This window comes from Mytilus galloprovincialis, chromosome 8 (assembly GCF_965363235.1).
Source record: "Mytilus galloprovincialis chromosome 8, xbMytGall1.hap1.1, whole genome shotgun sequence".
Taxonomy (NCBI): Eukaryota; Metazoa; Mollusca; class Bivalvia; order Mytilida; family Mytilidae; genus Mytilus; species Mytilus galloprovincialis.
In genome coordinates, this window is record NC_134845.1 from 17,354,796 (window position 1) to 17,498,974 (window position 144,179).

Below are 144,179 nucleotides of genomic sequence, written 5' to 3' on the forward strand. Positions count from 1 at the left end.
AAAAAAACACTTAAAGAAGTTAACAACAGAGGGCTTTGCTGCTTTTCAATATACAATTATCGAAATAATTTTGGGAGCTGATACACTATCTTATAAATGAATATAAGCACCAATAATAAATGTCAATTCTGAAAAGAAGAATCAGAAACCAAATAGCAGTTGTTTTGAAGTTTCTATGGTCTCCAATCTCTGACAGTACTAATCAATTTGATTCTTGAAATGACAAATATTGAACTGCCTAATATTGATCATCAACATTATTTTATTTGGTTACTTCGAAAATATGAAAATGAGTTGTTTTAATATATTAAACAATGCAATATATTTGGCTCAGAAAATAATAGTTATCAAAGGTACATTTGCCATACAAAAATGAGTTGTTTTGATATATTAAATAATGAAATATATTTGGCTCAGAAAATACTAGTTATCAAAGGTACATTTACCATACAAAACAATCAGATGTGTTTCCATATTTGACAACTTTATAGACCTTTAAAAGTATTTGGAAGGTCATCAAATTTACCCCAATTGAGGAACTAGGAACAGAGCATCTCATTGAAATTTCTTTTTGAAGATTTGTATACCAAATACAGGATTCACTTGTTGCTTTTCAGTTCTTTTTATTTTTATTTCTTTTCTTAAAGTTTTAGAATTTACCTAATGTTATATAATACTATATTCTGTTGTTGTCTTGATTTAAAATTGCATAAGTCTGAATATATCCCTCCGTATACCTTTCTTCATACATTGTGTCACATTATGTTTTCTATATGCCATTTCACCACGAAAATAATGTTGAGAAAGCAAGAGCTATTAGAGGTACATAACGATTTTTTTTATAATTATTATTAACATGATTAAAAAGAATATCCATTTGTATCAAAAGGTGTTTCAATATGTCTTTGAGTTAAATGTTGTCATCAGTTACCGTATAGGGAAAAAATCGCCACTAGAACACTCCAATCAATGATGGTCTATTTTTTTTCTTCTAACGGTCCTGTTATCATCAGGCTAAAAATCAATGATGTTAAATATTTTTGAGCATGTTTAATAGTTTTTAAAGTTTATTTCTAACCAAATTTTTTTTTACATATGTTGGTTCCTGAACACTGAAACATCCGCAAGAACATGTTGATTATGATCCACGCTGTCATTGGTTTGGATGTCTTCTGAATAATCTGAGTGTTCAGCGTATGTATCCGACACCATATCATTTATTGAATTATCGAGGGACGTTGTCATACGAGAGGACGAGCGTTGATAAATCCTTCTTGTTTCACTTTGGTACTTGAATCTAAAACAGATATCTTAAACTTAATAAATCACAAAAATCATCTACATCTGTGCAAAACATCACATTCACATTTACATATGGTACTTTTCACACATGCATTAGTATTACGATTTATTATGGATTATCACATGTATACAAAAACGTTTTTGAAGTATTTCGTTTTAAATCAGGAATAACATTATATATTTTTTTTTCGGAATAACGTTCAAATAACATGTTCTCTATAAACTCATACAAAATACAAGGATTAACATTTGGTATTCCAGACGCGCGTTTCGTCTTCAAATGACTCAACACTGACGCTCAGATCAAAAAGTTAAAATAAATGTTTTTCTCTAATGTGTTTGAAAATTGTTGTTTGTCGTTTTGGTCTTTAAAGCTTTTTTTACCATGGTGTTGTTACTTTATTTCCGCCTCTTTTGAACAGCATTGGTTATTCGAAATAACGTAATAATTTGCCAAATACATTTATGATTATATATTCTTGAGATAGAATAAATTTAGTATATGTATTTGTGTATTTGTGTTGTAAAATTGTTTGTTTTTAGATTTAAAGTATGCTACTTGCAATGCCATACACATATACTAAAATCTGCTGAATTAGTTTAACTCAGATGTTTGAAGTCTTAACGATGATATATTCTTGATATATTTGTTTGAATATTTTACACATATATTTTTTTTAACCGAAATTATATAATAATGCAGATTTGTATTTAAACCAATGTTGATTTACTTCAATTTTTAATGTTTGAAAAAAAATTACTACAAAAATAGTCAACAAAAATAAAATAAGTAATAGTACAATAATTTATATCGTTATAAATGTAATTTTAATACAAGTTTTATTTAGTATTTCCCCGTTATAAGTTTTTTCACTTAATTTTAGATATGCCGAGATCGTTTTTCCAATTTGCACGTTATACCGAGTACCATGAAGACATCGGTTGTATGTTTAGTACAGACAAAACAATTGTCCCATCTTCACAATTCATTCCTGCAACTGAATGTTGATATATCTTAATCGAAATTGGGAGCTATGAATTTAATAGACTGAGGTGTTAACTAATTTCGAGGAAACTGCTTTTACTTGGTTTACACAATGACCAAATTAGAATAGCAGAAGATACCAAAGATATTATTAGTCGAAAACAAACCGACACCGGTATAGCAAAAAAAAAACGATAAAAGATCAAAATACAAACAACAGTTTACAAAATACATCAAGACTGAGCACCACCAACCCTATCAAAAACTGGGGTATATCAGGTACTACGACGGGTAAACAGATTTTGATCAACATACAACATCGTAAATTTATAGAATTCAAAATCAGTAAATGTTGTCTTATCCTAACTTACCCATGTGTTTTAAATCCAAAGATTTCCTTCGTTTTTTCCCAGAATGCTTTGTTGCATGTAGCATACCATACAAAATTGAGCGAATAGTATGAATACTGGAATACATACAAGACTGACCAAATAACATCCATTTTAGTCTTATTCAATTTATCTTCATATTTAACATAAGAATCGTAGATAAAGTATACACTAATGGGAACGGTAGTTAGTAAAAAATAAGAGCTATTTAGCAATAACATTCGAGTGAGTTTCTGACTGAAATGTCGTCTGTTTGGTGTTTTTCTGCTATTTCTGGACTCAACTACGGACGATTTTGTAAATTTTAGATGCTTTTTTAGAGCTCTATAGACGAAAATATTAAGAATCAACATTATTGTAAACGGTAAAAGAGATAGAATAACTAAATCTATGTATGTAAATACATATTCTCCGAAATACTCGTATGCTGGTGTAAGATTACCGCATGATCCGTTTTTGCCTTTTATTCCGTTTGTCCAGAAGAAATGCATGTTTATTCCTGCAAGAATTATAAATGCAGCTAAAGCAATGACGGATGTTTTCCTAATAGTTGCTACACGCATGTACAAAAATGGAAAATTTGTTTTGATAAATCTATCAATGATCAGACACACTAATATCCATGACGAGTATTGCATAGCAAAATACAGGACGAATAAATTTATTTTGCAACTTGCATCTGACAATGTTCGGATATCTAGTTTAAAGGTATATTCAATCCAATAACGTAAAAGACCGTCTAACAAAACTGTTATATCCGTTATGGCTAAAATAAATAACAAAAACAACGGCGTTCGTCGCCAAAATCGCAACTTTTTCAAAACAGCCAAATTCAAGCAATTTCCTAAAATTCCAACAACAATTAAAACGGGCGATACATATGTCCATACGTAACTTTCTGCACGTTTTAATGCGTGAACTTCATCGTCATTTGATGTTTGATCTAGGGTTGTTGAGCTGTATGTGTTTGTGTTTAGAAAATGCAGTGACACATTTTCTGATGATGGCTGTGTTATGGTATTGAATAAGATATTATTCGACATATTCCTGGCATTCAAATTCGTACAATCACTGTTACATTATGTGAATTTAATACAATCCCCAAACATCACTATGATGTAGTAAAATCATACTGTATATCACAAAAGTGCATCCATTTGATTTTTTCTTTTCGTGTTTATATCCATAATATTTTTTTGTCGAATGAATCCTTTAAAAATCTATAACTTTATCATACGTGTGTTGGTTAACATTTATACATGCAAACTATGCAACTACTTAAATAACGAAAGCTTATCCAAATTAAGATAAATGTTGAATAAATGAAAGCATTTATTTTATGTTGATAACAATACTTGTATCTAATCGTTGACAATCGTTTAATCAAGTTTGAAATAAACCAATCAGGAAGTGTTATTAGGCAAACACTGCTTCTAAATTTGATTTGTTGTTTCAAGATTATATTTTTTCCCTCTTTAAAAAAATCGGTATAGGCCTGTTATAGATTAATAACTTGTACTTGTATGTACAAACATGTCACATGTTGTTGATTTCAATTACTTGTAATCATCGCACAAGACAAATTAGATAAAATAAAGAACCTAACACAGCTTAAGTATCAAGAACTGTAATCACACCTAAACTTGAAACTACTACATTCAGTTTCCTTTTGTAGTATATTTTTATTAGCATGACTTTATAAGATGACAATACGAATACTAAATGTCTAGACCTAAACTAAAGTATAGTTTCTAAGTTTTAAGCCGACATAAAAAACGGCGAATAAAAAAATTCAACTTTTTATGTAACTAATATAGAAACATGGTGATCAAAATAACACCAGTACGGTTTCTTTATTGGTCAAGAAATTGATAATACCGAAAGCACAAGGTCGGCGGATTCCAACAAAAATATTTTGACAGCATAGAAAACAGTGCATCTTTTAACCAGCACGAATTTATTTAATGACATTACCTATACTAATAATCCAGGCTAAAAAAATAAGGCTAAAAAATAAGGCTTTCGACCTGATTAGACACTTTAGTTCAGTCATGGACCCTAGATGTCGCAGATGAGTTCTTGTATATTTCAAATTTAATTCAGACAATGAATATGAGTCTCGTTATTGTAAAAAAAATGCTTTTTGCTAACTTTCTTAAAATCCTTTGAAGATTCGACAATGATATTGATGTCGAAACACTAACTTTATCTTAAGGTAATTTGACTACGATAAGTCCATGTCGTAAAATTTTGGGTCTTAAAGTTTGTCGATTAAAGCGCCAGTCATGCATCTTTTGCAGACGAGTCGCGCATCTGGTGTACACAATTTAAATAAAGATATAATAAAAACGAAAACTTGATGCAAAATATATTTACAAAATTTGAATTAGAATTTTGTATTTTCATTATTAAAAACTTCCGTCCTTGTTTCATAATTTCCAGGACAGTTTCAAAAGGTTATTGATGTCTAAATACATTAACCACAAACTAAATCTAAATTTTGGCGATTAAGGAATGGGGGATCGCAATGACTCGCTTATTTTTTGCGAATGCTCTATAAAATGAGAACAGGTGTTTAGTCAAACAACTTGACTAATCGACTATATAGTGTCCTTTTCCCAGAAAAAAAATAAGGACCGTTATGATGTAAGTTTTGGATAAAGAACGCATAGAGCCTTTTGTCATATGTTTATTATTATGATTTGGTATCCGTCATCCAACTTTATGTTTAGGTCATTACAATATATATGTATAAATAAACAACAGTATTGTTCAGACATAGACAGGATTATTATTTTGAGCTATTCAAAAGTAAAATTAAATTGTAAACTTCAGATTAAGTTTCATTTATAGTAGTTCTAAAGTTTAAAAGATTGAACGGCATGATAAGTCATAATGGTTAACCAAGCCATAATTTTATATGAACACGGCTGTTTCTAAGAATCATTTACATTTTAAAATTCCCTTTGGAAAATTATCTGCACGTAATCAGTCAGCCCGTTGACGTGTCCTTTCTTAAAATAAATTATGTGAGTTTTCAGTTCATAAATATTGACACATAAGTAAGATTTACTACTTCATTAATCTGGGCTACAATACCCAAAACATTGTTAACATGTTGATGTTATTATCCTGTTTCTCATTCAAAGCTAATTTTTTTCTAAATTTTTGTGATCATTTTATATGTGAGCTATTCCATGTAGTAACCGTTATGTTTTTGTAGATAATCATTGTTCAAAATTGAGTTATGACATTAAATACCCTTACCTTAATGTTGTAAATGCAGTTCCGACGCCACAAAAATCTAACTTTGTTCAATTGTGGGTGTCAGAATTAACAAATTGTGTACATTAATAAGGAGTGAAAAAATCTGCCTAATTTGAATTCTCAAGTTGTTCAAAGACATCTGTTAATTGTACGGGTATTATTGTTTGCCTATTACAAATGTTCAATCATATGTTGTAATAGTACATTGCATATACATGTATATATATATATAATCAATAAGGGAAAAAGAAATGAATACGATTTTAAATCTGAAAGAAGAAATGTAAATAGCTTTTTTTCCAACTTTAGCATTCGTTCGTCGGTCTAGTTTTAAATCAAAGAAATATTTTGAAATTTTTAATGATTTATCAAGCATGAAAAAAAAACATAACAAAGATTGCTGTCCAGCGGCTAAAATAATTAAATAGAGGTTTACTGTCCAAACTACTATCGTGTTTATTCTTTATGCAATTTAAAAATGCTGGTTCTCAATTATAAATTAGTACTTCAAATAACACGTTACATCTTTAAGATAATGATTAATCACATTAAAATGTGACTCATTAAAATGTGACTTTGATTGGCAATTTGTATGTCTCGACACTTTAAAAAAAACCCGTTACATCTTTAAGATAATGATTAATCACATTAAAATGTGACTTTGATTGGCAATTTGTATGTCTCGACATAACAATAAAAATAAAAGTCAACGCGACGAAATATATTGAGTACATATAACTTGGGAATAGTTTCGTACCAATTGTGATAATATATTTATTATTATAGCTTGCTTGTAATTACTTTATTGCATGCAATAATGTTAGTCCTTTTTATATAAATGTGATGTGAACAAGTACTTGACGGTACATACAGGGAATAGTTAGTCAATAAAACTAAAGTGTCACTCTCTTTAATTTGAAAAAAAGCGTTGCAACTAGATTTTATAAGTAAGACATGCAAAGTAAATACAGCGTGAGGACTGTGAAACGCAGTTGAAAATCCAATTGCTAATATATGTTATCTGTTCAAACTTTGATCAAGACTTTCTTTTAACAATCATTGTGACTAGATTATCATATGACCAATTTTTAGTAAGCAGTCCCAATTTCAGTCCGACGTGGCTGCATATGTATGCCTGTCGCACTGTCATCGGACGCTCAACTTAACAAGGTTTTCTCATTGGAACCATGTTTCTATAACCCAGTCTATAAACTATGACATAATCATAATAGGAATTATACGATTATTGTCTATAAATGTGATTAAGTAAACCACAAAATGACGAATAAATAGAACAAATAATTGCATATCTAATAAGTGACATAAATGAATACAAATGTAGATGAATCGATGAAAATGTAAAGGAATCATGGACTACTGAAGGAATGACATAAGCACTAATGAAAACATACATTTGACCTATGTATATAATGTATTTAAACAAAATGTCATTCGTGAATTGTAAATAAGCACAGAACGACAACTGTTTCTAAAAGGAATTTTTAATTGCTTTTTTGACCTAAAAAAGTATTCAGGTAAAATATTTCACTATTGTATTGTATTGTTTATTTTTCTGTCCTGAATTGTTTTTTTTTTTTTGTCCTGTCATGTAATGTTGTCATTTCAGTGTTATATTTAACATTGCCATAAAGGCGCGATGTTCAGCTAGTCACAAAACCAGGTTCAAACCAGTATGTTTTCTTAAAATGTCTTGTACCATGTCAGGAAAACGGCAGTTGTTATATTATAGTTCGTTTCTTTGAGTGTTGTTTTGACGTTTGGTTTTCTGTTGCACTTCATTGTTTCTGTTGTTTTGTTGTTTTCCTCTCATATTTCATGTGTTTCCCTCAGTTTTAGTTTGTAACCCGGATTGGTTTTCTATCAATCGATTTATGACTGTCGAACAGCGGTATACTTCGGTTGCCTTTATTCATTAATTCATTAAAACCTTTTTCATTATTTTTTTCACTGTAACTGCTATAAATTAAAACATATATTTCTATTTTATAATTGCGTTTAATTAAATGTGGTAAATAGTATTCAAATAATTTTATTTTTACTTTCATTGGTAATTATGTGTAATTTCTATTAATCGTCCTTCATTTTTATTTTACAAACAAAATTTTAATACTCGAGTGTTCTTTTAAAGTTTATTTGACATTTAAATCGTTTGAAACAGTTACGTATTGCCATCTTTCAAAGCGATTGCTTAATTAGACACTCAGACACATTATTGATGAAATACCAGTAAACGTCAGGAATACATAGTTATTTTCAAATATTATTTCCGATACATACAGCATCTAAGTGCTCGTGTGCGACTTAAACGGTATATTTTTAGACATTTGAGTAAACAAGCACATAATGGTTAAACAGAAATAGATGGGAAAATATAAACATTTAGTAACCGACCAGAAAGCGGTAACATTAAGGAAATAAAGGTGTAAAATATCGAAAAATAATCATAAATTGGTGTGTTGAGTACTAAAATTTATCTGTTTGGTCTTTTCTAGCCGTGAGATTTTCAGAACTTATGAGTTAGAATCTCCCACTGGTATCTTTCGGATCTTTTGTAGAACTTTTTCATCGTAACGAAAACTTCAAATTGCATAAGTATTATTTGCTGCCTGATTCAGAATTGTTCTGCAATCTAGCGGGTTTTTTGCTGTTTTTTTTTTTTTTTTTTTTGTTTTATTTTGTTATCCGATAACTAGTGAACTAAGCCTAAATATTTAAGAGATACGGCGAGGTTTTTATATTTTGCTTTATTGTTCTGATAGTGTTCATGTTTGTACTCTTAACCAAAGCTTAACGAAATCTAATCAAAAACTCTGTGCTGAACGGAAAATACTTCTTGTGTCGAACCTTTTCAATAAATTGATTAAACTTATTAAAATATCTTTGTTGTTTTCTTTCGCTATTAGAGTCATTGTCAAAGGGCCCGAGTGCTACATTCAAATGTTTTCAAATGTTGACCATGACAATGCTACTTTACATCAAACTTACTATAATTTCGTGTAGAATTTATGTTCTTGAAGTTATAGAGGGAAAACTGGAGTGGAAAGTATGCGGAAATCGTTCAAATATTGTGTGATTGATGGCTAGAAATCACAACTAATCATGTATTTCAAGTTCCATACGGAAACTTTGTCAATCGAATAAAACTTTGAAGTCGAAGTGTTTATTCAAGATAACCCCATGCAACTTGAATGCATATAATCAAAATTGGAACATATATGCAAAACATAAGAAGATAATGTTTAACCACATCTATGATTACTCATTTACTACAAGTACACTGTCCAAGGACGTTTATTCAGTTATATTGGTATTGCAACAAAAATGTCCAAGATATGGAGAGTTTGAGCTATCACAAATATGTCCAAACCCACCTTTCCCAACTTGAGAACATGTGGTTCAGTGTTTGTTGTTGATTAATGTTTAACCACATCTATGATTACTCATTTACTACAAGTACACTGTCCAAGGATGTTTATTCAGTTATATTGGTATTGCAACAAAAATGTCCAAGATATGGAGAGTTTGAGCTATCACAAATATGTCCAAACCCACCTTTCCCAACTTGAGAACATGTGGTTCAGTGTTTGTTGTTGATTCTTGTCGGTCGTATTTATTTTTCCCTCAAAGATTTTGTTATAAATAAGACTGACAGTTTCTCAAATGAATTGTTCCATATTTATTATGACGGGCCCTTTTATAGCCGACTATACGGTATAGGTTTTTCTCACTGTTGAAGGTCGCATGGTTGCCTGCAGTTATTGCTTGTATCCACTTAATTTGAACTTTGGTGGTAGTTGTCTCATTGATAATTATACATATCCTTATTGTTATATTAAATGATTTTTATAAAATATAACTGCCGTTTTGTTGAAGTGACGTTTGACACCTGCTATCGGAATTTGTGAATAGTTTTTACTCAGATCGCTATTCACACATTGAATCCTTACATGAGTGCAAACGTACACATATGTTTTCAGTATAAACAATTAAACATACATCTTGTTAATCCTATTTTCGATCATTTCTTATCAGAAATGCACAAGCCTAGGAACTTAATGAACTGTTAAGATTAACCGATATCTTAGGACGTTCCTTTGACCAACCTTACCTAGGGTAGGTATTTTTAAATAGATTGTGAAATTAACATTATGATAAGTTGTTAGTTATTTTTGAAAGAGATGTCGTAGAATGGTTGTAAAAAACATCTTAATAAATCATGTAATATTTGTACCTTATAAAAAGGTCGTATTCAAGTTCTTTATCTTTGTTCGAAATTCGAGCATGACATATTATTATTTAGGATTTCCTGTAAGTGTCGGTGGGTACTAAGTGCATGGTAAAAATAGAACTCATCTAACCACGTCCATTACATGATATGCATGTACAACAATAGTGTATGCAAGTCAACTGTTGCAACCACATTTATGTCATGGAGGATTTAATGGTGTATAGAAATAAGTAAAAAAATTTCTATCATACTTGGCATCTCTTCTAAACAATAAATCGTTCGAATATTTGTCTTGTTCATCGTTTGCTATTCGTCTTATAATCCATGACATTTACAATTTTGAACAGAGTCAAAATCATATACAACAAGCCAATTACAAAGAATAAAAGAATAAATTGACACTCACAAAAAGACGTAAAGTAAGCAAGTCCATCAAACGCTACACAGAAAACTTAAGATAAACAAAACACGGGACCTTTTCATAACCGGGAATGAATCCATCTATTATGGAAGTTTAACTACTTGCCTAGTGACACCATCGTAATTTGTTTTTAAATTCATCAATATTAAGGTAACTTATTATATCAGAATGGTAGGTGTACCTTTACAAAGTTGCACTCTATGATATCTTTTTCAACACTAAACCTCTCACTTATACATAACTTATGTCTACTGAATTTTGACATTTGTAATGAAAATATGTACATTTTTTTGTATTTGAAACACCCCCGATACCGCAAGACTAAAAAATATTAGAAACAACATATACAGCAAAAAGACAGCAAAAGGACGACAAAATAATTGCTAAAATATTGATATATATATATAAGAGAACATTTCCATGCTGGTCAATCAAAATCATGAAGGCGTCAATACACATGTCAAAGGGATGACTTTCCCTGATGATTTCGTATCTTTTTTTAAGGACGCCGTCGTTGGTAGCAACCGTTTATAAGAAAAGTATTATAAAGTACGCATGCTCTAGAATACCTTTTCAATTGATAGCTACGTATTAACCTCATTGTAAGTTTGAATTATTGCGAAGGAAAATTGTAAATTTATCTTCAAATCAATTTCCGATATAGTGTGGACACTACCAAGGTCACTTGTGACATGGTTACCATGACCTTTGAAACATTTGTAAATTAGTAAATACAAATGTAAGATTGATTGTTGGTTTCTTTAAGTTTATTAAGAATAAATAAGAAGTGGACAGGTTATTCAGGTCAGTTTTATCCGTTAATGCATTTGAATTAATGTGCTCATGTCTTTTTAGCTAAATTGATTATTATGGTCAGAAATGTTAAACAATGATCAAACCAAACAGTCATTTCGTATTTTGTTGTTAAACACTTGATTATTTATTGTCAGTGTTTTATATGCCAACCAGTTTGTAGTGTCCTGTAGTTTCTGTTGAAGATGCTCTTCCGAAGGTAGGGGTTGTATCTAAAATAAAATAAAACTATAGTGTAAGAAATACATTATTCAAACAATCAATAATCAAAACAGGAAAACAAACCCGGAGTAAGCATTTCATATATTATTCGATAGTTTGATATGATGAAAATAATATGCCTACCATGTTAAAAGACTAGATAATTAAATGAAAAAAACATTTTTGAGTTTAAAGCATATATAAACCGTTTTAAAAATGTAAATGTACATTACCATTGTTTAATTTTTTTATTTTGTTTTTCTATTTTTAGTTTTGTTTAAAACACAATTCTGATTGTTAATTCTACTTTCACATTGACATTAACTTATTAATAAGAGCGCCCAATTCCAATGCTATATTTGAGGGCATCAGAGTTATCTGCAAGGTTTATAGTGAAGTTACACAAAATGAAGTGTTTCATTTGTTCTCTGATAATTTTAATCACACATGTATTGTTTGACAAACATATACGGTAATCTGATTTCTAACTCAGGACGCATATTTTGACAATTAAGATGTTTCCGTAGTCAGCACTTCGGTGTTGACACGAATATCAATTATATGGTCATTTTATAAATTTTCTGTTTACAAAATTTGAATTTTTCGAAAAACTAAGGATTTTCTTACCCCAGGAGTGGATTACCTTAGCTGTATTTGGCACAACGATTTTGGAATTTTGAGTCCTCAATGCTCTTCAACTTTGTATTTGTTTGGCTTTTTAACTATTTTGATCTGAGCGTCACTGATGAGTCTTATGTAGACAAAACGCGCGTCTGGCGTATAAAATTATAATCCTGGTACTTTTGATAACTATTTACCCCACTGGGTCAATGCCACTGCTGGTGGACGTTTCGTCCCCAAAGGTATCACCAGCCCAGTAGTCAGCACTTCGGTGTTGACATGAATATCAATTATATGGTCATTTTATAAATTTTCTGTTTACAAAACTTTGAATTTTTCGAAAAACTAAGGATTTTCTTACCCCAGGAGAAGATTACCTTAGCTGTATTTGGCACAACTTTTTGGAATTTTGGGTCCTCAATGCTCTTCAACTTTGTATTTGTTTGGGTTTTTTTTAACTTCAAATGTATTTTGATCTGAGCGTCACTGATGAGTCATATGTAGACGAAACGCGCGTCTGGCGTATAAAATTATAATCCTGGTACTTTTGATAACTATTTCGAAAGTGGTGCTCAGTGCCAAACTATTTGATCACACCGAACCTAATATAAGATGCTTTATTGACTCGATAATCTCTTCAAGTAAACATCTACTAATTAACTCATTTGTTCTGTTGTTTTGGCAAGAGGGACCTTGGCTATGAGTAACACTTTTAAATATGTTACCAATAAAACAGTTTATCGTCGTACCAGAATTAATCACGGTTTTTTGGAGAGGTTCATATTTCTTTAATCTCAGTTGTGTGAGTAGTATAATTTGGCATTCTTTTTAACTAATGGTTTTGATCGTCGCGTTGCTATTTATATTTAACTGTCTTGTGTGTCAATATATAACACCTTGTAAAATTATATGTAGATAGTTATCAGTAAGATTAAAACAATGTACTGTTTGTATGTAAGGATCAAAACCCACCAACAAATTCATAGTTTTAACTAAATACATGCATACTGACAGCGTAGATGTATATTATGTTGAAATAAACACGTTTTAAAAAAAAATATTTAGAAACTATTATCTGATAAATGAATCATTTATATTTTGATATATGAAAAGTATCTACGGAAGTAATGCGTTAGACAGTTACAACACATATTCGATCAAACCATGGCAAAGGAACAGAAACTCGTATATATAAATATATCAAGTTGTCGTTCTTTCTACATATGTCATTGAAAAAGTAAGTAATTTTAAATATATATATTTTAGAAGTATCATTTGACTTACGTTGTTTCGAAGTTTCTTCACTTCATCGTCAGTGAGATGCTGCATTAAAAATTTCTTGTTAATAAGTATACACTCTGCTCCATCAGATACCAATGTTGTGCTTGTGGTTTTTGCAAACTTTCCAAAAGCTATATGTTCTAAACCCCAAGATAAAATCAAGTTTGTTATTAATTGTTTCAAAAAATTCAAATACCACTGTTCTATCATTTTGGGTCCTCCTTTGCATAGTATAACCAATTCGGCTAGATTTAATCGTACAAGCGTCAAAAATCAAGTCAATACTGAATTTCTGTTTCAAGTGATATATGTTAAATTCGTGAAATGATAACATGTACACATATAAATAAGATGTTATATTTGATTTTCGAAACAAGGTTTATACGTGTTTTTTTTTAAATTTCATTTTAGAAAGTATGATAAGAAAAATTGAACCTGCAAAATAATTTAATTCATTGATCTGTTAAAGTTCATTCAGCCAAAAAGTAAGAATACATAACATGGAGGTTTCATACAATTCCGTATTCATTTTTTTTATCCGAGTAAAACGCGCCATTTATTAAATCAATGCTCTTGATTTTCGTGAAAACGTTAAAAAAAAGGTCAGAAAATATAAAAGCTTCTTTATTTGGCTTCTAATTCTATGGTTGTTTAGGTTTCATAATAAATGTGCTTTGGTCAAGGAATTTCCAATCAAGTTTCAAATAAATCTGTTTCACTTGAATGGTTTATATCTAAAAACTACCCATAGTGACATGAACATGAGAAGCTTTGAGATACTTTCCTGAGAGTACTTACATATACATCCCTTGGTCCTAAAGTCTGTATATGAACATAAACACTTGTGTATCGAGCAGAAGCAGAACTGCAAGCGCTCTCATTTTTGTGATGATTCAGATTCTGAAATAATTATCGATTAATATATTGTATTAGCCAGGAACGTTTTCCTAATTATTACAAAGCATCATATTTACATAAAAATTAGTAAAATTGAAAGAATGAATCAATTCTTATCCATGAAAACCAACAGCAGATAAGATAGGATTGTTTATGTATTAAAGAGGGCTCACAGATGCCAAAGGCAAATTCAGACAAAAAACTGACAACGCCATAGCTGAAAAGATAAAGACAAACACAATACAAAACCATAGAAAATTGAAGTCTGAGCAACATGGGTCCCACCAAAATATTGGGGTGATCTCAAGTAAGAGGTTAAATTTGGTAGGTCACAATCGCAGACGGGATTGGTATGAAGACAATTAGAACATTTTGGTCGGCATGTGAGAACCAAATATTCCATAACCGTCAACTAACTCATGATGGCGACTGTAAATTTTTCAAAGATGATTTTTACTTCATCACATGAAATTCTTAGTTTGATTGCTTCCTCGTGAGACAAAAGGTAAGCGTGAAAGGTAATAAGCCGGAGAAAATCATATCGACTGGGAGATACATAATTCGAAAGCAGTCGTTGATGGAATGTTGCTACATAGAATTTGAAAACCACCGAAATTATCTTTTTTGTGAATGAACTTTGTTTACAACCAACTTTTATTGCAAATGTAGAGATGTAAGCCAAGAGATGAAGCAGACTTAACTGTATCTGTTTTATCATTTATCTCAAGTTTGATGCGATAGATGAGTGTAACAAAGTCACCAATTTGTTGAGGTCAATATAGCGAAAAGTAGAGTTACAGGATACCGCTATTTCGTTTCATACTTCCTATGAAATCCATGTAATGAGTCAACCTCATGTGAATAAAGAAACTAGTCCTAGTCGACAAGATCAGAGTGGGCACAATTGGTTCACATGTTCAATAACATGTTTAATCATAGACATAATTTGAACTTCGATCACTGAATTATATAACTTATACAAGTTGTATTTTGTGGATAAATTTATAAAAAGAAACACCAAAGTTCGCATAATTTTAACGATTTGAGTTCGCGTAAATGTTCTTATCTCGAAATTAAGTTGGTTTACAGTATGTTCATGTTAGATTTTTCGATGAAAGTTGTGCATATCATAGCTATGCTTACAAATAAAGGCAACAGTAGTATACCGCTCTTCGAAACTCATAAATCGATTGAGAAAAAAACAAATCCGGGTTACAAACTTAAACTGAGGGAATTGCATCACACATAAGAGGAGAACAACGACACAACAGAAACACAACAAAATGTAACACACACAGAAACGAACTATAAAATAACAATGGCCATTTTCCTGACTTGGTACAGGACATTTTAAGGAAAAATGGTGGATTGAACCTGGTTTTGTGGCATGCCAAACCGCCAGTTTTTATGGCAATGTTAAATATAACATTAAAATGACAACATTACTTGACAGGACTACAATACAAATAAATTGGAGAACATATAAGACAGAGAAACACACGAATAATAGCTAACAAAAGGTACCAGGTTTAAAATTTGATACGCCAGATCTGCGTTTCGTCAACACAAGACTAACCAGTTACGCTCAGATGAAAACAGTTCGAAAGCCAAAACAAGTACAAAATTGAAGAGCACTGAGGACCAAAAGTTCTCAAAAGTTGTGCCCAATACGGCTAGATTTGTCTGCCTGGGTTAAGAACATCCTTATCATTTAGAATAATTATACTTTTGCAAACAGTAAATTTTATAAAATGACTATATAATAGATATACATAATGAAATCGAAGTGGTGACTTATAACTACAGAATAAAAACGGATACATTACATAAAACAACTTCATCCAGCGAATAAAAATACACAGCCGAGTTAGCAAAAGCCTCAACGCACAAAGTGACGTCACATTTGAAATTCTAAAAAAACACACGAAGTGACGTTGCATTTGAATTTTCCAAACATATTTCCCAAAATTAAGATAGAATTGGGATTGATTTAAGATTAGATTTGTAATACTGATATTACATTTATTAATAACAATAAAAATTACAATACTTATTAATATCAAATTGTGGTAGTAATTAGATAATTAATTGTATTATCTAGCTATGTCGGTGTTTCTTCTTAATCAAACTGTAAACCAAATTTATCGTATATATTACAATGAACCAAACTAAAATCTAAAATCTAATAAATGAAGGGGGGGATTAATTATCTTTACCATAACACATGAATATAACAGAAAACACGTTTAGACATTTGACAAAATCCGATGAGAATAACAAATATAACTTCAACCTAAATACATGAATTTGGGATAGAAAAGTACAGTGAAACGTCTTATAGCAATGCGAATTCACACTTAGCAAAACAGTCACAATCGGGAATAAGTCACGTTCTGTAATTAAAAGTTCAGACGACATAATGACAAACCACAATCTAACACGTGGTAAAAATGTCCTTAGTTAGTTTGGTCTAAGACACATCGTATGGATCAACCAATACGTGATTGTGTCCGTAAAATTAACGGAGTGTCATTTCTAATCTGTCCTCCTCATAACTTTGTTGTAGCAGTTTCTGCGTAAAGAGCACATACCTGTATATGAAGTTCGTATGGTGTGAACAAACATGAGAATAACATATCAACTGAGATATGTAAACACCGTACGAAGGGGTAGTTACTGCTGAGAAATAGGAAATTGATAATTGTGAAGTTGAAATCGTCCCGTTTATCATAGATTTTCGTGTGAAGTCGTCCATCTGTGTCAATATTGAGGAAAAGATCAAGGTATGAAGCAGTCCTTCTAGTATCAGTGGTATCCTTAATTTCAAGTTCACTGGGATATATGAGATGTAAGTATTGGCTGAAATATGGGTTATTCAATGATAGAACATCATCAATATATCGGAAATTAAAATTGAAGAATTTCGTAAGGTCTTTTTTATTTTTGTCTTTAAGAAGGTTCTGAATAAATTCTACTTCATACGAGTACAAAAACAAATCGACCAGAAGGGGTGCATAATTACTACCAAATTAAATACCGACTTTCTGTTAAATATAAATCCTCCAAACTCAACAAATACAATGTATATTGTCGATCAAAAAGTCAAGCATTTTGATAATATCATCTTCAGTATATTTTCCGATAGATTCAGTGTAGTTCTTCACAAAATATGAATTATTGTGACCCAAAACAAGAAATATGTATCTACGATTCCCATTTTTATAGCAAAAAACTCTGCTTAATGAGATGATGAAGTCGATCTTTCATTTAGGCATGGGGAATAGAGTGTAGAGCGTAGAAAAATAAAGTATTTATGTTGCTGCAAAATTGCAAAGATTGTAACCGAAGATTAAGCAGTAGATCTTTCGAATTTTTGAGAATCCACATCTGGATAACACCACTGGTAAAATATATCTCATCACAATATTTTTAAAGCCCATCTTTAACTGAAGAAAGAATAGTAGTCAGAACGTTAGAAAGCTGTTTAGTCAAACATTTTGATGGCCCAGTTACATGTATGTATCGTTCTTTATATTGAGGTTTGTTTAGCTTTTGTATCCAGTATAATGATGGTAAATTTTCTTCGTTTTCTTTGATGTTGATAAAAAAAAGAGGGACAGATTTGTGATTTTGTAAAATTTCTTCCTTGGTAAATGATGTTAAAGAATATGTAGGGTTACCAGTAGTTCTATTCATTCTAAGCTCTGTTGTGAGACATTGCAAATAATGATTTTTACATATGAAGACAAAATTATTGGAGGTTTTCATCTGCTGGAACAACGACATATTTGTTATGTAAAGAGGATAAAGCATCCACAACATCCGGATTTTTTTTTAAATGTTAGTAACTCTTGTGCTCATATTGCATCGTAGTTTTTGAATGGGCTTCTGAATGCATGATTTAATAGCTTTGATCCATTCAGACAAAGTGTCCAGTTCTGGTTCGTCTGGTTCACGCTTTACCTATTTTCTTGCATAGTCCTCAACTGCATCCATGTGTAACTTGAAGATCTGTTGCCAGTTGATGGGATTAGTAATTCTATATTTTTTTCCCTTGGCTAACAACTCTCTTAGTTGTTCATTGGTAGCGATGATAAGGTCACCAGTAATAACATGACCAGCTGGACTATAATTGATTTGTGACGATGCACATGAGCAACCAGGAGACTTAGATTTCACATCTTTGGCCACTTAAACTCTCTTGTTGTTGAAAATCTTTGATGCAATAGACTTGGTGTAAGTATCAGACAAAACAGGTGTAGCTTTTTGTACAGATTTTTTTATGGAAAATATTGCTAATATTTACAGCATCTTAACCTATATTGGCGAATTCTACCTTAGAATAAATACGTTTTTCATCATTTTTGGATGTAGTTGATACGGGTTTGAATAGTCTATGATTAGCAATGTCCATGATAATTGCAACTAATCTATACAAAACAGAACGGGAATCAGTAACGGAAGTATTTTGGATATTTTTACAAAATCGTTATTGCTAATATTAAGAATTTCATAAACAGTACCAATGTGACTACTATATATATATATAATCAATTCTACATGTATAATTTCCTTTCAGTGATGCTCTAGGCCAAAATAAAATCATTAACATAAACAAAACAGTTGCTGAACTGATCAAATTAATAATGAATAAGCTATCCTTGGCTACAACTTTATTTGGTTTTGATGTTATATTTGTTATTCTCGTGGTGTTTTGTGTGTTGCTTTTCGGTGTTGTGTCGTTGTTCTCCTCTTATATTTAATGCGTTTCCCTCGGTTTTAGTTTGTTACCCCGATTTTGTTTTTTGTCCATGGATTTATGAGTTTTGAACAGCGGTATACTACTGTTGCCTTTATTCTATAAATATAAAAGGCAAAATACAGAAATATGTACTCCAAAGTTTAGTTTTTCTTAAAAACTGAAAATAAAATAAAGTTTGCTGAATTGAACTTTAAAACTTTCGAAAAAATAATAACGTTTACACCATTATGAGCGGGATACATTTAGGTTCTTTTTCACATGGGATGGTCTCGATTAGTTAAATGTTTTCTTATATATATTCTTTATTCTTTGAATGCGATTTTATCCTAAAAATAAATAACAGATTCCATTACTGAAAAATGAAAAAAATAATATATAAAAATAAGGTATTGTATAATAAAAGTTTAACCGGTTTAGCGCCTTGAAGACATACAGTTTCCTAACTAATCAGTCTCTTTCTAGCATGCAGACAAAGAAGCATCATTAATGAGTTTCCAGTTTTCACATTTCTGAAAAGTCTGATTATTTTTTAAATGCCAAAAGCGTTTTCTTTCCTTTAAAGAAGGCTTTCAACTGATAGGTTTTATTTGTAAAAGTGATTAATATACAAGTTCCTCTATATAAATTTTTTAGGAAAAACAAGAAAAATAACAAAAAAATTATCCAGAAATCAGTTCAAGGAAATCTTTCGAGAAAGGCGTAATTGGAGCAATTTTTTTGTTTCATTTTAAATAGCTGATATTTGTACAAATCACGGGTTCTTATCTACTCAAACTAAGGCTTGTCTACCTCAGGCATAGATTAACTTAGCTGGATTTGGCAAAACGTTTAGGAATTGTGGTCCTCAATGCTCTCCAACTTCGTACTTTATTGGCCTTTTTAACTTTTTTGGATTCGAGCGTCACTGATGAGTCTTTTGTAGACGAAACGCGTGTCTGGCGTATATACAAAATTTAGTCCTGGTATCTATGATGAATTTATTTATATTCAATTGATTTTGATATCAAATACAGCAATACATGTTTTATGATCATGATCGCATACATTTTGTAGCGTTGTTTACGAAATATATTTCCGTTAAGTATTGTAAAAAGTACATGTTTCGGAAGCATTGTTTTCCCTTTTTGATTTAGAGAATTAATTTATGAGCAGATGTGAATTTAAGTTTTTAAATTTAAAAGCGCCTTTTTATACAGAAGTTGTATCTGTTTGAAAACGTTTCAAATGTAGTTTCATCCCTTTAAATGCATTTCATGTTATAAAAGAATTTATTTTATTCAATCCGTTTTTCAAAATTGATAGAAGGAGTAGGTACATATCTTGGTACATGAAAGGCATAAGGTTCATCAATTATATTGTAGGTGATAAATGAGAATTTTTGTCTCATGACGATATTTACAAAAAATATAACCTGAATGTTACTTTTGTAGACATTCTATTAATTAAGCTTGCTATACCACGTGACTGGAAAGATTTGTTATTACAACAACACATATCACCTTACAGCAACTCATTTGGATTCGTTTTTCAGCATGAGAATAAAAAAAAATGCCTATCAGTACATAGTTTGCTAAAGATGTATATTCACTTTTTATCGATCGGGGAAGTGTTTCTCCTATTTCACAACAAAGATGGAAAGAAATTTTTAGTACAGAAATTAGTGACGAAAAATAAAAAATATTTATTCTCTAGCTTGTATCATAGAAAGCAAACTGCATTTAGCTTTCCAATATAAAATGTTGCACAGAGAAGTCTCACATAATTATCTTCTTGAAAAATATAAACTTTCCTTAACTAATGAATGGGCAAGTTGTAAAGAAGTAGAAACTATAGAGCATAAAATGTTTGAATGTACAGAAATAAAACAATTTGGAGATAATTTTCTAAATTGTGGTATTTAGTTTTTGGAGTAAAAATATTTTTGAATAAAGACAGTGTGAATTTTGGTGTATTGAATTCTGATAACTTAGTAAGTTGTATTCTACAGGCAACGTATTACATTAATTATGTAAAGAATACACAATTAGACAGACTGTTAATATATGTGCAAGCTTGTCTTAAATTTTTGAAAAGACGTATGGAGATATTAGAATATTTACATCTTTCTACAGACAAACACGACTCATTTGTCAACAGATGGGAGGATTTATGGAAGCTATTTAATTAATTTTATTTTTAATATGAATATGTTATAATGTATTCCAAAGTCTTCTTAAGGCGTATCATATACTGAGTATTCACATCACTAACTTGTAAATTTTTACTATGTCTTATTTGCATAATATCAATAGTATAACAATGGCTTGTAAAAATGTATGTATGCACTGTAGTTTGAACACCAAAAAGATCTATAAAAAAAAGTACATGCAAACATTTGTAAATTATGAAGTTCCACTCACCTTTCTATGTCTACTTCCATTATTTAGCTTATGTTTATGCAGTTCATAAATCGCATCAAGATATCTTTTGTGTTCATCTATATTTGCCTTATCTTCAATTCATAAACAATATAAATGTTACATTTAACCATTGATGAAATGTTCTTAAATTGCTATGAATGTGTTAAAACATCACTTAAGCTTATGACAACATCACCGAAAAAAAAAATTGCAAAGAGATTTGTTATTTTTTTTCTATTATCATGATAAAACAATTTACATAATACAAATACCAAACACAATTTGTTATGTACGGATCTCTTGTGAATGTTAAGAGATTTCCAAAATCATAATATCTTCGATAAGAAAACGTTAGTGAATACAAGTACATTTGGTAAATGTCGTCTTCTTTAAATTTGCATGTTTTTGAATACTATCTTAATCTCATGTAAAATGCATATTCAATACAAAGCAGTCTATAGATATAGGAAGATATGGTATGAGTGTCAATGAGACAACTCTCCATGCTAGTCATAATTTGTAAAAGTTAACCATTATAGGTCAGAGTACGGTCTGCAACACGGAGCCTTGGCTCACATCAAACAGCAAGCTATAAAGGGCCCCAAAAATTACTAGGTTAAAACCATTCAAGCCTCAGAAAAATTGTAAACTTATTATTGCATATGAAAAATTAAAATTACACTTGTTAAATGTTATGCATCCGAAGCGTTTTTCTAGATTTACCTACATCAGAAACGCTCAAAATCAAATATTTGAAAAAGAACATGTTTTACGTGAAGCGTAAATGATTTGAAGGGAATTTTGTATAATAAAGGGTGGTCAATTTGATAACTATACGCTTATCAGTCTTATTTAGTTAGCGACAAAATGACATCTCAATGTCTTGTTCAAATGGTAAAAGCAGAGAGGTATGTCGGATTTGGCACATTTCATGTTTAATTTAATTGAAATATCATACAACTGTAAACAAAAATAATAGTCTCCACGACCGCAATGTTTATCTTTATTATGCGGTTATATGTCAGATGACATTTGCTGTTGTCTGTTTGGCAATATAAGTCATATTTTCTGATACGTGAACATAAATGCCAAAACAATTATAGATAACGAAGATTCAAATTACAAATTGCATTTTATTAATAGTTACTCTTCTCTTTAACAGACGTAAAATAACCCGTCTCTGTCTAATTTTGTAGTTTGTATGACACCCTAGAGAGACTTATTCGCTTGATAAATACCAGTTTGTTGTGCAATGCATATTACAAATGAATATTTATTTTACAACAGAAACAAGGAAGTAAGTTAATTTGATAGAGTAAAGACATTTTTAACATGCAAAGTGTTGACTAAACACTATGCGCATGGTAAGTTCGAAAATATATAAGCCTATAATTTAATTTTAGATAAAGTACATACCCACGCATAAAGGCCCTCGTAATATCTTGACTATATTCTCCGATGAGCATCTGTTTGACTTCTTTTTGTAATATATTGGTTTGACTTGTTTTGAAAGAGTTTTTACACTATCTAAACGTGGAACTAAAATGTAAAAAAATTATAACTCATGAAAAAATCATTATTTTGCACCAGAATATTAAAAGAAAAAAGTTAATTTAATTTCTAAATAAAGGTTAATTGTATTCACAAATGCAAATGATGACTATCAGAATATCACTTTTGAGATGTCAATATAAAAAAACAGGTGGAAGGATTGCTAATGAGACAACTCTCCACAAAGAGAAAAAATGACATAGAAATTAGCAACTATAGGTCACCGTACAGCCTTCAACAATGAGCAAAACCATAGTCAGCGCTATAAAAGGCCCCGAAATGACAAGTGTGAAACAATTCAAACGAGAAAGCTAACGGCTTAATTCCTATACCAAAAATGAACGAAAAACATATATGTAACACATCAATAAACAAGTCTTCTGACTTTGGACAGGCACATATTTCACCATATATTTCCTATTAAAAAGATGATCAATGAATAAGTTAAAGGGTTTACGGATCGATATATTGGTCGCTAATTGACGTTTCAAAATATTAAACGCATATAGAAACCGCTATTCAAAGACTGTTCATTAGAAACAAATAATGGCAATGCATTAAAGACAAATATACCTAATTTATACGATGTTGAGTAATAAATAAACGCATTATGATATTTAAATGTTTTTCAATTAGGATTTAGTTACATAGTCATTACTTATGATATCTTTACATCAATGCATTATGGAATGGTTTGATAGACATTTTAGTTATATTAATCTAAAGTACGTTATCGTAGCGAAAATTTTTTTTTTTTAGAACACATGTTTTGAAGGGAGAAAACTGGTTGCATGCAACCAACAGTATAAGAGACCAAGAGGCGACAGAAGCTGAAGGTATATTCAAATTCGACAAAAAGTAAAACAACAGTGACAAAAATATATAAAAAAAAACAATCACAATCACACAAAAAAAATAGTATACAAAACATAAAGTTATAAATCGAAGACTGAGCATCACAATTTATCAAGAACTGATGTTGGTCGCAGATGCTCCAGATATGTGATTATTTTATTATTTTTAGAAATTTTGGTTCCAATCATATGATTAAATATGTGAATGTTAAGTTTGGTGAATTGGTATACATGAAGGTACATTACAATCAAACCATGATACAAGATGAAATCGAGCACCAATTGTAAATTTTATTTTCCCGCCAATACTCTAAACATGATCTGTCCATAGTCTTGGGATGTTGTATTCCTTATGCGTAACGGTGGTCATCCAGTGGTATTATAACACATTACTTTATTCTCATGAAATGAGTGGATTGTGCACACGTATAATAGATAAAACAACAATTTGGACAGGCGAGTTTAAACTATTTTTTTAGATCCGAAATTTACAAAACGTACGTACCTTGCGTTTATTTTGAGTCATTATTTAAGACTTGTTTCATATGTTATGAGAAAGGTTTTACTTTTACTTCACTTGTATATTTTACATATATTTATTAAGATTCGGATATCGCTGACCTGCTGTGTCTAATTCATACATGTACAATATGATGAAAACATTTTGATAGGATATAAATAGAAATTTAAGAACGATACACTAGTTTGACATATATTACGTATATCAGTTAAGAACGGTCACTTGTGTGCTAGAATTCAATGTGTGCCTGTTGTTGAATGTACTACGTAGAAAATTCGTACATTTCATCTAGAAACAGTTACGTACTAAATCCAAGGCAGCAATATTGCTTCGTGGGATAACCAGTCGTAGAATTATATAACAGTTACCTTTGACCTTTTCCAAGTGTAGCTTAGGTAATGGCTTTGTATCATGTAGCTCTGTAAGGACTCGACAACTCCCTGACTTGATAATGTAAATCCATTCTGATGTGTTACTGTTCCGACAAAGTAATACGCCTCGTCTGGAATTAGATAGACATGATGACTTAAAGCAAACATGATTTTGAATGAGAATTTTAAAACCATGTAAAACTCTTTTTTTTTTTTTAAACAAAAAAAAAAACAACAATAATACTAAAATTCTTTTCGGTCTAGTGTCATAATCTTAACCACTAATTTATAAAAACAATTTCAAAAATGAAAAACAAAATAAAGCTACAGCCATCGAACGTCTCAACTTTGACTTTTGCATAAATATAAAAATGAAAATGCTCGCTTATCTTTATCCCCGCTCTTGCTTTTGATTGCTATGAAATAAAAATACCTAACAAAGCAAAAATGAGTAGACAATAACACAGTTAAGCTTACCAATAGAGAATATAACGAAACAATCTTCATCTTGAAGGTTAATCCACAATAACATATATTTGTGATATATGACAACATTGAGAATATGATCACCAACCTTACCGTACCAATGTGAACATGCCAAATTATGTTATGTAGAAACTAATTTTTGAATTGTCAGAACTGCTTTGCTTTCAATATTTAACTTCAAAACGACCTAAATACTTAGTCGCAACTCACAAATCAAGTAGGTAGGAGTGTTTTCATCTAGTGTTACTTTGTAAGATATGTTAAGTCTTGTATTGTTAAGTTTCGTACTGAAATACAACTAGCACTGACTGTTATAGAAATCCGCGACGTTGAAGTGACCGTGTCTTAGTTTTCTCCTTTAAAAAAGGGATATGACAGTTGTTATCCATTCTTTTGCTGGTCAACCGAAATCATGAAAGCGTCAATACAAATGTCAAGGGATGACTTCCCCACGATGATTTCGTTTTCTTGTTTTAATGACGCCGTCGTTGGCAGCAACCGTTTATAAGAAAAGTATTATAAAGTACGCAGGCTCTTGAATACATTTTCAATTGATAGCTACGTGTATTAACATCAAGTTTGAATTATTGCGAAAGAAAATTGTAAATTTATCTTCAAATTAATTTCCGATATAGAGTGGACACTACCAAGGTCACTTGTGACATGGTGACCATGAACTTTGAAACATTTGTAAATTTGTAAAAACAAATGTAAGATTGATTGTTGGTTGCTTTAAGTTTATTAAGAATACATAAGAAGTGGACAGGTTATTCATGTAAGTTTTTTTTCATTAACGCATTTGAATCAATGTGCTCATGTCTTTTAAGCTAAATTAAGTATTATGGTCAGAAATGTTAAACAATGATCAAACCAAACAGTAATTTCGTATTTTGTTGTTAAACACTTGATTATTTATTGTCAGTGTTTTATATGCCAACCAGTTTGTAGTGTCCTGTAGTTTCTGTTGAGGATGCTTTTCCGAAGGTAGGGGTTGTATCTAAAATAAAATAAAACTATAGTGTAAGAAATACATTATTCAAACAATAAATAATTAAAACAGAAAAACAAATCCGGAGTAAGCATTTCATATTTTTTCCGATAGTTTGATTTGATGAAAATAATATGCCTACCATGTTAATAGACTAGATAATTATATGAAAGAAACATTTTTGAGTTTAAAACATATATAAACCGTTTTAAACATGTTAATGTACATTACCATTGTTTTTTTGTTGTTTTTTCTTTTTTATCCCAGAGAGAAACTACAGCCAGCATTATCCGTTTCTATTTTTAGTTTCGTTTAAAACACAATTTTGATTGTCAATTCTACTTTCACATTGACATTAACTTATAAATAAGAGCGGCAAATTCCAATGCTATATTTGGGGGCATCAGAGTTATTTGCAAGGTTTATAGTGAAGTTACACAAAATGAAGTGTTTCATTTGGTCTCTGATAATTTTAATCACACATGTATTGTTTGACAAACATTAACGGTAATCTGATTTCCAACTCAGGACGCATATTTTGACAATTAAAATGTTTCGAAAGTGGTGCTCAATGCCAAGCTATTTGATCACACCGAACTTAATATAAGACGCTTTATTGACTCGATACTCTCTTCAAGTAAACATCTACTAATTAACTCATTTTTTCTGTTGTTTAGGCAAGAGGGACCTTGGCTATGAGTAACACTTTTAAATATGTCACCAATAAAACAGTTTATCGTCGTACCAGCATTAATCACGGTTTTTTGGAGAGGTATATATTTTGTTAATCTCAGTTGTGTGAGTAGTATAACTTGGCATTCTTTTTAACTAATGGTTTTGATCGTCGCCTTGTTATTTATATTTAACCGTCTTGTGTGTCAAGATATAACACCTTGTAAAATAATATGTACTTAGTTATCAGTAAAGATAAAAACAATGTACTGTTTGTAAGGATCAAAACCCACCAACATATTCATAGTTTTAACTAAATACATGCATACTGGCAGCGTAGATGTATATTATGTTGAAATAAACACGTTTTAAAAACAAATATATTTTAGAAACAATTATCTGATAAATGAATCATTTATAAAAAGTATCTACGGAAGTAATGCGTTACACAGTTACAACACATATTCGATCAAACGATGGCAAAGGAACAGAAACTCGTTGTATATATAAATATATCAAGTTGTCGTTCTTTCTACATATGTCATCGAAAAAGTAAGCAATTTTAAATATACATATTTCAGAAGTATCATTTGACTTACGTTGTTTCGAAGTCACTGGTATCGGTTTCCAACTAGGATAGATAACAATGTATTACAAATAAAACACTCAAATGAAAAAAAAACCAAATAGGTGATAACAGCAACATATACATTAACAAAAACTGAACAACATAATAATCAAGGCTTCCACAAACTTGCACGATCGACGGACAAGAAGATCTGAATTTTCTAGTCAAAAAATTTACAAAATAATCATATGTTTATATGCAATATTCCTATACAAGCATTATTTAATAATAATAATTATTGTGTCACTGTTAATTGTTTTTTCTTTGTTTCCTTGTAAAACGTAGTGTAGTACGTAATTTAGATCAATTTCAAACCCCTTTAAACAGGAATAACAGTTTGAAACAACACTGTTTACATCGCAAATTTTAAAATTGACAGCAACACACAACTGGTACATTAATTTTGTGCTGAAAAGGTAAATGACGAGCACGGTCTGAACGAACTTGCTTTCACAGGATGTTTGTTACGGTAGCAATAGCTGAAGGTTTGATACTGTCGCTCGGAGAAATAAATAAATGAAAAATGCTTCTGACTTTCATTTTCAGATTATCGGGAGAAAACACGATATGAACTGAATTTATCGTAGTATATCATTCATGTTTCCCTTACAAAAAGCAATTCCATGCGAATTTGAAAATGCTACTTTCAGTGCTAAGAATCTAACTGAGACATTACAATTAAAGGTAGGTTGCAAACAATGCAGGCTATGTTTCCAGTAAAAATAAAATATTCTGAACCGAAAACTATGATAAAAAGCTCACTTCTTGAATGTAATATCTTTATAAAAATCGCCGTAAAAACTTTTTGTAATGCAATTGATCATTGGATTGTTAACGCAAATACAATAGTATTTCGGAAAAACAAACCAACCGATTTTCTAATATATTTTAGTAAAACCTTTACCAAATTACAATATCTATACTTGCAAAACAGTTGCAAGTCCGAAGCGCTTTTCTTGATTTACATTCATCAAAAACTTAATTAAATGATTTTAGGTAAAAAAAAAACTGTTATATATGGCAGCCCTTTAAATCTGCGACGTCACTGTACATATTTCAGTTCATATTGTTCTTTCTCCCGATAATCTGACAATGAAAGTCAGGACAAACGAAACACTCAAACAAAACCCATAGAACACTGCCATTAGCCTAGCAGCGATTGGAAATTAAAGTTATTTCAATACATGTAACTATGAAAACACATAACACAAAGGTCAACAACACTTTGGTCATTTAAGGAGAAGGTTAATATGCTGTTAAGAAAATAATAGAAAACAATATAAATGTAATTGCTGAGAACTGAAAAAAAACACTTTAAGAGGTTAACAGCATAGGGCTTTGCTGCTTTTCAATACGCAATTATCGAAATCCTTTTGGGAGCTTATACGCTATCTTAAAAATAAATGAATATAAGCACCAATAATAAATTTCAATTCTGAAAAGAAGAATCAGAAACCAAATAGCAGTTGTCTTGAAGTTTCTATGGTCTCCAATCTCTGGCAGTACTAATCAATTAGATTCTTGAAATGACAAATATTGAACTGCCTAATATTGATCATTAACATTATTTTATCTGGTTACTTCGAAAATATAAAAATGAGTTGTTTTTAATATATTAAACAATGCAAAATATTTGGCTCAGAAAATAATAGTTATCAAAGGTACATTTGCCATACAAAAATGAGTTGTTTTAATATATTAAATAATGAAATATATTTGGCTCAGAAAATACTAGTTATCAAAGGTACATTTACCATACAAAACAATCAGATGTGTTTCCATATTTGACAACTTTATAGACCATTAAAAGTATTTGGAAGGTCATCTAATTTACCCCAATTCAGGAACTAGGAACAGAGCATCTCATTGAAATTTCTTTTTGAAGATTTGTATACCAAAAACAGGATTCACTTGTTGCTTTTCAGTTCTTTTTACTTTTATTTCTTTTCTTAAAGTTTGAGAATTTACCTAATGCTATATAATACTATATTCTGTTGTTGTCTTGATTTAAAATTGCATAAGTCTGAATATATCCCTCCGTATATCTTTCTTCATACATTGTGCCACATTATGTTTTCTATATGCCATTTCACCACGAAAATAATGTTGATAAAGCAAGAGCTATTAGAGGTACATAATGATTTTTTTATAATTATTATTAACATGATTAAAAAGAATTATCCATTTGTATCAAAAGGTGTTTCAATATGTCTTTGAGCCAGATGTTGTCATCAGTTACCGTATATAGAAAAATCGCCACTAGAACACTCCAATCAATGATGGTCTATTTTTTTCTTCTAACGGTCCTGTTATCTTCAGGCTAAAAATCAATGATGTTAAATATTTTTGAGCATGTTTAATAATTTTTAAAAGTTTATTTCTAAACAAAAAAATTACATATGTTGGTTCCTGAACACTGAAACATCCGCAAGAACATGTTGATTATGATCCACGCTGTCATTGGTTTGGATGTCTTCCGAATAATCTGAGTGTTCAGCGAATGTATCCGATACCATATCATTTATTGAATTATCGAGGGACGTTGTCATATGAGAGGACGAGCGTTGATGAATCCTTCTTGTTTCACTTTGGTACTTGAATCTAAAACAGATATCTTAAACTTAATAAATCACAAAAATCATCTACATCTGTGCAAAACATCACATTCACATTTACATATGGTACTTTTCACACATGCATTAGTATTACTATTTATTATGGATTATCACATGTATACAAAAACGTTTTTGAAGTATTTCGATTTAAATCAAGAATAACATTACATATTTTTTTTCTGAATAACGTTCAAATAACATGTTCTCTATAAACTCATACAACATACAAGGATTAAACTTTGGTATTCCAGACGCGCTTTTCGTCTTCAAATGACTCAACACGGACGCTCAGATCAAAAAGTTTTAATACAAAATAAAGTACGAAAACTGTTGTTTGTCGTTTTGGTCTTTAAAGCTTTTTTTACCATGGCGTTGTTACTTTATTTCCGCCTATTTTGAACAGCATTGAGTACTCGAAATATCGTAATAATTTGCCAAATACATTTAAGATTATATATTCTTGAGATAGCATATATTTAGTATATGTATTTGTGTATTTGTGTTGTAAAATGGTTTGTTTTTAGATTTAAAGTATGCTACTTGCAATGCCATACACATATACTAAAATCTGCTGAATTAGTTTAACTCAGATGTTTGAAGTCTTAACGATGATATATTCCTGAAATATTTGTTTTAATATTTTGCACATATATTTTTTTAAACCGAAATTATATAATAATGCATATTTGTATTGAAACCAATGTTGATTTACTTCAATTTTTAATGTTTGAAAAAAAATTACTACAAAAATAGCCAACAAAAATAAAATAAATAATAGTACAATAATTTATGTCGTTATAAATGTAATTTTAATACAAGTTTTATTTAGTATTTCCCCGTTATAAGTTTTTTCACTTAACTTTAGATATGCCGAGATCGTTTTGCCAATTTGCACGTTATACCGAGTAACATGAAGACATCGGTTGTATGTTTAGTACAGACAAAACAATTGTCCCATCTTCACAATTCATTCCTGCAACTGACTGTTGACATATCTTAATCAAAATTGGGAGCTATGAATTTAATAGACTGAGGTGTTAACTAATTTCGAGGAAACTACTTTTACTTGGTTTACACAATGACCAAATTAGAATAGCAGAAGATACCAAAGATAGTATTAGTCGAAAACAAACCGACACCGATATAGCAAAAAAACCATTAAACGACCAAAATACAAACAACAGTTTACAAAATACATCAAGACTGAGCACCACCAACGTTAACCCTATCAAAAACTGGGGGATATCAGGTGCTACGACGGGTAAACAAATTTTAGAGACATACAGCGTCGTAAGTTTATAGAATTAAAATTCAGTAAATGTTGTCTTATCCTAACTTACCCATGTGTTTTAAATCCGAAGATTTCCTTCGTTTTTTCCCAGAATGCTTTGTTGCATGTAGCATACCATACAAAATTGAGCGAATAGTATGAATACTGGAATACATACAAGACTGACCTAGCAACATCCATTTTAGTCTTATTTAATTCATCTTCATATTTAACATAAGAATCGTAGATAAAGTATACGCTAATGGGAACGGTAGTTAGTAAAAAATAAGAGCTATTTAGCAATAACATTCGAGTGAGTTTCTGACTGAAATGTCGTCTGTTTGGTGTTTTTCTGCTATTTCTGGACTCAACTACGGACGATTTTGTAAACTTTAGATGCTTTTTTAGAGCTTTATAGACGAAAATATTAAGAATCAACATTATTGTAAACGGTAAAAGAGATAGAATAACTAAATCTATGTATGTAAATACATATTCTCCGAAATACTCGTATGCTGGTGTAAGATTACCGCATGATCCGTTTTTGCCTTTTATTCCGTTTGTCCAGAAGAAATGCATGTTTATTCCTGCAAGAATTATAAATGCAGCTAAAGCAATGACGGATGTTTTCCTAATAGTTGCTACACGCATGTACAAAAATGGAAAATTTGTTTTGATAAATCTATCAATGATCAGACACACTAATATCCATGACGAGTATTGCATAGCAAAATACAATACGAATAAGTTGATTTTGCAGCTTGCATCTGATAATGTTCGGATATCTAGTTTAAAGGTATATTCAATCCAATAGCGTAAAAGACCATCTAACAAAACTGTTATATCCGTTATGGCTAAAATAAATAATAAAAACAACGGCGTTCGTCGCCAAAACCGCATTTTTTTCAAAACAGCCAAATTCAAGCAATTTCCTAAAATTCCAACAACAATTAAAACGGGCGATACATATGTCCATACGTAACTTTCTGCAAGTTTTAAGGCGTGAACTTCCTTGCAACTTTGTGTTTGATCTAGGGTTGTTAAGCTGTATGTAATTGTGTTTAGAAAATGCAGTGACACATTTTCTGATGATGGCTGTGTCATGGTTTTGAATAAGATAGTGTTCGACATATTCCTTGCATTTGAACTCGTATACATGTAATCACTGTTACATAATGTGAATCATATATAATCCTCAAACATTACAATAATGTTGTTATATTATACTGTATATCACCAAAGTTTATACATTTGATGCTTCGTTTTTTCTCATCCTTATATTCTCAATATATTCGTTTGTCGAATGAATTCTTTAAAATTCTATAACTTTATCATACGTGTGTTGGTTAACATTTATAAATGCACACTATGCAACTACTTAAAAAACGAAAGCTTATCCAAATTAAGATTAACATTGAATAAATGAAAGCATTTATTTGATGTTGATATAATGTTGATAACAATACTTGTATCTAATCGTTGACAATTATTTAATCAAGTTTGAAATAAACCAATCAGGAAGTGTTTGTTGGCAAACATTGCTTCTAAATTTGATTTGTTATTTCAAGATTATATAATTTCCCTCTTTAAAAAAATCGGTAAAGGCCTGTTATAGATTTTGAACTTGTACTTGTATGTACAAACATGTCACATGTTGTTGATTTCAATGACTTGTAATCGTCGCATGTGCCACTGGACGTTAAGCAACCAACAATCAATCAATCAATGTTAGCATCGCTCAAGACAAATTAGATAAATTAAAGAACCCAACACAGCTAAAGAAACAAGAACTGTAATCACACCTAAACTTGAAACTACTACATTCAGTTTCCTTTTGTAGTATTTTTATCAGCATGGCTTTATAAATATGACAATACGAATACTAAAATATCTAGGCCTAAACTAATGTATTGTTTCCAAGTTTTAAGCCGACATGACGTACATGTATAAAACGGCGAATAAACGAATTCAACTTTATATATAAGTGATATAGAAACATGGTGTTCAAAATTACACAAGTACAGGCTCTTTTGTTTGACAAGAAATAGATAATACCGACAGTACTAGGTCAACGGATTATTACAGAAAGATTTTGACAGCAGAGAAATCATTTAATCAAATTTGAAATGAACCAATCAGGAAGTGTTATTAGGCAAACATTGCTTCTAAATTTGATTTGTTATTTCGAGATTATATAATTTCCCTCTTTAAAAAAGTCGGTATAGGCCTTATATATTTAGATTTTTAACTTATACTGGTATGTACAAACATGTCACATGTTGTCGATCTCAATGACTTGTAATCGTCGCATGTGCCACTGGACGTTAAGCAACCAACAATCAATCAATCAATGTAATCATCGCTTAAGACGAATTAGATAAATTAAAGAACCCAACAGCTAAAGAAACAAGAACTGTAATCACACATAAACTAGAAACTACTACATTCAGTTTCCTTTTGTAGTATTTTTATCAGCATGGCTTTATAAATATGACAATACGAATACTTAATATCTAGGCCTAAACTAATGTATTGTTTCCAAGTTTTAAGCCGACATGACGTACATGTATAAAACGGCGAATAAAAGAATTCAACTTTATATATAAGATATATAGAAACATGGCGTTCAAAATTACACAAGTACAGGCTCTTTTGTTTGACAAGATATTGATAATACCGAAAGTACAAGGTCAACGGATTCCTACAGAAAGATTTCGACAGCAGAGAAAACCGTGCATCTTTTAACTAGCATTAATTTATTTGATGGCATATCCAATACTAAAAATCCAGGCTAAAACATTAAGGTTTATACCTGATTAGACACTTCCTTACAGTTCAGTCACGGATGAGTTCTTGTTTATTTCAAATTTAATTCAGACAATGAATATGAGTCTCGTTATTGTAAAAAAAAAGTGATGCATACTTTACAGACATATGGCGCATCTGGTGTACACAATTTATATAAAGATATGATGCAAAATATATTTTCAAAATTTAAATTAGAATTTTGTCTTTTCATCATTAAAAACTTCCATCCTTGTTTCATAATTTCCATAAAGGGTTTGAAAAAGTTATTGATGTCTAAAACCATTAATCACAACCAAAATCTGAAATTTAACGATGACGGAAAGAAGGATCGCAATAACTCGTTTACTTTTTGCGAATGCTCTATAAAATAAGAACAGGGGTTTAGTCAAACATCTAGACTAGTCGACTATACAGTGTTCTTTAACAGAGACAAATAAGGACCGTTATGATGTAAGTTGGGGATAAAGAACGCATAGACCCTTTCGTCATATGTCTTATCTAATCAACGTACACACAAGACATACAAGTGAAATGTATTGTCTATTGTGATTTGGTATCCGTCATTCAACTTTATTTTTAGGTCATAACAATATATAGGTATAAATTAACAATTGTATTTTTCAGACCTAGACAAGATTAATTTTTTTGGGGCTATTCAAAAGTAAAATAAAATTGTAAACTTCAGATAAAGTTTCATTTATAGTAGTTCTAAAGTTCAAAAGAATGAACGGCATGATAAGTCATAATGGTTAACCAAGTCATAAAGGTATATGAACACGGCTGTTTCTGAAAATCATTTCCATTTAAAAATTCCCTTTGGAAAATTATCTACACGTAATCAGTCAGCACGTTGACGTGTCTTTTCTTAAAATAAATTATCTGACTTTTCAGTTCAAACATATTAAAACATAAGTACAACAATAAGTCTTTTATAAAGATTTACTACTTCATTACCCTGGACAACAAAACCCAAATCATTGTGATCATGTTGATGTTATTATCCTGTTTCTCATTCAATACTTATTTCTTTCTAAATTTTTGTGATCATTTTATTTTTGAGCCATTTACATCTGGTAACCGTTATGTTGTTCTCATATATTCATTGTCCAACATCAAGTTATGAAATAAAATAATCTGACTTTCATTTGATGTTGTAACTGTAGTTCCGACGCATGAAAATCTATAGCTAACTTTGTTCTATAACGGGTCTTAGAATAAACAAATTGTGTACATTAATAAGGAATAGAAAGTTTTGCCTAACTTGCATGTTCAAGTAGTACAAAGACATTTGTTAGTTCATCGTTTCTTTTTTGCCTATTACAAATGTTCTACCCTATGTTGTAATAGTACAATGCATATCTAAATTATATAATCAATAAGGGACATCAAAAGAGAATAAGATTTTAAATCTGAAAGAAGAAAGTAAATAGCTTCTCTTTCATTCTCTTAATTATTCTTGCGGTTTTTTATTTTAATTTTAAAGATTTTTTTAGAAATTGTTAAAGATTCATCAAATAAAAAAAAATTACTTAAGAGTGATGGACAGCGGCTTAAATAATTCATCAGAAGTTCACTCTCCAAATTACCATCGAGTATTCTTTATGCAATTTTAAAATGCTGGTTTCAAGTATAAATAAGTACTTCAAATAACACCTACCACTTCGAAAATCGTTACATTTTTAAGATCATAATGATTTATTACATTAAATGTAACTTTGAATGGCAAGTCTCGACATAACAATAAGGAAAAGTCAACGCGACGAAATATATCAAGTTATATAACTTGGGAATAGTTTCGTACCAATTGTGAAAATAAATAGCTTATTTGTAATTACTTTATTGCATGCAATTATGTTAGTCTTTTTTATGCAAATGTGCTGTGAACAAGTACCTGTCTGAAATATACAGGGAAGAGTTAGTCAATAAAACGAAAGTGTCACTCACTTTGATTTGACAAAATACGTTGCATGCAGAGTTTATACGAACTAACGACATGCAAAATTAATATACAGTAAGGATTGTGAAACGCAGTTGAAAAACCAATTGCTTATATTTGTTATCTGTTCGAACTTTGATCAAGACTATCGTTTAAAAAAATAATATCAAATACCAATCATTGGTACTATATTATCATATGACCAATTATTTGGTAAACAGTCTCAATTTCAGCCTGATGTAGCTGCATATTTATGCATCGGACGGTCAACTTAACATGGTGTTTGTATCGGAACCATATTTCTATAACCCAGTCAGCCCTAATGATTGTTAAAGTCATACTAATCAATTTAACTATGAAATAACCATAAAATGAATTATACTGTTATAGTCTATAAATGCGAGTTATTTAAATTTAAATAATTGAATCAATCTATTAAGTGACATGGAAGAATACAAATGTAGATGAATCGATGAAAATGGAAAGTATGGACTATTGAAGTAATGACATAAGCACTATTGAAAACAGTCGTTATACAAAATGTCATTTGTAAATTGTATATAGCATAGAACAACAACGATTTCTAATTGGGATATTTTATCTGCTTTTTGACCTGAAAAGTTGTTTTGGTAGTCAGGTAAAATGTTTCACTGTACTATTGTATTGTTTATTTGTGTATTTCTCTGTCCTGAACGTTCTTTTGAATTTATTTATTCTGTAGTCCTGTCATGTAATGTTGTCATTTTAGTGTTATATTTAATATTGCCATGCATAAAATGTTTGGCTGGCCATAAAACCAGGTTCAACCCACCATTTTTTTTTCAAATGTCCTGTTTCAAGTCAGAAAAATGGCAGTTGTTATTTTAAAGTTCGTATCCGTGTGTGTTCATTGTCGTTTTTGTTTTTGTTGCGCATCAGTGTTTCTGTTGTTTCGTTAATTTACTTTCAAGGTTGATGTGTTTTCCTCAGTTTTAGTTTGTAACCCGGAATTGTTTTCTCTGAATCGATTTATGACTTTAGAACACCGGTATACTACTGTTGCCTCTATTCATTATTTCATTAAACATTATTCATTATTTTGTTGCCTGTATTGGCTTTTAATTTAAACCCATTTTTCTATCTATTATTTCCGTTTATTTGAATGTGAAAAATAGTATCTAAACCATTTAATTTTTTCTTTGAAGGACAATCAATGTGTTATTTCTATTGTTCTTCCTACATTTAGTTTTTGACACCCAAAATTTTAATACTCAAGTGTTCTGGTTAAGTTTCTGTGACCTTAAATTCGTTGGAAACCATTACATATTGCCATCTTTCAATGCGATGGCTTAATCATACACACAGACACATTATTGGATAACAACCAGTAACCGTCTGAAATACAAAGTTATTTTCAAATAGTATTATGTAGGAAAATGACGGGTACTGTATTTCCAATACATACAGCATCCAAGTGCTCATGTGCGAAATAAACATTTGAGTAAAAAGGGACATAATGGTTATATATAAATAGCTAGTGAAACTATTACCATTAGGTAACATACCAGAAAGCGGTAACATTCAGGAAATAAAGGTGTAGAATTCGAAAAAAAACAATTGTTGTGTTGAGTACTAAAGTTCATCTGTTTCTCATTTCTAGCCATGATATTTTCACAACGTATGAGTTTGAATCTTTCTCTGGTATCTTTCGGATCTTTTGTAAAACTTTTTCCTCGTAACGAAAACTTCAAATTGCATAAGTCTTATGTTCTGCCAGATCCAGAATTGTTCTGTAATCTAGCGGGGTTTTGTTTTTTGTTGATTTTTTTTTTTTTTTTTTTATACCTTTTCAATTGATAGCTACGTGTTTTTACTTCATTGCAAGTTTGAATTATTGCAAAAGAAAATTTATCTTCAAATCTATTTACGATATAGTGTCGACACTATCAAGGTCACTTGTGACATGATGACCATGAAATTTGAAAATTTTGTAAATGTAAATATAAATGTAAGATTGATTCCTCGTAACGAAAACTTCAAATTGCATAAGTTTTATATGCTGACAGATCCAGAATTGTTCTGTAATCTAGCATTTTTTGTTTTGTTTTGTTTTTTTGTTTTTGTTTGTTATACGATAACGACTGAAAAAAAGCCTAAATATTAAAGAGATATGGCGAGGTTCTTGTATTTCTTTTTATTGTGATACGTCCCGTATTTAATCTCAATTTTAAGAGACGAAGAAGTAAGAAGATGAAAAAAGAGAATTGTTGGTGCTTCTAATTTTCTGTTGCAAAATATAAATAAGAATGGAATGTTTTTACGTTTCTGTTTATTTGCAATTTGTACAATTTCACCCTTATTAAACACAGTGTAGTTTCATTTTTGTACTCTTAACCAAAGCTTAACTAAATCTAATCCAAATCTCTGTGCTGAACGATAAATACTTGTGTCAAACCTTTTCAATAAATTGATTCAACTTAACTTAAAATATCTTCGTTGTTTTTTGTCGCTATGAGAGTCATTGTCCAAGGGCCCGAGTGCTACATGGAAATGTTTTTAAATGTTGACCATGACAATGCTACTTTAAAATCAAACTGTCTATAACTTTGTATAGAATTTTTGTTCTTGAAGTTATAGAGGGAAAACTGAAGTGGAAAGTACGCGGAAATCGTTCAACTATTGTGTGATTTATGGCTAGAAATCACAACTAATCATGTATTTCAAGTTCAATACGGAAACTTTGTCAAACGAATAAAACTTTAAAGTCGAAGTGTTTATTCAAGATAACCCCATGCAACTTGAATGCATATAATCAAAATTTGAACATATAAAAAATTATGCAAAACATAATAAGATAATGTTTAACCACATCTACGATTACTCATTTACTACCAGTGCATTGTCCAAGGACGTTTATTCAGTTATATAGGTAGTGCAACAACACTGTCCCAGATATGGGGATTTTGAGCTATCACAAACATGTCCAAACCCGCCATGTTATGCATGTGCCTTTCCAATGTCGTTCAGTGTTTGTCGTTGATTGTTGTCTGTCGTACTTATTTTTACCTAAACTCTTTTGTTATAAATAAGACTGATAGTTTATCAATTGAATTGTTCCATATCTATTATGACGGGCCCTTGTATAGCCGACTGAACGTTGCCTGCAGTTATTACTTGTATCCACTTAATTCGAACTTTGATGGTAGTTGTTTCATTGATATATATATATCATGTGTTCTTATTTTTATAATAAATCATGACTTTTTATAAAATATAACCGTCGTTTTGTTGAAGTGACGTTTGTAACCTGCTATCGGAATTGTTAAATACTCAGATCGCTATTCACACATTGACTCTCTACATGAATACCAACGTACAAATATGTTTTCAGTATAAACAATTAAACATGTATCTTGTTAATCCTATTTTTTATCATTTCTTACCAGAATTGCACAAGACAAGGAACTTAATGAACTGTTAAGATTAACCGATATCTTAGGAATTCCCTTATACCAACCTTACTTAGAGTAGGTAGTTTCCAATAGATTGTAAAATTAATATATGATGCGTTGTTAGTTATTTTTGAAAGAGATTTCGTAGAATGGCTGTAAAAAAATCCTCATAAATAATGTAATATTGGTACCCAATAGAGTGGACGTAATCAAGTTCTTTATCTTTGTTTGAAATTCGAGAATGACATAAGTCAGACATAATTTATTATTTAGGATTTCCTGTAAATGTCGGTTGTTACGAAGTGCATGGTAAAAATAGTATTCATCTAACAAGCCCATTACGTGATATGCATGTACAACAATAGTGTATATGGCTAAGTCAACTGTTACAACCACATTTATGTCATGGAGGATTTAATGGTGTACAGAAATAAGTTAAAGTTTTTATCATACTTGGCATCTCTCCAAACATTAAATCGTTCGAATATGTGTCTTGTTCATTGTTTGCTATTCGTCTTATAATCCATGACATTTACAATTTTTAAGTCAGAAGTCATGTACAACTGACCAATTACAAAGAATAAAAGAATAAATTGACACTCACTAAAAGACGTAAAGATAAGCAAGTCCACCTAACGCTACACAGAAAACTTAAGATGAGCCAAACACAGGACCCATCAATAACTGGGAATTAATCCATCTATTATGGAAGGTTATCTTTTTTACTGGTGACACCCTCGTAATCTTTTTTTTTTATTCATGAGATGACTTATAATATCAGAATGGTAAGTGTATCTTTACAAAGTTACACTCTATGATATCTTCAAACCCTAAACCTCTCACTTATACAAAACTCATGTTTACTGAATTTTGACATTTTGAATGAAAAAAGTTATTTGAAACACCCCCGATACCTCAAGACTAAAAATATCAGACAATGCATATACAGCAAAAGGACGAAAAAATAATTGCTTGAATATTGATATATATATATAAGAGAACATTTCCCTGCCGGTCAACAAAAATTCATGATAGCGTTATTACAAATGACCAAGGGATGACTTCCCTTAAATTATTTCGTATTCTTGTTTTAATGGCTCCGTCGTTAGCAGCAACCTTTTATCAGAAAAGCATTATAAAGTACGCATGCTCTAGAATACCTTTTCAATTGGTAGCTACGTATATTTACTTCATTGCAAGTTTGAATTATTGCAAAAGAAAATTGTAAATATATCTTCAAATATATTTACAAGTGTGGACACTATCAATGTCACTTGTGACATGATGACCATGAATTTTGAAAATTTTGTAAATGTAAACGTAAAGTTTATTGAGAAAAAATAAGAAGTGGACAAGTTATTCATGTCAGTTTTATTCATTAACACATTTGAATCAATGTGCTCATGTCTTTTCAGCTAAATTGATTATTATGGTCAGATATGTTAAACAATGATCAAACCAAACAGTCATTTCGTATTTTGTTGTTAAAGACTTGATTATTTATTGTCAGTGTTTTATATGCCAACCAGTTTGTAGTGTCCTGTAGCTTCTGTTGAAGATGCTCTTCCGAAGGTAGGGGTTGTATCTGAAATAAAATGAAACTATAGTGTAAGAAATACATTATTTAGACAAAAAATAATTAAAACAGGAAAACAAACCAGGAGTAAGCATTTTATATTTTATATGATGAAAATAATATGTCTACCATGTTAATAGACTAGATTATTATATGAAAGAAACATTGTTGAGTTTACAGCATATATAAACCGTTGTAAATATGTAAATTTACATTACCATTGTGTTTTATCCCACACAGCAACTACACCAGCATTATCCGTTTCTATTTTGAGTTTGTTGTAAAACACATTTTACGTTACAATTTTGAGTTTTAATTCTACGATCACATTGACATTAACTAATTAAAAAGAGCGCCATATTCGAATGCTATATTTGAGGGCATCAGAGTTATCTGTAAGGTTTATAGTGAAGTTACACAAAATGAAGTGTTTCATTTGGTCTCTGATAATTTTAATCACACATGTATTGTTTGGTAAACATTTACGGTAATCTGATTTCCAGCTCAGGACGCATATTTTGACTATTAAGATGTTTCGTTAGTGGTGCTCAATGCCAAACTATTTGATCACACCGAGCCTTATATAAGATGCTTTATTGACTCGATACTCTCTTCAAGTAAACATCTACTAATTAGCTAATTTGTTTGGTTGTTTTGGCAAGAAAGACTTTGGCTATGAGTAACACTTTTAAATATGTCACCAATAAAATAGGATAAGTTTATCGTCGTGCAAGAATTAATCAAGTTTTTTTTTGGTGATGGTCATATTTCTTTATTCTCAGTTGTGTGTGTAGTCTAATTTGGCATCCTTTTTTACTAATGGGTGTGGTCGTCGCCTTGCTATTTATTTTTAACTGTCTTATGTTTTAATATATAACACCTTGTAAAGTTATATGTTCTTAGTTATCAGTAAAGATAAATACAGTAAACTGTTTGTAAGGATCACAACCCACCAACACATGAGTTTAACTAAATACATGCATACTTACATCATACAGTATATATAATTTTTTTTTTTTTTTTTATTTTAGAAATTGTTATCTGATAAATGAATCATTTATATTTTGATATATGAAAATTATATACGGAAGTTATGCATTACAACACATATTCGATCAAATCATGGCAAAGGAACAGAAACTCGTTGTATATATAAATATATCAAGTTGTCGTTCTTTCTTCATATATCATTGAAAAATAAAGCAATTTTAATCCTGGTAATTAAATATATATATATTTTTAAAGCACAAAATGTATCATTTGACATACGTTGTTTCGAAGTTTCTTCACTTCATCGTCAGTGAGATGTTGCATTAAAAACTTCTTGCTGATAAGTATACACTCTGCTCCATCAGATACCAATGTTGTGCTTGTGGTTTTTGCAAACTTTCCAAAAGCTATATGTTCTAAACCCTAAGATAAAATCAGGTTTGTTATTAATTGTTTCAAAAGATTCAAACAATAATGTTCTATCAATTAGGTTCCTCCTTTGCATAGTATTACCAATTCGGCTAGATTAAATCGTACATGCGTCAAGGATCAAGTCAATACTGAATATCTGTTTCAAGTGATATGTATTCAATTTGTGAAATGATAACATGTACACATATAAATAAGATTCTATCTTTTTGAATTTAGAAACACGGTTTATACGTGTTCTTTTTAAAATTTCATTTTAATAAAGTATGATAAGAAAAATTACTTTGAACCTGCAAAACAATTAAATTCATTGATCTGTTGAAATTCATTCAGCCAAAAAGTAAGGATACATAACATGGAGGTTTCATACGATTCCGTATTCATTTTATTTTTATCCGAGTAAAATGCAACATTTATTAATGCTCTTGATTTTCGTGAAAACTTTAAAACAAGTTAGAAAATATAAAAGCTACTTAATTTGACTTCTAATTCTACGGTTGTTTAGATTTCATAATAAATGTGCTTTGGTAAAAAAAATTCGTAATTAAGTTTCAAATAAATTTGTTTCACTTGAATGTCTTATATTTAAATACTACCCATACTGAAACTGAACATAAGACGAGCTTTGCGATACTTTTCGAGAGTACTTACATATACATCCCTTGATCCTAAAGTCTGTATATGAACAAAAACACTTGTGTATCGATCAGAAGCAGAACTGCAAGCGCTCTCATTTTTGTGATGATGCAGATTCTGAAATAATTATCGATTAATATATTGTATTAACCAGGAACGTTTTCATAATTATTACAAAGCATCATATTTACATAATAATTAGTAAAATTGACAGAATTAATCCATTCTGATCCATGAAAATCAACAACAGATATGTGTTAAAGAGAGGTCACAGATGCAAAAGGCACATTCAGACACAAAACTGGCAACGCTATAACTGAAAAGATAAAGATAAAGACAAACACAAAACAAAACCACAGAAATTTGAAGTCTGAGCAATATGTGTCCCACCAAAAATGGGGATTATCTCAAGTGAGAGGTTAAATTTGGTATGTCACAATCGCAGACGTAATTGTTATGAAGACAATTAGAACATTTTGGTCGGCATGTGAGAACCAAATATTCCACAACCGATAACTAACAAATGATGGCGTCTGTAAATTTTAAAAAGATGATTTTAACTTCATCACATGGAATTCTAAGTGTGATTGCTTCCTCGTGAGAAAAAAGGTAAGCGTGAAAGGTAATAAGCCGGGGACAATCATATCGACTAGGAGATACATACTCCAAATGCAGGCGTTGCTGGAATGTTGCTACATAGAATTTGAAAACCGAAATTATCTTTATCGTGGTTGAACTTTGTTTACAACCAAGTTCAACCACGATAAAGATAATTTCGGTTTTCAAATTCTATGTAGCAACATAAAATGTTTAATAATAGGCATAATTTGAACTTCGAGCAGTGAATTATATAACTTATACTAGATGTATTTTGTGGATTTTATACAAGGGAACACCAAAGTTCGCATATTTTTTACGATTTGAGTTCGCGTTAATGTTCTACTCTCGAAATTAATAAAATTGAGAATGGAAATGGGGAATGTGTCAAAGAGACAACAACCCGACCAAATAAAAAACAACAGCAGAGGGTCACCAACAGGTCTTCAATGTAGCGAGAAATTCCCGCACCCGGAGGCGTCCTTCAGCTGGCCCCTAAACAAATATATACTAGTCCAGTGATAATGAACGCCATACTAATTTCCAAATTGTACACAAGAAACTAAAATTAAAATAATACAAGACTAACAAAGGCCAGAGGCTCCTGACTTGGGACAGGCGCAAAAATGCGGCGGGGTTAAACATGTTTGTGAGATCTCAACCCTCCCCCTATACCTCTAACCAATGTAGTAAAGTAAACGCATAACAATACGCACATTAAAATTCAGTTCAAGAGAAATCCGAGTCTGATGTCAGAAGATGTAACCAAAGAAAATAAACAAAATGACAAAAATACATAAATAACAACAGACTACTAGCAGTTAACTGACATGCCAGCTCCAGACTTCAATTAAACTGACTGAAAGATTATGATTTCATCATATGAACATCAGGCACAATCCTTCCCGTTAGGGGTTTAGTATCATACCATCATAACATATATGAGAAGAACAATTAAGTTGGTTTACAGAATGTTCAAGTTAGAATTTTCGATGATAGTTGTTTATATCATAGGTATGCTTACAAATAGGGGCAACAGTAGTATATCGCTGTTCGAGTAAAAGCAAATCCGGGTTACAAACTAAAACTGAGGGAAACGCATCAAACAGAAACACAACAATAAAATGTAACACACACAGAAACGAACTATAATATAACAATGGCCATTTTCTTGACTTGGTACATTGACATTTTAAGAAAAAAATGGTGGGTAGAACCTGGTTTTGTGGCATGCCAAACCTCCCGTTTTTATGGCAATGTTATGACAACATTGCATGACAGGACTACAATATAGGACAGAGAAACACACGAATAATAGCTAACAAAACGTACCAGGTTTAAAATTTAATACGCCAGACGTGCGTTTCGTCCACACAAGACTTACTAGTTACGCTGAGATGAAAAAAGTTTGAAAGCCAAAACAAGTATAAAGTTGAAGAGCACTGAGGACCAAAAGATCCAAAAAGTTGTGCCCAATACGGCTCGATTTTCTGCCTGGGTTAAGAACATCCTTATTATATGGAATAATTTATACTTTTTAAAATAGTAAATTTTATAAGATGACTATATAATATATATACATGATAAAACCGAAGTGGCGACTAACTACATATACAACTTAATCCAGAACATAAAAATACACAGCCGAGTTAGTAAAAGCCTTAACGCACAAAGTGACTTTTGAAATTCTAAAAAAACACACGAGGTGATGTTACATTTGAATTTCTAAAAATATTTCCCAAAAATAAGATAGAATTAGGATTGATTTAAGATTATATTTGTAATACTGATATTACATTTATAAATATCAATGAAAATTACAATACTAATTGATATCGAATTGTGGTAGTAATTAGATAATTAATTGTATTATCTATCTATGTCGGCGTTTCTTCTGAATCAAACTGTAAACCAAATATATCGTATCATTTTCAATAAACCAAACTAAAATCTGATAAATGAAGGGGGTGATTAATTATCTTTACCATAACACACGGATATAACAGAAAACACGTTAAGATATTTGACAAAATCCGATGAAAATAACAAATATAAAATCAAAACTAAATACATGAATTTGGGATACAAAAATACTGTGACACGTCTTATAGCAATGCAAATTCACATTCAGCAAAACAGTCACAATCGGGAATAAGTCACGTTTGGTAATTAAAAGATCAGACGACGTAATGACAAACCCCAATCTAACACGTAGTACAAATGTCCTTAGTTAGTTTGGACAACGACACATCGTATGGATCAACCAATTCGTGATGGTGAACTTAAAATTTACAGAGTGTCATTTTTAATCCGTCCTCCTCATAACTTAGTTGGAGCAGTTTCTGCGTAAGGAGAACACTCCTGTATATGAAGTCCATATACTTTGAACAAGCACGAGAATAACGTATCAATTGAGATATTTAAACACCATACGAAGGGGCAGAGAGTATGTTACTGCTGAGAAGTGGGAAATTGATAATTGGGAAGTTGAAATCGTCCCGTTTATCATAGATTTTCGTGTGAAGTCGTCCATCTGTGTCAATATTGAGGAACAGATCAAGGTATGGAGCAGTCCTTCTAGTATCAGTAGTAGCCTCAAGTTCACTTGGATATATGAGATGTAAGTATTGGCTGAAATGTGGGTTATTCAATAATAGAACATCATCAATATATCGGAAAGTAAAATTAAAGAATTTCGCAAGGTACTTCTTCTTTTTGTTCTGCTTCATACTAGTACAAGTACAAAAACAAATCGGCCAGTAGGGGTGCACAATAAGTAACCATTGGAATACAAACTGTCTGTTGAAATATAAATCCTCCAAACTCAGCAAATATATTGTAGATCAAAAAGTCCAGCATTTAGATAACATTATCTTCAGTATATTTTCTGGTAGATTCAATGTGGTTCTTCACAAAATATGAATCATTGTAACCAAAAACAAGAAATTTGTATCTACGATTCCAATTTTTATAGAAAAAGCTCTGTTAAATGAGATGGTGTATCGTTCTTTATATGGAGTTTTGTGTAGTTTTGGTATCCAGTAGAATGATGGTAAACTTTCTTCGTTTTCTTTGATGTTGATACCAAAAGAAAGAAGGACAGATTTGTGATTTTGTAAAATTTCTTCCTTGGTGAATAATGTTAAAGAATATGTAGGGTTACCAGTAGGTCTATTCATTCCAAGCTCTGTTGTGAGACATTGCAAATAATGGTTTTTACATATGAAAACAAACTTTTGAGTATTTTATTTGCTGGAACAACGACATATTTGTCATGCAAAGAGGATTAAGCATCCACAAAATCCGGATTTTTAAAAGGATTAGTAACTCTTGTGCTCATATAGAACGTAGTTTTTGAATGCGCTTATGAATGCATGCTTGAATAGCTTTTACTTTTCTACATTGACTAGAGGTATAGGGGAGGGTTGAGATCTCATAAAAATGTTTAACCCCGCCGCATTTTTGCGCCTGTCCCAAGTCAGGCGCCTCTTGCCTTTGTTTGTCTTGTATTATTTTTCATTTTAGTTTCTTGTGTACAATTTGGAGTTAAGTATGGTGTTCATTATCACTGAAATACTAGTATATATATTTTTCGGGGTCAGCTGAAGGACGCCTCCGGGTGCGGGAATTTCTCGCTACATTGAAGACCTTTTGGTGACCTTCTGTAGTTGTCTGTTCTATGGTCGGGTTGTTGTCTCTTTGACACATTCCCAATTTCCATTCTCAATTTTATTGATCCATTTAGACAGAGTGTCCAGTTCTGGTTCGTCTGGTTCGCGCTTTACATTTCTCGCATAGTTCTCAACTGCATCCATCATTAACTTGAAGTTCTTTTTCCAGTTGATGGGATGGGGAATTCTATATTTTGGTCCCCTGGCTAACAACTCTCTTAGTTGTTCATTGGTAACGATGCCAAGTTCACCAGCTAGACTATAATTGTATTGTGACGATGCACATGAGCAATCCGGAGGCTTATATATCACATCTTTGATGTTTAAGGCATCTAAACCTCTCTTGTGGTTGAAAATCTTGGATGCAATAGACTTGTTGTACGTATAAGAAATAACAGGTGTAGCTTTATTTTTGAAGTACATTTGTAATCAGGTATAGTTTTTTGTACAGATTACTTGATGGAAAAAATTGCTAATATTTACAGCATCTAAACCTTTATTGGCGAATTCTACCTTAAAAAGTACGTTTTTCTTCATTTTTGGATGTAGTTAATACGGGTTTCAATAGTCTATGGGTTAGCAATGTCCATGATAATTGCAACTAGTCTATACAAAAGAGAACGAGAATCAGTGACGGAAGTATTTTTGATATTTTTACAAAATCGTTATTGCTTATATTAAGAATTTTATAAACAGTACCAATGTGACTACTATATATATAATCAATTCCACATGTATAATTTCCCTTCAGTGATGCTCGAGGCCAAAATAAAATCATTAACATAAAAAAAAAGTTGCTGAGCTGATCAGACCAATAAGGAATAAACTATCCTTTGCTACAACTAACTATAAATATAAAAGACAAAATACAGAAATATGTACTCCAAAGTTTAGTTTCTTAAAAACTGAAAATAAAAAAAAGTTTGCTGAATTGAACTTTAAAACTTTCGAAAAAAAATAACGTTTACACCATTATAAGCGTGATACATTTAGGTTCTTTTCACGTGGGATGGTCTCGACTAGTTAAATGTTTTCCTATATATTCTTTATTCTTTGAATGCGATTTTATCCTAAAAATAAATAACAGATTCCATTACTGAAAAATTAAAACTAAAATATAAAAATAAAGTATTGTATTATAAAAGTTTAACCGGTTTAGTGCCTTGAAGACATACAGTTTCTTCACTAATCAGTCTCTTTCAAGCATGCAGACAAAGAAGCATCATTAATGAGTTTCCAGTTTTACTTGTCTGAAAAGTCTGATTATTTTTTAAATGCCAAAAGCGTTTTCTTTACTTTAAAGAAGGCTTTCAACTGATATGTTTTATTTGTAAAAGTGATTAATATACAAGTTCCTCGTCATACATTTTAAGGAAAAACAAGAAAAATAACAAAAAAAATATCCAGAAATCAGTCCAAGGAAATCTTTCGAGAAAGGCGTAATTGTAGCATTTTTTTGTTTCATTTTAAATAGCTGATATATGTACAAATCACGGTTTCTTATCTACTCAAACTTCAATTGATATCAATACAGCAATACATGTTTTATGATCATGATCGCATACATTTTGTAGCGTTGTTTAAGAAATATATTTCCTTTAAGTATTGTAAAAAGTACATGTTTCCAAAGCATTTTTCTCCCTTTTTGATTTAGAGGATTTATTTATGAGCAGATTTGAATTTAAGTTTTTAAATTTAAAATCGCCTCTGTTTAGAAGGTTTATATATTGTAGATGATAAAATTAATGCCAATGTTTGTCTCATGACGCAATTAACAAAACATATAACCTGAATGTTACTTTTGTAGACATTCTATCTAGTAAGCTTGCTATACCACGTGACTGGAAATATTTGTTATTACAACACATATCACCTTACAGCAACTCATTTGGATTCGTTTTCAGCATGAGAATTTAAAAAATGCCTATCAGTAAATTCTTTGCTAAAGATGTATATTCACTTTTTATCGATCGAGGAAGTGTTTCTCCTATTTCACAACAAAAGTGGAAGGAAAGTTTTAATATAGAAATTAGTGACGAAAAATGGAAAAATATTTATTCCCTAGCTTGTACTATAGAAAGCAAACTAAAAGCTTTCCAATATAAAATGTTACACAGAAAAGTCTCACATTATTATCGATTTCCTTCAAAAAAATAAACTTTCCTTAACTAATGAATGTGCCAGTTGTAACGAAATAGGAACTATAGAGCATAATTTTTTTGAATGTACAGAAAAAAATAATTTGGTGAGAATTTTCTAATTTGTTGTATTTAGTTTATGGAGTAAAAATATTTTTGAATAAAGACAGTGTAATTTTTGGTGTATTGAATTCTGATAACTTAGTTTTAAATTATTGTATTCTACAGGCAACGTATTACATTAATTATGTAAAGAACACACAATTAGACAGACTGTTAATATATGTGCAAGCTTTTCTTTATTTTTTTAAAAGACGTATGGAGATATTAGAATATTTACATCTAAGTTTCTAAAGAAAAACACGAGTCATTTGTCACAGATGGGGGGATTTATGAAAGCTATTTAATTAGTTTTATTTTTAATATGATTATACTATAATGTATTCCAAAGTATTCTTTTAAGACGTATCATATACTGAGTATTCACATCACTAACTTGTAAATTTTTACTATGTCTTATTTGCATGATATCAATAGTATAACAATGCCATACATGTCATGTCATTCACTTATGTCTTGTAAAAATGTATATATGCTCTGTAGTTTGAACACCAAAAAGATCAATACAAAAACAATACATGCAAACATTTGTAAATTATGAAGTTCCACTCACCTTTCTATGTCTACTTCCATTATTAAGCTTATGTTTATGCAGTTCATAAATCGCATCAAGATATCTTTTGTGTTCATCTATATTTGCCTTATCTTCAATTCATAAACAATATATATGTTATATTTAACCAAGAATGAAATGTTCTCAAATTGCTATGAATGTGTTAAAACATCACTTAAACTTATGACAACATCACCGAAAAAAAAATTGCAAAGAGATTTGTAATTTTTCTTTCTATTATCATGATAAAACAATTACATAATACAAATACCAAACACAATTTGTTATGTAGGGATCTCTTTATTTGCATGTTTTTGAATACTATCTTAGTCTAATGTGAAATACATATTCAATACAAAACAGTCTATAGATATAGGAAGATATGAAAGGAGTGTTAATGAGACAACTCTCCATGCTAGTCATAATTTTTATAAGTAAACCATTATAGGTCAGAGTACGGTCTGCAACACGGAGCCTTGGCTCACATCAAACAGCAAGCTATAAAGGGCCCCACAAATGACTAGGTTAAAACTATTCAAGCTTCAGAAGAATTGTAAACTTATTATTGTATATGTGAAAAATTAAAATTACACTTTTCTGGATTTACCTACATCAGAAACGCTCAAAATCAAATATTTGAAAAAGAAGATGTTTTACGTGAAGCGTAAATGATTTGAAAGGAAATTTTGTATACTAAAGGGTGATCAATTCCATTACTATACCCTTAACTGTCTTATTTAATTAGCGACAAAATGACATCTCAATGTCATGTTCAGATGGTAAAAGCAGAGAGGTATGTCGGATTTGGAACTGTTCATGTTTGATTTAATTGAAATATCATACAACTGTAAAAAAAAAAATAATAGTCTTTACGACTGCAATGTTTATTTTTATTATGCGGTTATATGTCAGATGACATTTGTTATTGTCTGTTTGGCAATATACGTCATATTTTCTGATACGTGAACATAAATGCCTAAAACAATTATAGATAACGAAGATTCCAATTACAAATTGCATTTTATTAATAGTTACTCTTCTTTTTAACAGACGTAAAATACACCGTTTCTGTCTAATTTTGTAGTTTGTATGACACCCTAAAGAGACTAATTCGCTTGATAAATATCAGTTTGTTGTGCAATACATGTTACAAATGAATATTTATTTTACAACAGAAACAAGGAAGTAAGTTAATTTGATAGAGGAAAGACATTTTTAACATGCAAAGTGTTGACTAAACACTGTGCGCATGGTAAGTTCGATAATAAATAAGCCTATAATTTAATTTCATAGAAAGTACATACCCACGCAGAAAGGCCCTCGTAATATCTTGACAATATTCTCCGATGAGCATCTGTTTGACTTCTTTTTGTAATATATTGGTTTGACTTGTTTTGAAAGAGTTTTCACACTATCTAAACGTGGAACTAAAATGTAAAAAAAAATATGAAAAAAATCATTATTTTGCACCAGAATATTAAAAGAAAAAAGTAATTTATTTCTAAATTGAGGTTAATTGTATTCACAAATGTAAATTATGATTGTAAGAATATCACTTTTGAGGTGCCAATATAAAAAAGAGGAGGTGGAATGATTGCTAATGAGACAACTCTCCACAAAGAGACAAATTGACACAGAAATTAACAACTATAGGTTACCGTACAGCTTTCGACAATGAGCAAAACCAATACTGCATAGTCAGCGCTATAAAAGGCCTCAAAATAACAAGTGTAAAACAATTCAAACGAGAAAGCTAACAGCTTAATCTATATACAAAACATGAACGAAAAATAAATATCTAACACATCAACAAACCAGTTTCCTGACTTGGGACAGGCACATTTTTCACCAAATGTTTTCTATTTAAAAGATGTTAAATGAATTAGTTAAAGGGTTTACGGATCGATATATTGGTCACTAAATGACGTTTCAAAATATTAAACGCATATAGAGACTGCTATTCAAAGACTGTTCATTAGAAACAAATAATGGCAAAGCATTAAAGACAAATATACCTAATTTATACGATTTTGAGTAATACATAGACGCATTATGATCTTTAAATGTCTTTCAATTAGGATTTAGTTACATAGTCATTACTTTTGATATCTTTACACTAATGGATTATGGAATGGTTTGATAGACGTTTTAGTTATATTAATCTAAAGTGCGTTATCGTAACGAAATTTCTCTTTTTAGAATACAGCTTTTGAAGGGACAAAACTGGTTGCATGCAACCAAACAATATAAGAGACAAAGAGGCGAAAGATGCCGAAGGTATATTCAAATTCGACAAAAAGTAAAAAACAGGGACAAACATATATATAAAAAAAATAATCACAATCACAAGAAAAAAAAAACAGTACACAAAATATAAAATTAAAAGTTGAAGACTGAGCAACACAGTTTATCAAAAACTGAGGTTGGTCTCAGATGCTCCGGAGGTGATTATTTTAGTTTTTTTTTTAGAATTTTTGGTTCCAATCATATAATTACATATGTGAATGTTAAGTTTGATGAATTGGTATACATGAAGTAACATTAAAATCAAACCATGATACAAGATGAAATCGAGCATCAATTGTAAAGGTTTTTTTTTCCGCCATAACTCTAAACATGACTTGTCCATAGTCTTGGGATGTTGTATTTTTATGCGTAATGGTACTCATCCTGTGGTAGTATAACACATAACTTTATTCTCATAAAATGAGTGGATTGTGCACACGTAATAGATAAAACCACAATTTGGACAGGCGAGTTTAAACTATTTTTTTAGATCCGAAATTTACAAAACGTACGCACCTTGCGTTTATTTAGAGTCATTATTTAAGACTTGTTTCATATGTTATGAGAAAGGTTTTACTTTTACTTCCTTTGTATATTTTACATATATTTATTAAGATTCGGATATCGCTGACCTGCTGTGTCCAATTCATACAATATGATGAAAACATTTGGATAGGATATAAAATAGAAATTTAAGAATGATACACTAGTTTGACATATATTATGTATATCAGTTAAGAACGGACACTTGTGTGCTAGAATTCAATGTGTGCCTGTTGTTGAACGTACTACGTAGAAAATTCGTACATTTCATCTAGAAACAGTTACGTACTAATGCTAAGGCAGCAATATTGCTTCGTGGGATAACCAGTCGGAAAATCTAGACAAGGGAATTATATAACAGTTACCTTTGATCTTTTCCACTAATGCTAAGGCAGCAATATTGCTTCGCGGGATAACCAGTCGGAAAATCTAGACAAGGGAATTATATAACAGTTACCTTTGATCTTTTCCAAGTTTAGCTTAGGTAATGGCTTTGTATCATGTAGCTCTGTAAGGACTCGACAACTCCCTGACTTGATAATGTAAATCCATTCTGATGTGTTACTGTTCCGACAAAGTAATACGCCTCGTCTGGAATTAAATACACATGATGACTAAAAGCAAACATAATTTTAAATGAGAATTTTAAAACCATGTAAAACTTGTTTTTAAAAACAAAAACAAACAACAATAATACTAATATTCTTTACGGTTCACAGCATTTGCAGCCCATGCCTTTCAGTATCTTAATACTACTGAGGAACTATACAAGTAAAACTTTTTTTTTTGTAAAAAGTAAAATAAAAGAAATACCGAACTTCGACTGAGGAAAATTCAAAACAAAAAGTCCACAATCAAATTTCAAAATAAAAAGCTAAAAAAAAATTAAACGAATGGAGACCAAACGTCAAATTCCTGATTTGGAACAGGCATTTCAGTACATATAGTGTGTAGAACATTGTGGATGGCAGTCGCATGTAATACCATTATTGACAACAATGTTTAGTAAAACAAAAAGACATAGTCTATAAAAATTGTCAAAAATGGGGATACAGCAGTCAAAATTGTTTCATAATGTTAACCACCAATTTATAAAAACAAATGTCTGATTCAAAAATGAAAAACGAAATAAAACTACATCCATCGAACGTCTCAAGTTTGACTTTTGCACAAATATAAAAATGAAATTGATCGCTTATCTTTACCCCCGCTCTTGCTTTTGATTGATATGAAATAAAAATACCTAACAAAGAAAACATGAGTAGACAATAACACAGTTAAGCTTACCAATAGAGAATATAACGAAACAATCTTCATCTTGAAGATTAATCCACAATAACATATATTTGTGATACATGTATATGACAACATTGCGAATATGATCACCAACCTTATCGTACCAATGTGAACATGCCAAAATATGTTATGTAAAAACTAATTTTTGAATTGGCCGAACTGCTTTGCTTTCAATATTCTACTTCAAAACGACCTAAATATTTAGTCGCAACTCACAAATCAAGTAAGTAGCAGTGTTTTCATCTAGTGTTACTTTCTAGGGGGTAAGATATTTTAAGTCTTGTATTGTTAAGTTTCGTACTGAAATGCAACTAGCACTGACTGTTATAGGAATCCCCGACGTTGAAGTGACTGTGTCTTAGTTTTCTCCTTTAAAGAAGGAATATGACAGTTGTTATCCATTCGCTTGATAAATTTATGCGCATGTGTGAACAGTATGGACGTTATGTTTTGGCTCGTTAAAAAATTAACGACATTTAAAGAAATGAACTTTAAAATTATATTGTGAGAATTTATGCTAGTGAATATACGAATGAACTGACTTGTGATACTATATGAATCCAAAAAAGGATGGAAATGGGACTCGAAAAAGGAATAATTCGAAGGATCAAAATATCAGCGGTGAGAAACCTCAAAAACAAAAACAAAAACAAAAGAGTAGTACTCACAACGTTAAAAATGTAAATAAACAATCGGCAGCAGTACAAAACAAAATTGATCCTATGTTACCTTCTACTTCTACTATGACCTCTTATGACTCTTGTCAAATGATACAGGGAAAACAAAACATGCAGTACTTTATTCAGCCTTAACAAAATTTCGCATCTCCGGTTTTTCAACCGATGTCTCCTATGTCAGGATATTATCCCGTACCTTCTCAGAGCCCGAGTCACCCGATGCCCCCTTTAAATCAAGGCAGCGAATCCGGTGATAGAATAGATTTTTTGGTTCAGAAACATGAAGAAATATCTAAAAAAACTGTCAAGTATTGATGAATTAACCAGAAAGATTGGAAATTTTGAAATCAGTGTTAAAAGTTTGACAAAAACTGTTGAAAAAGGTTCAAAACGAATTGATGAAGTTGAAAAAAGTATGGAGTTTATGAACCAAAATTTTGAAAGTAGTAAATCTGAGAGTGAATATGTTTAAACAACAATCACAGAAATTAGAAGTGAAAACAATGAAATGGTTAACGGGTTCGATTGTCTGAGGGCTGATATGGACGAACTACATGAGCGACATGTAGACTTACAAATAAGGTCTATGAAGGAAAACCTTGTGTTCTCGGGTATACCAGAACTTTCCGAAAATGAATCATCAGAGCAAACTGAAGAAATTATAAAGGACTTTATGAAAGTAAATATGAAAATGGATATTGTAATGGACTTTCAGCGCACACATAGTTTTGGAGAAAAAAAACACAAATTAAAATCGACGACAGAGACACTTATATGACCAGACCAATAGTGTGCAGATTTAAAAACTGCAAAGATCGCGAATTGGTCAGATCTTTTGCGCGAAACCTCAAAGATACCAAATTTGGGGTGAATGAACAGTCCCCGAAAGAGGTTAATGACCGCCGCAAACTTCTCTGGCCATATTATAAGGAGGCCAAAAAACAAGGACAGAAGACGCACTTCAAACGAGACAAACTGTTTATTAACGGCAATGCAATTGGACCACCTACCGATCGTCACATGGAAACAGACAAAAGACAACAACAAGAAACAGAAGGCGCACGACAGAAAAAAACCATCCCGCAGAGGTCCTCAACAGAACAACGACCGTCCCCGTGGAGCCCCTCGTAGACGTGGAAAACATAGCTAGGTAAACCGTGGAGGTTTAACGGACACTTTAAATGACAGTTTTAAATTATTCAGATGGAACTAACTCTCACATTAACACTAGTATTAACTATAATCATTTAAAAAAAAAGATATTGTTCATCTATTGTCATTAAATGTTTGTGGATTAAAACGGAAACTACTGTATCAAGAATTTAGAGATTTATTAAAATGTAATGATTTATTATGTCTTACTGAAACGAAATTGGACGATTTAGATGAAATTAGTTTTGAAGATTTTACATTTCATTATAAAAACAGGAAAACAAATACTAGCTTTAGATCAGGTGGGATAGCTTTGGGCTATAGATCACAGTATGCAAAATTTATTCATTGTAAAGAAACAGATTGTCCTTTTGTTTTATGGTTTAGGGTAGATTAGAACTGAAGATGATATAATAATGGGTATAGTGTATATCCCACCTGAAAATACTCGTTATACGTCTGAAAATGCGATGTCAGAAATTGAAATAGAATTTCTTGAATTACAAAAGAATAGTAACTGTATTTTTCTTCTTGGTGTTTCAATAGTCGCACTGCAAATGAACAAGATTTTTTTAATATATCTGATTCGAAGAAAATTTAACCGATTTTATAGATGTAAATGAGTTTAATGGCATTCATGTCTTAGACGATCTTAAGATACCAAGAATACGTAATAGTTCTGATACTGTTGTCAATACATATGGAAGAAAATTAATTCAATTATGTAAATATGATAACATGTATATTTTAAACGGAAGAGTCGGTAAAGACCGAGTACTTGGTAAACCAACCAGTCGAAGTATTAGGGTAGTAGATTATATTTTCTGTACTGCTAATATTTTATGTAAAGTAGATGATTTTGAAGTTTCTAATTTTTGTAATTTATTCTCAGGTATACACGCTCCTTTGTGCTTGTCTCTAACTGTAAATGGTTGTAATGATACACAAGGTGAAAGCGAAGTAAATAATGACCAAAATGTACACATTGGTAAATGGAAACATGAAAAGACAATTGAATACAAAAACTGAACGAATTATTGTTAGATGTAATGTCTAAATATGATGATATAAGTTTGGTTGATCAAGGTACTGTAGAAAGTATTGTAAGTGATATTACGACTGTATTATTGAGTGCTGCAAAAGATACTTTTGGGGTATTTACTAAAAATTCAAAAAACATTGGTCGGGAAGGGAATTTTTCAAACAAAGATTGGTTTAATAAAGACTGTAAAAAAGTTGGACAAGAATTTCGAAAAAGCAGAAGACTTTATAAACACTATGGCTCTAATTTATTTAAAGAAAGACTTCGACAGTCAGAAAAACATTACAAAAAAGTCATGGACGACAATATTAAACTATCGAAAACTTTCGCACTGAGATGATAAATATGCGATTCAAAAACCCCAGGGAATTTTGGAAAATTTGGAATAAAGTTAAACATAAAAATAATTGTAATATCACCACTGAGTCATTGTTTAATTTTTTTAAAGATATAAACAAAAATAAGTATGAAGGAGATACTTATGATATTAACAATGATGTTAGCCAAGAATCTTCAAATTCTATGTTAAATGAAAGTATTACAGCTGAAAAAATATTAAAAGCTATAAAACATATAAAAAATAACAAATCGTCGGGTGACGATATGATTGTAAATGAATACATTTCCTCGTCTATTGATTGTATGATTGATATATATGTGTATATATTTAATATTATTTTTGATTCGGGTATTTTACCCGAGGCATGGATTATAGGTTATGTCATACCAGTCTTTAAGAACAAGGGTAGCTCTGCCGAACCACAGAATTACCGTCCTATCACTCTTTTGTCATGTTTTGGTAAGATTTTTACTTCTATTTTAAACACTAGATTATGTGATTATCTTGATGAGTACTCTATTTTACTAGAAAATCAAGCCGGTTTCAGACATGGATATTCAACTACTGATCATTTATTTTCAGTATATGCACTATTCGAGTTACTAAGATTAAGAAAGAAGAAACTTTACTGTGCCTTTGTCGACTTTGAAAAGGCCTTTTATTTTTTAAATGATTTACAGCATTTTTTTTAAGGCAAAGATGTACTTGGTGTAAATTTCTATTAGTGATGACCTCAAACACGAGTTAACAGTATTTTTAAAAATGTTTATGTTATTATATGCGGTGATGTTTTCCGAGAGTAGTGAAGATTTACAAAACATGTTAAATGAATTTGATGATTATTGTGAAAATGGCAACTTAAAATAAATGTTAACAAGACAAAAGTTCTTATATTCTCCAAAGGGAGACAACCCAAAAATATTAGATATGTTAAACAGAATAGAGAACTAAAAATTGTAACTGAGTATAAATACCTCGGTATATTTTTTGCTATAAGTGGTTCTTTTTTAAAGACCCGAAAACATATTTGTGAACAAGCTGCAAAAGCAATGTATGGTATTTTAAAAAAGTGTAGACAAAACAGTTTGCCCATAGAATGTCAGTAAGACATGTTTCATAAGATAGTTTTACCTATTCTTCTTCATGGTTCGGAAATTTGGGGATTCGAAAATTTTGATTTGATAGAACGTGTACATTTAAAATTTTGTAAGCTTGTTCTACATTTAAAACAAAGTACACCTAGCTGTATTGTTCATGCGGAATTGGGTAGATATCCTGTAATTGTTAATGCCAAAGTTCGTATGGTTAGTTTCTTATGTAGATTGCTATGTGGTAAAGAAAGTAAAATTTCATGTCTTTTATATAAACTACATAAGAAACTAACCATACGAACTTTGGCATTAACAATTACAGGATATCTACCCAATTCCGCATGAACAATACAGCTAGGTGTACTTTGTTTTAAATGTAGAACAAGCTTACAAAATTTTAATTTTAATTTTCATAACTATGGTCTTAACTGTAAATGGATATCATTTGTAAAAAAATGTTTTTGATACCTGTGGAATGTCAAATATCTGGTTGAACCAAATCTTAGATAAATGGGTAATTAAAAGTATCGAGTTGAAACTTAAAGACCAGTTTTTGCATAATTGCCCAAGCGAAATTAGCACTACTCCTAAATGCTTATGTTATAGAATTTTTAAAACTGATATTAAATTAGAAAGCTATTTTTTTCCAAATTGTCAATATATATTCAATTTATATTGTGTAAATTTAGATGTTGAAGTCACCGATTACCTATCGAGCCGGGAAGGTGGAATAATATATCAAGAAATGATAGGTTGTGCCATCTTTGCGAATCAAGAGACGTAGGTGATGAATATCATTATGTAATGTCATGTAATGCTCTAAATCAAGAAAGAAAGAGGTTGTTACCATCCTATTGTACTCTTCGTCCAAATATTTATAAATATCAACAATTGATGAGCTCTAATAATTATATTGTTCTTGAAAAACTTTATAGATTTATAAAAATTATAAATGTGAGGATCACTCCTCCTGGTTAGTTTGTAATTTAATGTTTATGTTTGTATTGTTCACATGTGCTTCAATATTTAATGTAATTGTTTATATATTCTCTGTAACTATGTAATTTGTAGTTTATGAGAAATAAAATTCATTCATTCATAGGTTTGATGTGTTTGAGCTTTTGATTTTGCCATTTGATAAGGGACATTCCGTTTTGAAACTTCCTCTAAGTTCAGTATTTTTGTGATTTTACTTTTTAATAGTGCATTTTTCAAATAAAAAGTATTACATGTTCAAAAGGATATAGTAGATTCATGGTTGACAATAAGACAACTATCAGTCAAAATGACACGGATTTAAGGGCCAATAGGTCAGAACTCGGCCTACAACAATGCACAAATGCATTCCATATAGTCGGCTATTAAAGGATGCACTTTGTAAATACAGCTATTTCACAAACAACATTTTGGAAATGTATAATATTCATAGATAAATTGTTTTGCTTATGTACTGGTTCCCATATATCTCTATGTTTCATCTCATAAAAACATCACTTGGAAATATTATCAGCATAAATGACCAAATATAGCTGGAGCCTTGAATTTTGAGGGAGACCAATAGTGCAGGTAGGTGTAGTGCAGAATTTAAGAACAAGTTTAAACTCATAGCATTTCATTTAGGAACATATAAATGTTAAAAATATGCGGAACAGACCTTTAGTTTGTCCTTTGAAAAAAATAGTGGAGTATATGAGCTTTTCATTCCAGGATATATATTTGATTCGAACTTCATAGTAAAAGGGGTACAGTTTTAGCTGTAAAAGGAGTTCCTTTAGGAAATTGCCTTGTCTATGTTTACAGAAATACAACATAGGCCTAGTCCCCGATATGACAAATAATTGAACAGTTCGAATATGAAAACCAATGGACTTATTACAAAACATCAAACGAAAACAAATATACAAGACAAAACCTAACAACAACTACTCAATTACATACTCCTTGATTGGGATCGAGACACATGTGATCAGTCAACGACACCCTACGCATGTGGTTTAACAGCACAACATTAGAAAAATTGTTAAAATTAGTTGGAAATTGATTGACTCATGAGCATGCATATGTTGTGTTCTGTCACTCCAATATTTCACAAAGGTCATATTTACTCTTTAAATGCAATTTTACATGTCTTTTGAGCAAACTCTTTTCAACGGGGTATTTGTTGCATACTGCATGATTACGATAAATGATTTTAATATATTGTATTAACGTAAATATACAAGTTTTGTGTGACGTGTTTTTTTTCCTTTTGTAGCCCTAGGGCATTACAAAATACAATGGAAAAAGAAAGAAAAGACGCAGAAGAACATTTGATATAATCTAACCTAAAGTAGGTAAAGCAGCAGATTTTCGGATCGTGGTATGGTAACTTGTGAATAGGCCAACCACTCAGTGAGGTCACAGTCCTCAAAAACTTGATATGCTCTGGTTCCTTTTCATATGTATGGGGCATAAATATATCAACGAAATCTTCCCGCCATACTGCCAAAAGTTCCACTTCACTCTTACACGTCACAGTCGCAGTTCTTCTTGAACCATGCATTAATGCCAATTCCTTTTTGATAAAATAATGAAAACGTTTATGCATGCATATCAATTTTAAATGTAACTAATTTATCGGTATTTTATTGAAGTGAAACGCTGGAAAATTGATTTTTAATTTCGTAAAATGTTTAAACTTTTTAAAAGTTAAAGATTTTAAATCAATGGCTGGCAAAATACATATAACAGTTTGTCTGACAAATCAACCTGTCTTTCAGAAAGATTTATCTAACTCTTAAGGTATATAAATGGCACAGGAAAAGTGAATCAAAAGTATATAGCTGTCCCATTCGCAGTTGGAATACTTTAATTACTGTACGCTCTCACGTGACAAAAAAAAACACTATCCGAGAAGAAACATATCGGTTATTTGTTTCAATTTGTTTAAGAGCAATGCCACTTTTTTTCAGATTTTATAGACATGAACGTTAGTTTGTAAAGGTCATGCATTGGTCTGATTTAATCTGTAAAGGAATACGTAATTGTCTAATCATTTCCTCAACTGTTAGTGATCTAATTAAAGGGGAGAATAACCTTCTCATTCTATAGAAATAGTTCTAATTTAGGTTTTATTACAGGAAGAAACTCATTTACAATGCTATAATACCGTTCACTAATTACCATACAATAGGATACACTAATTGAGATATACGGTTGTCCTATAGTTAAACGATTACGAAACGGATCAAATAGCATTTAAGAATCTAAACAAATACTTTCCTTTTCATGGAGGACAGTTTAGTTTGTTTCCATAATTACAAACGAACGACTTGTCATTAGGATGGTGTACAACACTGAATGTAATACACTGTATTGTAGTATTTACCCCAAAACTGTTTCCTTTCTTCAGCACAGCTTTGGTTCTTATTACTTCATCTTCTGTTTCCTCATCTGTTTCCATTAAAGTCACAATAGCTGTTCAAAAATGTAAGAATTTTTTATGAATCCTGCTACTTACATATTGCGATCTGAAATGATTTGTTAATTATTTGTTTTTGTGGATTTCGGAAATAATCACGTTAAAAAGTCATTATATGTATACTTCTCTCTTACCGTTTCCTGATAAAATGAAGTAAAAATTATCTGCAACATGGCCCTGTCGAATAATGACTCTCTTGTCTTCATATCTGTAAAAACAAGCATAACTGTAGTTATCAATTTGTGTCATTTCGGAATGTATAAATGCAAAGTCGTAATTTGTCCGATTGTAGTCATTATCTTCAAAATATATGCACTAATTAAAACTGGACATTGCCTTTTATAGCTGACTATACGTTACGGTGTTTGTTCATTGGTGAAGACCGTACAGTGACCTACAGGTCCTAATTTCTGTGTCAATTTTTGTCTCTTGTGAAGACTTGTCTCATTAGCAACCATACCAATTTTTTTTTTTTATATGTCTCTCAAAAAGATGAGAGGGTGCTCAAATCACCTAGTTATACCCCCAAAAAGTAGTGTACCGGTGTTCAAAAGTCATTAAACGATTGAGAAAAATCAAATCCGGGTTACAAACCAAAACCGAGGAAACACATCAACTGTAAGAGAAAAAAAAACAAAGCGACAGGAACAACAGGAACACCGAAGTTAAAAAAAAACCACACAAACGCCAATATCAATAGAAACGAAATATGTGATTACAACCGCCATATCCCTGCCTTGGTACAATACATTTTAAGAAAAGATGTCGTCACCATTGATTACAATTTATCTCGCACACATTTTTAACATTCTCGACATCGTGGTGTTAACAATCTAATCACACTTCGAATTTATACGTCCACATTGTATGAAATATCTTGTGTGGTTTACATCGTCAACTATATATGAGCAATAAGCAAACTTATATGTTCTTGTTTTTAACAGTTTGAACAATTCAGCAACTACACTTGAGTTGACGATTTACAAACAATCAATGCTATCATTCCTGTTAAAATTTCTACGATATTGAATATGTTTGAAATTCCATTGTGGTGTAAACAATATAAATTATGGTTTTATCAACAGTTCGGTGTAAATACTTTGACATTTAATCGGTATACAAAATAAATATAAACACGATTTAATACGAGATTAATGTCAACATTGTGATTAAAAACGATATAATCACAAAAAATATAAACACAATGTTGACGCACTATTTTCAACCTTGCGATGTGAAAGATGTGAGCGATGTCAACCAAGAAAACAAGAAAAACAGCATACTTACGATATTGTCAATTAAAACCGCGATGTTGGCAATATAAACTATGTTAAAGCAAGATATAGAGAAGGTATAATAAAAAAAAAAAGAGATTACCAACATCGTGATGTCGACGAACTGTAACACAATATTATTAATTAGGTAAACAATATACCACGATGTTGGGGTGATGTAGTCTATATCACCATGTCGATAATGTGAACGATGTTTTCACAAGGGCATTGAATCGGTAACCGTATGAACTTGATGTGACATGATATTGTCAGCTTTGTGGTTGATTAACGCGTTTTGCAAGACATTTGAACTGGATCACGGCCGACACTCGGCTAACCGAGAGATTGGTCGGTTAATCTATATTGAGTATGCGGCTATATGGGAGATTGGTCTGTTAATCGGGTTGGCTATACGTCTGTTAAGAGTAAAACGCACAATTTAATGTTAAACTCTATCAAATATACAGATTTTTGGCATATTATAAGAATCAAATCAAAAAAAGAAAAGTGTCTGACAAAATGATATCTATCATAGAACATTTTCCACCTTTAAAAACATTTCATAGTCTGCGCAGTTTTCAGTAAAAGTAAAAGGCGTCGCGCAAGTATGTAGTATTTATGACTACACGCATAGCAACTTTTTTAATAAAAGGCGAAACAAACAATTTTAGATATCATTCAAAAGACACAAAATACTACTTTGGTTCTTGCATATAAATTGACATTAGTAAATATTTCATAATTGTAATATAACGTGAGTAATACCACGTTTTAGTGAAAATTATGGGTTATAAAGTCTGTTAATGGGTTGGACAATTGAAATTGTGTCAGTTAAGAGTTATTTAGCCACGAAAATAGTTTTGCTACCTTTATATTTTCCCATTGAAAAAGTTAAGAATGAGAGATTCTTGAGTAAAAAAAATGATAACACGGTACAGCACTATCCTTCCAGTAAACGCATTTTTATTTTGACTTTCTTTGCATTTTATTGAAGAGTGTGTCACTTCAATATAGCGTGATCTGGGTTGGCCGCTGGAATATGCATGAATTTATTATTAACGATTTCAATCAGCCTTAATTTTTGTGTCTGCAAAAAGTAGCATGTTCTCAAATCCGACTGAACGTGTCTTTCTAATACAACACAGGGTACATATAAAGTGTTGTCGTTGTCATATGCACATGATATTTGTCACCGGACGTTTAACCCTATATAATTCGTCAGCATCATCCAATTGGTTCTTGTCTTCTATTACTTAATCATCTGTTGTTTATAAATCATTCTAAAGAAGTAAATGGAAAGGAGCGAATGCAGCTACATTTGGTTGTATTAAGTTTAAATTCATGTTATTCCGTTTAGTTCCTTTTCTACATATGTGCAGTGGAGAACTGCAGTTGTCCACATGTAAACTTCAAGCATTTGTTACCAATATGAGTACATCGCAATCCGTTACTGTTTCAACACCCAGGGTGGTTTCATGTCTTTATTCTTAAACAATTAATGTTTTTTTCTCTCTTTTTTAGCAATGCATCACTCTCTACTGTCCTTATCTTTTATTTATATTCTGTATCTCCATCCAGATTCTCGTGTATACCATGAGGGTGTTGATTATTTCTGTATTCTTTAAATTGTTATGTTACTTTTCTATACATTTTATTTATCTTACTCATTAGTCTTTCTCTATTCTTTATATTTAGGCATCCCAATATATTTTTACTTACTGATGTTTAGTTACATTACGACGTTAATCTCTGATTTATATACTGGTTACCAATGTAGATGACAAATTGGTGTCATTCATGACAATAAAACAGAATCCACAGAATATATGCGACCATTCTCGGATAAAATTAATTTTACTTTAATTTAACACTTTTTGAAACCACTTTTATCAATTTTCAATATCCATTGCCTAAATTGTTAATCGTTCATGTGTTTTGTTTCCGTATATTTTATATTCCATTACTCATGTTTTGTTTCCGTATATATTTTATGTTCCATTGCTCAAGTGCTGTTTCCGTATATTTTAGCCGCTCGTCTTGAGCCTACCAAATTAACACACTATATAGTAATAAAATTATACTTTTATTGTCATTCATAACTCTTAACAGACCAATTAACAGACCGGGTTTTATACATCCGACCCATTAACAAAGAGGTTTTAAAAAAAGATTGATTTATGTCACCAAAATACGGATTTTCGTGTAGATTTTTCACACAATGATATCAATTTGGTTAACACACATAATGCCTGTTTTTTTTCGATGTTCAAAATATTGCATGCAAGTAAATTCAACACAAGTGTCATTTTGTGTACATTTTGTGTGTGTAAAATGTGTATAAATTTATTGATGAGTAACTTGCCTTTTCATTTTATAGATCGTACATAGAAGCTAGAAAAATAATAATTACACCACTGGATTCAGTACATTGAATAGTTTTGTTAGACATAAATATTTTTTATGATAAACATATATTTAAAAGGTTATACAATGAAACATGCTGAGTTTTCAATGATTTTCTCGATAACACCTGATTAACAGACTTTAGCCAACCCGATTAACAGACCAACCGCCGATATAGCCGCATACTCAATAAAGATTAACCGACCAATCTCTCGGTTAGCCGAGTGTCGGCCGTGTGGATGTAAAATCGATGTGTACACGATATCGTCTACGCCACAGTGTTGACAATGTTTTAAAACATAGTCAATTGGATACATGTATACGGTTATTTGTAGATTTGTATTGGTTGTATCTGTATTTATATTTGAAAAATCAACATACCTAAAAGACAGTGTCAATTTTTATACCCTTTAAGCCATATCCACTTTTTATAATTTTGTCATTTTTGGTTTGCAAGAGTATGATTTTTTTTTATGTTTTTTCTATAGTAATATACTTTGATTTTGATTGGAACATTTGCTTTGCAACAATTATTTTACAAAATTTCATCAAATGAATGATGTCAAATAATTCAGTAACTTCCTTATTTTCCCTAAAATACATTAAACCGATTATGTTTGTAAATAAAAAGTTCTCAACACGAGATATTTGAAATTAACACTTCAATTGCTAACCTAAATGTAAAAATTGTTTTTAATTTCCTTAGAATTAAACCTACTTCTCGTACCAGCCAACTCGTACCAGGGATTTCTGCATTGCTTTTGGGAATTCTCCAAAGGCTTTAACTGCATGGTTTAAAGCCAATAAAGCGAGCTTGCATTGTTCATTTGTCCTTTCTTCGGGGTTCATACTGAGTATAGTTATTGCTTCATTACTAAGCCGTTCCTGTTTTATTAAGATATAATATTTCATAACTTTCTCTACGTGAAAAAGAATAGAATTATTAATTACAAAATCCAATTCACATTTTAGTTTTATTAGAATTAAATGACTTTGTCATTTCGCTTTGTAAGTGATAACTACATGCAGGTAATAAACTAGAAAAATTACATTCCTTTTAAATTCCAGATAATGCCGATTAATTGGTAAGGAGCATTCCTAGTGGGCGATTTGGAAAGTTATATCAATATTTTATTTTGCATGCTCGAACATCGACTCGTACGATCTATTCAAATCGTGCAGTCAACAAGGATAAATTTAAAGGGGCACTAGCTGTCAAATTCATGGTCACCGATTTGATTCAAATTCTCATATTTTATTTATAACAATGTAAAACATTTATCCAAACTATCAAAAGTAAAAATAAACAGTTTACAGAGCATGGGGTAGATAATATATAGGTTCATTTCGTGTGTATTTTAGTCCAGACGCCATCTAATTACCTATCGATTTGACCTCAGATGACCATATAAGCGATGTAAACATAAATACATATATGAATAGATTAAACCAATACGTGCATTTAATTTTCAGTGGCGGATCCAGCCATTTTAAAAAGGGGGGGTTCCCAACCCAGAGTGAAAGGGGGGTTCCAACTATATGCTCCCATTCAAATGCATTGATCGGCCAAAAAAAGGGGGGTTCCAACCCCCGGAACCCCCCCCCCCCCCCCCTGGATCCGCCACTGATTTTATAGGTCTCTTTGATTTTATTTTATAGATTAAAAATAGATGTTTCTCATTGTTTTTAACCGTATAAGAATGATTTTATGTGCATCGAATTAGTAATCAAATGATTTACCGTAGTTTCACTTTCATTGTTGACATTCTTTTTCTTTAAATAACCAGTATACGTACAATGCATGCGTTGTCAATCTCTAGCTAGGGGTTAAAAGTTCACATGAATACGGATTTAAAGAGGTCGACTCATTCACTTGCAAGTGAATTAATAATTATCAATGTTTCTTAGCGTAATTTGACAAAATTGAACCTTTTTGGCTGCAAAAAGCGAATTTTTATTTCACTATTTCACTTTCATTATTGATTGAACAAAAAAAAAATCAAACTTTAGATTTGTTATATATCTCGTAGCTAGTGCCCCTTTAACAACGGTGACGATATGAAAGGAATTCTAAAATGGCATTGAAAAAGGACAAACCAAATAAAAGAAGCTATACATAGACGTGTGCGCAAATAATTTGTAATGTTTGTGACAAAAACTCATTAAAAAACCATGATACTACTGATATGCACTTCTTTTTATCTACTCTGCATGCATGGAGTTGTTCAAATTAATCGAATCTGTCCTTACATATATAAGAATGAGACCTGTAGCGTCATCTCTCTATGATTTTTTTTTTTTATATTAGAAATAAATACTTATAATACAAAGTAGATACAAATTACAACGTAAAACATAAAAAAAGGCTTTTTGTCAAATATGCAAATTTTCATTAAACATTAAATTTGCCAATCTTACCTCCTTTCTGCATGCATAGTCACCAGGATCAAAGCTGAGACCATGGAGGCCATATATTCTTTTTGTTGTTAGTTCATCGTGATGAGCCCAAGACAAAACTTCATTTCTTGACGTGTTTTCATTTGTCCTTATTACTCTCAAAAGTATCAGAACCGTCTTAACAGCACGTCTGAATCGGTATCTCGACTGTTAATATTATATAACAAAGGTTACTAGTATAACATTCACATAGGGGAATTTCACTAACATGAATTTGTGGTGAATTTATATGCATGTGAATTTCACATTCACATGAAAATCATTTAAATTTCACCTCAAACGAGCTTATACGTAAAGCTAGGGTCGCACTGCCGATCAGACCAACTCGAACATTCCCGATCAAGACAAATTAAACGATCAGGAGACTGGTTTGACTCAATTGACAAGAATGTTCGGGATGGTCAACCTTGGTCTTCATCGATCTGACTTTCTACCCGAGAGTTTTTGACATGTCAAAAACAATCGACTAAGGACCGAGAAGCCAGTCACTCGAGAAGAGATCGAGTAGTGTTCGAATTAATCGGGAAAGGATCTTGTAGAGATCGAGTTTGGTCGGAATACAAATAGTTTACCGATCAGTACTCGATTATGTCGATCATTGCTCGACTTATTCCCGATCAACGCCAATCTGTTCGATACGTGGTCCAGATTAACTCGACCAATGCCCGATCGCTTCATAATCATTGCGACTTCTATATTGTTTTTCATCCTAGACCAACTCGACCAATATCCGATCTCTACGCGACCACATTCGACCACTTTTCGATCTCTACTCGGCGATACACGATTCTCTAAATATGTGTGCAGTTCTGATTAACTCCAGTAAGTTTGCTTCTGCAAAACAATATTTTGCTTCTGCAAAACCATACTGTCTGTATTTGTTTTTTAACTATACATAAATTCCTCCATGTAATGTACGCGTCTGTACTTTTGCAAGGAGGAGTAAAATTTTAAAAGAGAGACAAAAGATACTAAAGGAACAATCAAACTCAAAGGTCGAGAAAACAAACCGACACAGCCAAAGCGAAAAACGAAAGCCGACGAGAAGACAAACAGCAGTCTACATAACACAACATAGAAAACTAAAAACGAAACCCAATAAAACCTGGGATGATCTCAGGTGTTCCGGAAGGAAAGTATATCCTGTATTTTGGCCCCAGAGAATTTTTCAAATAAGAAATTAAATGTGCATTAAAACACTATTGAAAGCTGATAACAAATTTAGCTTTCAAAGTAAGTTTTTAAAAACATCCATAAAAAACATTCATTTTTTTACATAAATAAGGCCGTTAGTTTTCTCGTTTGAATTGTTTTACATTGTCTTATCGGCTCACTATGCGGTATGGGCTTTGCTCATTGTTGAAGGCCGTACGGTGACCTATAGTTGTTAATGTTTGTGTCATTTTGGTCTTTTGTGGATAGTTGTCTCATTGGCAATCATACCACATCTTCTTTTTTATATATTATATTACACTGTCTAAAAGGCTATTTTTGTTTGACTGTCTGAATTTTCCGTATGTCTAAAATTATTTGTAGTTTAAAAATAAGAAGCTGTGGTATAATTGCAAACGCGACAACTCTCCACAGGAGACCAAAGGACACAGAAATTAACAGCTATATGTCAGCGTACGGTCGAATGTTAACAAACAATTTTTTCATACCCTTTTTGACGCGATTTTATAAAAAAAAAATGAGACGAAAGGCAAATGATTTTTAATTCGTGAAAGATACATGTATATGTAAACAGTTTCAGAAAAGGTATCGTCCAGGAGATTGAACTTATATTTTTACCAAATTGGGAAAACATGTGACATCTTTACCTCCTTTTTGCGATATTACTTGTAAAAACAAACAGGTTGTTACCATGGATACACATGTATGCACATATATGACACAAACAGTAGGCTTAAGGTGGTATCGTACACTACAGGGAGATAGCTCTTTAAAATCAGCAGAACGTTTTAATGACATTGTGTTGTTAAGGGAATATTAAGCATCTCAATGATCAAAATAAGTGTTTGTCAAACTGCTATATAACCAGTGTAATTTTTCTGATTAAACGGTTGCTTCAAATTTTTTGAATTTTTTATATTTTTGTTAAAGGGTCAAAGTAAATACTGTGTCAAAATTTTATGAAAATTAAACGAGCCAAATTAATTTTAATGAAAGTGTTGGGTACCACCTTAATGTGTAAGAAAGCAAAAAGGGGGATGGTAAAATTAATGTATATTGTAATCTAACATCAGTACGTATCGAGTGACAAATCTCAAGAAAACAGCAGTAAAACTTCCATAACAAATCAGCGTCCTACTTTATTTTCAAGAAGTTTTTATAACTATAGGGATCCTCTTTGTTGAGCTCTTGCAAATCTCTCATACTGTTCATTTTGCCATTTCATTACGGACTTTACAGTTTCCCCGGAGTTCAGTATTTTTGTGATTACAATTTTTTTTTTTTTTTTTTTGCCAACACTGTGGTCGCCGTGTCAGCCACTGCATCATCTAACTTCTAGGCACCCTTTGCTGTCTATCCCTTTTTGTTCGTCTTCTATGTTTTCTTCGAGCTCAATCACAGCTATTAACCTGTCTATCTGAGCTCTAACCATCTTGCCAAATAATCAAACTGCTTTATTTCCATGTAGATACTTTAAATGTATCATTTTTCTCAGACATTCTGTGAACTACTGAATCTAACCAAATAAACGGCGAATGTGTCCTTATGGGACACAGATAATGCCCCAGCTTGCATATAACTCTATAAATAGTCATTACCCAAGAACGATAGTGGTTATCAAAGGTACCAGGATTATAATCTAGTACGCCAGACGCGCGTTTTGTCTACATAAGACTCATCAGTAACGCTCATATCAAAATATTTATAGAGCCAAACAAGTACGAAGTTGAAGATAAAAGTGACGCCACCCAAATTCGCACTTGATCTGTGTTTTATACTTACGGACGGACAAGGGTAACACTTAAAGCTTGCATATTACTCTATAAAAGAGTCATTACCCAATAACGATAACGGTTATCAAAGGTACTAGGTTTATAATTTAGTACGCCAGACGCGAGTTTCGTCTACATAAGACTCATCAGTGACGCTCTTATCAAAATATTTATCAAGCCAAACAAGTACGATGTTGAAGATGAAAGTGACGCCACCCACATTCGCACTTGATCTGTATTAAGCATAATTGTTCAAACGTTTCATAGAATTTGATTGAGGCAAAATAAAAGTAGAGAATTAAAATTAATTGTTTGGGCATACGTATACGTTCTTACGGACGAACAAGGATAACACTTAAAGCCCCTCCGCTGCAGCGCGTGATATAAAAAAAAATCAGACGATTTATACTGAAATTGTACATACATTTGTACCCGACCAATGCCCGACTTTCCCTATGACCCCTATACGATCAAGTCGACCTGGTCTGGCCGAGATCGAGTAAAGTTGATTTTGTCTAGCTAGTCGAGTAAAGATCGTGTAGAGATCGTGAATTGGTCGGAATCATCGAATATGTATTCAGTTAGTGGTCGGGTTGGAGTCGTGATGGAGTCTTCAAGGAGTCGTGATTGGTCGAGTTAAGTTCATGTACAGTCGGATAGCAGTCGGATTGAAGTCGTAAACAGTCCCAAACAAGAAATTGGTTTTGCTTGGTCGTAGAAATTTGAACAATCGGGCTCATCGAGTTGATCTGATCGGCAGTGTGAACCTAGCTTTAAGCTCGCATGAAATTAGTTCATGTGAGTTTAACATGCATCTCAACTTATTTTTCAGATTTAATCAAAATAATTGAAAATACAAATTAATTCTTTGATTTTTTTACAGGGTCACGTGAAATTCACTTGAAAAATTACCCGCGTGAAATGTTGAACGTGAATTTCACGTGAGATTCAGAAATGATATCTGACTAAACATGTCTACTACCACCGGCCATTTGTGCGCTGTGTCAAGTCAGGAGCCTCTGGCCTTTGTTAGTCTTGTATGATTTTAATTTTATCATTTATTTGTGATAGAGTTTAGTATGACCTACATTTTCACTGAACTAATATTTTTTTTGGTTTAGTGGCCAGCTAAGGCCCGGCTTCGGATGTGGGATGTTTTCCGGTGTTGAAGACCTATTGGTGGCTTTCGGCTGTTTACTGTTCTTTGCTCGAGTTGTTGTCTCTTTGACACATTCACCATTTGCATTCTCAATTTTATTAGCTTAATCAAAATATAAGGTATTAGGAATAACCATTCAAACTCAGCTTCATGATTTTCTGCGACTGCGTCTTCAAATTAAAGCTGTCGGAGACGTACTCATTGAAACTCTAGTTTTGGAGAGCATGGTTCATTTATCAGTTGAAATTGAACTTCGAACTAGCATGTAGTGACTGCCTGTACTTCATGATGATAACTTTGTATAGGTTTGTAAATATGTTACTATATTATTTTGTTTTTATTTTGTTTTTATGTTGTGCTGTAACGCCTCTGTCCAAAAAATATTAATCATCGCCACATGCTCAACTTGATGTTGCTGTTCCAAGCCATGAACATAATACCCCTGGCCCAGTGGTAATCTTTCCCTGATATCTGTCGTATTTCCGTTTTGTTTATTATTATAATATAAATCAGTCTGTTAGCTTATTGTTTAAATTGATAACATTTTGTCCATCTTCGCTAGCCAAGGGTTACGATCCACCCCCGATCTCTCCAACCTTGGCAGATTAAGCCAACATTTGTGAAAACAATGTTGCGGCATCTATCGGAAGATTAAAATGACGCCCATTCCTAATACATTATTCTTGACCAATGGTAGCACTTGAACTCTTCAATTTGAAGGTAAAAACACGGTAGCGTCTCGATTCTACACACTTAGTAAAGCTGGAAACGAAAATATATGTCAACATTCATGCATTTGTGCATGCAACATACACAGGAACTTCTAATAGTCGATTAAACACATTCAAGTTGTCACTAAATACAGTAGTATGTCTAGGAATGTTAAGACTTGTTGCACAATAAACAAGTGGCAATTGTTTACAAACACCTTCTATATTTACACGTGATCATGTAAAAGACGCTTTTTGATTGGATGCAGCGAGTTTCGACCGCAACCAATGAAAATCCTCATCCTGTGTCTCTGAAATTTTATCTCAATCTGCCAAGGGTGGAGAGAGCGGGAGTGGATCGTGACCCTTGGATAGCGAGATGCGTCTACGGTATGACGTTTATAGATGACTTTGCGATATAGTGAATCCTCACTCCTGAAGGTCATACTGTGACCTGTACGTTATTGTTCACGACAATTATACAAAATTTTGTTATTTCTATATTCATTTTCTAGACTAAATTTTTGTATTACTAACTGAAAATTAAAAAAAGTGTCATGGTAAAAAAAGAAAATCAAAGCGAGGAGGCACACTCAATTGTTTCAATATAGTGCCCAGTGACAAATGTTTCAGGCATATTCAGGACGAAATATTCAGATGTCATATTATTTTTTATATGACATGGTTTATTTTAATTCCTATAATAGTGTTTGTTGACGTAAACATTATTTATTATCATATCGATTAATCGATTGATTAATTAATTGATTGGTTTAAGATTGCTGTGGTTTTTTTTTTTGCGTATATGATACAAAATATTTGAACATGTTGTTTTTTCTCTACTATATATCATGCAGCGTTATATTCTCAATAAAGATGTATATAAATCATTTATTGTAAGGTGACATAAAATAAGTCGAAAGACAATTGTGTTTTACAATCTCAAATCAAAAGTTTAAAGATCAGTTACTTGTGACATACATTATTAAGTCAAACAAAATGTGATCTTTAAACTTTAATAAATAGGCGAAACATTAATGTGACAATACGTAAATCCTTCTTATTGATTTCAGATACACAGTGATCCTAAGATTGCCTTTTTTAAATCCATGTTCCGTTGAAACACAAGTTTTAATCTTGTTGACGTTTCTGAATATCTATATTAACCTACAACATTGTAATATGATGGGTTGTCTGACAGTCCGCTTAGTTTTATTTTGACAATAATCAGAAAAAAGATACAACGTTGATTGAAATAGATAAAAGTGAACCATACATTAACAATTAACATATATACGGACGCGGATCGAGTATCTACAAATAATTGGGGCTGGGCTGCCTGGGCACCAAATGAAGACGCCCCCCTTAAATCTGTCTCTGATTCAGTGAATTACACGGAGGAAACAGCGATAATAACAAAATATTTTTTACATGTAGTAAGATAGCCTAATATAATCAAAAACAAATACTTGTTTATGCATGTTTTTCACTAATACATGTATGATGGATACGAATGCATATGCACTCATGTCATTGAAATCCCAATTGACCGAGTGAAATAATAATTATAACAACGCTGGAAGAAATTGGTGTCATCAGTCATATTGCATCATGCAAGTTTTGGTATTCATTAGGGCATTTTCTTTTAAACAGAAAACGCGGGATTTGGGTTTCTACATTTATCTCAAAATCTGAGTTTAAAGAGTTTGTGTTTATGGTTCATTATAATTTCTTTCTTTTGTAAATGAAAACTCGCCCAAATGTGAGAAATCTCTTCCAAATTGTGCAACGTCAACATAAAATGTCAATCAGCTGTACGAATATAAACAACTACTCGGTTAGCATAAGATATGTGTTTCTGTATAATACAATAATTACATTAGATGTATGTTTCAGTATAATACTTTATTCTGAATGGCTAACTGCACATCACGTGTTATTCCGTAAGCAGTTGCATTGCTTAATACAATTTTTCATTCATGATAACACGTGGTCCAACAATAAAGTACACAGGTGAATTAAATAAAAAAATATATAAAATTCGTGTTTTCATGATCATAGCTAAAAAATGTAATTATAAGTATTGAATGCTTCTTTTTGTAACTTTATAGGGTTGTAAAAGCGTTGACCGTGCACACATTTTTAGAATGAAGCGCTTCCGCGCTTTATACAAAATGTACTTCGGCCAACACTTTTACACCCCAATAAATTTACAAAAAGAAGCATTCAATTCTACAGTAATTAAGTGTTTCTGTATAATGCAATAATGAATTATTTCTATATAATACAACAATGAAGTGTTTCTGTATAATACAGTAATGAAGTGTTTCTGTATAATACAGTAATGAAGTGTTTATGTATAATACAGTAATGAAGTGTTTCTGTATCATACAATAATGAATTGTTTCTGTATAATACCGTAATGAAGTGTTTCTGTATAATACAGTAATGAAGTGTTTCTGTATCATACAATAATGAATTGTTTCTGTATAATACAGTAATGAAGTGTTTCTGTATAATACAGTAATGAAGTGTTTCTGTATAATACAGTAATGAAGTGTTTCTGTATAATACAATAACGAAGTGTTTCTGTATAATACAGTACTGAAGTGTTTCTGTATAATACAGTAATGAAGTGTTTCTGTATAATACCGTAATGATGTGTTTCTGTATAATACATGTGCATGTATCAGAATTCATTTTAAATCAAAAATATGAGAAACCTTGAATCTAGAGAAAAATCGAAATGACAAAAAATCACAATTTTTTGTTATAGAATAGTAAAACCCATTTACGACTTGCAATACACAGTTGTTTAAAATAAGAATCATGAACGAATATTTGAGTCTTTCTTTGTTTAAAAAATAATTGTACACATACCAGTATCCTATTCTTGAATTGTGGTGGAAAGAAATTATCAAGAGAAAGAATGCGTCGCATCCGTTTCCCGCCTTTTCTATTTAATTGTCCCTGTGCTTTCTTCCCGGTCATAGACGAAAAATTCTGCGTTGATTTTGTTTTAAATAGCGTTCTTTGGTCGAAATTGTACGCATTTATAGCTGGAAAAATCACTTCCGGTATTGGCTGTTGCACATTCAAACTCAGTCGACGGTTGACAACGTTATTGACGATTGACGGAAGTCTTATTTCTGACTGTTTCTGTATGTTTAAGCTCATTCGTCTAGAGACACATTCCCGATGCTTCTCAAACAAATGTCCATCATAACTATTTCTAATAAACAATTCTTCTTTAAATGAAACTTTTCTTTTATGCGGAAGTGCATCTGACTTGCTTCGTCCCTTCTCCTTTGACCTTTTATTAAAAGTTTCCGAAAAGTCACTAAATTTTCTATTCCGAAAATTCATATTTTATGTTTTAGTTCTTCTCCGACTACGTAAGTGTCACTTTACATTCTCTTTACAAGAAACTAATAACTTTTTGATAATAACTTTCTCCGATATATTACCTTTGTACTATATTAAAATCCCCCTATATCTTAAATCTATGATCATGATCCTTTAATTTCAACTGTTTGAAACGTAGAAAAAAGTTTCTTATCAGCCACAATTCCGTTAGAAATTTAGACATTTTAATAACTTGTTGTATTAAATCAAATTTTATACCGTCTTTTACGTCAATACGAAAATATTAAAGCGAATATACATGATATAGGTACTTATTTATCAGAACAACGAAAATTTCAAACAGAGTCTAAACGTAATTTGTTGTGATTTTTCGATACGATCGATCGAATCTCACTAATCAATATGAAATTTGGTGATAAGCTTACCCAGCCGTTGACGACTGACTGATGTACTTTTTTTTTTGTTATTTAGTAAATAAAATGTACTTGTATTCTGCTCCTGACTACTAATTCTGACATAAAGAGAATTGACAGACACGTTATACAAATGTATGATATTTATCCTAGATACCACATGGATTTAATTAACATGGTTTACAAGGCCTTGCACAGATAGCAGCCATTCTTAAAAAAAAAAACGCCAAACTAATAGAGATTTGAGAATCATTTTAAACTGTTTTTTTCCCAGTTTTTCATTTTTTTATGCTTTTTCTTAAGCTTAAGAGAATGATTCAACGGAATCCTCTTTTTTGTTGTTTTAAATAATTCTTTAAAATCAGTTAAATATAAAGATATGTGTATAATTGTGTATTTACTTCCTTTAATGTGGATTCATCGATTGATATGTGTTGATACGTGGTTAATGCCACTTACAGCACTACTTTGTCAGGTAATTTTTTATTGGCAGAGAAAACAGGGATAGAGATAATCACCGATCTTCGACAGGAAAATTGAACAGCAAAATCAATTACGATTGGGGTTCAGTGCATTTGAAACATGCGGGATTCAAACTCACAACCTCAGTGTTTAACAAGCTAGTAATACAACAGTAGTTGAACCTAACCTTTAAGACCACTCGGCCACCGATGCTCCTCTTTGAAGTTAAATCCTAGGGTAAATACTAAAATGTATATTTCTAACAAAATTTAGACTTTTTTTACCTAATAGTACATGTTTATACATGGATGTTGGCAACGGAATAAGTATATTGTAACTACTCGTCATATTCCATGATCAATTAATGAGTTAAACATGTGATGGGACATTGTCCTGTTTATTTGATTAACAAATTTTCATTACTACGAGCATTCTTAATTTGACTTATACTTGAATTTGTCTGCGTGAAGCTGAGTTTGTTTGGTTCATAATTATTGCGCTGCGTTATTTCCATGGAATTTATTTCTTATGCGGTAATTGGTTTTATCATGTTGTCCTTACTTTTTTGTAAGACCTACAAATATATCTATATAATATTAGGTATTTGCTATTAGTAGTAGATGTTTTGATAGTTTCTGTTTAATTTCAACCAGCAACATGATCTGTATCAAGCACAGTTAAAACTTTAATCGCTCTCTATTTTTATTCAACACTTTGAAAACAACAAAACATTCTCGTGTAAATTAAATTAAACTTATGACATTTTCGTGTCAAACAATTTGAAAAGACGATTGTAATTGATTTAACAACACCAATCTTTTTTGAAGCGCGACGTATGTATGCATTTCAGTAGGAGTAAATCTGATTTACTCTTGTTTTGAAGGTTTAGCATATGAATAGTAGAATACTACATTATTAATTAAATCTACTGCTTATATCTGTTAGCTGAGGACATACCTCTTAGAAGGGAAAAAAACAATGAAATTCTATCAAATTGAATATTGGGTTAGTTTGTCAATATTTGTGAATGTTGTCCAGAGTAGAAGATTGTGATGAACGAACTGACGAGTAGAATTAAATTTACTGCGAGACTGATGATTTACCTTCTCACGCAATAAACCTTTCATGGTTTTTTACACTACGTGGAATAATGTGGTTCGATGGTTTGTTATAATATTTGGACATTGTTCGAAGCAAAAATACTTTGCCAAACAATAATGTCGAAAATGACAATACTGTTTACCTCTTTTGTTAACGTCTGCGTTCGAAGCGCTCTTCTAGGTTGACCTTTTAAATCAGAAAGGCCTAAATCCAATTTTTTTTTAAAAGCCAGGAATATATAATACATTGTCAATACCGAATCACGAGAACTGTAGATAATACATGCATAAGATAGTATAATGGAAGTTTACAGTCAAATATAGGAAAAGAAGATGCAGTACGATTGCCACTTAGACAACTCTTCACAACGAGACAAAATAACATAGCAATCAACAATTATAATGTACCGTACGGCCTTTATCAAAAAACAAAAGTCATTATACCACATAGTCAGCTATAAAATGCCCCAAAATGACATGCAAACCAATTCAAACGAGAAAATTACGGCATGATTAATGTACAAAATAATGAACGAAAAACATATATGTCACACTGCAACAAACGACGACCACTGAATTACAGGCTCCTGAGTTGGAACAGGCCCGTAAATAATGTGGCGGGGTTAAACATGTTAGTGAGCGCCTGAATTGCCACTATCCTGGGATAGAGGTGTAACAGTACAACCGGTGCTTTGTGCCAAAAAAATCTTTCATTTGCGCCAATATTACAGGTAAATATGCATGATACAGGTTAATACAGGTATTAATAAAAAAAAATGTTAAAAAAACAACACTTTTGATAAAGTTCTTGTTAGTCAAAACATATTCCTCAGAAATAAGTCATCATAAAACCATAAGTATTACCTTTCAATGAGTTTTTGAGATTTAACTTTCTGCTGGTTTACCCCATGGTTGCGATTGTTCAAAGTTTTGATAATTTGTTTGTGTTCCATATCAGTTGTTATTCTGCCTTTACAAGTTAGTCTACCTTTGCAAGTCTTTTAGGACACCTAAATGACTTGTCACAATTTTTCAGAACATCTGCATGATAAGACTTATTTCCTTGATTTGTCTCTGAATTGAGAATGTCCATATTGATACATGTACATCTTAAATGTGAACACTATATAGATCTAAACCTAAGCGATTTTCAGTTTTGTATTTAGAAATCTAGAAATAAGTATGATTGAACTGAATCACTGATTATCTAGGGGTATTTCTCTGAGTCTACTATTATTGTAATCACAGTAATACGGTATAAACAAATCTTTAATATTCACGATAGAGCGATGAGTATGTATGTATGTACTGGTAAATGCCTCCGATATCCGAAGAACCCCTCGAAAGCTGCGAGGGTACAGTGGTATCCATGTACACTCCCTAACGGGATTAATGGAGATGTGTCACTAACGTATATTTATACGACAATTATTTTTACAAGGACAATCAATCCCCACCCAACACAAAGGGAGTGCTAGGACACCGGGAAGTCTGTTATTGGGGTGGAGGAAGCCGAAGTACTCGGAGAGAACCACCGGGCCACTCGGTGGAAACAGACAAACCAGAGAGATATCAGAAGATTGATCTCAAGGTCAAAGTAAGGCAACTTTGACCAACCGAGGCCCCCAGAGTACCCATTCTAGTTTAAACTCCGGTCTGGGTACCAGAGATGTGTGTGAGAGGGTGAAAATTACCCTTCTGATGTGCTGATATTTTTAGCACCCCGAGTGAGAACCGAACTCGGGACCTTCAGCACTGTAGCCATCGGTCTAGACCACAAACTCACACTAAGTATTCCTTTCCTGTTATATATTACCTGTATTACCTGTAAAATGGCGCAAATGAAGTAGTTAATTTTTGGCGCGAATGAAATATAACCTTGTGGCACAAATGTGTTTATGCAAATATGTCATGCCATGGCTTCTTTCTTAATTAGATGTATAAGCTTGTGTCCATTTTCGCATCTTTTCCAGGCAAAACAACATTTAACGGTTATAAAATCAGATGTAGATATTTCATTTGTTTTTAATCAACCTCGTATTTTTAGAGGTGAAATCAAATTAAGGTCCACATACAAATAATTAACTAAATACCGTACGTAGTTTCGTAATACTGCTTACTAAGGAATTACGAGAACTGCAAGATGATTGTTTGCTATAAAATATAATTTAAAGTTTTACAGAACCTACGGTTTAATGTTTAATGAAACCCTTTACCTCTTGAAATAGATCGGTTATACATTTTAAAATATATGAAATTTTAATATTATATCTTGAGAAGTTACATGTTATTTTCTACTTAGAAATTAAAATCGGATAGAACAAAAAAAAAAAACAACAGTGCTGGTACATGTGTACAAAGTTTGAATGACTTATGGCACGAAATATTATACAATGTAAATGCAATTAGTTTATAGAACTACATCCAGCTAATTGTCCGTATTGTAGGACTTGTTAGGAATGACGACAAATGGTCTCTGTTGATTGTACAATATCCTTCATTAATTATATGAAATAGAATATCGGGCCACGTGCACGTCCACTTGTATTTTTGTCCATCTGATGAGTTAAGCCTTTTTCAACTGATTTTTATAGTACGTTCTTATGTTGTATTGTTATACCACTGTCCCAGGTTAGGGGGGTTTGGGATCCCGCTAACATGTTTAACCCCGCCACATTATTTATGTCTGTGCCTGTCCCAAGTCAGGAACCTGTAATTCAGTGGTTGTCGTTTGTTTATGTGTTACATATTTGTTTTTCGTTCATTTTTTTATATAAATAAGGCCGTTAGTTTTCTCGTTTGAATTGTTTTACATTGTCTTATCGGGGCCTTTTATAACTTACTATGCGGTATGGGCTTTGCTCATTGTTGAAGGCCGTACGGTGAACTATAGTTGTTAATGTCTGTGTCATTTTGGTCTTTTGTGGATAGTTGTCTCATTGGCAATCATACCACATCTTCTTTTATATGGTATACAAACATGCATGATAGCATACAATTATTACTTTGTACTCATCATGTGCTTGTTTTGCCAAGATCATGTATGCTTGTGACGAAGGTTGGTGGTCCTCTGTTAGTACTTCGGTTTCCTCCACCATGAAAAAGCCAAGAGTTTTTTTTAAACTGTCGTTAAACAACAACACCCATAGTTGGCTGATATTTAAATCTAATTAATCCATCAAGAGAAACATATCAAGGTAAAATACAAACTGAGAGAAACCTTGTGAATGTTTAATTCTTGATGATCTGTCAAAAAAACATCGAGATCGGATGCATCGACAGGGTAAGTGTCTAAGAGATAGGAAAATTACTAGACGTGCTTTAAAGCAAAATTGAGGCAGATCTTCGAATGAAACAAATAGCAATTAAAACAATTATTCCTTCCAAAAGTCTTATTATCAAAGTTTTTAAGAGAGACAGAATATAACAAAGGGATATTTAAACTGATAAAATGACAACGCAGTGACAAAACATAACGACATGAAAACAAACATATACAAAACACAACATATATCAGACCGAACGGGGATTTTCTAACGTCTTAAATTTTTCAGTGAGATATACAGGGGCATCATTCTTAAGGCATTTATGCATCAAAACTGATTTGTGGTATGAGATTCTGTTCTCTACTGTCATCATTCCAAGCTGTTTAAACAGTGGAGCTGATGATGAAAGTGGATCAGCATCTAAAATAAGTCTTGCAGCCCTTTTCTGCAATTTTATTATTCTAACAAGCCCCTTTTTAGCACAACCACTCCAAATAATACAACAATAGTCTGTCAGTGGGAGAATATAACCATTATAAAATAATTTTCTTAGATCAATTTTTAGAAATTTCTTGATTTTAGAGAGTAAAAAAAGTCTAGATAAAATGGATAAACATAAGTAATTAATATGGCCTGTCCAGGACAGATAAGAGTCAATTCTAACACCTCAAAGTTTTTCAATTGATGATTTTTGAAGAATATTATTCTCAATAGTTAGAACTGGTTCTGCTTGAAATGCAAGATAATATACGAGATAAAGAGGTCGGGACTGTGGTTGAGACAATTGGGTCATATCCCTTGCCATCTGCAGTGACTTAACATACGAGATAAAGAGTTCAGGATTGTGGTGGAGACAATTGGGTCATATCCCTTGTCACCTGCAGTGACTTAACATATGAGATAAAGTGGTCGGGATTGTGGTTGAGACAATTGGGTCATACCCCTTGCCATCTTCAGTGACTTAACATACGAGACAAAGAGGTTGGGATTGTGGTTGAGACAATTGGGTCATACCCCTTGTCACCTGCAGTGACTTAACATACGAGAAAAAGAGGTCGGGATTGTGGTGGAGACAATTGGGTCATACCCCTTGTCATCTGCAGTGACTTAACATACGAGATAAAGAGGTCGGGATTGTGGTGGAGACAATTGGGTCATACCCCTTGTCATCTGCAGTGACTTAACATACGAGAAAAAGAGGTCGGGATTGTGGTGGAGACAATTGGGTCATACCCCTTGTCATCTGCAGTGACTTAACATACGGGATAAAGAGGTCGGGATTGTGGTGGAGACAATTGGGTCATACCCCTTGTCATCTGCAGTGACTTAACATACGAGATAAAGAGGTCGGGATTGTGGTGGAGACAATTGGGTCAGATCCCTTGTCATCTGCAGTGACTTAACATACGAGATAAAAAGGTCGGGATTGTGGTTGAGACAATTGGGTCATATCCCTTGTCACCTGCAGTGACTTAACATATGAGATAAAGTGGTCGGGATTGTGGTGGAGACAATTGGGTCATATCCCTTGTCACCTGCAGTGACTTAACATACGAGATAAAGAGGTCGGGATTGTGGTGGAGACAATTGGGTCATATCCCTTGTCACCTGCAGTGACTTAACATATGAGATAAAGAGGTCGGGATTGTGGTGGAGACAATTGGGTCATACCCCTTGTCATCTGCAGTGACTTAACATACGAGATAAAGAGGTCGGGATTGTGGTGGAGACAATTGGGTCATACCCCTTGCCATCTTCAGTGACTTAACATACGAGATAAAGAGGTCGGGATTGTGGTGGAGACAATTGGGTCATACCCCTTGTCATCTTCAGTGACTTAACGTACGAGATAAAGAGGTCGGGATTGTGGTTGAGACAATTGGGTCATACCCCTTGTCATCTGCAGTGACTTAACATACGAGATAAAGAGGTCGGGATTGTGGTGGAGACAATTGGGTCATACCCCTTGTCATCTGCAGTGACTTAACATACGAGATAAAGAGGTCGGGATTGTGGTTGAGACAATTGGGTCATAGCCCTTGTCATCTGCAGTGACTTAACATACGAGATAAAAAGGTCGGGATTGTGGTGGAGACAATTGGTTCATATCCCTTGTCATCTGCAGTGACTTAACATACGAGATAAAGAGGTCGGGATTGTGGTTGAGACAATTGGGTCATACCCCTTGTCATCTGCAGTGACTTAACATACGAGATAAAGAGGTCGGGATTGTGGTGGAGACAATCGGGTCATACCCCTTGTCACCTGCAGTGACTTAACATACGAGATAAATAGGTCGGGATTGTGGTGGAGACAATTGGGTCATATCCCTTGTCATCTGCAGTGACTTAACATACGAGATAAAGAGGTCGGGATTGTGGTTGAGACAATTGGGTCATATCCCTTGTCATCTGCAGTGACTTAACATACGAGATAAAGAGTTCAGGATTGTGGTGGAGACAATTGGGTCATATCCCTTGTCACCTGCAGTGACTTAACATACGAGATAAAGAGGTCGGGATTGTGGTTGAGACAATTGGGTCATATCCCTTGTCATCTGCAGTGACTTTACATACGAGATAAAGAGGTCGGGATTGTGGTTGAGACAATTGGGTCATATCCTTTGTCATCTGCAGTGACTTAACATACGAGAAAAAGAGGTCGGGATTGTGGTGAAGACAATTGGGTCATACCCCTTGTCACCGGCAGTGACGTAACATACAAGATAAAGAGGTCGGGATTGTGGTTGAGACAATTGGGTCATATCCCTTGTCACCTGCAGTGACTTAACATACGAGATAAAAAGGTCGTGATTGTGGTTGAGACAATTGGGTCATAGCCCTTGTCATCTGCAGTGACTTTACATACGAGATAAAGAGGTCGGGATTGTGGTTGAGACAATTGGGTCATATCCTTTGTCATCTGCAGTGACTTAACATACGAGAAAAAGAGGTCGGGATTGTGGTGAAGACAATTGGGTCATACCCCTTGTCACCGGCAGTGACGTAACATACAAGATAAAGAGGTTGGGATTGTGGTTGAGACAATTGGGTCATACCCCTTGTCACCTGCAGTGACTTAACATACGAGATAAAGAGGTCGGGATTGTGGTTGAGACAATTGGGTCATACCCTTTGTCATCTGCAGTGACTGAACATACGAGATGAAGAGGTCGGGATTGTGGTTGAGACAATTGGGTCATACCCCTTGTCATCTGCAGTGACATAACATACGAGATAGATGTCGGAATTGTGATGGAGACAATTTGGTCATACCCCTTGTCACTTGCAGTGACTTAACATAAAGAGGTCGGGATTGTGGTTGAGACAATTGGGTCATATCCCTTGTCATCTGCAGTGACTTAACATACGAGATAAAGAGGTCGGGATTGTGGTTGAGACAATTGGGTCATATCCCTTGTCATCTGCAGTGACTTAACATAAAGAGGTCGGGATTGTGGTTGAGACAATTGGGTCATATCCCTTGTCATCTGCAGTGACTTTACATACGAGATAAAGAGGTCGGGATTGTGGTGGAGACAATTGGGTCATACCCCTTGTCATCTGCAGTGAGTGACTTAACATACGAGATAAAGAGGTCGGGATTGTGGTGGAGACAATTGGGTCATACCCCTTGTCAACTGCAGTGACTTAACATACGAGATAAAGAGGTCGGGATTGTGGTGGAGACAATTGGGTCATACCCCTTGTCATCTGCAGTGACTTAACATACGAGATAAAGAGGTCGGGATTGTGGTGGAGACAATTGGGTCATACCCCTTGTCATCTGCAGTGACTTAACATACGACATAAAGAGGTCGGGATTGTGGTGGAGACAATTGGGTCATATCCCTTGTCATCTGCAGTGACTTAACATACGAGAAAAAGAGGTCGGGATTGTGGTGGAGACAATTGGGTCATATCCCTTGTCATCTGCAGTGACTTAACATACGAGATAAAGAGGTCGGGATTGTGGTGGAGACAATCGAGTCATACCCCTTGTCACCTGCAGTGACTTAACATACGAGATAAAGAGGTCGGGATTGTGGTGGAGACAATTGGGTCATATCCCTTGTCATCTGCAGTGACTTAACATACGAGATAAAAAGGTCGGGATTGTGGTGGAGACAATTGGGTCATATCCCTTGTCATCTGCAGTGACTTAACATACGAGAAAAAGAGGTCGGGATTGTGGTGGAGACAATTGGGTCATATCCCTTGTCATCTGCAGTGAGTGACTTAACATACGAGATAAAGAGGTCGGGATTGTGGTGGAGACAATCGGGTCATACCCCTTGTCATCTGCAGTGACTTAACATACGAGATGAAGTCATCTGCAGGTGAGAGAAAGCTGATTGAGAAGAGTATATTCCATAACGGTCATCAAACTCCTGAAAGTGTCAAAAACATTTTTGATGACTTAATTATAACAAATTCCAGAGGTTCATGACGTAGGACAGCTCACTGCAAAACGAATTGTAAACTCGATTTAAATAAAGTCCAAGTTTATTATTAGAATAGGTAGCATTGTACGTTCTTTTGTATACATCTGCCTATTCGAATGCTCTCCGCATGATATATGTATAAGAGACCCTGTCCTCGACAGTAAAGTTTGAGTTGTGGATAAATAGTATTTTGCATTATACAATTTAAACTAAAAACAAGAGGCTCTAAAGAGCCTGTGTCGCTCACCTTGGTCTTTGTGCATATAAAACAACGGACACAGATGGATTATCGACAAAATTGTGTTTCGGTGATAGTGATGTGTTTGTAGATCTTATTTTACTGAACATTCTTGCTGCTTATAATTATCTCTATCTATTATAATGAACTTGGCCCAGTAGTTACAAATTTATGAAAATTGTTAAATATTGACTTTAAAGGGCAATAACTCCTTAAGGGGTCAATTGACTATTTTGATCATGTTGACTTATGTGTAGGTCTTACTCCGCTGTACATTATTGCTGTTTACAGTTTATCTCTCTCTATAATAATATTCAAGATAATAACCAAAAGCTGCCAAATTTTCTTAAAATTACATATTCAGGGGCAGCAACCCAACAACGGGTTGCCTGATTGGTCTGAAAATTTATGGGCAGATAGATCTTGACCTAATGAACAATTTTATTTTGCTCTAAGTGCTTTGGTTTCAGAATTATGAGCCAAAACTGCATTTTACCCTATGTACTATTTTTAGCCATGTCGGCCATCTTGGTTTGTAGGTGGGGTCATTGGACACATATTTTAAACAAGATACCCTAATGATGATTGTGAAGAAGTTTGGTTAAATTTGTCTTTATAGTTTCAGAGAAGAAGATTTTTGTAAAAGATTACAAAAATTTACGAAAATTTGTTAAAAATTGCTAAAGGGCAATAACTCCTTATGGGAGCAATTGACCGTTTTGGTAATGTTGCCTTTTTTGTAGATCCTACTTTGCTGAACATAATTGCTGTTTACAATTTATCTCTATCTATTATTCAAGATAATAACAAAAAACGGCAAAATTTCCTTAAAATTACCAATTCAGGGGCAGCAACCCAACAACGGGTTGTCCTATTCATCTGAAAATTTCAGGTCAGATAGATCTTGATCTGATAAACAATTTTACCATCTGTCAGATTTCCTCTAAATACTTTGGTTTCAGAGATATAATCCAAAATCTACATTTTACCCCTATGTTCTATTTTTAGCCATGGCGGCCATCTTAGTTGGTTGACCGGGTCACCGGACACATTTTTCAAAATAGATACCCCAATGATGATTGTGGCCAAGTTTGGTTTAATTTGGCTCAGTAGTTTCAGAGGAGAAGATTTTTGTAAAAGTTAACAGACGACTCCGGACGACGGTCGCAAAGTGATGAGAAAAGCTCACTTGGCCCTTCGGGCCAGATGAGCTAAAAAGAGGTTAACGATTTTCAAATGGTCTTGGTTCGAAAGTGATTATGATTTCTTGGTTCGAAAATGATTATGATTAACAATTCCATAACAGAAAGTTCAAAATTGCAAAATATATAAAATATTTTAAAAGAGAAGAGATAGTTAGAGATCACAGGAGTTCAAATAAAAACAAATCATCAAAAACAGACAAAAAGACCAACAAAAGCAACATACTTCACAGAAAACTAGATAATGATTGCAGAATGTGAACCCAACCAGCATATGTTGCCGAGAAAGTGCGATAATATAAGTTACATAGTTCGCTACTGACCCCCTACGGATTCATAGAGGGTTAGTAAAATCCATAGGGGGTGAGGCCGGAGGCCGAGTCCCCTATGAATTTTATTCATCCTCTATGGATCCGTAGGGGATCAGTAGTTAACCGTATAACGAATTTATCGGACGCTGGACTTTTTCTGCGGCGTTTTGTTGAAAATTAAACAATGAAACACAACAACATTAATAGATGACGTCGCCATTAACGCGTCATGAACCCCATATGAAACTTACTAACCCCATACGGTCTCATAGGGGGTCACCACGTGACGGCGTTTAACCAATCACAACGTGATAATTCATCTGTGGTCCGATAAGAATTCATAGGGGATCGGTAGTTAACCGTATAACTTTTTCTGCTGCGTTTTGTTGAAGAAAAAAATTGAAAAACAGCACGATTAATAGATGACGTCACCATTAACGCGTCATAAACTCCCTATGAATTTTACTAACCCCCTACAGTCTCATAGGGGGTCACCACATGATGGCGTTAAACCAATCACAACCGGTGATAATTTACCTGCGGTGCGATAAAGCGGAATTGATTTCTATGCAAATGAAATGTCAGAAATATTGAAATGAAATATTTTGGATTCACTGGTATATATTGATTATTTTACTGTTATTGAGAACTTTGTTCTTATATTTATGTCGTCCATTAGGGTTTTTTTGCCAAAAATATGAATTTAAAAAGTGCAAATGGAAATTCTGAAATCTAGCGTCAATTAGTTATTTAACAACTTATTCATAAAACTGTGGGTTAGAAATACCGTTGTTCTCAATTCAATAACAATTCAACATGAAAATACGTTCCTGATTAAGTTATTCACTTTTTTACCATGACTATTTCCTTTATTAGACTCTTAAAGTCTCGCTAGGGATAGAAACATGCTTCACAATACTTTGGTGACACTCTTATCTTTTAGTTATTTGCTTATCTCGACAAAAAGTTGAAATTTCTATGAATAAATAATAAGGTTGTAGGTGGTGCCTGTGTAAATGAAATATAACGTGTGAATAAATTTACGATAGTGCAATTACTGTGAATATTGATTCCCATCCACTATTATTCCGACAAACATATTTCTTCTAAGTTGTACTTCTGAGGAATAAGTAAGTGGCTTTTATATATAATACTGCACCATCAGAAAGAATTTTACCACTTTATCTATAGGAATGAAATACCATGTGTAATAAAGATAATACTGTATCACGAGAAAGACTTAAATTACCACTTTATTTATTGGAATGAAATACCATGCGTAATAAAGAGTATGGCTACAATTATTCTGGAACGTGATGTCCATCTTATATATTTATCTGTTAACATTGTCAGGTTTCCTATCTGTATTGAAGTGATTTATTCGACAAAATGAATGACATTTCATTTATCGAAGTCTATTGTAAACAAAACATAATTACAAAATTATATGTCTCATTCAATACATGTATAAAACTACTAATCTTAAATTGTTTCCAATTTAAAGACCATCGAATGATACAGGGTTTCGTGTTGTTGGTTGTCATTTGCTAATGTAAATGTTGTCTTATCCAAGTTGATGAAAAATAATACCCCCAATACTGACACAATCGACCAAATGTTTTCTGAAAGGAGTATATACGAGACTTTGCTATACTTAAACGTTCGTTTCAAGATTTTGCGTACAATAACGTTTGTTCAGTTTTTGAACAGTAGGTACATTATGAAAATGTTTTGTTGTTTGAAAGTTTTTTCAAAGAACTAAATGTTCATTGTTGAAGTACATGTTCACATATATTTTTTTAAAAAGTAGACAAAAATAAAGATAACAGCTATTCATTATATCAAATGAAATTAGTATCATTCATACTATGAACATCACAATTAGTTCATTTGTCCTTGAATACTGTTCCGGTACCTGTACATGAAGAACACGAAGTTTTATTAGCACGAATTGTATAGTTTTATTGTTAATATTCACCCCATATGTACCAAGTTTTAAATTAGTATTATTGATATACAAGAAATTTATTGGTATTCATAAACAGAAAATTATACACTCAGAAGAAGAAGTATATTTAACAAAAAACTTATTTTTATTTACCTGTGTATAATATGACGTAATTTTTTTCAAATATGATGTTTTCTTAAAATTGTTTAACATTTCACAGCGGTTTTATACTTTTACTTTAGTTTAATATAAAAAAAGAAGGTGTGGTATGACTGCAAATGAGACAACTGTCCACAAGAGACCAAAATGACACAGACATTAACAACTATAGGTCATCGTATGGCCTTCAACAATGAACAAAGCCCATACCGCATAGTCATCTACAAAAGGCCCCGATAAGACAATTTAAAACAATTCAAACGAGAAAACTAACGGTCTTATTTATATAAAAAAAAAATGAACGAAAAACCAATACATGTATGTAACACATAAACAAACGGCAACCAATTACAGGCTCCTGACTTGGGACAGACTCATACATAAACAATGTGACGGGGTTAAACATGTTAGCGGGATCCCAACCCTCCTCCTAACCTGGGACAGTGGTATACCAGTAAACCTGTTTATATTCTTTAAACCTTAATTATTCACCCCTTATTTTTTATTAACTATGTCCCACATCTTCTTTTTTTATATGTATTTGCATTGTATCACAGATCAAATTTATTCGTTCATAGTGTGTTAATTTGTGTTACTACGATTGTTGATTGAGTTAAGCATTCCAATTGATATTTTATAGTGCGTCTTTCTATGTTGTGATGTTATACTATTGTTTCAGAAAAGGGAGAAGGTTTAATACCATTAACACGTTTAATCCCGCTGCAATTTTTTGCACCTGTCTTAAGTCAGGAATCTAATGTTAAGTGGTTTTCGTTTGTTGATGTGGTTCATAAGTGTTTTCTCGTTTATATATATAGATTTGACCCTTGGTTTCCCGTGTTTATGGTTTTATACTAGTAATTTCTGGGGCCCTATTTAGCCTGCTGTTCGGTGTAGTCCAAGACTCCGTGTTGAAGCCCGCACCTTGACCTATAATGGGTTACTTTTATAAATTGTTACATGGATGGAGAATTGTCTCGTTGGCACTCATACCACATCTTCTTATATCTATTGAAATATGAAGGATGTATTCTTCTGATGTTTCAGTCTCAACTTAAATCTTGTTCAGGAATTATTTCCAAGTATTTACCGGGTTTGTAATAAAATGAGCAACATGACTGGTGCCACATGTGGAAAGATCTGCTTTCCCGTTCGGAGCAGTTGCGACCGCCCACAGTTTTTGTTGTGTTTTGGGTTGATAAGTCTTTAGTTTTCTATGTTGTGTCTTCTGTACAATTATTTTCTGTTGTCTTTTTCTTTTTTAGCCATATGGCATTGTCAGTTTATTTTTTATCTCTGGGTTTGAATGTTCCTCTGATATCTTTTGCCCCTTTTATCCAAAACTTGTGATGTAAGTAGAAAAAACAATGAAATTTGAAAATATTATGATAAAACTAAACTCTGTCCAAATTGCGTACTTACAATATAAAGTAATTTTTGAGTTATAACATTTTAAAATGGATGAGGGATACAAAGAAAGTTTTTTTTGTCTTTTCAAAATGTTTTAAGACTGTAACTTGTAATTTCCTTTTAAGTTAAAATACAAGGCTTTTGTTCAATCCAATATCAATAAAGTTGAAAGCATGGTCAACTTCACATGTAAAAGCATACTATTTCTTATATAGTTTGTGTAAACTAGATTTTTTATGTTAAATTTATTCAGATTTGTTCATCTCACCTTTAGTGAAAGAATGAAAGAAACTTTTAATTGTGTAACTGTGGTTTCTTTTACGATAATAGCCCAAAAATGGGTAAAAATTAAGGTGAAATGTGAAACAAACTCGTGAAAAAAGGGATACTAACCACAGGAATAGATTACGTTAGCTGTATTCGGCAAAACCTTCAGGAAAGTAGGCTCGCAGGTACAAAAATTTCAGCGAAAAATTAAACATTTGTTTTTTTTTTTTCATTATAAATTGTATTTATTAGACTATTAGTTTTTTAATTACTTTATGATATGGTACAAAAATCAACCAAAGAAATCGATTGGGATTGGCACCCGGTGACTTTAAAAATGTTTATATCATTGAAAAAGCTCCAAATTATCTCCCTTTGGTGCAAAAAAAAAAAAAAAAAACACTCTGTGACCTATATTTTTTTATTATTGTTTTCAAATGAGATGTACAGAAACTAAATAATTGTAAAATTTAAGCGATTTCTGTAATTTTTCTCCTATTAGTTCAACAGAAAAAAGGACATTAACAAAAATGTATGCTCCTTTCGGAGGTAGATTGTGAGCTTAAATGAACGGTGACCCCATTTTTTTATTTCATTTTTCTATTAATTAAAACTGTGTGAACGATCGGTCAAAGTCCGTTTTCAGAGACAAAGAGGCCATGAAATGTCTATCATCTCTTCATGATAAGTATGTTGTTGTTCCTGCGGACAAAGCTTCAAATAATATTGTCTTTGTATGTAACTCGTATTACTACGAATGTCTTGTAAAAGAATTGGGTATAAAGGAGCACTCAGGTAATCCCACATACAAAGACATATCATTTGACAAGGATGCGATTTTAGCAAATCATAAGTCCTTCATGGCTTTAATAAACATTACATTGAACACCAAATCGGAGGACTTACCTTGCTTGTATTGGATACCAAAGCTTCATAAAATTCCTTACAAACAACGGTATATTGCTGGCTCATCTTCATGTTCCATTAAAGAATTGTCCATTAGATTGACTAAAATTCTATCCGCAGTGAAAGAGGGTCTTCAGAAATACTGTGAAACTGTTTAATCGCGTAGTGGTATTGTAACGGAAATCGATCTTAGTTCATTTATTTTGATGTGAAATACCAGTTGTCTTTCCCTATTAATTGTGTTTCTATATGTTAATAGTTGGAGCACCGTCTATTTGTTGAAACACCCCTAAAGTTGGTATAATCTTATTTTTTCACCCCTTCAAGTATAATGGACCGTTCCATGTGGTAGTATATAAACCGGCTCAAGACAGAGAAACTTTGTCAGTTTTGTGTGGACCGTTGAAGTGATAACATCAGGGATTATTTTCCAACTGGTAAGTAGAGTGAATTAAGTGATTCCAAAGGATATATAAATAGTGTTCGGATTTATATGTGGATATTGCAATAGTGATTGTGATACAATGTATAAAGTGAATCTGATATATATAAGTGGTTATTGTATTAATGAGAATACAAGGTGTATACTTGCTGGTGTTGCAAGTTGTACTATGTGGAAGTGTGAATACTCCATAGATTTGTATTAGTGAGAATACAAGGTGTTTACTTGCTGGTGTTGCAAGTTGTTATATTGTGGAAGTGTATTAGTACAAGTACACTGTGTTAAACCTTACCAGTTGGATAATATTCATTGTGTGGGAACTCAAAGGGATAGTTAGTGCGTGAGTTCAGCTGTGTTATATATATATACTCCTTGTGAATTGAAACATTGTGCAAGTGTAATTGTGTCATTGTGTTATTGTGGTTAGTTGCAGACTAACAAGGTGATACTACATATTGGTGGACGTTGTAAATAGAAGTTGTATACATGTGATTTTGTGTTCATACGTTTTGTGTAATACTTACTTGATGCATGTTGCAAAGTAATCTGTTGGTGACATGGTGTAATAAAGGGCCGTATGCATGTTGCATAATAATCTGTTAGTGACATTGTGAATAAATCGGTCTGATACATGTTGCATAGTGATTGCATAATGACATTGTGTATATATATTCTGTTATGAAACATTGTGTCTGTGCATTGTGAATGAGGTACTTCACCCGGCATTTTGATTAATGTACATTGTGTAGCGTATATATTTGACATTGTGAATTCATTCAAGGGTGTGTTATTTGTTTTAGATAGGACAACTTCTTGTGGTGAAAAAAATGAGTTGAACACTTGAAATCCTGATTTATTCAGATACGGATCCATTGATCGCCCGGTTACACGTTACAATATTAACCATATGTGGATTCTTAAAAATTCTAAAGAACTTCTAGACAATTTTAAATCACGGTCTTTTTCTGAAATTAGTTCTATCAAAACTTTTGATTTTTCAACCCTGTATACCACCATTCCCCATGCGAAATTCAAAAATCGCCTAAAAGAAATAATCCACAATGCCTTTCAACATAAAAATGGTAGCATACGCTATAAATTTATTACTTTGGGATTTCATAAGGCATATTTCGTTAATAGTGACAAACAAAAAGGTAAAACATGCTACACAGAAGAACAAGTGGTCAGAATGCTGGAGTTTCTTATCGACAACATATTTGTTGAGTTTGGAGGTAGACTTTGGAGGTAACAAATTGTCGGCATTCCTATGGAAACAAACTGTGCGCCTCTTCTTGCCGACCTCTTCTTATTTTCTTATGAATCGGAGTTCCTCCAGAAACTTGTCAAAAACAAGAGGATCAAAGAAGCCAGATTATTTAATTTCACTTTTAGATATATTGTTGATGTTCTTTCTATAAACAATCCGAACTTTTCTGATTGAGTTCCATTAATATATTCACCAGAACTAGAGATTAAAGAAACAACAGACACGGCTTCCTCCGCCTCATTTTTAGACTTACATCTCGAATTTGACTTACACAGTCATCTCAGTACCAGAATCTATGACAAACAAGACGATTTTAATTTTGAAATTATAAGTTTCCCCCACCTTAGTAGCAATATACCAACTTCACCTGCATATGGGATATATATTTTCCAACTTATTCGATATTCAAGAGTTTGCAGCTCCTACTTAGACTAAAACGTCATCAGTGTCTGAGTAGAAAGTTGATGAACCAAGGGCATATCAAAAAACGTCTCGTCCTTTTTCTAAAAAAGTTCATCGGAAGGTACCAAGACCTTGTTGATAAATATTCTGTACCAACTTCACAAATAATATACGATGGTCTTGATGTATAGATTCTGCGTACTGATGTTGTTTATCATCTGAACTACGTGTTTTATAGTTCTTTCATTTGTCCTTGTTTTATTATTAATATTACTTTTACTGTTGAATGGTATTATGTGATATACGTTTGACGTGGCTCGGTACTTATGCATCTCGTCAATGTGTTTGTATTGTCTTTTATTTTTTTTGGTGGTGTGTTTTGTATATGACTGACGTTGTTTATCATTTTGATAACGTGTTATATTATTCTTTTATTGGTCTTTATTAATATTACTTTTACTGTTAAGTTTTTTGAGATATCCTTCTGACGTAACTCTGTGCTTATGTATCCCATCATACTTTGAACGACAAAATTATTGTATGATGTGACTCTGTACCTATGTATCTTGTCATACTTTGAATGACAAAATTATTTTGATTGATTAATATTACTTTTACTGTTATGTCTGTTTTTTGTTATATATATTTGACGTGACTCTGTACTTAAGTATCTTGTCATACTTTGAACAACACTATTATTTTATTTATTATTATTACTTTTACTGTTAAGTCTGTTTTTTGTTATATCTATTTTACGTGACTGTATTTATGTATCCCGTCATACTTTGAACGACAAAATTATTTCATGTCTAACTTGTGCGAATTTCTAACGCGCAGTTTTACATAAAGGCAACAGTAGTGTCCCGCTGTTCAAAACTCATAAATCTATGGACAAAAAACAAAATCGGGGTAACAAACTAAAACTGAAGGAAACGCATTAAATAGTAGAGGAGAACAACAACATTAAAGTGTAACACACACAGCAACGGACTAAGCATTAGACAACATCCGATGAGAATAACCAATATAACATCAGAACTTAAAACCCTCCACCCTTTATGGATGCATTTTACATAGAAAAATTAAATCGTATAATATAAGGAAAATGAGGATGTTAAATTTGATGTATGCCGTTTTGTGCTTCTTCGTTACATTTGTTGTTTTTATAGTGATTAAGATGATAACACAACGTTGACTGCTGTACCCCTATTTTTTGACATTTTTACCTATTGTGTCTGTGTTTTGTTCACGCATCGGTGACGATATAATGGAATTTGATGCAACTGTCATACAAGTGAGAGGGTTAGCTAGCTATAAAACCAGGTTCAATCCACCATTTTCTACATTTGAAAATGCCTGTACCAAGTCCGGAATATGACAGTTCTTGTCCATTCGTTTTTGATGCGTTTTGTTATTTGATTTTGCCATGTGATTATGGACTTTCCGAATTGATTTTCCTCTGAGTTCAGTATTTTTGTGATTTTACTTTTTATATGATAAAGTTCATTGATAAAAAAGTAGCAATATCCTATATTATATTAAAAAAAATGATTTATAGCCGCGAACCCCCTTAATGCTATTTAACTTCGTACTTTATTTAGCCTTTTGTAACGGTTTTGGATTCGAGCGTCCCTGATGAGTCTTTTGTAGATGCGCGTCTGGCGTAAATACAAAATTTAATCCTGGTATTTATCATTAGTGTATTTATTCAAACAACAGTAGCAAAAAAAAAAAAGAAATGCAACACCATTTGATTTTTTATGCCCCACCTACGATAGTAGAAGGGGCATTATGTTTTCTGGTCTGTGCCTCCGTTCGTTCGTTCGTCCCGCTTCAGGTTAAAGTTTTTGGTCAAGGTAGTTTTTGATGAAGCTGAAGTCCAATCAACTTGAAACTTAGTACACTGGTTGCTTATGATATGATCTTTCTAATTTTAAAGCCAAATTAGACTTTTGACCCCAATTTCAAGGTCCACTGAACATAGAAATGAAAGTGCGAGTTTCAGGTTAAAGTTTTTGGTCAAGGTAGTTTTTGATGAAACTGAAGTCCAATCAACTTGAAACTTAGTACACTTGTTGCTTATGATATGATCTTTCTAATTTTAAAGCCAAATTAGACTTTTGACCCCAATTTTACGGTCCACTGAACATAGAAATGAAAGTGCGAGTTTCAGGTTAAAGTTCTTGGTCAAGGTAGTTTTTGATGAAGCTGAACTCCAATCAACTTGAAACTTAGTACACTGGTTGCTTATGATATGATCTTTCTAATTTTAAAGCCAAATTAGACTTTTGACCTCAATTTCACGGTCCACTGAACATAGAAATGAAAGTGCGAGTTTCAGGTTAAAGTTTTTGGTCAAGGTAGTTTTTGATGAAACTGAAGTCCAATCAACTTGAAACTTAGTACACTTGTTGCTTATAATATGTTCTTTCTAATTTTAAAGCCAAATTAGACTTTTGACCCCAATTTCACGGTCCACTGAACATAGAAATGAAAGTGCGAGTTTCAGGTTAAAGTTTTTGGTCAAGGTAGTTTTTGATGAAGCTGAAGTCCAATCAACTTGAAACTTAGTACACTGGTTGCTTATTATATGATCTTTCTAATTTTAATGCCAAATTAGACTTTTGACCCCAATTTCAAGGTCTACTGAACATAGAAAATGAAAGTGAGAGTTTCGGGTTAAAGTTTTTGGTCAAGGTAGTTTTTGATGAAGTTGAAGACCAAACAACTTGAAACTTAGTACACATGTTCCATATGGTATGATCTTTCTAAATGTATTGCACATTTAGATTTTTTATCCAATTTCACGGTCCATTGGACATGGAAATTGATAGTGCGAGTGGGGCATCCGTGTACTTAGGACACATTCTTGTTTCTTTATCAATTACTTTCTTACGGTCATATAAGCCTAAATAACAGGTTCAGAAAAAGTTAAATTCTAGAAATAGGTGTTCATCTTAAAGAGTGTCTGATATAGATTTGCTTTTGACAATAAAGCAAATCAAACAAGACGTGTGTGAACAATTTTCTACAGAAAGATATTTCTGAACACAAGAAAGGTCCTTGCTATGCACAGACATTTCCTTATTGTCAATTTTGTCTGTGTACCAGAACATCATAATGGTAGTCGAGTTCAATTTAAGATAATGAAAGTAAAAGGAAGCGTTGCTACATCATTTACAAGACTATCATATCATAATTTTGCGATGTTTTTATATTAGTGTTGTTATAGAGATATAATAGAAAACGAAACATTGCTTTATTTACAAAACATACATTGCGTCATAAATTTCGTGGTCCTTTTACTCAATTATGTTTTTATTAACCGTACATTAGTGACGTTCTATGTGTCTTATATCGTACTTTAATTACCAAGATCAGTCAATATCTATAAGTGTTCAGAGCATTTGTTCGTTGATTTTGAATATTAGAACTGTATATAACTGAGCTTTATAAAACAGAAACAATACAACAATATCCTTCCATTGCAGTGTATGGTACAATACAATGCAATTTAATTGAATAATAGTTTGGCATCAGCATTGAAGGTGTAGTAACTCTTCTCCTCCTCGTAGAGAATTGCACCGATACTCCAGCCTGTAATAAATATAATAAAAAAAAAACAATTGAATGAAGGTTAAGAGGTACAGCTTCAAATGTAGTATGGTATCTAAAAGTACCCAACTCACTGTAAGTAAGCACTAAAAATCAAATCATGATATTTGCTTTATCGGGAAGTATATATTTGTATTTCATTTCTTACAAAGTTGGTACAAGAAACATTTTTTCGCTGTTAAGATCATACAATTGGTATCCCTTTTTCATGTTTTTCTATGCTTTAAATGTTACATAACTTTCATTGACAAATGGATAAGGTTTGGTCTGGTCTTTTGCGGACATGTCATTTTTGCTGCATTTTGACTTCAAAAGCATGTCCACTTTATAGGATATGGTATAATATTGTTCATTATAATAAGTCTACTTCAATATATATGAAATCTGGGTACCCATATTGAATTGATGCTGTTTCTGTACTGATAAGGTTGTACTCCCCTTTATCGAGAATAAAGAGCAGATGTTTCAAATTAAAATAAATGTTTGTTGAACCGCGCCACAGGCCCAGAGTTATTATCTTTCATATGTTGCATTATATCATATCGACTTAATATTATTCATGGTATTGAAAACGAGGGTTGCCGCCACATTGAAGTAGGCCTTAAATATACATAAATAATGGTGTTTTAAAATCAGACATGAATTGAAAATTTGCATTCTAGAATTTTAAAATAAAGCAAATGTAAAAATAAATTAATCAAGGTGCAATTTTGTTTTGGCTTTAAAATGTGCTAACACTATTACGAATGACAAAGTTTCAACCTTAAAAAAGTTAAACACAAATAAACTTACACTAATTTGCATGAAATTAACTAGTATATTGAAGTGACATACATACAAATTCTTAAACGACATAACTAATAATTGTTTTTAATTCCATTCTTGCGTCCTTTTCATCATTATAATGAAAGTATTCCTACTTTGGAAATCCAAAATATTTTTTTAACGACCTTTTTTTTTAATTTGCCTAATTTGACTGCCTAATCTATGTTTAATGTTCCCTTAATTAAAATCCTAATAACCGAAGCCAAAAATAGCGTCGTACCATTTCCGCAGCTGTAACTCTAAAAGTTCACATAAAGCACTGATGTATGACAAGTTGTATATTTAATGTTCATTAGCGAGTACACAGAAATTCTAGCTGCAGTTGAAGCTAGATAATTCAATTTTAGTTGATGTCCTTTGTTTTACTACATCTACAAACTCATTAGTGGTTGCTTTAGACACAATTCATGTACTCATCAATATAAATTAGAAAAGTTTTCAGTTTTAATACATTTCTGAAACTCAAACATAACGTGATTAACTTATAACAAAGACTGATTAATTATCCCTAATCAACCCGCCTTCCTTTCGTGAATGTCGAACAAAACGTCAGTCTATTTACGATTTACTTTGAACTTAAAAGCTTACGCAACAGGTATACGTCATTAGTCTTAGGATCATTCCATCCAAATAAATATTGATAATTGACTTATCTATAGAAAGGAACTAATTGAGCAGGGATTATTGCTAATTACTAGCATGTGAGTTAACCTCCAAACTTACCTCCTCCATACAATAGAAAGTAAAAGAAAAACTCATTTTATTTACACATGTCTTTAGCAGACTGTATTGGAATGATTTTATAGCAAAACACTGACTATTATATAAAAGGGCTTAGAATTGCTTGTTATGAAAGAAAAGTAAAATCACAAAAATACTGAACTCAGAGCAAAACTCAAAATCTAAAGTCCTTAATCAAATGGCAAAATCAAAAGCTCAAACGAATTTTTCACAACTGTCATATTTATATATGATTTATATTGCTCGTTCGTTTTGAGAACAGGCAGACTAACGTTAAAACAGTTGTTGATTATATCACAATCGATTTGCATGTAAATTGTTATACATACTGAACAATTTCTGTACTGGAGTAAGGTCCGTGAGTGAGATTTACTGTATAGTAGTACTGATGATATATTAAATACGTAGCGATATCCGTTAGAATCGATTATAAACTCTGATGACTCTATTTTCATAAATTAATTGGTCAATGTTTGTTACCAAATTTCAAGGGGACACTAAACATGCACATTTTTTGTTTCACAGTCTGATTGTAAGCCGTGCATACTGAATCAATAAGCAAAACTCAATGCAGTTCTCCTAGTTGAAGCTCACCTCAAATTTACATGTGTTATTATTGTTTTCTTCAACCTGGTTATTTACATACCTATTTTGACTCCGTCCAGCTTCCTCTTCGCAAATATGTTTTCTGTTTCCATGTTAAAGCCCAGAGCTTTCAGTAGTTTAGGAATGTATAGGCCATTCTGACAATCAAACGAAGCCCATCTTGCAGGGATGTTAAATTTGGCTGCAGCTTCATCTAGAGTCTGTAAAGAGAACCAATATTGTAAAAATAAAAACAATGTATAATGCACTGTTAAACTTTTAACATCGATAGAACTTATCACTAATAAAATTGAGCACGTCATTAAGCAATACAAATAACTGTTGATGTTTAAGTCAATACGTAAAAAGACGTTCTCGCAAAACAATGAACATTGTAATGTATTGATAAATAATCTATTGGTGGAGGATATGCAAATTCCCCAATTGGAAAAGCATATATGAGACGGCAATACAACGTATATATTTTACAATCTAAACGTGCCTACTGTAATATCATACGAAAAATTGACGATCGCGGATGAAATAAGAAAATGTAGTATCATTTCCATAGAATACAACTTTTCAACATAGACCAAAATGACGTTGACATTTTGTAATATTGACCTATAATATAATATCCAAATTATCCGTAAACTGTCAACCTTGATCTTATTTTTACTATTTCTATGAAATACACCAAAGACACAATATTTTCGAATCGATCTAAAAAGTTGCACGCAATAAACCCAAAACAACTGATAAAGCCGCTGGAACAATGCAAGTTGTTAGGGAATATGTGGATATCTTTCTTCGTTATTAATGTAATAGTTTTTAAAAGAAGTGGTCTTGGGTTCATAAATAAATTATTCAACAAATGAACCTATAGATATCTTATATTGCATAAATGCAAGGGAAAATGAATACAATAGAATGCAAATACATCTAGATGGCATTGTGTTAATTGTATCGCGGTTTTGCTGTTTCCTTTTGATTTGATCGATGCTCGATAGCGTTATTACTTGTAACTTTAATATTTTCACGAGGTCTGAACAGTTTATTCAGAAGTTGGTTAAAATTGTGTCATTCATAGTTTCCGTTGTAATTGCACCTTAGCGACCTTAGTACAATTCGCTTGACTTTAATGGGTTCCTAGCTAGCATAGTTTTATATATTTTCTTTTTTCGAATGTGCATCGTTCATATTTAGCCGAAAGGACCTGTTTTGAGAAGGAACTTCTTTCGCTAAGCTGCTAAGATAACGTTACAATCTCTGAACAAGTATTGTTCGTAAATATCCGTCATGCTATATCTGTTCTATATTTTGTGTTCGCCTTCTAATGATACATACATATTTGTTATATATGTGCGTTTCTCATGATATCATCTAACTCCCTGCTACATGATAAATTTTGTATCAAATGACATTTTGTGTACCAGGATGTGTGTATTAACCGATGATCTTCTCTTTTATTTTTTTTATAGTTCTCGCATTATGAAAGGTTGTTTATCCTTTTTTTAAGTCAAGACAATAAATGTGAGTACAAATCTTCTAAAAAAAAATTGAATTATGTTAACTAGATTTTTCTGTAATCGGTTATAAAATCTGATGGCAAAACAAACACATCATCAATAAATATCTTGTTGCTCGGCACAAAAATAAAACAATTTTAATCAAATACTCAACAGAGATAATGTAGAATTCTATAGTTGAAGTCTTAATATACCATGCTGGTAGCTTTTGAATATCTGAAATTGACTTTTAGAGTTTAATCATTAGAGAACAAAAGGTTAAAGTAAACATCTAGTATCCTCATTCAGTGCAATTTTAAATCGATGAATTTTCAAAAAGCACTTTCATATATAATTAAATGAAGTGTATAAGGTTAATTTGGGTCGCTTATTGCAAACATTTGCAAGTCATACAAATATTGAAAGAGATGATTCTAATGTTTGCTCCTTCATGTTTAAGATTCATGATTCAATATTGTTACGAAGGAAAATGTCATAATTAAGTTTGACGACATTTGCTAGAAAACGAATACAAATGATCATTGTAAAAACTATGACATTCAAGTTTGAATGACTTAAAAATTGTTTTATAACGCATAAACTTTAACACGTCAATCACATCTTGATTCTGTTCAACCGATATAACGTGTTTTCAGATCTATCAAGTAAATAACGTGATTTAAATATATTAAAACGTATGCTTTATGAAGTTAAAAACTAGAATAACAAATTCTTCCAGCGAATTTATCCCCCTACGACATAAAAAAAGATTCTATTTAATATGAATAATATTATTGTTGTTTCCCTTCTAAGACATAAAAATGCACAATACTCGATGAAAAAACTGAATTCATACTATAATGGTATATATTGATGTTAGCCACTATACCACATGAATATTAATTAGAGGCAATTGAATGTTGCCTCAAAAACCTCCTTTCAAAGCATTAAATCGGATAGAGAAAGCATTCATTATTGAGGGAACACATGCATAAACCTTACACTTCAAAATAATTATCTTGAATTTTAATGACCACTTGACAGAAAGATATGTCAGGTACAGCCATTGATAAAACGTTGCCCAAACTTACGCTTAGCCATGTATTGAAATTCAGTTGTACAAACAACTCGATTACAATTCATTCTTCAATTCTAACTATTTTATCTTGTGGACATTTAGTGTAGAAATTTAAATGACTTTTGAAACCTAATCAACAATATTGCCAAAGGAATGATCCTTTAAACCGAGAAATACAGAAAATAACAATATTCTTTATCAAAAAATGTATCCACTGATGAAAGATCAAAGAACGGAGAGAGCCCTTGCCACATAGAACATAATACAAACTAAAAGACAATCAAAATCTTTTAAAAAGTTGCTCACTGGCGCAATGTTATATAAAACAAAAAAGTGTGTATTCGAACGTCAAGGATGTGTGATCTGAAACATTTAAAGAGCTATATGACAAAAACGACCCACAAATACAAAAAACACAAATCGCCAAATATATCCAACGTCAAATATGCGTGAAAGGAACGAAACCTATGTTTTTTTTAAGAATTTCAAAATATACTAACGGGCAAATTGGAAACTTTTTTTTTTTTTTATCAAAGTCGGAATCAAAAACATTTCAACAGAGGAAAGTTTTGGCAGAACATAAGAATGAGTTTCCTTTTTACACTTATTCTTAAAGCTGGATTGAACCGAAATGAAAATATAATGGCAAATATTTAAATTCGTGTATAAAGATACATAAATCCTAATTTGTACGAAATTATTTACCAATCTACAATAATTTGTTGCCATCAGGTACATATCTACTGGTCTCATCAAGTCGTTATCATTGAGAAGTCCAAGTTCGTCTGCTGTGAGGTATATTGAACCCAATGCTAAGAAGTTTTCCCTGTGAACTGGGGGTCCGTAGACAGATCCAATTGTACATGGTTTGGGAGAACAAAGAAACTCTGGGATCTTTGGTAAATATGTGTCTATAATACGAACACATTCGGTCGCATTACTAGCTCCGTGTATGGTGACAGTCTTACCCTCCGAGGTAACGTTGTGGGAGTCACCTAAAAATATGTGAATAATCGTTTGATTAATTTAATGTTTCGAAAGGACTTCCTTCAATAGCAACCTTATTTAAATGACCTTCAAAAAGTTACAAAATGAGCATAATGTTTTTTTAAAGTATAATGTTTTACTCAGCTGTAACTTTTACAACAGCAGAACAGGTTATTTGTCCAACGTTTCAAACAAGTTCAAATAAAATTTGAGTCAAATATCATTTTTATCTGCAAAGTGCAAAATTGTTATGTGTATGTGTACCTTGCGAACACACACTATCTTGCAAGTTAATCTAACATTTCTTCGGAAAGAAGTAGAAAGATTTAAACTTTGTTCTAAGTCTCCGAGTAGTAAACATTGATTTGTATGTTCCAAAACAGTATAATAATTACACCAATTAATGAGAAGATTGTTCTGTGAGTGGTTGTGGAATTGTTTATCATATTTTATTAATAAATACGGATTTAAAAAAAAAATGTTTTATAATGTTCTTCGGTTCAATTCTTCTTCACAAGTAATATTTGTTACATAATCATTTTGGATTTACACTTCAAGCAAATAAAATGTTGTTTGTGATGGATTAAATTCTATCATTCTGCAATCAATAACCAAAAATATTATTTAGATTAATAATGCAACTACATGTATATTTTATCTATCACAAACTTCCGTAAAGTTCATTAGTTATAACCTGCAAAGAGTTGAGAATGAATTTTACATAGTTTTTTTTGTGTATACCTTTGAGCATGCATGGATTCGTCAACACGACAGCTTGCATGTTCTGTCTTACTAGATATTCTTCAATCCTCATGCCAATAGATTTAGCGCCATATGAGAGGAAGCTGTGTGCATATACATCGTATTCCCGTCCACCTATGATTACAGCTTGTTTTCCTGCGTAAATTGGTCTTTCGGGAATGAAAGCTATTTGCATTGATCCACCGCCAACTTCAACCATACCAATAGTGTCTTTATGAGTTCTGTACGAAAACAATATTACATATAGAGGTTCTGAATCAAAATAATGTTACATATTCAAACGATTTCACAGAATGTTAGTACAGAATTATTTAATTTAACAAATTACTGACTTGCAAATTTTTTATGTTGAACTTTCAAATATTAATTTGTTTTGACAGCTTCGTCGTTACAACTTTTATCAGAACAAATATGACTTAATTTTCTTGACATTTAAATGTCTTAGTTGAGAGGCAATGCGTATATGCCAGGGTCTACGACACAATTGATTTGTTCATACATTGCGCCAATCTCATCTATATGATAAATAAATTAACAAGGTTAGTGTGAGACATTTGGACTTTTGGATATAGCTGAATATAATGATACACATGAGAAACCTTTAATAACGAGGTATAGAGTAGGTCAGCTCCCAAAAAGACAACTGTTTTAGAAAAATGTTCAGTTTCAATAAATAAAATGTTCAATCTATCGATATTTGTTTCACTGCAAAAGAAAACATAGTAAATTGTAATTATTAGAGATGAATATATAATTCATAAAGGAGTAGGGTTTTAATATAGTTTTATAGATGAAAATAAACTCTGATAGTTATTCTCGACAATTTTGTTAAGGACAAACCCAAAAGAATATTGTATACTATTTTCCGTGCAAGAAGAAGATATGCAGATTTTTTCACCCAAGAATATTCATATTTCACGAGGGTTTTGCCCGAAGAAAATCTGATTCATCGAAGGTAAGACCATCTTCATATCTCTCGAAGCCAGAAGAAATGAAGGGTGTTATGGACTGCCAATGCTTTGTTAACTACCTGAACATGAAATATTAATTTATATACGTTTGTTTTCTTATCCGCTTGTTTTTGTTTATACTAAACACGACAAACACATTGATAAACAGTACGGACCGAAAGTTAATTATTGGTCTTTTTGTTTCAACGTTGAAATAAATTTGAATACGATAATGATTTTTACTTATCTCTATTTAAAAAAAAAAGAGTTAAAAACCTTGTGTACATTTATTGCACGTAACGTTGCACGGTGTATTCCTGACATTTCAGAGGGGATTAGACTGAAGATATGTGCAATGACACGTGGGATACTAGTCTCAACCAATCAAATATTTATTAAACCATCGATATGTATACACTGTGGAATAACGTTCTTTATTATGAATTTTAAGTTGCATTCGAATGAGAGTAGATTGGTTCATTTTAAATAGAACTGTAGTTCCTCATCTTTGTCAGTATTGGCTTCTGTCATGTGCTATTCATAATGATTTTGAGCTCAATCGTCAGTCCGAAATATGATAAAATGTTATCAAAACCTATTTGTACATCGTCGAAAAAGCTGTAATTGTGTAACATGTATTTCATGAAACGCTGAAGAATTCTTTTTGATAGTAAAATAGTAATATATATATAAAATGTATCATTTCTCTTTAAATTGGAGTTATTGAATTGGATCGACAAATGCGTTTTTTTTTCAAAACTAAGAATAAAACGTATGTGATGAAGATCGATCACATCAAATAGTTAGAGAAATTAAAAACATGAGGAGAATATAAATTATTGTATTTAACATTATCAATTTCAGTTATTTCTAAGAAACTTTCAGAAACTGAATTAAAGTAGATATCCATATTAAATCTTTTGCACACTAATAACAGATTTAACTTTAAAGCACTATGTTCATATTAAAACCATATTTATAGATTTCGATAACAAATGCCAATTGATCGAATTCTACATAATAAAACTAAAGTCAAGTCTTCAATTTAATCTTGTTCCTTACTTCTATTGGAAAGTAGCTTACTTAGATATATCAAACATGTTGTAGAGATAGTTTATTGATATCCAGGCGAATAAAGCCTCTTCTTCGCCGCTCAATATTCTTGCATAGCCATCAAGGTACTTAAATGGATTCATACTTCCGTTCGACATGAACAATACAACTTCCTTTAGAATATTATCAGTACTGTCTTCATCAAGGAATCTTAAACCTGTAAACATATAATAAACATATAAAACTCTTGTAAAACTTCAAGGGCGAATAATATTTCTTATGAAGGAAAATAATTGGTGCCCGGTTAATAAGGATAATTTTTTTTGGCCATGTATTTCGGTTTACATTTAAATTTCACTCACTACTATATACATGTACCTTGCTTGTGTATACATGTTTGAAATAGTTTCGTTCATCAAAGATGAAGGCATATCAATATTGTTTTAAGTTGTACCGTGATTTTTTATAAGTTGGACCTACAATTCATCGGAATGAAAGGACTGTGACACATGAACATGTAAAATCATTCATTTCCTGTAAGTATTTTGATAAAAGGATGTTGATGTGTTTTGAATACATTATTGTCCTGAGCGTTTCTTCTACTACCATATTTTGCTTTCAAATATTAAGTACCTGAGTGATATAACTGAGGCATAATTTATATAAAGGCTAGTTAATTCATGACTTTTTATTTCATTTCCCCGTAAGCTTATCTTAAGATGTTATGTAGTCATTTGAAGGTCCAAATATTATTGAAAATACACATACTTTATTCTTTCTTTAAATGCCGAGATCTCATCTCTCATTCTAATTATTCTTTGAGTGGTTTCAATACCAGAAACAATGCAGCTATCTCTGTAAAATCTAGGATTTGTTTACGACTTATGATTGATGAGGTTTTAATCTTATTTCAATCTAGATAATACTTTTCCTTTAATGGAATTATTTATCAAAAGTACCAGGATTATAATATAGTTTTTGGAAACTAATTATAATTTAACATAATACGGTGGACAGACACAACCATCATGGACTTCGTACATCAATTGTACAGTAATCTAACAAAAAAATTAAAACTTCCTGGCATCGTGCTAATTAAACAATGTTTGCAATTAGAGACCATTGCTTTGTTAGTGAACGATTGATTAGTCGGCTATTTGTCTGTGTAACGTCCAGGCACAAATCTCACCTCATGAATGTTCATAGCAAGAAACATTTCCTACCGTATTTTCCTTAGTGTATCCTTTCACACGAAATAATAAAAAATGAAGAAGAAATGCACTAGTGCATTGTATCTACAAGTAGTTTCGCTGGGATAAGAAAAAGTACACTAGTTCATTGCATCTACTGGAATTTACAGTAGTGAGAAGAAGAAATACACTAGTGCATGAATTTACTGGAGTTTAACTTGCGGGAATGACACCACGTTTATATTTTTTACAAAATCAGCGCATTTGGCGACATTTCAATGTCTCCAAAAATTGACAATACCTCTGATTTACGCAACCTCTAGAATAGGCAGTTTCACAATAACTTTGAAGCCCGGCTTTGATTTGATTGCCGATAAAATAGATGTTTATTATTTTGAAAGGGGTTTCTTTGAGCACTTGGAAGACCTAGTAACACTTTGATTAATGAGTTTGACTGTCCCTCTGGTATCTTTTGTCCCTCTTTTATCATGAGCAGTTCCACAAATGCATAATCAGGTTTACAAAGATATAGGAAGATGTGATATTAGTACTATTGCGACTCTCCATCCAGGTAACAATTTATAAAAGTTAACCATTATAGGTCAAGGTACGGCCTTCAACACAGAGCCTTGGCTCAAACCGAACAGCAAGCTATAAAGGGCCCCAAATATTCATAGTGTAAAACCATTCAAACGGGAAAACCAACGGTCTTATCTATATAAAACGAGAAGCGAGAGGCAATTATGAATCACATAAACAGACGACAACCACTGAACATAATAATATTAGTGTATTTTGTGGATTATATTTGTGGTCAATTGGAATACAATTCAACATCAAACAATGGTCCTACCTGCAGTCGCCATGAGATAAACCGATGTACTTTCATGAAGAGGTTCTGGAATCATCTGTTGCAACAAAGCAAAAATTTCTCGTAGATAAGGTCTTATCATTTTAACATCACCAACAAAATCACTTAATGCTGGTTTGAATTTTCTATAAACAACCTCTTCAAATTTGGGTAAGTCAGTCTCAACTGTTTTTGGAATCCATCTATACAGATGAACTTTTGTACTTGTACTCCCAGCATCAAGAATTGCTCCGTACTGATAGTCTAATCGAAATGATTTGCTGAATGTAGGGAGCAAATACAAAACAAGGCACAATATTCTTTTTCGATCCATGTTTAATTTCTGAAAAAAAAAACGACCAAATTAAAGAAAACACTTAAAAACTGATGAAAATTCTAATTGAAGTAAATCGTATCCGCTTTTTAATATAATGCAAACAAATTTTAACATCAATTCTCCTTTAAGTTACTTAATAAAGTAATCCTACATATCATATTGAAAAACGGTACGACATCCACAACTAATTATCTATTACACAACTTTTATTGCTATAAATGTGTTAGATAAATGTAAATAATGCATTAATTCATTTATCCTATACTTTCAATTACTAGTAACATTATATTTAAATGGAAAAAAACAAAAAAGGCGCGAAAAACCAAAAAAAAACTTGTTTAAATCATATTTTATTTACATTTTTGTAATCTTTTATAATCATGATACATGTGTGTGTGTGTGTAGATATGACTTTTGTCCGAAGTTTAATTTGGAACCATTACAAAAATGGCTTGTGGCGATATATGCCAGAGACTATGTGACATAGGTGAATGCAACTAGTGGTCTTTACTCATATCGTATAGTTTGTTATAAAAAAACAACGACATGAGAACATGTAAAACATCAAAATTAAAAAAAAAATCAAACAGTGTTATTGTATGTACGAATTCGACCCATTGCGCTAAAACAAATATGACAGACAAAAACCACTCAATTACTCATTACTTAAAACTGTTCCAATAGAGATGTTTCTTCCGTTGAATTAAAATTATTTTCGGAACATAGGGATATATAAAAAAACAATAATTTACCAAATTGTTTAATGTAATGTTGGTTTTACTTTTAATATTACGCATTCTATCAAGTATTGCTGTCAATGAATGCTTTACTTGTTTATTTAACTTTCTTAATCGGGAAAAATGAACATATGATTTTAAAAAAAATAAGATATAAACCTTTATATATGCATTATTTTAAACTTAAATTAATTGACGAATTTAGTAACACATTAAATATAACTGAACTTACCGTTAACTAAATGTTTCAATATTCTCCTAGATTGTTATTGTCTGATACTTATAAAGTCACCGCTAACGTCAGAAATCCCACTGGGTTACAAATGTAGATGCGTCACAGAAAATTCATACTCAAAAGCCAAAGTGTCACCAATTCGTTCGTTGTTCAACCATCGTCATTATTTTATTTCCACTACATTAACTGGATAATAAAGTAAAGTTATGAAGAATAATTATAAAATTGAAGCACCAGTATTGTAATTTGCACCAATCAGCTATGCAATCAATACAAAGCTACAATGTTAGAGGGCGGAGGATCTCTGTCAATTATATCAACATCTCTCGTTATATGACCACTAACTATGTTAAAAAAGCGATTGTAAATTATTTTTCGTTTCAGTCATACAAACGGTATTACTATGTTTTACTAAACTAGAATGACCAGCTATTGTCAGTATTCCATTGGATTGCATTGTGCAGTTGAAAAACTATTTGTTTTTCTTTACAGCCTTTGTTGAAGTACGACTACCTTGCGTATAGAACACATTTATTATTATACTTAAATTTCACGAGTTTATAAATTAAGATAAATGTATTATAATCAAAGGTCCTGCAAAACATTTTGTATATATATTAAACTAAGTGTATTTCCTGAATAAATAACTTGGACTCAGGGAAACGTTGCATCCCTATCTTATACATTTTACTAAAAGTCCTTAAACTCGCAAATTCTTGTAAAACATATCTCACTTGAAACATGTTTTTAATTTTTCACGGCTTCGTTGTACTACTAGTTCTATGAGAAGAATTGAAATCTGGATCCCCTTTTTATAAACCTGAGGTGATGAACTTATAAAAATGAAATATTATTTCATTTCTTTGACTCTGTTATCTAGTTAAAAGGGTTTTACAAAGTTAACTTCAATATAAACATACAGTTAGTATTTGTATTGTAAACCTGTCATGTAATGCTGTCATTTTAATGTTATATTTAACATTGCCTTAAAAGCGGGAGGTTTGCTTAATCTTCGTGCCCCTTGGTGGAGCATAGGCCTCTAACGATATTTCTCCAATTTGTTCTGTTCTTTTCTAGCCTCTCCAGATCGTGCCACTTGTACCCTTCTTTCTCCATCTCGGCTGCAACATTTCTTCTCCAGGTGTATCTTGGTCTGCCCCTGCTAGCATGCCACAAAACTAGGTTCAACCAACCATTTTTTTTTTCTCTTAAAATGTCCTGTACCAAGTCAGGAAAATTGCCATTGTTATATTATAGTTCATTTCTGTGTGTGTTACATTTAATGATGTGTTTCTGTTGTGTCGTTGTTCTCCTGTTATATTTGATGTGTTCCCTCAGTTTTAGTTTGTAACTCGGATTTGCTTTTTTTTCTCAATCATTTTAAGAATTATGAACAGGGGTATACTTCTGTTGTCGTTACTTAGTGTAGTGATTCTTTAAATTGGCAAAATTGTCGGAAGATTTTAAAATAGTTTAACAATCAAAGGTTGGATTAATATATTTCTTAATAAAGTATCAATAAGGGTGGACTATTGTTGCTTACGTCCACTTCATTAACTCTGGAGGATAGTTGCATCATTTTCAACCATACAACATCTCATATATTTATATAAATCAGAAATTTTTAGTGAATATTAAAGTAACAGTAAAGATATGTTTCCGACGATCATAACAGAAAGTTTTCAACCTAATCTTAAAAATTACAATATCCAGTATTTTATTTTTTTTTACAAAAGATTGACGGGGATCCTATTCTACACATTACACATTGCGACTTGGATTGAGAAAAGTCTCATTGCACTCATACCACATCTGCTTATAAATATTTGCAAAGTGCTTTGATTTTGAAAAATGTTTTTAATCCAAGGACATCTGGAGGTGTACTTTGGTAACATTGTAAATGCAAACCTGTAGTCTATAAATCAACAATACGATATGATATTAAAACATTCTTACAATGCATGTTCGATGAAACTAATGAGAACTGTCAAATTCACTGCACTTTTTCAGATATGAATTGCGAGACACATATCACAAACTAATTCTGAAAGACGTTGAATTATAAAGACATTAAAATTTGATGCTGTTGATGTCGTTATTTCTGAGCTTTTCGTAAAATTCATTAAACGAAAATTCAATTTGTAAAGACATAAATATTTTAAACATCTAAATGTCAGCAATAAAATTAAAATGAGGGTTCATGGAGCGGATGCATCTTATACCATTAACTTAAAAAATATCATAATTATCATGCATTACTGATATTACCGATGCATTTATGTCGCACTGCATGAACATGCTTATAGAAAGCATGGCTTGATGTTTTTTTTTATATCTTTATCAGACTGTTATTCATTGAGATGATCATGTAAGATTTGTTTTGAAATTGGTGAATGGTAATTTTGAAAACATAACATTTTTACATTTGTTACATGAAGAGCTTTCATTTTCCTTTGTCCCATTTTTTTAAATATGAACAAGTATATGCTCTGATACAATTTTGACTATCACCGTCACTTACGTTATCCGACGTAGCAGGTATGTGGTATTCAATATTTATGGTATATGTATGTGTAAATGCATGTTTTTTGGGGACCAGCCGACGCCCATCGCTGATTTTCTGAATTGTTTCGCTGCGTTGGAGACTAATCGGTAGCCTTCAGCTGTTTTCTGCTTTTGTTTTATCTGTGAAACATTTCTTGTTTCAATTCTTTATTCTATGTTATACCCATTGATTCAAACACTTGTGTCACTCTAACATTTACATTTTGATGGCTGTCAAAAAGCTTGAAAAGATGCAAATGTGATTTTGGCATCAAACCCTTTTAAAAATTATAAGGCATTAAGAAAAATACAAAACATAAGGCCCTTGAATGAAGTTGTTTGGGTAGATCGACACACAAGGTGGAAAACTATGACAAAAGACGAAGTTACCAACACCTTTGTCCTGATAAGTTTTTTTTTATTATACTTTTAACTTAAGTGTGCTTTGTGTTATTCGAAGGAAAATTGTTAAAAAAAGATACAGACACGAATTAAGATAATTTACTGATAACAACGACGGAAATGATTTGGGAATAAGAATCAGAAAATCTCGACCGCAGCGGGTGTTAATTGTCCGAATCGGCAAACTTCGGACTCAGGCGGATGCTATTTTTATACATTAACACCCGGTTTGAATGGTGGGCGGGTCTTATGAAAGGTGAGTGAAAATAATTAGATACCGAGTGTCCAATGAAATGAATGGATAGTATTAGAAATGTGCATAAAATATAATAATATACTTTAAGTTATTTTACGTGTGGTGTATATAGTTTGAGAGTCTTTTACAATAAACGTGTTCTGCTCGAAATCCCACTTTTACCTCCCCGTGTCGCTAATATCAATAAATTATATGCACATTATACGTATCATGAGTTGACCTGTAAATGGGCGAAAATAAAAAATATAAGTTAAGGACAATACAGACAGCCTTTTCCTAAAACAATACAAAAACTATCATACTATGCGGTAAATTTTCTCACTGGTTACATTGGAAACCCATTGCCAACAAAATATGATTATCTGTGATTTTCTGTGATTTTTTATTATAAAAGATACAGAAGTGATCAGGTGCTGTCTTAATATGAAAATATGGACATGCTATAATAGTTGGCAATTTTTTATCAAAGTTTTCTGTAAAAAAAAAACAACCCATTTTCTATAAGTTATTGTAAATAATGTTGTGTCAATAATTATATATCACAAGTATGCTTGAGTTGTAAACGATCATCGATAGTCCAATGGTGCATGTACTGTCTCTTATTTAATTTATGGGTAAATCAAAAAAGTAAAATCACAAACATACTGAACTCCAAGGAAAATTTTAAAAGTAAAGTCCCTAATCAAATGACATAATCAAAAGTTCAAACACATCAAACGAATGGATAAGATAAGACTTCGGGAAAGGCATTGTCTAATGTAGAAAATGGTGGAATTAATCAAATTTTATATCTAGCTGAACTTGTATGACAGTCGCATAAAACTCCATTATATTGGCAACGATGTGTGCAAAAACAACGACAATAGGTAAAAATGTCAATAGTCGTACAGCAGTCAACATTGTGTTATCATCTTGATCACTCTATAACAAACACATACACTAACAAACATTAACCATGTTAAAAGAACACAATGGCGGGATGTTCAAGTTATAAAGACAATTTCAAAAATACAAAATGGAGTCTCATTAAGCTTGCTTACAACAACGCTTCAAATAATAATTTGTAAAGATATAACAAGTGGGACATTACTTGTTTGTAAATATTGTATTCATGCTGATACAAAATATATATATATCTAAGCTTATATAAGCGTATACATTGTAACATCATATTTGTCTTTAAGTTGAATGTCCCTCTGGTAGCAATTTCGTGCCTTTTTTATATGTTTTAAGTGCAGTCAAACTTGATTAGTTACAAGTACTTTCACAAGAACTCTTTTTAGTTTACCTTTCAAGGGAAATTTTCAGAGTGGTGAATTATTTTATTAACAATTTTTCTATCATATTTGATGTTGGATTTCAAGTTAGTAGATTTTGCCAAAAGGGCTTTCTTGCGTGTTTGTTTGGTATCGTGGTGAAAAAAGTTTTTCATATGGAAGGCAAGCACACTAGTGACCTGCCCGTTTAATTGAAAGGAAATATATCTTGGTCTTTGATCCTTAATTTATTCCATAAAGGAAATTATAGAGAAGAAAAATTTTAATTATACTTTGTAAGCACGAATGTCAAAATCAATTTTGTGGAAATAAATTGAATAGCTCATCAACCTGATCTTTTTATCCTCTTATTGTCTTGGCGCTTTAAGAAACAATATAACTTTAATCATGAATATGGTCAAAGTAACAATTATTTAATTACCTGTAAGATTGAATCATTGTAAAGGGAATGGTTATATAAACTCATGCATATATGCAATCATCTGTGATGTAAACCTCTATTCTCTTCCTCAAAGACCAATAATCATTGAAAGTTTTTTACAATTCATAAGGAGTATTTGCATGTTTTCTGAGAAGTTTCCATACTCACATATCTCAACGATAAATGTCTTTTAATTTCATAGCTAAACTACCAGTTTTAGAGAAACGCATAGTTTGTCACTATTTCAAAAAGTATGAAATAAAGTGGATAACAATATTGATATACGAAAACGAGACAGTAACTTGCATCAATTTATTTTATTAAACATATCTATTACTTCTGTTTTATGATTGACATAACTGCAAAGGGAGAGGTAAACTCATAAGACAAAACTGAACTAGCAAAGCCATGGTTAAAAAGAAAAAGGCCAACAGAAAAACAATAGTACACAAAACATAAATCTAAATATTGAGCAACAGGAACCTGACCAAAGACTAGGGATGATCCCAGGTGCTCCGGAAGGATATGCACATCCTTCCACACTACAGATCCACATATTAAAGCTGGAAATGCGTATTCAAATGATGTGAGGTGCTGTTCATATTCATCATATTTCTTTTGCTGTTTAGTGTTAAATTCCATTCTTATTTGATGATGGCGATGTTTTACACTCCCTCATCACTCCAATTTCTATTATTGTATCTTAAATAAAAGCTTATTTATTCACTATTGACTTTGAAACAAACGCCTGCTCCACAGGCATATTTCTTTTCTTTTATTAATCAGTACATCAAAATAAATTTGTAATTGACAAATCTTAAGAAATGAACTGTTCGCGCAATGGTAGCTTCTAATCAGAGGTCGGTCATTTAAAACGTATCAACCGTATCGTATTCGTTGACGTATCCGCATCTGCAGATTTATCAAAAAATAGTATGTGATCCCGAGCTTAAGAACACTTTACGTTCAAAACAATCAAACATTCACTCTTAAAATTTGCGATAGTGGTGTTTTGTAAAAATAAAATAAGGGGGTCTATCAACTACATGTACTTTTACATGCCCTTAAAATGGACCAATGTGGGGCAGGTACACTAATATCGTACACAATCCTTTAATCATCTACTTTAAAAATATTTCAAGATCTTACATGAATAGACACACACAAAAAAAAATGTACTACTAATATACATGTAAGGAACTTTGAATATTGTTCATTTGCGATTTTCACTTTCGATCTTTTATATCTGGGCGTTATGCATTCGGGTTTAGTTTTCTGTAATTAGTTAATACTTCAGTTTCTTTATGTATATCTCTTTCATATTCATTTGATAAAATTTACTGTTTGCAATAGCATGAATTGTTCTATATAATAAGAATGTTCTTATCCCGGGCATAAAAACAATGCCGTATTTGGCGAAACCTTTTCAACTTTTTATCTCCAGTGCTGTACAACTTTGTACTTTTTTCACTTTCGATCTTTTATATCTGGGCGTCACTTGTAAGTCCTGTGTGGACAAGGCGCGTTTTTGGCGTATTGAATTTTAAACCCGATGCTTTTTGTTATCTATTAATCATGTTTTTCTTTGTCTAATATGTTCTCCTATTTATTTGTATTGTAGTCCTGTAATATTATGTTGTCATTTCAATGTTATATTTAACTTTGCCATTAAAGTGCAAGGTTTGGCATGCCACAAAACCAGGTTCAACCCACCACGTTTACTCCCCTTTAAAAGTGTCCTGTACCAAGTCAGGAAGATGGCCATTGTTATATTATTGTTCGTTTCTGTGTGTGTTGCATTTTAACGTTGAGTCGTTTGTGTTTTCTCTTATTTTTGAGATATTGAGATCAGACGTGGCACGGTACTTGTCTATCCCAAATTCATGTATTTGGTTTTCTTGTTATATTTGTTATTCTCGTGGTGTTTTGTCTGATGCTTGGTCCGTTTCTGTGTGTGTTACGTTTCGGTGTTATGTCGTTGTTCTCCTCTTATATTTAATGCGTTTCCCTCGGTTTTAGTTTGTTACCCCGATTTTGTTTTTTGTCCCTGGATTTATGAGTTTTGAACAGCGGTATACTACTGTTGCCTTTATTTATCATAAGAAGTAATAGACACACGAGTTGTCTTCAGATGTCATATAAATACATGTACATTTAATAAAACAGTACTGAGTATCACTATATTTTTTAAATAACAATTTTGTTCTACGTGAGCACAAGTTAGCACACAAATAAACGATTTTACCGTATTCACTCCTATCATGCCTGTACACTGTTCCAAATATCCGGAATATCTTTAAAAGCCGGATTATATGTTCCACAAAAACTCGATATTTCCTAATTGTTTCGTTATTTTTGCATTAGAAATTAATCAGTTGCTCATTTACATTATTGAAAGTACATAAAATTAGAGCTCGAGATCACATAAATCTGCAGATGCGGATACGTCAACGTAAACGGTACGGTTGATACATTTTTTAAATGACCGACCTCTAATAATTACTAACTAAATACAATCGCAATTCTAACAGCTTGTATTGGAATGCTATAATTTTAAATACAGTATATAATTTTTCAGTTGTTGGTGGGCCTAATGAGGGTTTGTCCAGAAGCGCTTTGGACGCATGAAATATAACGTGTTTTACTCTAATTTGTAAAGATTAATATTGGCTCGATCGAGGTAGGCAGACTGACGTTAAAATAAATGTTCTTCATATTACAATTTTACATGTATGTATTTCTAGTTAAGTAAGATTAAAAGTATGTCTGTACTGTATGAACTTCTATGTCGACAATTTTTTCAGAATACCGTAATAAAATTTATCGATCGACCCCTGTTGTGAGAGTGGTCTTCTCCTTATTTTTTTTGTGAGTCGGACTGCTATGAAACTATTATTAAAGGTCTAAAACAAGTTGCAAGCATAAAATACAACTTCTTATTAACTATATCAGCCCTTTTGATAACTGTTAATTTTCACTTTACATGAATGACATATCAAAACGCTGTTCTGATTCAATTTTTAAATTTAAACAAAGTGAATTGTAGAAACCCTCAGGAGTCTTACAGTATCCCTGTAATATTAAATGACAATAGCAATATATATAGATATAATATATAACTTTATTTCCTCTATTATAGAGATTTGGTGTACATGAAATGTATAAATCAGAAAATTAAAAACAAAGAATTAAAAGTTACTGGTTAAAGTTAATATAAGAAAACATGAGCACTGTCAATAATATCGGTAACATAACATATATCTTCTATTAAACGAAGTTGCTTGCATTAAACAAGTTTTTTTTCCATGAAAATCTGATTGTTTATAGATAAGATATGAAGTTATCGTTTTGGTATTATCCATAGATGTCGTAAACAATGCAATAAAGTATCCAATTTTGCTCGCACCATACGCTATTAATTTCCATTATAGCTTAGCAATGACTGCTGATAATGTGATGTCACATTGATCTGTACAATAAGAAATGACAAAAGTCGCTATTCTTAAGGCTCGACCAGTAAACAACAAAGACAATGATTATTAAGTGGGTAAACAAGCTGATTCAGTTGTCAGTTTATCTTCATACTGAGTTTAACGTTGATTTATTTATAAAATCTTTCTAATTTATAAAAATCACTAAATTTTGGGATATCAGCTGTAGTTTCCAAACTCACACCCACTGTAGCCCCAATTTCCATATCATATTTATATTCATTCTGTTATTTTACAATTCTCCATACCATATTTATATTCATTCTGTTATTTTACAATTCGCCATACCATATCTATATTCATTCTGTTAGTCTGCAATTTAAACTAAACAAATGACAAACCAAGGTTACTTTTATAAGTTCTACTATTGCCATGCAATAAGTGAAACATAAATTCGAAATATTAAACTTAAACATCTTAAAAAATAACAGTAAGGTCATATGTATATATAAATGATAATTGTAATAATACTAAGTAGATTTAAATTAGTTTATTATGCTTCAGTTTAAATGCAAAGTTATACCCAGTTACAGGTCTAGTAATGATTCGATTTAAATAAACTGACTAATTTTTGAAACATCAATTCACCAAGCTCAAATAGCAAGTGGACGATGAAAATATCCAGCATTTAGGTTCATCTTCAGAGTCTTTTGAGTCTTTGCGGTTCTAATTAGCGCAATATTTTTCACAGCTAAAGCAAGGGATTTGTATCTTCTGATTTCCATTTAAGAACAAAAACATTTGTGTAATTTGACGATGTTTTCTAATGCATTTCTAATAAGCATTTAAAAAATAATTGCGAATCGTAGAAACATACGAATAGATTAAAAAACTTCTTATCATTAAGACATGTTAGAATAATTTCCACTCAATATACTCTAAGGTAAAACGATTTTTTTTTGTTTTCATTTGTAATAAAATTTCATTTTTCAGGTGTATTATATGCTAAGAGTGTCTACTTTTGCATACATTGATTACTGATATAAGAGTAATCTCATGAAAAATGCGTATCATCATTTAATCATAATTCATTTGTTGCCATATAATAATCCGGAAAAAATATTATTTTCAACCATCAAAATATGTCCCTATAGACATGATAGATGTGTCTTAGTAAAATTAATTGTCTCGTTGACAGATTAAAAATAAACGGATAGAGATGTCTTCATGCCTCAATGAATATCTGTCATACATGTAGACAATATCAATCATTTTAGACACATATAGCGACATTTAATAGTACTCTTAAACCTATAGTTTCAAAAGTATATCTATAGCAATTTTATATTTTCAATTTTGTCGTAGAAATGACAGATACTAAAATATTGTTTTATTGGTGTGAAAATTACAAAAGGAACAAACATGATTAAAATTAAATATTTGGAACTTCTTGCAATACAGTTCTAGGTATATGTGTATAACAGTTTAATATGATAATAAATAACAGATTGGTTTTGTATTGAAGTTTTGACATGTGGTTGTTCAGGGTCTTGTTTTGCTGCTATAATAATGTTTCAATCCTGGAATCTGCGATTTGTTTATTTGCACGATGTTCAGTTATCGTTTGTGTGTATTACAATTAGTTTTACTTTATATTTGCCTGTATTTGCCTTATAGTCTCCAAAGATGATTAAGGAGAACATAAATAATGATATTTTTAGCGTGGGCAACAGACACTAGAATCGTAGAGATGAGTATAAGATTAAAGACTTAATTTAAATCGTTTGTTAATCAAGTCAGTCTATGAATTTTATTTGGAGAATAAATACGTAGCTTTCCCCAAGAAATAAGTTGTAAAAAAAATTGGCTGGTGTGGTTTTAATGCACATTAGGCGACAAAACAAAGTATACGCAGAAATAGATAAGATACCCTGACAATTCCTTGGATTACTTACCTGTAGGGGAAATAATAAGAAAATACTTTTTCCCCGTCCAATGATTTTTGATATTTGCCAAATTTTTAGAATTTGATCCAAAAAGACTAACAAGGAGAGCTCAGTGTCATGGTTTTCCTGAATGGTTACTAGTTTTGGTTGTCTTGAGATCTTTCAGAACTAAGAGTTTGTAACTCGGCAATGCAAATATACCATTTCCATCTCGAGGGTTTCAAGAATTACCAGTGATGTGTCAGTGTGTTTGAAAAGAGTACCTCGCCATTATATGAAGGTGCCAACTGATCGAGAATAACTTCATAACATGATAATTCTTAAATTATGTGCCTATTTACATATAGTTAGCTGTAATCAACCGTGTTGCTGGAATTTTTTTTTTTTTACTAATTTAAATAATATGACTGCTCCAAAAATCATTTATTTAATCGGTAAAACAAACGGATATAACATGACCCTCTATTCATCTGAAAACAACGTCAGCTAAAATGCTGTAAACACCAAGCTTGATGCTGATTTCGACAAATTTGGACCAAACGTTGCTATTTGTTTCAATACCGTTTGAATTACAACTACCAGAAGACATCAATGCTGATGTTGATAACCTATTTGAAAATATGCACCAAGAAGTTGAAGTTTGACGAAAAGTGATGCTTCATACTGAGACAAGCATCAACATTGATGACCAAACACTGATAGAAACCCAACCAAGCACATGTAAGCACAGATGTTGACCAGATTTAACGTCAGCAAGAACCTGTAACAGGACAGGAATCAGACAAGACTTCCAGCTCCAGCATTTTAAGAATTTTGACAACTACACTTTGCTTGAAATAGAGCAAAATCAGTACAGCGCCTCCACAACATAGAACACAAAGTCGGGAGTTGTAGTATTAAATGGTACCACACAGTGATGCAAATGTGCTGTTGTTTTCTCATCAAACCTACCATAACAATTGTCCGTTTCGACACACAATACACATCATTCCATTTCCTGAAAAAAAATGGATTTGGACATGAAATGACACAACCTAAAATTATAAACAAACTTGTACCTTTTAATGATTATTTTACAACTATTTTTTTTTTTTTTATTATGAATAAACGTACCGTTTGCAATATAAGAATTTGAACTCTTTCTAGAATTGGAAGTTAAGTTCAAAACATTGGTTTCACTTCACCAGATTGTCCAGAGTCTGTGTTAGTTCCTTTGGTGTTTCTTCAAACATCTCGACGACTTTATCTTGAACTCGAGTCAATTCCTCTGATCCCTTCTTCTGTGTATCGCGACGGTTATTTGAAGCAGCATTCTTAACACTGCTCATATAGCTTGTCCACTTTTTCCTCAAATCTGCATTTGGGAACCATTTGGCATTAATTTTAAGTTTACTGAAAGGTACTGTGTTGTTCTTTTCCCTGATATCCACAACAGTTTGAAGCACCGATTCTGCGAAATTTTGACCCATTTCTTGTTCAACTTATATAGGTCGACGAATTATCAAAACGATATATAATTATATATTAAATAGCAAATATTCAACATTATTATAATCGATACAGTGACAAATTAAATTCAAATCACTTGTACAAAACATATTGACACCTTTTTATCCTTCTTTTCTCCATTTTGTAATAGAAATTTCAAGGGAAAATTTTCAGTAAAGAATAATTAATTGTTAATTCTACAATATGTCTTACAAAAAACTTATCATATATCGAAAATTGTTCAAAAATACAAAATAAAGTACAAAGTTGAAGAGCATCAGATGACTACGGAATAAATTTCCCTAACATATTGTATTGATGGACCGGATTGACTTTTTATAAGTAAGTTGACCTGGTCAAGTATATATACGTTACGTGGTTGTGATTGGGAGCGTTTACATGAGTGTTGTTATTTTAGATTAAGTGATAAAAGGAAAGATGATGTTAGGATAAGTAGGGTTTAATGTTTAATCATCGATCATGGCCAGTACGAAGTCAACAATATGCTCGTCTGGCGTATAAAATTATAATCCTTGTACCTTTGATAACTTTTAACATCACTGGGTCGATGCCACTGCTGGTTGACGTTTCGTCCCCGAGGGTATCACCAGCTCAGTAGTCAGCACTTCGGTGTTGACATAAATATCAATTATATGGTCATTTTTATAAATTTCCTGTTTACAAAACTTTGAATTTTTCGAAAAACTAAGGATTTTCTTATCCCAGGAATAGATTACCTTAGCCGTATTTGGTACAATTTTATGGAATTTTGGGTCCTCAATTTTCTTCAACTTTGTACTTGTTTAGCTTTATAACTATTTTGATCTGAGCGTCACTGGTGAGTCTTATGTAGACGAAACGCGCGTCTGGCGTTTTAAATTATAATCCTTGTACATTTGAAAATTTTTTCTAAGGATCAAAAAGTTTCAGTTTTTTTCGTTTTTTTTATTTCGATATTAAGCTTATCGCATTCAGCTCGATTTGTTCCAAACAAAACCTCATAGACTTTTAAGTGTCCTTTGTTCCATGTAATATTTTCGAACTGATCTATATACAATGTTTTTATTTTCCTAACCAAATGCCCTCTGTTTTTGATCGTTTTAATTTAAAACCCGATAGTGTTCCAAAGATTTCAATGATATTAAGAGTGTGACATACCTCATTTGAAAGTTTTGAAAAAGTGTTGTGTCGTTGGCTAGTTGTTTTTTGCTTTGGCTACATACAAGCAAGTCTTCAATAAACCATATCATTATTTATTATTTCCAGTAAATCTATAGAGAATACATTGTATTACATTTGATTTTTACTAAATTGTATTAAATCATAAAATGTAGAACATTCATTTTATTTTTGTGGCAATGACAAAAAACGGTTAACAAATGGTTCCATTAAAGTTGTTTGCACAGTTTTTATAATAAATAATTGTGGTTTCCAGCCCAAGTCACTATTGATGATTTACAAATAATCTAAATACATTTATACTAATTGCAAAATATTTCAAAACATATTTTGCATCGACAATATATACTTAATCAGAACTATTATATTTCATCCAATTGAAATTACTAAATTTGACACATAAACATACATTAAGCGTATACTGGTATATGCGTTAAAACTGACACCTCCTCACTTTCAATACCTGAAATTAAGAATATATGTTATAGTTTGTGCTTAAATATTTCAGCAATTTTAATGTGCATTTCTTTTCTTTTTTCCAGATTATGTGTATTTTGTATATTAACAATATTGTGACTTCGTAACATCATCAAACCGAAAAAAAAATAGCATTAATTTGATGTGGTCATTTTCTGTTAAAAGTATTGTTGAACTATGTTAATATTATCAAACGTTTACGTTTTTTTAACCGGGACAATTAATTGTTCCTGCACTGCTTAATGGATTTGGCTGTTCAACTGTTTTTGAAATTTAAAATCTAAATTAAAACAATTGAAAAGCTAAATTTCAGAAAAAAAATTCTAGCTTCATATTTAAAACACGCATCTGGCGTACTTAGTAAATAGCGATGCACTTCTTATTCCTTTCACCTCATTCTATTGTTGGATTCGACTCGTTCGTTTGTTGTATCCGACACACATGGAGATATAATGATGCTTTTGTATGTGAAGGATTATACACTCTTCCGGAATAGATGACATCATTCTAGCTACACAGTCTTGGCACAGAAAGCGTATAGTTTATATGCTAATTTTGTGGTTTTATGGTTTTTATCAAACATATATACCAGTATTACAAAAGTTAAAGGAAAATATTTTAATTGGCTAACCATAGTCCTTAATTCGTATGATGTCAATTGCAGTTAGAAAGGACAAATCAATTTGAAAGTATGTTGTTGGTGTTTTCGAATATTGAGTATAAAGTAATATTGGTTGATACAGCGTTTAGTTACAACAGTCTGAAAACTTGTATTCAACCCATAAATGACTTTGATTCCAAACTGTTTGTGCAGAAATAATTGATAATTGTGTGAAAAAGAACTCGGAAAGCTTAACCAAACATTAGTCATACAATTCGGCTAAGAATTTAAAAACAATATGTTAATATATCTATATTGTTTGTTTTAAAAATGAAACATGAATAGATATAGAAGTTTATATATTAATTACATTAGATATAGAAGTTTATATATTAATTACATTATTATAAATTTGAAGTGTTTTCGTGAAACTTAATTTCACTGTTAAATGTGTTTTTCTCAATATAGTCCTATTAATTCTGATATAAAGCTTCTATTTAGATATTTATTCTGTACTTTAACATGAGTTTATTGCATCTTCCCTTTCCGATCGACGATAGTAATTAAGATGAAAACATCAATGACCCATTTTACAATTTGACGTTGACATTTATATTTTTTAAGTACTAAATTCTTCTATGTATTTTGCTTTAATTTACACTTGTAAAACAGCACAGAAGGTATTTTCTAAAACTCGAAATAAAAGGTCATGTTGTTGTTCATGTTTAAACATCTGAAGAAGAAAGCAATTTACTATTTGTTTTTAGAAATCTTAAATATCACCGTTTAATTTCAATTTCTCTAGTGTCTTTCCGAACCCAAATGTTGTTTTGTTTTACTTAAATAGTTTTTTTTTGTATTAAGACAAATAGCGATGTTTGAGATTGAAATACATTTTTCCTTTTGAAATTTGATTAGATTTGTTTATATATATATATGGTGGTGTTTAACGACCTTGACTGGCTATACAGCCCTCGCACGGTCGGTAAGTTAATTGTTTATAGCAAAACGTTATTAATACGCGAGGAAAAAAGGTAAATTATTTTCCAAAATATAAGTTGTATACGCAGATCGTTGGTTTTCCCATTTGAAAGGTTTTACACCAGTAATTTTGGGGCCTTTTAAAGCTTATTGTTTGGTGTAAGCTAATGCCCCGTGTTGAAGGCCGGACATTGACCTATAATGGTTTACTTTTATAAATTTTTATTTGGATGGAGAATTGTCTCATTGGCATGCACTCACACCACATCTATTAAATGTCTAGTCAGTCGGAAAGCTGACCCCGGTTTGACCCCATTTCTTAAAGCACGTAGAAGTCATGCGATTGCCATAAATGGGCATTTTTTAACCAAAAAAAAGTGAAGCCCGTTTTTTGCATGCATTAAATCTAATTTGCTTTTAAGTGAATATTCTTGGGTATATAAGAAATATATCTATCCATTCAATTATGGTTTAAACTCGTTTTTTCTCTCAAAATGTGTCTTCAAAGTCTAGGTGTTGACCAAAAATATTGGTCACAGTTAATTAAAATCGTAATTTTCTTTCTTAACTTCTCGGGAATCTATGCTGAATTTAAATTATGGTATGTAACATAACTTTGACTATGATATGTCAAATTTGTGCCACCTGATACGCTGTAATACGCAAATGTGTGTACATTGTGTTTAGATGCCAGTTGACATCGATGTGTAAGACCAAAAAACTACAATGTCAAAAAAGTCTTTCTTTTGGAATTTATTTCCAACGAGGTTTCCTAAGGAGTGATAAGACGTTAGACTTGATTTTTTTTTAACTTTGAGATACGTATATACGTATTATTAATCTTTTATATAGTATATATATAATCTTTGTTTATCTGTGTAAAAAGAAGAAAAAAATAACAGACAATTTTTTTATAATGATTTATAAACGACGATCAACATCATTACCTTACCATGCTTACGTAATTGTTAAAAGACGTTCAATTTAACATGTTTTTAAAACAAACATTATTTTCTGTAATAAAAACCGTCATGCTTTAAAAATTCAAAGATATCTATTTCTGACCCTAATGGCAAGTTGGAAACAGAAAAAAGAAAAAAATCCAAATTGGCGCCATATTATTTTTTCCGTGAAATTACCGCAATTTCAGAATGGCTGGTTTTATTATCAGTCCCATTGTTGTCTTAAGAAAGTAGCAACAACGGTCGTTTCTAAGGGTTTACTTTCCGACTGTAGTATCAATATTTATGTTCATTAAAAGAGCAATTTGATTGAAATACATATAATGTGTCATCGCTCAGCTCTTTTGTGAAACAAAGGCAATATGTGCGGACAATTTCTAAAAATTAGTCCAGAAGGAAACGAAAGTAGGGACAAGAAGTATTAAGTGTGGATGGGGTATCACGCTACTTTAAAATGTACAAGATTTCGACAATTTTGACACAAAGTATGTTTATCTATTGTTATTCATTGCGACAAAAGGACGAAAATTAAAGAAATGAAACCAAAAGTAATGAAGAAACACGACTAAATTGTTAAAACAGCTTTCACATATAAAAGTATTGACATCTGGCAACAGTGAATGACCAGTGGAGGTGATTCAATGTGGCTTCATATGTAAACATGTTACGAGCTGGCCTGAAAACATGTCTGTTGCTTATTGCCGATGGAGCGATAGTATGAATACTCTATTTGCAATTACACAACTAACTCCTCACTAATAAAGAGCGCCATTACATTCATATTTGGAACAACCCATTTTATTGTACCTGTCAAAATCGATTTCAACAGTCTGTAAGAAAGTATATACTTAAATCTATAGTATGTTCAACTTGGTATCTATGGTGAGTTTTTTTATAAAACAAATGAGAATTTTAGTGAAAAGGTGAACATGAATTGGAAAGCTACTTATGCCATTAGAAAATATTTTGTGAAATCAGCTAAATATCACAATTAATCTAACCAAATGAAATCAAATCAATATAAAAAAGATGTGGTATGATTGCCAATTAGACAACTGTCAACAAGAAACCAATATGATACAGACATTATTATATATGATTTATTTATCATATTTCCACAAAGGTCTTAGATTCGGCATTTTAAAGTGATAATCTATATCGTGACTGCATCGTGTCTTAGGCATATCTTTAATATAGTTGTCCGGGTTATCCCTCATAAAAGGCAAATGGGAATAACTCATATTGTGAATGATCAATTAAACTTATGTATCTTCTTATAGAATAAACGTGATTTACAACAAGTACTTGTGAGTTAATACCTGAATATGTATTCAGAAAAAATATTAAATAACTTGAAACTTGAAATAAAAATATAGTGTTGTATATATTTTCTTCAAGCTAGACAGTTACTTCTAACTATTTACAAACGGGAACATCTGAATTAATTTGTTTCAAAATATATGCGTTTTCATATCAATATTACTTTTACTCATTAATCGGCTTTTTTGGCGATATCCATTTGACGTGGCTCTGTACTTATACATCCCATCATTGTGCTATTCTATAATAAATTTTTGTATTTTAAGGTGCATTTACACGATACGATTTTCCATTCGATTTTCATTCGATTTTTACCTGTGCACCTGCTTTCGACTAAAATCGTACCGTGTGAACAGTTAAATCTGAAGTCGAATGTGAAGTCGAAACGTCGTTTTGAAATCGAAACGTACGCTATTTCCATTGACTTTTTAACTGGAATCGGATCGTGTGAACGCTAAATCGACTAAATTTTTAGTCGATTGAAAAAAAATCAAGCAAATAATTCTTATCGACAATATTCTAATTTTCACATCATTTGTATCGTTTTTTATCGTAAAGGGAACAGTGTCATCTTTTGCTCATAAAGCTGGCTATTGACACCCTACAGTATATATTATGTCAACCTAGTATTAAATTACGCTGATTAAACTAGAGATTTGAGAAAAAGCTTTTTTTTCGGATAGTGAGGTGGCCCTATTTTAGAAAAAAAAAACAAACCATTTATCCTGATTGCACCTGATTTTCAATATTTAAAAATCATTTTTAAACCATTAGCATTTCAATTTGATAATAACCAATTTGAAAGGCTAAAAATAGGAATATTGAGAATTTCTCAAGACATTTAAACGGTTTTAAATGAAATACAATGTAAATATACATTAGAAAATGTTTGCGTGGTTACTGAATTACTTTTTGAAAAACACTAACGTATACGTAAAATATTGTTCGTTATTTTTTTTTAAATGTATTTCATTCCGGACCCCCTTTTTACAAGACCTTTACTTATGAATTACTAGTACACATGTACTTATTTGAACTTACGAATGAGAGTGCAATGCAACACGTAAGCGCGTTTGTTGACACTCATTCTCTTAACATGGCCGACATGATAGCCGTCGAAATATTGGACAATAACGAACAGCAGAAAGTATCAGAAGACTTGGATTTCATAGACCTATATGAAAACGAGCCATCCCTATGGGACGTAACTTCCCAAGTGTATCATGATAAAGTTGAGAGGAAAAGGGCCCTACAGAGAATTGATGGTAAAATAAACATAGGAGGTAAATGCTTTATATGTAATGAATATACAATATTTTTCAAAAAAATATTACCAAGTAACCGTATGAGCGATTTTTATAAAAAAAAAAAAGATACCAAAAGATGTAAAAATGTCTGAAGTGTTATTGTTTATTTAGTCATAATTTTCTTGAGTTTCGTTTTCATCATCTGGACTGGGTTGCTCAAATTTATGGCTAAAATTAGCCATAGGTTAGCTTATCTAACGGCTTATTATGTTATCCAGTGGCTTACTATCCGTTGGCTATTTTTCAATTGCTCCAAGGCAAAATGGGAGTATGGTTAGCACGGGGGGGTCTCTTCCTATATAAAGGTATATACATATGTGCCGCTGGAATGGGTCCCTTTTTTGATCCGTCAAATATATCAATGGGGTGCAATTTTACCGAGGAAATATATCAATAGGTAGTAATTGACCGATTGTGATATATCAATGGGTCATAAATATATGAATGGGTTATGATTTCGCTGTGAAATATATATATAGGTAGGGATTTCAAAATTATTCAATATATGAATGGGGGGTGTTTTTAAAATCCCAGCTGCACACCTGTACCCAAAATCCCATGTTGAGACCCCCCCGTGATGGTTAGTAAGCCACTGGATAAGGTAATTTAACCAGTGGATAACAGCTACTCTCTTTTAATTTGTCTTCATTTAGACGTTGCTATTTTTCCCCCAAGTTATTTACACTAATCAGAAGTAATCTGTAAATATTACATAACCGTAAGTTCAACTAAAGATTGCAACTGCGAGTGTTCCTAAACATAGGTTCAAAAGGAGATAGTATTTAATGCAAAAATATACTGAATATTAGTTAAATATTACGGCTATTTAATTTACTACAGAAAATCTCAACCTTTATTTTTTTGTATACCTTTAGTCACTGGCAACGTAAACTTACAAAGAAAAAAGGGTGCTCTCTAACACGACCGCGTTGATGTCTAAAAAAAGATTGTTTGTAAACCCGGAAGAAAACTATCACCACAGATTATTTTAAAATTCAACATCAAATTTATATCATCATCAGTCATTTCTTATATTGTGAATAGATATTTATTTTTAATTTGTTTTAATTTTTATTTTCGGGGGGGAAGGGAACTGACTGCTATTTTATTTATTTTTTGGGGTGGGGTAGGGGGATATAAAAACAAAAGCTGGGTTTGTTTTGAATATTGTTTTTTTACTTTTATGTTTAAAAATAAATAAAGATAAGAGTGTAGATCTCCTAAATTTTTCTTAATTATCAATAATGTTCCCAAGAAAATTATGCTCTATAACTTCAAAAGTTGCGCACAATATTCCCTCATCACCATTAAGTTTGACGTCAACATGGTCAACGAGCGTTTTCTGAAATTTTGAAATCGCTTAATAAAATGTGTTAGTTCCATTCATGTGTTTTTTACATGTTGTTGGTTAATTCTGTCTGGTTCTTTTAATGTCTTTTAACCATATATTTGAGTTAAACACAAATGCAAATGTTTACGATTTTAATTTGGTTAGAATAATAGCAAACGTTTCAAGAAATATTTTTCTTTGTGTGTTCATCTTGTCAGAAAATTAAAATGAGCATCAATAATATTATAATCAAATAAACAATAAAACTTCAGACATTTCTACATCTTTTGGCCAGGTACTGTATATTATGAAAATCGCTCATACGGCCTTCGTAATAATTTTTCTAAAAATATCGATTTTAGTTGAAATGATAGGACTGTTTTTGACTGGGAACTCACTTTTGTCCAGTGTATAATCAAAACTTTCCGTTCACTTCATTTTTAGAAGAAGAAAAAGTATCAATGTGTTTTCATTTACCCTTTTCGACCTTTGTATTAAGCAGAATTTTCAGAAACATTTGTTGTCCTTCCGGTTTGATATAAAAATAACGGAAATAAAGTAATGATATGAATATTCGGAAACTTCGATTTCTTTTCTGTCCAAATTGATTACAAAAAATATGCAGTAAAGAATCTGAAGTGCGTCATTCACAATCATTTATCTGACAGCTTATGGCGATCGAGTTTGTGCATACATATTGGTTATACTTATAGTTTGATGGTGTTTTTTTTCAGTTGATAAGATCAATAAAAGAATCAACAATTTGAGAACCTATTATAAGAGGGAAATGAATAAGGTGGAAGATTCTAAGAGAAGTGGTGCTGGCACATGTGAAATATATGAGAGTAAATGGCCTATGTACCAGAGTATGGACAAATTTCTCAGAACTCAAGTCAGAAAAAGAGTATCTAAATCTAATATTGTAAGTACATATGCTGATACCCTTCCTACCCACTTCAAAGATAAAGTACAACAGAAAAAAAAACTGATAAAAAAAGTCAGTTTGATATATGCAACTCGAAAATGTAACTGCTTCTGTGTTAGAAATAAACAGATTGCTAAACTTACACAAACTTCTCATGAAATCGTAAATCGACGAATTCTACTAGTTGATAAACAACTTGTACAAGCAAAAGAATGCAGAAGCAAATTGCGTGATGTAATAAATATATGCTTATGTTATCGAGATACCGTACAACCCCTATATCTTATTCCTTTTCGGACCCCCTAAAGAGATTTTTCGGGACATCGTGATCGGGTGTTATTAAGATCGGGATTCGGAATTGACTCTTAAGGGATAAGGGATGTCTTTTTTTGGAATTTCTGAATGTGGGGATTTATTTATTTTTTTAATTCGGGACCTCGGTATTTCATGTTTTAAAGCCCGGTATTTCGGGATCAGGACACTCGCCTTCCCCTCCTTTTTCCCTAAACACCTATTCGAAAAATAATTAAAGCTGTGGTGCACATTTTATTTGCTAATTTTTAAACGATAACTATTTTGTGAACGTCGATTGAAAACGTATCCGCAGATTTTACTTTTTCGGTGTATGGTAAATTTTTTGACTTGTACTATGAACGTTTTGCGTTTACATTTGTTGAAGACGTGTATAGTGTTTAACTGTAAAACTACAAGTGGTTTAGTTTTAATGAAAACTTGTTGAATTTCCGCAGCTATTTTTGTTGAATACGTGGCGCAATTTGGGTACTGTGAAGCTATTGGTGTAATATGTGGTATAATTGCAAACGAGACAACTCTTCACATGAGAGCAAATGAAACAGTTTTTGTCAACTATAAGTAGTTATGCCATCATGTAGCTGAATAATTACATATATTGTGATCATGTGACAAGGAAGAGTCACTTATAGAAAAAAAAATCATCCTTTTCATATCTAATTATGATTTTTTTATTTCGTCGTTTACCTTTAATGGACAAATTACAAAAACTATATTATTTTGAAGCCAATCCCATCTGAGAAAAAAATGAAAAATAAATATCCGTTATTTTTGTTTTCTTATAAAAAGAAGTCATGATAATTTTTTGTTTTTGCAGAATTCTTCAACTACCGAAGGAGATGACAATGCAGATGACAGCGGAAGCGATTCTGTAACAGCAAATTCTTCCACAAGTTCCACAACTGCTAAAAAGAGGAAACAAATGTCGAAAGACAATAAATCAGATTTGCTTTTACAAAAAGCAATTGACACACTAAATATACCAAAAGAGGAAGATTCCAATGACGCAATTTTTGGAAAATATGTTGGTACATCCCTCTCGGCCATGCCAGAAAATGTTAACAAATTTATTTTAAAGAACAAAATTCAAAATTTGGTGTGTGAAACACAAATTTTAAATCTTAATCAACAATACCAAAGTTCGAATCAGCAGCAAGTACCTCGAAGTCAACCCCAACAAGTGCCTAGTCAACCACAACAAGTGCCTCGTCAACCCCAACAAGTGTCAAGAGATATGCAATTATATCCAATGAATGGTAGCCAATCCCAAAACCAAGGCTACACTCAATATATAGACGGGAACCAGTACCTCAACCTTTAAAATAAACATGTTCAAAACAGATATTTGTTGTCATATATTTTTTTTATCTTATACAGGATTCACTTCTGTGTATTATAATAAAATAGTTAGGTCTATACATTTAAATTAAGGTTATTATCTATTTACTGAATTATTGTAATATAAAAAGTGTGTGACTTTAAATTCTGTTCATGCGTATTCAATAGGGATAAAAGTAAAAAAGTAAGGAAATTTGTATTTATTTATCTAACAACATTAGCCTGCCACGGAACCTGGCCTGTTGTGACAAAGTACTCTTTGAATTCATCCCGAATTTGTCTTGCCTGGCAAGAGTTGCGACTTCCTCCGCGAGGAACTTTCAGAAGCCCTGTTCCAATATCCTGTCCATTCTCTGCATCGTTTGCAGTCTGAATTTCTGGACGTAAAAAGTTATGTAAAGCGCAACAGCACAAAACTATTTTCTCTACCTTGTCTGGTGAAGAAAGAATTGGGGCTCTTAAAACACGAAATTTGTTACATAAAATGCCAAATGCATTTTCTACTATTCTTCGGGCCCGAGAAAGTCTATAATTGAAAATTCTTTGTGAATCATCCAATCCACACCTTTGAGGATAGGGTTTCATCAGGTATTCTTTCAGAGGAAAGGCTTCATCGCCAACCACAACAAAGGGTACTTTTTTGTCTCTTCCAGGTAATTCTTTAGGACCCGGAAAATTTATTAACTCATTTTCAATGGATTCTTGCAGTGTGCATTGTCGAAAAACTCCTCCATCACTCACACGACCATTACTTCCTACATCCACGTAGGTAAAGCGGTAGTTAGCATCAACAAGAGCCATCAGAACGATACTGTGTGTGTGTTTGTAGTTGTAATAATACGATCCACTGTTAGATGGTGCTTGGACGACAACATGTTTCCCATCTATAGCCCCCAAACAATTCGGATAATTCCATTTCTCATAAAAATCTGTTGCAATTTCTTCCCATTCTTCTGGTGTCGATGGTACCTACATTTATAAAGAAAAAAAATATACATTAAATAATTTTTAAGCTATGTCATGAAAATAACATAGGCTATGGTGTAAGGCGAGCGTTCATATTTCAGGTAGGAGTTGTATTAAATTGTACTTGATCAACATGCTTTTATAAAAAAGAAGATGTGGTATGATTGCCAATGAGATAACTTTCCACAAGAGACCAAAATGACACTGACATTAACAACTAAAGCTCACCGTACGGCCTTCAACAATGAGCAAATAAAAAAAAGAAGATGTGGTATGATTGCCAATGAGACAACTGTCCACAAAAGACCAAAATGACACAGACATTAAGAACTATAGGTCACCGTACGGCTTTCAACAATGAGCAAAGCCCATACCGCATAGTCAGCTATAATAGGCCCCGATAAGACAATGTAAAACAATTCAAACGAGAAAACTAACGGCCTTATTTATTTTTAAAAAATTATACGAAAAACAAATATGTAACACATAAACAAACGACAACCACTGCATTACAGGTTCCTGACTTGGGACAGGCACATACATAAATAATGTGTCTGGGTTACAGCAGATTTCAGTCAGTATGTAGCTAATGGTAATATCTTTGGTTAGCTTGTTTGTTAGCTGAACCGTGAAGTCATTGTTAGGTAAGGTATACTACCCTTCTTTTAAAGTAGCTTAGTCCTACAGAGAGATAGATTTTTTATCTGTTGGGCTAGTCTACTATTAAAGGAGGGAAGTATACCTTACCTAACAATGACTTCACGGTTCAGCTAACAAGCAAGCTAACCAAAGATATTACCATTAGCTACATACTGACTGAAATCTGCTGTAAACATGTTAACGGGATCCCAACCCTCCACCTAACCTGGGACAGTGGTATAACAGTACAACATAAGAACGAACTATAAAAATCAGTTGAAAAAGGCTTAACTCATCAGATGGACAAAATACAAATGGACGTTGCCGGGTACTTATAAATCACGACATTTTACACGACAGTGTTACCACACTGGGTAAGCTTTCTGAAGTTAGACATGCCACTCTACTAGGACACTTTTTCTGACTCCGAGCCGAGCAGTCATTTTTATAATAACCTGCAATTACTGATAAAGAATCTTGTTCAGATATGATTAACGATGAAATATCAGTTATCAGCCTGTGGATTCACCTAGAATTGCATATGAGTGTTGATATTAAATTTCCAATTACCAGTAGTATATTATATTGGTGTCTCGGGTTGATACGGATGCGATATTGAAAACGCCATATGTTATTCTCTATATATAGTGCAGCCTGGGTGGTTGAGTGGTCGTCTTGCGCGTCGGGCATAGTGCAAGTGATTTGGTGCCACGATATCTCAGTAGCATGAATCGAAAAAAAAGTATTCTGTGTTGCTAAACATTTCTTTCTTTTGGCGTCTTTGATCTGATAGAGATACCATTCTTTTGTCAAATTTTATACAGTAATTTTAACCAACATGAATAGATATTGCAGTATTACTTTACTAAATACCTTCATATATGTATCTTTTAATGCTTGGTACAGTGCATCACAAACTTCTGGGATGATACTGCATACAGTAGAAGGTGCAATTCTAAAGCTATAACTCAAACTACGATAACTTTCACCTGCAAGAAATTACACACATGAAAGTCTGATTTATTAGCTTGGACGATAAAATTTACTTTTATTTATATGCGTATGATTCGAATACTGTTAGACCAATGGTTGTTGGAACCCCCTTTTTTTTAGCCGATCAATGCATTTAAATGGGGACATATAGTTGGAATCCACTTTCCCCTTTATCCTTAGTTGCCCCCTTTTAAAATCCACCCCTGTGGGCTTAATACTTTTAAATAATTGATGTCTGCAGTTTTTTTAAATATATATAGGAGATAATCAAGTGTATACGATGATTTCAATAGATCTACGTTTGCCATGAAACTACACCACAATTTCAGTACAGTTAAAAATTTAACGAACGTTTTTTTTAAAAGCATAATGGAATTAAACCACCATCTAATACCGAGTTATTAATTCTTGAACAAACTTTTACCGCTTAAAATTAACAAAAGTTGAACAATGACTACATTAAGCATATTATATTAATGTACCTGTTGCCAAGTATCTCAACGTCAGTGATAATCTCTCCTCCGCTGTTATACAGGTACGCATATTGGTACTGCACTTTGTTATACTGTCTTTTACCATATCCAAAAGGTAAGCAAATTGCTGTGGACTGACTCTCAGAAAGTTGCGAAATGAATCGCTATCTTCGTTTGACAATTCTTTTAGCAGAGTTTGGCAAACACCAAGATCTGCTCTTCTTGTCAACCATGGTTTTATCCAATTCCGCCTAACCTTTTTCATTCGTCTTTTTGCGGCAATAGCAGCAACTATGTACTTCAAGGCTCTCTTCTTCTTACTATTCATTTTGTAACTTTTCCGTTCTTGGAAATGTCGAAAAATGACGTTTTCGGACGAATGACGTAATGGTCACCAATGCATGACGTCATAAAAATTCTGTCATAATGTATCACAGAGATTCGCGAAGTTCCAATTTTTAGGTAATCTGTCCCCAAAAAGTCATGAGAACAATTATCATTCATTAGCATTCGGTGTTCGCCGTTGACCGTTTGTTCACATTTCACATTAAGTCAATCTACTTGTTTCAAACCAATTGGCTAGATGGAAACATAATTTTGAATAATTTATCTTGGAAATGGGTTTTGGCAATCATTAGAATCTATATAAATAAATTATTGAGGCTTTGTTTTTCAGTATGACAGTTTTTTGTTAAAAAATTATTTTCTTAGCTACTATGAATAAGAAGAGCGCTTACAGGCTCCAGGGGACCTCTGGTTAAAATTCATTTACCAGTCGCCAATCAATATTTCGATAATATTTGTTACATCTTTTTATAATATAATTGCCGACAACATGCCGTATAGACTTTAACGTATAGTTGCTGTGTTTAGAAAAATAAAGCACTTGTTCAAATTTGTTCAAAATCGAATGGAAAATCGTATCGTGTGAACAGAACGCTATACGATTTACCTGTACGACGGTATCAAGTCGAATGGAAAATCGAACGGATAATCGTATCGTGTGAATGCACCTTTAGTCTTCAATTTTTGCTAATGTTCTTTGTCTATATGCCTTTTTGAGTGTGTGTTTTTTTTTTAATTATGACGTTGCCCTGTACTTATACATGCCGTCATTGTGTTATTGTTCAATGTTAATTTTGTATTCTTATCTTTCATTTTTGCTAATGTGCTTTGTCTATCCTATATGCCTTGTTGTGCTCATTTGTTTTGATTTTATAGTGATTAAGATTTAAACTCAATGTTGACTGTTGTACACAAATTTTTGACATTTTTACCCTATTATGTCAGTTTGTTTTAAGCACACGTCGTTGTCAATATAATGAAATTTGATGCAACTGTCATACAAGAGAGAAATTGGGCTAGCTATTAAACCAGGTTTAATCCAACATTTTCTACACGAAGAAAATACCTGTACCATGTCAGGAACATGGAAGGTGTTATCTATCCGTTTGGGGGTTTGATTTAGCCATGCATTTGGATAAGCGACTTTCCGATTTGATTTTTCCTCAGAGTTTAGTATTTTAGTGATATAACTTTTTTCACAATATGTAATGCAAAATAACTATTGATACGAACAAGCATTAATTTATTTTACCTCATACGCTCAAATATATTAGTTCCACATTGTCAATGAAAAATCTTCACTCCTAAAGGCAACTCGTAAAAATAGATTATATAATTGCAGGATCAATTCCGAATGTGGAAAAAATTATAATATCTATTATACAATATTAGAAGATATCCGTTAAAGGAAGTTTTCAAGGACACGATTTTTTAAAATCCCGACAGAAGATTTCATTGCCCGTACATTTGATATAATAAATAACATTCTGTATATAATTTACATTAGTTCATTTAATCAAAAAGTGCAAGTCTTTTGATCCAAATGGCAATAAAAGAAACCTAGTATATTTTCCTATAAATATCGAAGGGTTATACTTATACATTCAGAATAACATGTATATTATTAAATTATTCAACAGAAATCTATTCTTCAATGTTTAACATTGGAAATGAATGATTTGACGTTAAAAAGATTATAATTGATTCTTGTATGCTTCACTTCTAGGAGCAAATTTGTCATTAATATGCGGGGTGACAAATACTATTTGTATAGGTTCTGCAGTGAAGATCGAACTCAAGATATTGGATTTAACATTAACATGTCGACTGGAATCGGCTGAGTATTTTTATACATAAAGTAAACGGATGTCTGCCCAGCATGTGCGTACTACAGAATGGAAGCGATCCAGAAGTCGGTTTCACAAAAAATACTTACGACTAAGATTGATCGAAAGTCATGACTGATTCAGTATACTTAAGATCAATCTTAGTCGAAATTTGTTTTGTAAAACCGTCTCCCACCCTGTAATTCAGTGGTTGTCGTTTATTTATATGTTACATATTTGTTTTTCGTTAATTTTTTTTATACAAATAAGGCCGTTAGTTTTCTCGTTTGAACTGTTTTACATTGTCATACCGGGGCTTTACATAGCTGACTTTGCAGTATGGGCTTTGCTCATTGTTGAAGGCCGTACGGTGTCCTATAGTTGTTAATGTCTGTGTCATTTTGGTTTCTTGTGGATAGTCGTCTCATTGGCAATCATACCACATCTTCTTTTTTATATCCAGCAGTCATCATTATTCAATTTCAGTCTTCACTCCACTCAACATTTTACGTACAATGTAAATATTTCTGTTTTAAACTTGAGTTGTTTCTCTTATGTTTAAACCTTTTTAGAAAGTGTATTTATGGACTTGGCCAATCTCCCTACACGAAACACCTCATTTGATCCAAAATCCCAATGGACATGGCTGTGTACTTATACATGCCGCTTAACCAAATTGACGCTACGTTACTTTTGTAATCATCCCATATCAAAGCTCTAATAAAATTATAGTAATTAAATTGCTCTAATAGATGATGGTAATTGAGACTAAAACGAACAAGACCTGTTGAGGTTAATAAAGCTTAATTACATTATTGTGCATATTCGTTCAAGCCATTCAGATAATACAATTTGTCACTATATGATTAATTTAATTCAGATTTAAAATTAGAAGTACTTTAGCAGAAGTTGCGAAACATAACGAACTAATAGATACAGTTTTTATTTATTTAACAGACATTGATTCGTTTTGAAGTAAAAAATGTATAATATTTGTTGTACATAAATCAGGCCGTTTGTTTTCTGGTTTGAATTTTTACACATTTTTTTTCATGTTGGCCTTCACTAGTCTACTTTAGGGTATGCAATGTTGTAGCGCACTGTGTCCAATGTTTTGTCCTTTGGAATCTTGTTGAAAGTTGCTTCATTGACAATCGTTAGCTTAAGTGTATATATGTTTTTTTCAAGAGTTAAAAAAAGAAACTTTACGTGACTACCTCATCAAAGGAAAATAAATGTTTAAACTTTCATTTTTAGCAATAAACGTTACATGGATGGTTTTCGATTGAACGCTTCTGTATGAATGAGCTGCTGTAGATTTATTTCTCGTAGCGAAGTGGTGAATAAAGGGATATAAACTGACAAATTCATTACAATCAAATTTACTTTTTGATTCAATCTGTACAACTGCATATTTATTAAAATATTTATCAGAATTAAAAATGTCTGAAAATAAAAATGGACAAGTATGCATACATTTGTAGTTTAGGACTACAATGTAGGAGTAATATAAAAAGAACTACCGAATTGACCCCCGAAAACGAGTCATGAGGCCCGATGTAAACTTCAATATAAATACACGGACAAGAACGTACATTGTACAATGAAAGGTACTTTAGACTATTTGTCCTGATCTTTTTGATATCAATTTCATTGATTTAGAATAATGAGTTCGTTATGATTGTTTCAGCTGGTCAAGAATGATTATTGATGGTCGAATTGGTCGACGAACTGATACTTCCTCTTAGCGCCCTTAATTCTTCTTACTATGTTGCCGATCTATTCGTTTTAGTAACTGAACTTGATGAGAACATGAGCATTCAAGGTATACGTACACAATGGACGGGTTTTCTTAAGTTTACAAAAAAAAAAAAAAAAAAAAAAACATGATGCAGATAGCGATTTTTTATTTTATTATCAACAATACGAGCAGCATAAGAAGTGAAAGGGGTTCATTGTCGTCCATTTATTGAGTTTTGCATATGTTTCTGGGTTTAACGTTTTACTTTGTTTACTCTTTTGAAGCAGCAACTTTGACAATACCACAAGTTATCAAAGCTGATATGTAGACGAGATATAACCCTGAATAAGTATTACAAATAGTATCAACTGGTAAAATAAACAATAAAGTATGATTTAAGGGTATTCGCAGTCACTGACAGCTAGACAATAGCCAAACACAATTAATTATAAAATAATAAATCATGCATTAGGGACTAAAATCATTATTTGCATGTTAAAGTAAGCTGAAATATACAACATATAACGGGTATAAACTGTATTTATTTGATATTTGAAAGCGATCATTAACTATATAGACATTGGAAGTAAACACCAAAAGCTAATTATATCTGTTTTAGAAATATTTCCCACAACTAAAACTGATCTGTCCAATTTCACCCTTAACTATTCAAATAACCTGTGAAATGTCAACAGAGTGCTTTTTTGCGTCTTCCAGATGTGCTATTTTCCGTTGCTTCTTTTTTCAGCTTCAAGCTCCAACGCTATAAAAGTATCATTAAATTTTATGGAAGAGTCATACGTAGTGCTAGCGTCAATAACTTCTACCTCGATAAGTTTTGGCTATTGTACGATAATCATGTTCTACACACCAACAGTCTCTTTAATGACAGCCTGTCTGTAGTTGATATTTTATAGCATCTCTTTAATACAATGAGAGAAAGGAAATTAGGTACTAGATCGTATTTAATACGGATTTCTAGACATTTTTAGCGGATTTACGTTACATTTGTAGTATAGTAATATGCCTTATTTAAATGTAAATTATATTATAGTCCTTACTATTAGGTTGTTAAGTGTAGTCATACATCTTTTACCGTATCAATACTCTCTTTTCATCTTCTGTTGTAAAGGAACATTAGCGAATGCAAATTCCAAAGCTACAAACAACAGAGTATTGAAAAAATCAGTAATTTGGTGAATCTTTGTGCGCTTAAGTTATCACAGTGAATAAAATATAAAAACATGATAACCTACATTCAATAAAATTGAGATTGGAAAAGGAGAATGAGTCAAAAAGACAACAACCCGACCATAGAGCAGACAACAGCCGAAGGCCACCAATGGGTCTTCAATGCAGCGAGAAACTCTACACCCGGGGGCGTCCTCTTGCTGACCTCATAAAAAATATGTATACTAGTTCCGTGATAATGGACTTCATACTAAACTCCGAATTATACACAAGAAACTAAAATTAAAATGATACAAGACTAACAAAGGCCAGAGGCTCCTGACTTTGGACAAGTGCAAAAATGCGACGGGGTTAAACATGTTTTTGAGATCTCAACCCTTCCCCTATACCTCTAACAAATGTAGAAAAAAAACCTATATTATCATACCCTAAAACATCAACTAAGATGTTATTGTTCATGAATTCACAGCGATATACGCTACACATTAGTTAACGAACAACAATAGATAGAAACGATTAACCATGAAACCTAAGATCAAGTTAGTTTTACGATTTGTAACGATGTGTAAAATGTTCTTATAGCGTGAACTGTTACATGCTTACATATATCGTACTGCGCCGTTTATGTGATAGCGTTGTAAGTCAGACTCTTTATTTTGGGATGTGGTGGGTTTGAACCCATGCAGAGTCAAACCGAAGATTCTAAAACTAGTACTGCCACTTTTAGCGAGCGTTATTACATTGTAAGGAGTAAAAACAAAGACTGATCGGCTCGGAGTCGGAATAATGGGTGATCGGGTCGAAGTCGGAATAATGTATCAGGGTAGGGCGACATGTCTTCAGGTGGGCTGTTTTAGTTTCCCTGTGTACTAACATGTACACGTTAACATCCCGTACTTATTCAAATAAGTTTCGCAATTTTGAAGGCTTTCCTAGATAGAAGTATCTAGATTTTTTCTTGAGGGATTACATATCCCTTTCGTTTATGTCAGAGCCTAATAATTTTCATGGTTTTAAATTACTCTCCATTTTTGAGTGACAAATATCAGCAATGGAAAAATAAACATGGTATCACAAGATGAAATATCATAAAGTTCAGTATTTGAAACAGACGAACAGTTAAATTTTTAAAGACTTTGATGAGTGAATGCTTATGTTGTATAGTTCAATCAAGAGCCGAATATAAGTAGGGTATGGGAACATTGTGGGATTCCGTTAAATTTCAGAATATAAAAATGTAGCTTGTCAATGAGGAAATCAGGTGCTTTGCTTTTGCGCCAATTGAAATCCATTTGCATCAGTAATACATGTAAATAAGTACAAAAAAAAAAAAACAATTATTCAAAAGAAACTTTTGATACTAGTTTTAAAACACAATATTTGATTGCATAATAAACATGATAAACTTATTCATCAACATAAAACCATATAAAAAAAAACCTGGCACTATAAACTGGTAATTTCTTCTGATAACCATGGTTGTGGTCTTTCAAAATTATTATATGTTTGTTGTTGTCCATGTCTCCAATATTCTGCTTTAACAGTTATTATTTTTACACCTGGACAACTTGTTTTTATATTTCAGATATTACATGTCCTATATGTGTGGTCATCATAAATTGTAGGGTTTATTCCTCGGTTTGTCGTCTGACAATTTCGTCTTGCATGTAACACATGAATCACATCTAAGGCCGTGTTCTCATTGACCAAAACTCGGTGTTGTGTTAGTGTAATTCTCACGTAAACTAAACACAAATACATTCCCATTGATAAAACTCAATGTTTACATGTAGTTTAAATCATGTTTTGTCTACATGCAGTCGATAGTCAATGTAGAACTTGTTTAGTTCAGTGTACACAAAACAAGATATTTAGAACATGTATATTGCCATGTATGTTTAAAGAAGAAACTTTTTTTTTAATAAAATTGATATTTATAACAATTATTTATGTAGTTTATGTAGTTTTTTTACCGAATTATTTGTCTAAACTCAATATATTTTGGTTTGTTATATAAAAAAAAAACCTTTTAGTAGCCTTATTAGGGAGCAACCATTTAACTACTTGCGTGAAGGGGGTTATGGTTTTTATGTTCTACACAGATTTTTTTCGCACATAGCACGAACATTTTATTTAGTTTTTTAAAGCTATCAAGCAAATAAATTTGGTCAAAATTTAACACTATGGGGACAATCTTGAATCATTTTTTTTCCTTATTGAACAGAATATTTATACCTCGATTTTAGAATCAGAATATTTTATATGAAAAAAAACCAACCCCCTTTTTAGTTGAATGATCATTCCCTGAATCCCTAATCTAGACTCAAAGCATCATCATTGCCAAACACATAATTTATTTGAAAATGTCTTCCCGAATTCTTCTTCGTTTGTAGCCTACGTGAGAGGGGGGGGGCTGGTTCCGGTGGTTGAAACCCCCTTTTTCGTTCGATTAATGTTTGGAACCCGATGCATTTTAAAAATTCCTTTATCCGCCTCTGGTAATCGAGACATCTTTTATTAGTATCTTTAAAATAGGTGCAAATCATCAAAATAGCTGTCATCACTGCTAGAAAACGTTGTCCAAGAAATTTTAATTCGATTCTATGTAAGTTACATTTAAATAACATATAGTTTATAAGTGTGAACAAAACTTATGCACAGGTAACTAAACCAGGTGTATAGATGTGAACACCAGTGTACATTACATTAAACTAATTGTAAACATGTTTACTGTACATGGAGTTTGGTGTGAATATGGCCTGATATATGCATACTGTATAATCTTAAACCAAAGTGACCCTCAATTTGCATAGGAAATGAATATGAACCACTTGATTACGCCGAATGAATAATGTAAACAAAAATTATTCACCGTCACGATATTGCGATGAATATTAAAACTTTTCCGTTTAATATTGCCTGTAAAATGGCGCCAATAAATTATAACCGTGTGGCGCTAATCCATTCGCCCGTTTTTATTATGAGTCTTCAAAAATAAATATTTTACTTGTATGATAAATACCTTCCCATGATGATTATAAATGGATAGCTTGAACTCTAAAGAAAATATTGCACTATATAATTACATAGTGTTGATCATAAAATGGTCAAAACATCAACTAATTTATCACAAATATAGCTGCGACATATGAAAGAATATGATTACTTATTCAACAACCAAATTAAGTAT

At 32.0% G+C, this 144,179-nt stretch overlaps 3 protein-coding genes and 1 long non-coding RNA gene across 4 annotated transcripts; 1 reads left to right on the forward strand and 3 right to left on the reverse strand.

The window, feature by feature from the left end:
- Positions 1-14,333: 14,333 nt before the first annotated feature.
- On the reverse strand, positions 14,334-25,010 carry LOC143085217 (uncharacterized). Its single transcript, XR_012981275.1, has 4 exons — positions 24,881-25,010; positions 23,004-23,126; positions 21,588-21,679; positions 14,334-14,429 (listed from the first exon to the last, which is right to left on the reverse strand). It is a non-coding gene; the product is annotated as an uncharacterized LOC143085217 (long non-coding RNA).
- A 16,063-nt stretch (positions 25,011-41,073) lies between these two features.
- LOC143085216 (uncharacterized) lies at positions 41,074-76,847 on the reverse strand. The gene is made up of 12 exons (XM_076261440.1): positions 76,143-76,847; positions 68,410-68,595; positions 66,710-66,876; positions 62,449-62,522; positions 62,222-62,310; positions 61,179-61,408; positions 53,714-53,847; positions 51,732-51,854; positions 50,428-50,519; positions 43,364-43,465; positions 42,563-42,706; positions 41,074-41,302 (listed from the first exon to the last, which is right to left on the reverse strand). The coding sequence occupies exons 1-12, from the start codon at positions 76,626-76,628 to the stop codon at positions 41,171-41,173; spliced, it is 1,959 nt and encodes a 652-aa protein (XP_076117555.1). The 5' UTR covers positions 76,629-76,847; the 3' UTR covers positions 41,074-41,170.
- A 21,260-nt stretch (positions 76,848-98,107) lies between these two features.
- On the reverse strand, positions 98,108-110,500 carry LOC143043151 (ectonucleoside triphosphate diphosphohydrolase 1-like). The gene is made up of 7 exons (XM_076215589.1): positions 110,316-110,500; positions 109,013-109,352; positions 107,000-107,186; positions 104,946-105,187; positions 103,923-104,212; positions 100,693-100,852; positions 98,108-98,462 (listed from the first exon to the last, which is right to left on the reverse strand). The coding sequence occupies exons 2-7, from the start codon at positions 109,341-109,343 to the stop codon at positions 98,380-98,382; spliced, it is 1,293 nt and encodes a 430-aa protein (XP_076071704.1). The 5' UTR covers positions 109,344-109,352; positions 110,316-110,500; the 3' UTR covers positions 98,108-98,379.
- A 20,478-nt stretch (positions 110,501-130,978) lies between these two features.
- LOC143043152 (uncharacterized) lies at positions 130,979-132,832 on the forward strand. The gene is made up of 2 exons (XM_076215590.1): positions 130,979-131,162; positions 132,295-132,832. The coding sequence occupies exons 1-2, from the start codon at positions 131,028-131,030 to the stop codon at positions 132,796-132,798; spliced, it is 639 nt and encodes a 212-aa protein (XP_076071705.1). The 5' UTR covers positions 130,979-131,027; the 3' UTR covers positions 132,799-132,832.
- The last annotated feature ends 11,347 nt before the right edge of the window (positions 132,833-144,179 follow it).

Bases quoted from the DNA above. Each gene is read 5' to 3' on its own strand.
- LOC143085216 (XM_076261440.1), bottom strand. From the start codon at position 76,628: ATGAATTTTCGGAATAGAAAATTTAGTGACTTTTCGGAAACTTTTAAT. The intron at 68,596-76,142 runs GTATGTGTACAA...TAATATTAACAG, and splicing joins AATTCAAGAATAGGATACTG to TCGAGATACCGATTCAGACG. The intron at 66,877-68,409 runs GTAAGATTGGCA...TTAATAAAACAG, and splicing joins ACTATGCATGCAGAAAGGAG to GAACGGCTTAGTAATGAAGC.
- LOC143043151 (XM_076215589.1), bottom strand. From the start codon at position 109,343: ATGGATCGAAAAAGAATATTGTGCCTTGTTTTGTATTTGCTCCCTACA. The intron at 107,187-109,012 runs GTAGGACCATTG...ATATGTTTACAG, and splicing joins TTATCTCATGGCGACTGCAG to GTTTAAGATTCCTTGATGAA. The intron at 100,853-103,922 runs GTAAATAATTTC...TTCTCTTTACAG, and splicing joins CAACAAATTATTGTAGATTG to ACTCTAGATGAAGCTGCAGC.
- LOC143043152 (XM_076215590.1), top strand. From the start codon at position 131,028: ATGAATAAGGTGGAAGATTCTAAGAGAAGTGGTGCTGGCACATGTGAA. The intron at 131,163-132,294 runs GTAAGTACATAT...TTGTTTTTGCAG, and splicing joins GAGTATCTAAATCTAATATT to AATTCTTCAACTACCGAAGG.